At 40.6% G+C, this 128394-nt stretch overlaps 1 protein-coding gene and 1 pseudogene across 2 annotated transcripts; both read left to right on the plus strand.

Annotated features, from left to right (window-relative positions):
• Positions 1-610: 610 nt before the first annotated feature.
• tox3 (TOX high mobility group box family member 3) lies at positions 611-78139 on the plus strand. 2 transcript variants are annotated; one of them, XM_061814940.1, is made up of 7 exons: positions 611-685; positions 49608-49673; positions 62111-62362; positions 75111-75374; positions 75474-75704; positions 76099-76179; positions 76264-78139. In XM_061814940.1, the coding sequence occupies exons 2-7, from the start codon at positions 49629-49631 to the stop codon at positions 77023-77025; spliced, it is 1635 nt and encodes a 544-aa protein (XP_061670924.1). In that variant the 5' UTR covers positions 611-685; positions 49608-49628; the 3' UTR covers positions 77026-78139. The 2 variants fall into 2 exon arrangements, with proteins under 2 accessions (XP_061670924.1, XP_061670923.1); XM_061814939.1 differs by lacking the exon at positions 611-685 and adding an exon at positions 5575-6247.
• Positions 78140-120603: 42464 nt separating this feature from the next.
• Positions 120604-120721, plus strand: LOC133498731 (5S ribosomal RNA; annotated as a pseudogene).
• The last annotated feature ends 7673 nt before the right edge of the window (positions 120722-128394 follow it).

A 128394-nucleotide genomic window follows, 5' to 3' on the forward strand; every position in this document is an offset into this window, starting at 1 on the left:
CCCTCCATGATTTCTAAGTGGGAGAACATGCAATATAGCAGGTTGTTCACATACTTATTTTCTTCACTGTACAGTGGAATCTCGGAGTTTTAACGACTCAGGGGTCATATAAATCGGACTTCAACCCAAAAAAAATCAGCATAAAAACTGCCTCAGTGTTCAACCCAATTCTTGGACTCCGTACACCCAAACAAAACTGAACCAGTGTAGAATGCATAGCCAAGTGATGCTGAACACACACGGGGTGATGCCAAGGCAAGCCACTGCCCACTTCGAGTGCTTTTCAAGATGATTATTTTTTTCACTATTTTCTTTGCCATGGACCCAGCGGTAGCGGTGCTACTAGCAGCAAAGGGAAAAGGAAAGTTATGCCAACCACAGTGGATTTAAGGAATGAGATAATCACTATGTACGAAAATTGGGGTGCTGGTTTGTCACGACTCGCTAACGATTATCGTATGGCTAAATCGATTATTTTGACTATCCTAAAGAATAAAAATGTCATAAAAGGAAGCTATCGTTGCCAAAGGAGTGATTAGCATTACAAAGCAAAGGCTTCAGATCATAGAAGAAAAGGAAAAGCTACTGAAGAATTACCCAATCAAATCATGGAGGCTGACTTTGGTGTAAAACTTCCTCCTGACCTCCCGAGCCCCTCCGATGCCATCACACTGTGGCCAAAAAGGTAAGGGTAACATTTAAGTTGCTTTAAGTTTATGCATTTTTTAAAATTGTTTAAAAACAGGGTGTACAATGTTTTTACATAAATAGGCATTAAAATAGGAATTTACGATTTAAATATTGTGATAGGATTAAACTTCATAATTTCCTCTGGCAAAAAAATGTTTCAGAGGTTGAATCAAACTTTGAACACTTGACAAGAACAAATCATGAGGTTCCTAACCATTGCTTTAAAACTTTGGGAAATCTTGCAATTAAAAGGTTTCCTGACTTTTTTTGACAGCGTTCTTGTTGTTGTTGTTTCCTTTTCGGCTTGTCCCTTTCGGGGTCGCCACAGCGTATCATCTCAGATGAATGCATATATATGTTTGGCACAATTTTTATGCCGGATGCCCTTCCTGACGCAATCCTTCTCAGGGAGTGGAGCCCCCAGTGGGATACGAACCCACAACCCCTGGTGTGCGGGGAAAAGGTGGTGCACAATCACTGTCATGGTTTTGAAGGAGGGTTGTGGCTTAAAAGGTTTGTTATAAAAGTGTTTTTTGACTTTGTTGAGTGGGTGGGCCAACTCCGTGGGGACTATTAAAAGGGAAAATTTGTGAAAATCTGCAAAAACAATTTTTGAGTAGCAAAACAGATTCACAGGTCTCCCATATTGAGTTTGATGGCTTTCCAAGAAGAGTATTTGTTCTTTTGAATGTACAGACACTTGTTATATTTTGCAGACAAACATGACACAAACAAAAAGCTTTGCTTGTGGTTTCTACTCAAGGCCGATGGCATTGATATCCTTGGTTATTTGCCCCCCCCCCCTTTTTTTGCACAGAAAGACTCCTGTTTGCAAAACAGCGCACAGCAATAAAAAGCAGTATATAAATCCACTGTGAGTCAATTTATTTGACAAGTAGCAGCACTGAGGGATGTACATTGGTATGTTAGCTTCACAACTAGCTGCCAACTGCTTGTGTTAAAAAACAATATACTGTACATTTTGTGTGTTTTATCACCTTCATCTCACACCACATGTTAGATTACACTACTGTTGAAAAGCAGTGACCTATTTATTAAAACACCCAGGAAAGAAAAATCTCCTCAGAGGAGTAACCTATTTCTTAACACAATGTATTATTAATGTTTGCAGAACTTTGTAGTTTGTATTGTTTATGACTTGAAATATTGGCATAGGCACAGAGATGCATTGGCACAGGTTGTGGTATCTTAAACAAACGTAATTCAAAATAATTCTAATAACCTAATTCTAGCCTGCGGTTAAAAAAAACAAAACACCAACAGCAGTCATTGTATGACTGATAAGTACAATTAACAACAAAAAATGCAGCTACAGATACACTGACTATATAGAGACTACTAAAAATACAAAATGTAATGTAAAAGACACCATCAATCCATCGGGGAACTAGGTTTCGCCAACTTCTATCGATGTTTTATCCACCAATCAATTTATTTCATAACACCATCCATCCATTTTCCAAGTCACTTATCCTCACATGGTTCGCAGGAGTGCTGGAGCCTTTTTCAGCTAATTTTGGGCAAAAGGCAGACTACACCCTGAACTGGTCACCAGTCAGTCGCAGGGCACATTTTGAGAGCATCACTGAGTGGGAATCGATCCCACGCTGCCCACACTAAAGTAAGGCATGTGTACCACTACACCATCATGATCCACATTTCATAACCCCTGGATTTATATAGATTCATTAAACACTTGGGTTAGTGTCCAGAGATGGTGAATTTTTGGTTTTAGTTTGTTGTAAGCTATAATCTTCACTTAGACATCCATATCGAAAAATATCAACTACCGTAATCTCTGGCCTATAAACCGTAATTTTTTTCACACGCTTTCAACCCTGTGCTTTATGCGGTGATGCGAGTTATTTGTGCATTTTTTCTAACGACCGCAAGGGGGCACTCGAGCGGAAACAGTGAGACCAGTGGAATATGTGTGCCGAGGAAGTGACTTTCACCAGTATGTTTATTTTATCCAGTCCTGTTAGCGCTGCACTAGCGTTAGCGCTGTGCTCTCGTGCTGCTGCTGTGTGACGATCGTGTCTCAGTGATTTTTACCGGTATGTTTTTTTTTCTTTTAACCGGCCCTGTTAGCGCCATGCTAGCATTGGCGTCGTGCTAGCATTAGTGCCGTTTTAGCATGTTGCTGCTGTGTTACTGCCACGTCTCAGTGATTTAGGTATGATTTTTTTGTTTTTTTTTAACCGGCCCTGTTAAGTGTTCTGCTACCTTGTTGCTACTGTGTAGCTGCCGGGCTGTTTTTTTTTTTTTTTTACCAGCCCGGTTTGTCCTACCGTGTTGTTGCTACGTTAAGCTAAGCTAAGGTATTAAAACTTTGAAAACTCTTTCTGTGTACCATCGTTCTTTGTAAATATCTCGTGTTTCAATGTGGGCACTTGCGGCTTTTACACAGGTGTGGCTTATGTAAGTACCAAATGGTATTTCCTTTACAAATGTACTGGGTAAGGCTAATAATCAGGTGTGCTCTGTAGGCCGGAAATTACGGTACTTCACTCCGAGTGTGTGTAGTGGATATTTAGAATACAGCTAAGAATGAACTGACGAATTTTAATTATATATATATATATATATATACACACACACACACACACCGTGTTCATTGTGACCCTCCCTGTGTGGAGTTTGCATGTTCTCCCCGTGCCTGCGTGGGTTGAGGCTGTTTGTCTTCATGTGCGCTGCGATTGGCTGGCAACCAGTTCAGTGTCGACCCTGCCTCCTGCCCGTTGACAGCTGGGATAGGCTCTAGCACTCTCACGGCCCTCGTGAGGATAAGCGGCTAAGAAAATGGATGTATGGGTAAATGGATGGATGGACAGCCTTAACAGGTGGTCAAAGATATTAAATGGCTAAAGAATGTTCCCTTGTGCAACAGCAATGTTTGATAATAATTGAGAAACAGTGATGCCAGAGTAACTGCTGACTTGTTTTTGCTCCTGGAGGAAATTGCTGTTCAACACTCACTGTTGAATTTTTTTTTGTTGTGGTTCACTCCTGGTTCAGGGTTGTAGCTGCGCATACGCGAAACAGCCAAACTGCAATCAATGTATCACTGTATCTACTGCACTACCTGGTGGAACCACTCAGCATTACAGACGAGGTCAAATGAATGCAGTCATGATGTTGGTATGATTTGGCCAATTCTCGACCAATCTTTGGCGGGCCGGATTGAGACGGTCAACGGAAAGATGTGGCCTGCGGGCCGTAGTTTGCCCTCTCCTGGTATAGACACTGATGAGACCTGTCATGAGGAAAGGCAGAGAGACAGCGGTACTAAAGAGACACCAAGAAGCAGAGATATAGGATGCAGAAATGACCATGTTGAGGTTCTCTTTAAGTTGATAAGAAGGATAAGAAATTAAATCATCAGGGGGACAACCAAAGTTAGATGTTTTGGAGACCAGGTTAGAGAGGACAGACTTTAATGGTTTGAAGATGTCCAGTGGAGAGATAGTGAGTATAGTGGTAGAAGGATGATGAGGATGGAGCCAGACAAGAGAGCTACAGGATGGCCTAAGGCACATTTGATAGATATACTGAGGAAAGACATGAGGGCAGTTGGTCTTAGAGAGGGAAATGCAGAATATAGGCATAGATGGAAAAGGATGACGCCCTGTGGTGACTCTTAATGGGACAACCAGAAACGAAAAGAAGATATGGTTACAAAGCAAAGTGCAGAGAGTCTCTGTCGCCGAAAATGCATGGTTGCAGTTAGTGAATGGGATGATAGATCATTGCCAACAGTCTCTCAAAATAGCCACACTCTCTCCATTACAGTCATCTGTTTCCTCTCTTTGTTGCAATCCACTTCTTTGAGAATAATGTCATGTTTTTGTGGGTCAATGAAAATATTATAGTATGATATATTGTATGTGGTCTGTAAATCCAATACTGGGAATAGATGTAGAGTGTTTAATCACTTGGTGTGTGGTGCATAGTTGCCAGCTGTGTGTGTTTTTTTTTAATTTATTTATTTTTTTGCAATGCCCACACTAGTCGCCTTCGCCCGTGTACTCAGTTTGCAGCAGTGAAACTGTAATATTGAAAAGATGTGTACCAGTACATTGCAACATTGCATCACTTGGATTTGAGATTGCCACAGTTTTTGAGTTTAAGATCAAGATTAGCAGGTTTTCAGGTCTATTATGAGGAAGAGAAATGCCAACACATTCAAATTCAGAAGACAAGTTGAGTCACCTAACATTTGAACAGAGTAGGCCTACGTTTCACGGTAGTTAGAGTGTGCTGTACTTGTAAGAAATTATGCAAAGGGGTGACTGGCAAACAGCATATAATATAAACCACGCGGTGAGTCACTGTCACTCACTGTACATTTCTTGATTTTATATTTATTGAAAAACAAATATTTTTCCTCAGTCTTGTTTTTGTTTTACAGTTTGAGGTTTCACAAATGGAAAGCCTATTATCATCCAAATCACTTTTCTGATTGATCTTTCTCTCCACTTTTTAGTCCAGTATTTTTATGTGAAAAAAAAAATCATCTCAAGTTTGGATAAATCTAGAAGTAAATGTCTACGCTTTATTTTCTCATCTTTTTTCCTCAAACATCTCTGAAACAGCAGGCAATGTGGGGTACTCTGCTTTGAAATTGGCTCACTAAAACCAAGTTTACACTTCCTGTTTAGAACTTTTATGCACAGCTTGCTTTGAGGTCAATTTGAAAGAGAGAAACTCTGAGTAAAGACCGTATAGGCCTATAGTGACAAAATGTGAGTTTTTTTTAAGTACATATTAAAAATCAATATACGTCACAGGCACTTGGTTTAAAAGAGTTCTGCTTCGCTTACCAAGTGCTAAGATTAGCATCCAGTTAGCATGGGCGTGTCTCGCCATCTCGTCTCCTCCGCACTTCACCTTGTTCTCCTCTGGCGTGTGCAGTGCAGTCACAGCTTATTAGCTCGGAACAACAACACTTTTACTTCTACTCACCCGCGTGTCCGCGAAGCCATAGCGCAGTCTTGCTCGGCTATTTCTTCCACTAAGTTGTTTCAACTCGCGTGAATTTGCGTCGGGCAGACTAACTCTTAACTTTGAATCAGTGCGTTCGTGTGAGAAGGAGGAGGAGGTGGACCCCGCACTCACTCGAGCTTCGCTCACTCAGCCACTCGCTCGCTCCCTGCCGGTCTTTTGTATCCAGCAGTTGCGTGTACATGCTCGGCCACAGGCGTTCCATGAGGGGCACCTTCTTCCAGCCTTCCTGCGGGGATTCTTTACACGTAGAAGAGGGATAACCCCAACTTCCACTGCTACTTCTTGTACTGCCACCACCACCACCACCACCACCACCACTACCACTCCAGCCAGGCTCCGCGGTGCGCTTTGGATTGTAAAGTCGAGAAAAGCACCCCCGTACCCCGGTGCGCCACAGCCGCGCGACCCCACCTCCTGTCTTTTTGCCATGGATGTAGGTTTTTACCCCAATGCCGGTGGAAATGCTATTCCCGGAGACTCGCCCAACCTGGATTTCTCTCACTGTTTGGGATACTACAACTTCAACAAGGTGAGGGGGCTTGTTTGGTGATGATAACCCTAAAACACCAGCGTGCATTTCTTGCAAACTGATTTAAACACATTACATAGTACTGTACTGTATGTTTTATGACTCTAACCCCCCCCCCCCAGCTCTGAAAGCTACTCTGTTGATCTCATCTGCTTCCTGCAAGCAAACTTTTAACAAACTTTAGTGCAGTCATATTAAAATCTGCCAAGCGCAGCAAACATTTACCACCACAAACTTACCAGTAATGCAGTGCCATGCCATGATCTCATGAATGAGGTTGAGGAGCACAAGATGCCTGATGCCTTTATTGATACAAACGTGTCTAATAAAGCCATCAACGATCAATAACAGAATTCTACAATCTGCACCTCAGAAAGAAAAAAAAAAACAACAATGAGAAACAGACAGTTTCATCAACCTTGGACTTGAAGACATGACATGATGCTATCAAATATAATGAATAAATAAATTTTAAAAAGGCAAATCACAGGAGTAGTAGTTTCAATAGTAGTGCTATAGTCATTCCTTAAACAGGCATTCTAACCTCATCCAAATACTGCAATAGAAAATATGAAATGATTGTCAGACATTGTTCAATCTTTTTAGTTTAGTATTTTACATTATAGTAGTTCATTGGAACAGTAAACAAATACATGCTTTTTACAATATTTATTGCCATGATTTCAGTGACTGGTGTTACTTTTCTTTGCTCTTTGCTTTCACGGCTTTGCACAAGCTTAAGCAGACATTTTTTCACTAAAATCGTGAGAAAAAAAATTCCGGTTCACATTCAAAACAACAATAACAAAATGCAAGGGTGTGTTTGCTCCACCCCCCCCCCCCCCACTGAACACCAATTTGACAAGCCAAATAATTAACCATCCAGGAATTCTTCTGTTTACAATGGTACCAACATAGATTATTCGAGGTTGCGTGTGAATGGCGCTAAAATAATTTTCTCCAGTGGTATTATGGAATCATTTTTTTCATTTGAATGTAGTTTATCTAGGGCCTGAAGGTGGATTTTTTTTTTTAACAGAGATTTACTGTAAGTACGACTTAAATACTTTAAGTTGGCGAAAGACTGGCAATTGCCTTTCTGATTTCCAATTTCAGATTACATCTCCACCCTGTGTACATTTGTGTTAGTAAGATCTTTCTTCGCAAATTGCTTCAAACGGTTTGCCAATATCTTATCAGTTTTTAATTAAAATCTTTTTTTTTTTTAAACTCTGTTTATGGTTCATACGATAGCGTAGTTGGGAAGGGATGAAACTTATTGTGAAAACTTCCAGAGGCGGTCCTGGAACAATTGGTACCCTTTGCAACAGCCATATGTGTAGCTGAAGTGTATGCTCCCAGTGCGCAAGCTGTCGCCCATATTCAAAACCACCTCCAGAGTATTTCCATTGTAAATGCTGAAAATTGAAACCCTGCAATACATGATGGACATGCATAGACGACTTAATTGATCCCACAGCAGGAAAATTCACTGGGCTACATCTTGTTCAAAATGCAACGCAAGGGTGTTGTTAAGCTTATTTATTATTATTTTTTTTTATTTTACATAAATCACATTGTCCACATGAATTTAGGGGTCTTTTGTTTACGGCAGTCTTGAAATTTGAGGTTTTCAAGTTTTGTGATGCACACAGTAAATGCTCACTTATTGCAATATTTAGTTTTTTTTATGAGGCCAAGAAGCGTTTTATTTAGGGATATAACAATATCTACTACATATCTGACAGTTTGGTTTTATCATGGTATTAATCTCTCGATACAATCATTATTGTGATATTGTACGAAACCTCACGATATTGTGAGATGACATGGTATGGGTCTATGGATCAGGTGGGGCAAGGAGGTAAAAGCAGGAATAACAAAAAGCCCTATTTTAGTTCCTCTTCTTCTTGACGCTGACTGAGTTCTTCTCAAAAGGTTGTAGTTGTTTTTGCCTTTTTTAAAACAGGTTTTTGTGAAAAAGACGACTTCAAATTATACATTACTATCCATATTATACATTACGATCCACTTCTATCCGTTCTTCCAATGTTTTACTTTCATATACTCTACCTCCAAAACAGTGCAGTAATAATATACTTGTATACCAACGACAACAAACGTGTTCATCAAGATAAGTCCAGTAATTTAACATTATAAATTCTATTGTCATTCTTTTATTTATAATATTAGAAATTGGATCCTGTCTTCTAACAATATTTTGTTTGCCTGACTCCAAAAATTGAAGTGAACACAGGAGCACTCTTAAAGGCATAAAAACCCTTATTTTCTTTTCCTCTGATGAGTGATATTCTAGGATAATTTATAGTTCTGAGTAGCCTCTGAAATATGTCTTAATTTGAAATGTACATATTTCATTTGCTGAAAGGGAAGTATGTCGCATTCATATCTGGAGAGTATTTGTGTGGACTGGACCTATTTCAGAGTTTCATTTTTAGGACTACTGTAATGGCCGAGTGATACAAGGGGGGAATTGAGTATCGTTATTGTCTTCTGGGATGTTCTTTCACCCACAACTTTCGTCTTGAGCTCATCACTCAGTAGTATACCCCTGAAAAGTGCTGCTGGAACAATAGAGTATGCTTAAGTAATCAGTGGACCATCATTTCGACGGGGCGCAGTGGTGGGAGCCCCTGGAATGCTGACTAGTGGGGCTACTTGGTGCTATGTGGCGTAGCTGGCCCAAAATTATACAGTGGTACGATAGAGCTCCTCTCCCATTGGCTATCGCGGAAGCATATTCCTGGCATCCCATTGGGTAGGAGGGACGTCAATCTTTACCCATGATGCATTTCCTGTATCTTGGTTTGTGTGGCATGATAGTGCTTCTCTCTTGTACACTCAACTGTCAGTTGGAGGTTGTGTGCGTGGGTACATTAATACCTATGTTTTCTCTCGGCTGTCAAAGTTTGCATCCTCCTCAGTCCCCCACTAAGCTTTTGGTTGTCACTTGCCGCTGTCTTAGCATAGTGACCCAATGCTAAAGGTAAATTAACATAATTTTTATTATTGTTCTTTAATTTATGTACCTTGAATGCTCATTTTTGGGTGTGTGTGTGTGTGGGGGGGGATTGTGGGGTCGAGTGTCTCGGAACGGATTAGGATATTTACATGTACAATGCACTTCTACTTATAAAAAATTCACATGACGAAATGGCTTCCTGAACTGATTAATTTCGTATAGAGAGGTACCACAGTATTATAAGCACGACTGCCCATTGTTATATGCTGATACGGCCTGCCTGTAGTCCTGACTAGTCTCCCATTAAAAATGTGTGGCGGAATATAAAGTGTATAATATGCCAACGCAGACCCCTGACTGTTGAACAGCTGAAGCTTTGCATCAAGAAAAAATGGAAATGATTCCACCTACAAAGCTTCAAAAACAAGTGTCCTCAGTTCCCAAGTCTTGCTTGAATGTTGTTAAAAGAAAAAGTGATGTAACACAGTCATAAAAATGACCCTGTCCCAACTTTTTGGGGAATGTGTTCCAGCCATAAAATTCAAAGTTAATGATTATTTGCTAAAAACAAGTTAATCACTTTGAATATTAAATACCCATCCATCCATTTTCTTAGCTGTTTATCCTAACAAGGGACAGGGAGAGTGCTGGAGCCTACTCCAGCTGTCAACGGTAAGGAGGCGGGGCACACCCCGGACTGGTTGCCAGCCAATCGCAGGGCACATTGAGACAAACAGCCGCACTCACAATCACACCTAGGGGCAATTTAGAGTGATATTAAATGTCTTCGAGGTGTATTCAATTAAATATAGATTGAACATGGTTTGCAAATCATTGTATTCTGCTTTTATTTGTTTAACAATATCACACTTTCATTGGAATTGTGTTTATTAGCGTTTTCATGATGTTCTCAGCTCCTGTTTCCATGCAAGCAAACAATGCTGGAGCTAAAGTACAATGTATCCGTTAACTGATGTCATGTTGCTTCTTCTTTTAGCATGTAAACGTCGAGTAACTCAACAGCATCACAGCTGTTTGGAGCCAATTAGTGTATTCAACATTCAAAACAATTGGTTAAATTATTCACAATCAATTATTCAATTATTATGCTAACCCCTTAGCCAAACCACAGATGAAAAACTAATATATTCTATCAGCACTGTTTGCTACTTCCAGGTGCAGACTAAACAGTAATTGTAAGAGACCATGTACATTAGCATTATTTCCAAGAGTCATCACACTGCATACATGAGAAGCATCACTGGGGTGTTCTACTATATTTATTAGCCCCACAATGTTATGCAAAGCCCATATTTTTGGGGAGAGGTGAGCTGATGTCAGCATTGTAGCAGTGGTGATCCATCACCCTGACAGAAAAATAATCTCACAACTGATTTTTGTTGTTGTTGTAAAGTCCAAATAATGGAACAATTTTCCCAACTCTAGGGTATCAGGTCTATTTGGCCTCTGCCACTGCAAGAAAAAAATAGTTTCTGGCTTTGTCGTAATCTTTCATCAGTTCTGTTGTGGCCAACTTGTCATATGTGCCCGATTTCATCATGTCTTCATCAGCCCCCAGAGTAGGCTGCTTTGATTCGGCTTGATTTCTTGTTCTTCATTCTTTTTTTTTTTTGCCAAAATTCCCCAGGTCTCATGTAATCATCTGCAACAGTTAATTGGTCATAATGCAAAAGGAGGCTTATCCTATATCTCTTCCAGATATGATGGAAAGGGAGACAGAGGGTGGGTTAAAATGAGCACAAAGCACTTGTTTCCATGTAATGACTAACTTTGCATGGCGGAAACATGCTGTCCTTTGCATGCATCATTCAAACTGTCCTGTTTATTTCTCACTTCACTGAGAGCAGATAGGTTGATGTTAAGCATTGCTCTTTTAAATCTATTAATACACTCTGGCAGGATCTTTCGTAACAGAACAACAACAACAAAAACTCAACGCAGAGGCACTTACATGAGAGGTTCTTTTTTTAAATTGTCAGAAAAATCGAAATGAGTGACAGAGAGTTAATTAGGCACTCTAGTCATGACTGCTGGAGATGAGATGGAGGATGAATGAGCCCCTGACTTCAAACAGAAGAATAATGCTTCTGTAAAATGCTTGCAATTGGGAATTGCATCATTAGATATAATCTATAAAGTTGAATATATCTTAAGTAGCAAAATTTGGAACTTGATGAAAAAAGTTGAAAATAGATTAATGTTAAAAGGTTGTTTTGGTCGACAGTATTGAGAGAAAAAAACAGTTAAGAACAGATTTTATAGTCCCATGTAAATTCTAGAATTTACAATGATTCAATCGGCTTAATCGGTATTGACCGATAATTATCATTTTATGCTAATTGCCTTCAACGTCAATTCAATTACGTCTTTGACCGGCTCCGCAAAAGACATTTACTATGTGTACATTATATTTGAATCCAAAAGCAGGTTTAGTTTTTGTCTTGTTGTGTTTCTTTTGACAAATTATTGTAAATATCCGACAGCCAACAAAGTTATTAAAAAATCTTTTACAATACACTTGCATCAATTTTGATTGGACAAAGAAGCAGGTTGAGGTTGAAGAACTTTGTGGAGAATGGTTTATTGAGAAGGTTTTCGGAGTTGGACCTCTAAGGTGTAATCGTGGACCATCGAGATGTGACGTGCGGAAGGTGGTGACTTGAGCAGGTGGGGCCAAAAGTGCAATTGGAGAAGTTTGAGTCGCTCAGATGGAAGGAACTTCAGATGAATCTTGAGAGATTGCGCAAGTTTTGGTTGAACTGACTAGGATCAGTAATGTGCCTATGAGTTTATGGGATTTAGGCTGGAGTGAGAGGTCACTGGAGGAAAGCCAAACCGTCTAACTCACTTTGTACTCTCGCATAGGAGAGTGATGATGGGCCGCGAGGCGTTTATTCATCTCAGGAGACCGAGTTAAAGCCGTCCTGATGTCCTTCCAAATGGATTGGCCCTTCGCAGGTGATCCCAGACCATGGGACCCACCATTGCAAGCTCCTATTCCCTAAACAACGGTGGTTGGAAGCCATTACAGGCCATGAAAGGAGCCATATCACTGGCAAAGCTAGTGAAGGATTTGTGGGCATATTTAATTTGTGCTCCAGAAGGTGGGGTTGCGTGCAGCAATGCAGTGAAGGGCCAATTCCATGGACTGATTTGCCCACTCCGTTAGGCCATTAGATTGCAGATGGTATCAGGAAGACAGGCTGGTTGCTACGCACACTGTTTTACAGAACTCCTTCCATACTCGGGAGCAGAATTAAGGATCTCGGTCCAAGACGATGCTGATGGGGATGCTGTGAAGTTTGAAGATGAGATTGACAAAGTTAGCGGTTTCAAAGGCAGAGGGTAGCTTACAGAGGGGTATGTAATGGACATATTTGGAGAACCGATCAATAATAGGAAATTCATAGAGTTACCTTCAGAGGGAGGTAGGCCTTTAATGAAATCCAAGGTGATGTTGGGCCAAGCCAGACCAGGATAAGGGGGGCAGCACACAAACCAGTTCAACATATTGCTGATGATGATTTGGAAAACGGTAGTGGAGTTGGTTAATCGGAATGGCATGACAAGGTATTCAATGTGTCCGAGAGGTTTAAGGAAAACAGTTTTCATCCATCTCCCTCTCCGATACAGATGAAATGGTAGGCATTGTGCAGGTCCAATTTGGCGAATATGTGGGCATCACTAAGCGTTTCAATGCCATTCGTAGCCTCGCTGCTGCATTCTGAACTAGCTTGAGGTGAGAGAGTGATATCTTATTAATACTGAAAAGGAGTTAGATGCCACATTCTATGCTGAAGAAGATTAGAGAATGATTTAATCACTCACTGTCCAAGTGTCGAGTGATTATTGATTTTATTTGGTAAGTTAAGAAGTCTGTCGATTGTGTGGCATTCATTGTTGAGTAACACTTTCTATAAATCAGTGTAGGCAAACTAGAGAACACTATTTGGATAAAACCAGTAAATGTTAATTAAAAAAATGAATTAATTTGCGACCTGAAGAAGAACAACGAGAAATTAGCTACGCAAGTCATCTTTTGACACAACTCTTTTAAGGAACAGGTATACCAGATCTATACCACAAAAAATGAATACGAAAAGTTTTTTTTTTTTTTTTAAAGTTGTATCACAAGTTTTATTATTCAAGCAAATCATCCATTCGTATCTTTTCTACCATGTGACACTTGTCTTCAAATGGGTCGCACGTGAGTTGTAGCCTTTGCCAGGTGACTTTGGGCATACCCAAAGACTGTTCAGCACCCAATTGCTGGTTACATATAAACAAACAACTATTCACGGTTATATTCACAACTGTCAACAACTTAGTCTTCAATCAACCTAACATCCTTGTTTTTGGAAAGTGGGAGGACCTGATTAAAATCCCACAGGAGAACATGCAAACTCCAAACAGGAAGCCCAAAGCAAATATTCAAACCCAGAATATTAGAAGGTGGAAGCAGTCATGGTGCTTAATTTCCATCCATCTATGCATCCATTATCTGAGCTGCTTATCCTCACAAGGGTCGCGGAAGTGCATCAGCCTATCCTTGCTAACTTCGGGTAAGAGGCGGGGTACACCCTGAACTGGTTGCCAGCCATTCGCAGAGCACGTAGAAACAAACAACCGTTTGCACTCACATTCACACCTACGGGCATCTTAAAGTCTTCATTTAATGCATGTGTTTGGGATGTGGAAGGAAACCGGAGTGCCTGGAGCAAACCCATGCAGACAGGGGAATACATGCAAATGCCACACGAGGGGCTGCGGTTTGAACCCCAGTCCACTGAACTGTAAGCCAGACACCCACTGTTCCACCATGCTTAATTTCCTTATTTTAAAAAGATTTTAGCTGAAGTCCCACTCCGTTTCTGATATTGGGGCAGGGGACAGTGTGACCTGAAATGTTCCTAGATTTTGAGTATTTTTGGAGCATTTACTTTCAAGTTTAGACGATATTGCATTTCACTGATTGGTTGTTGGGTTGTGACTCAGGATTGTGACTCATGTTTGATTGTCTCTTTAGATCACGTTTAGCAACACCTGGTTACAGTCAGTAACAGAGCTGTTTCCAAACTTTAAATGACCACATTAGTTTATTTTTCTGCACATCCAGCATTGAGTTGTCCAATTCCGTATTATATGCATGATGTGAGACAGTGAAGGTTATGCAGTTATGTTTAAGTCTCACTGCTCTGCACAAGGCAATGTCTGGTGTTTTGTTTTTTGTAAAAACAGAATGTGATCAACTTAAATGCTGTCATGAAAGAGACCCAGTGTATCCCTCATATTTATGACCATCTGGTCTGCCCCCTCCTTCTTTTTTTCCTTAATAATGTTTCAGATACAGTATCCATTTAGTGTGGGATTTCATTGCCTTCAGGCGCAGAGAGATTGAAATTACCAACAGATGTTTTGCAAACTCTTCACCTGCTCTGGTGTGAATGCTCAAATGAACAAGAATATCACCATCGCTAGTTATAGTATGTTTATATTGAGTAAAACGTAGCAACTTTTGCTTGGAAACTCCATCGTTCTACTGGGGCACTTTAATGCTCACATGGGCAATGACACTGAGACCTGCAAGGGCATGATTGGGAAGAATGTGGTCCCTCCCTCCCTAAAACAGAACCCAAGCGGTGTTCTGTTACTGTACATTTGTGCTCATCGTGGATTGTCCATAATGAACACCATGTTCAATCATAAGGCTGTCCACGTGTGTACTTGACACCCAAGTTTGTAGTTCAATGATCGACTTTTTGGTTGTATCATCGGACTTGCGACCACATGTCTTGGACACTTGGGTGAAGACAGGGCGGGAGCTCTCAACTTATCACCACCTGGTGATGAGTTGGCTCTGATGGTGGGGAAGATGCCGGTCCGACGTGGCAAGCTAAAACGTATTGTGAAGATCTCCTGGGAATGTCTGTCAGCGTTTCAACTCCCACCTCTGAAAGAACTTTGCTCAGGTTCCGGGGGTTGCAGAGGACATTGAGTCTGAGTGGACCATGTTCACTGCCTCCATTGCCGAGGGAGCCGACTGGAGTCTTGAAGCAGCTGATAAGTACGGGCTGGCCAAGCGGAATGCGGGTTTGGCGGTTGCTGAAGCAAAAACTCGAACTCGACACTTTCGAAGACATCCTCAATTCCACCGACACGCCTTCCCATGAGGAAGCAAAGTCTGGTTTCTTTGAGGCGGTTCTCCTGTCGCATTTTCAGGAATAAAATGTGTAATTGTAATATTTGAGAATACTTGAGTTTACCATAGCTTTTGCTGTGCAATATTTTATTTCACAATCTCTCCTTCACTGCAGAAGTCTGTTTTTTGGGTTCCCCCAGTCTCTTGAATACATTGTCGCTATGACAAGGTGTCTTGTTCATTATAATTGGTTTTTAAAATGTCCCATTTTGAGTTATGTTATTTTTTTGTTTTTTTTTTTTGCTGTTTTGGAGGCACTATTTTGGAATCTGTCATTAGGTGGCGCTCTTCTATAGGGATGTTCTTGCTGCTAACTAAAGTAGTTTATACTGTATTTTCAGGTGGGCTGTTCTACGATATTATTTGCACTAAATACACTTTTACAATTGTGTGATAATGTTTGCATTTATGTTTTTTAGCCAGCTATGATCCACCTAGGTCACTCCTCTTTGTGCTGTGTAAAAAGTGGCAGTTGAAGGGTTGCAGCTGTAATTACCTGAGGCTTTTACTGGGTCTGTAAAAAGAAACTGATCCTGACACCGAGTCGTTACAAATGCGCTCACCCCCCTCCCCCAGTTCCATTGTGTTCTTTGTCCCACCTTCAGCATGGTTAGTAGGGAAGGGGTTAAAGCTTCGCCTTCACGAGTGGGCCTTGTGCATCACTCCAGTGTACACAGCTGGTGCCATTTCATTGCACACATTCTAAACATATCCAAACACAACTTAAACTCTGTGCCCGCAAAATTGCGTGTGCGTGCGTGTCTGTGTGTGTGACCTCAGAAGTTGTTTTTTTCAAGCTTCACACAGTTGACAGATCAGACTCCAGGGTGTATGTTGTCTTTTACAGCTTTTTAATTGTTCCCTGTCAGGTGCTGTAGTTTGCCAGATTTATCAAATACCCAATTTTGTCACTAAGATTAGACAAGGCTTTGTTTTAGTGCATTGTCATCGCTGCAGTACTGTCACACTGAGCTCCTGTAATGATGTTGGCGACTGACTTGTGCAAAACTGACAAGTGCACAGTAGTATCACAATCACTTTATTCATGGTACAGGAAGTATGAAGTCAACACTGCTAACTATAGATTAAAATTCTTAACAGTCATACAAAGTTAAAAAATATTTTTGGTAACCGAAAATGCTTCAGTTTTTTTGGTTTTTTTTTTGGGGGGGGGTATGTGGGAGGAAACAAGTGCTTGGAGAAAAACCACACAGGCACCGGGAGAACATGGAAACTCCACATATGGAGGGGTGGAATTTGAACCTCACTGTACTGTACATTACAGGGTTGTATGAGGTAGCAACAGTAATATATTTTTACCAAAAATTCTTTGGGTATGTCTTCATAAATAGACAATAAAAAAATATCCACATAAAATCAGCATAGGACCTCCAGTGTTTGCTTGAATTACCAAACAACCACCCAGTGACTTTGGGTTCATAGTTAAGGGTAATCAGGTTTATTAGCTTAGACGCTGAGAGCTCGCAACCTTCGGTGTCGTGACCAGAATATTGCCTGCACTCTCACCAGGAACATGGTGAGACAGACATCTTCAACAGACAACAGAAATCTTCGGTAGGGCTGCAAGAAGGAGCACAATCAAACCTTTTCAGAATTGATTATCTAGATATTCACAAACAAATCCAATATATATAGATAGTGTGTATGTGTATACACATGCATAACAATTGTAATTTTCATGTTATTTTAAGAAGTACACAATAAAACAATATTTCAGTTGTGAAGCATGACTTTGTTTCATGAATAAAATTTTTACCAAACAGACAGTCCAATACCCAAATCTCTCTTGAATTCTTTTATTGTGTCTCTTAAAATAACTTCATTACTACTTTTGTTTACTCTGGGTTTCGGGTGGATCACAAGCAGTGAAACATGCTCTGTCACCTCTCAATCAAGTTTATTTGTCATCATGTTGTCAGCAGGAATGACTTTGTGTTGTCCTTTCCAATTTTGACTCCAATTTGAGCAATGACATTGATGAAAGTGTCTCACGTCCTAAAGACTGAGCATCAAAATTTTCTCTGAAAAGTAACAACGTAACTGATTCATGCAAAGGTTTGTAGGCTAGTGACTGACCAAAGTAAAACACGTTTGCAAAATGCGGACTTAATGAATTTAATAATTTAATTTCTCACTCTAAGTCACTCTGAGTAAAACAGAACAGTGCATGCACTACAAAATAGGATCGTCCGTCCATTGTCTACAAACTTACGTTGGACAACCAAGATGTATGAACAGAAAAATATGGATTTACTCATTTAATTTACCTGTAGTGTGAACAGGAGTTGAAAGACGTTTTTACTTTATTGAGTGTTGCTGCAGTTCCTAAATACTACCGAAAGGAGTTCTGAGTATTTACTTATTTATTTATTTAAAAACTTATCAAAAATAAAGTTGCGACAGTGTAGTTGTCAATACATCAGCAACCCTATACATCAGCTATAATGTCCCCGTCCATCTTAACATGATCATACAGGAACATAGTTCTTGTTTTTTTCCCCCTCTTATTTCAAACACTTCCTTAAATCCATATTTTAAAGCCCCTAAATGATGTTTGCCCAGGTTTATTCAGTGCTATTAGTGCCTGAGCCGCCGTGTGAATCCGCAGCTGTGCATTCAGTCCACAGCTCATATTATGTCGCTTATCTCTCTGATAAGTGGTTGTACAATGTAGATATGTGGTTGTTAAGTTGGGTGCCATGCACACTGTTTCTCATCACTGGAGTGCTTTCGTAACACCCAACGTAAATCTAAAGATTGGTTTCAGGATTAAGCACAGGGAAGTATCGATTCAATGATGCATTGTAAGCGCTGACTCCAAATGTCACTGCAGTGGTTCTTCCCCATAAGAACTGACAATAAACTGTAACATCTTACAATTGTTGTGTTATTAGGAGCATAATTCCTTTTTATTTCAGTCAGGGTATTAGTTTAACAAGATAGACCACAAAAGTAGATGATAAAACGCCATAAAATGTGTGATGCTGTGCAGTTATCTGTTCTGTAAAAATGTAACTTGTGCTTTACTAGGTGATGTACAAGTCTGTATTATATTATAATAATTTTGGTCAGTTTTAGACATCAAACAAGGTTAAAATGGGTACAGGTACATGTGTATTTTAACCTTATCACTATAGTGTTACAGTCCTTGAGCTCCTGACTCTAACCACTTAATATACAACATGATTATCCATCCATCCATTATCTGTGCTGCTTATCCTCACAAGGGTCGTGGGAGTGCTGGAGCCAATCCCAGCTATCTTTGGGCAAGAGAAAGGGTAGACCCTGGAATGGTTGCTCGCCAATCGCAGGGCACATAGAAACAAACAAACCAGTTACACTCTCGATCATACTTAAGGGCAATTTAGAGTTTCCAATTATTGCACGTTGTTAGGTTGTGAGAGGAAACCGGAGTGCCCGGAGAAAACCAACACAGCTACAGGGAGAACATGCAAACTCCACAAAGGCGGAGCCGGGATTTGAACCCCGGTCTTCAGAGCTGTGAGGCAGACGCTCTAACCAGTTATATTTACTGTCAGTAGAATTTTCCCATTTCTTGAGAGTCATGTTTATTGTTGAAAAATACTTGGAGTGCTTTAATTCGTTTATCAGATTTTCCAAATCTTGCTCCAAAAGTTCTTGTCTTGTCTTGGTCTCAACTCCTCAAGTTTTAGGTCTTGTTCTTGACTCGTTCTCAACACCTCAATGTACAAGTGTTGTTCTTGACTTGGTCTCAAGTTCTTGGTCTTGACTCAGTCACAACACATCAAAGACTTGGTTTTGAATTGGTCTCGACTCCCTAAAATCTTGGTCTTGGATCTCATTCAATGACCATGCATACACACTGATTTGTACTTAAATATTGAGTGTACTTGTTTGACACACAAATCAGTGATTTATGTTTGTACTCATTTTGGTTGGTAGTCCATCCCTCCATGAATCCATCCATTTTCTACGTTGGTTAGCCTCACATGGGTCACAAGTTTTTTCATAGTCTGCAAACAAAGTTGAAATATCGTCAGACCATGTGTACATACAAATAATGCAGAATTAGTTCTCAAAAAAACTCAACACATACGCGATGTTGTGGAACTACATCATCATAAACCAATAATAACTTTAATGATAAAAATTCAAGGAATTTACCAATTCCAAATGGTTGACTGTCATAAAAAATGAAAAGTACACATCTCATCACGTTTACTCTTGCTTTGTTCATGTGGGTGTACAGGATGTGCATTTACGTGCGTATGCCCCCACAGACCACACCCCACTGCAGCTATCTGCGTGCAATCAGATATTATCAGTCAATGAGCAGGAAATGTAATTGGTTCGCTTACATTTCCTAGTTTTTTCAAAGGTTCAGTATTCTTTCTAATGCCTATGATAATATGAATTATATATTTTTTTGTTATTCTGCATGTGTATGTTCATTCCTGGTTTTAAATTGTTTTTTATAGGTATATAGTATGTAGATTTTGTGCTACATTCTCTAATTTGACTTTAGAATTAATTAATGATTAACAAGATTATCGGGCAAAATTTTGTTGGGTTCTGCGTGTAGCAACCTTTCCGAAGATGCCAACTTCTTGATTATGGGATAAAGATTAAGAAATTTATTAGTTTTGAATCAGCGATCCTCTGGCACGACCATTGGATGCCTCCTTTTCCGGAGATCGTGCATAACATGCACAAACGATCCATGATCACCTGCGGGACTTGCTAGGTACTGTACAACTACACATATGAGCATCCTTAGTGAGTCAAAATGGCGTCAACCATAAACCAAGGCTAAACATCATGAAATATTTTGTATTAGTTATAGTATTTTTTTATATTACTTCCCATTGTGTATTGTACTGCATATTTCTGAGTAAGTGTGGCGTGTGAGCATTGCAGCTCTTTTAATTCATTGTGATTGAAATATGAAATTTCTGATTCATTGTTCTTTTTTCAAATGCCAATTCGAGTCACCACCCATTGGTGCTTAGCCCCAGTAGGAACATTGTTAACCTTACCTCCGAGAAAACAGGAAGCCAGGGGTCAGCAGGAGGGGAAGGGGTACATGACATTTAGGACTCTTTTGATCAGAGTCTTGAATCAAGTGCTGCATAACAACATGAAAAGTCACTGGTTTAGATCACTTCATCACATAGCTCCAAGGGGAAAACAAACCTTCTGTCAAAGCAGATATATTTACCGTAATCATACATTCAGTTACTTTGGCTTGCCATGTTTGACAGCCACGATCTTATTAAAAGGGGAGGAAACTCACTGTCCAGCCCCAAAAGCTGCTTTTACCCCGAGTGAAGAAGCATTTCTCAATAGACCCAGTCAATCACTTCTAGTTGGCTGATTCAATCAGTGTTGTGTCCCTGCAGTGGTTAAAACCCATCTATTTTTAAAGCTTTTCAGATGGGGCAGCACTCCTATGTTTCATAGCTCTAATATCCAATCCTCCTAATGGGCTCATGGGCAGTATTAAAGCTGTTGTCTTTTAACTTGACATACTTGATATAAGCTTGCCCCTCTTCATTATAAATTTCATCCCCTCTCAATTCTTTTGCTTATATCGCTTGCATTCTTCTAAATGTCCCTGCTGGTTATCATATAGTCAGCTTCTAATGAAGATAAATGAATAATATCATAAATCTTCTTCTTTTCCTTTCGGCTTGTCCCGTTAGGGGTCGCCACAGCGTGTCATCTTTTGCCATCTTAGCCTATCTCCTGCATCTTCCTCTCTAACCCCAACTGCCCTCATGTCTTCCCTCACCACATCCATAAACCTTCTCTTTGGTCTTCCTCTCGCTCTTTTGCCTGGGAGCGCCATCCTCAGCATCCTTCTACCAATATACTCACTCTCTCGCCTCTGAACATGTCCAAACCATCGAAGTCTGCTCTCTCGAATCTTGTCTCCAAAACATCCAGCTTTGGCCGTCCCTCGAATGAGCTCATTTCTAATCCTATCCAACCTGGTCACTCCGAGCGAGAACCTCAACATCTTCATTTCTGCCACCTCCAGTTCAGCTTCCTGTTGTTTCTTCAGTGCCACCGTCTCTAATCCGTACATCATGGCCGGCCTCACCACTGTTTTGTAAACTTTGCCCTTCATCCTAGCAGACACTCTTCTGTCACATAACACACCAGACACCTTTCGCCAGCTGTTCCAACCTGCTTGGACCCGTTTCTTCACTTCCTGACCACACTCTCCATTGCTCTGTATTGTTGACCCCAAGTATTTGAAGTCGTCCACCCTCGCTATCTCTTCTCCCTGTAGCCTCACTCTTCCCCCTCTACTTTTCTCATTCACGCACATATATTCTGTTTTACTTCGGCTAATCTTCATTCCTCTCCTTTCCAGTGCATGTCTCCATCTTTCCAATTGTTCCTCTGCATGCTCCCTGCTTTCACTGCATATGACAATATCATCTGCGAACATCATGGTCCAAGGGGATTCCAGTCTAACCTCATCTGTCAGCCTATCCATTACCACTGCAAACAGGAAGGGGCTCAGAGCTGATCCCTGATGCAGTCCCACCTCCACCTTAAATTCCTCTGTCACACCTAAGGCACACCTCACCATTGTTCTGCTACCATCATACATGTCCTGTACTATTTTAACATACTTCTCTGCCACACCAGACTTACGCATGCAGTACAACAGTTCCTCTCTTGGTACTCTGTCATAGGCTTTCTCTAGATCCACAAAGACACAATGTAGCTCCTTCTGACCTTCTCTGTACTTTTCCACGAGCATCCTCAAGGCAAATAATGCATCTGTGGTACTCTTTCTAGGCATGAAACCATACTGTTGCTCGCAGATACTTACTTCTGTCCTGAGTCTAGCCTCCACTACTCTTTCCCATAACTTCATTGTGTGGCTCATCAACTTTATTCCTCTATAGTTCCCACAGCTCTGAACATCCCCTTTGTTCTTAAAAATGGGAACTAGAACACTTTTCCTCCATTCTTCAGGCATCTTTTCGCTCGCTAGTATTCTGTTGAATAAGTTGGTCAAAAACTCCACAGCCATCTCTCCAAATTGCTTCCATACCTCTACCGGTATGTCATCAGGACCAACTGCCTTTCCATTTTTCATCCTTTGTAGTGCCTTTCTGACTTCCCCCTTAGTAATCATTTCCACTTCCTGGTCCTTCACTCTTGCCTCTTCAACTCTTCCTTCTCTCTCATTTTCTTCATTCATCAACTTCTCAAAGTATTCTTTCCATCTATTTAGTACACTACCGGCACCAGTCAACACATTTCCATCTCTATCCTTAATCACCCTTACCTGCTGCACATCCTTCCCATCTCTATCCCTCTGTCTGGCCAACCTGTAGAGATCCTTTTCTCCTTCTTTCGTGTCCAACCTGGTGTACATGTCTTCATATGCCTCTTGTTTAGCCTTTGCCACCTCTACCTTTGCCCTACGTCGCATCTCGATGTACTCCTTTCGCCTCTCCTCAGTCCTCTCAGTATCCCACTTCTTCTTCGCTAATCTCTTTCCTTGTATGACTCCCTGTATTTTGGGGTTCCACCACCAAGTCTCCTTCTCCCCTTTCCTACCAGATGACACACCAAGTACTCTCCTGCCTGTCTCTCTGATCATCTTGGCTGTCGTCGTCCAGTCTTCCAGGAGCTTCGGTTGTCCATCGAGAGCCTGTCTCACCTCTTTCCGGAAGGCCGCACAACATTCTTCCTTTCTCAGCTTCCACCACATGGTTCTCTGCTCTACCTTTGTCTTCTTAATCTTCCTACCCACCACCAGAATCATCCTACATACTACCATCCTATGCTGTCGAGCTACACTCTCCCCTACCACTACTTTACAGTCAGTAACCTCCTTCAGATTACATCGTCTGCACAAAATATAATCTACCTGCGTGGTTCTACCTCCGCTCTTGTAGGTCACTATATGTTCCTCCCTCTTCTGGAAATAAGTGTTCACTACAGCCATCTCCATCCTTTTTGCAAAGTCCACCACCATCTGCCCTTCAAAGTTCCTTTCATGGATGCCGTACTTACCCATCACTTCTTCATCGCCCCTGTTTCCTTTACCAATATGTCCATTACAATCTGCACCAATCACAACTCTCTCGCTGTCTGGGATGCTCAGAACTACTTCATCTAGTTCCTTCCAGAATTTCTCTTTCAACTCTAGGTCACATCCTACCTGTGGTGCATAGCCGCTAACCACATTATACATAACACCCTCAATTTCAAATTTTAGTCTCATCACTCGATCTGATACTCTTTTCACCTCCAAGACATTCTTAGCCAGCTCTTCCTTTAAAATAACCCCTACTCCATTTCTCTTCCCATCTACTCCGTGGTAGAATAATTTAAACCCTGCTCCCAAACTTCTAGCCTTACTACCTTTCCACCTGCTCTCTTGGATGCACAGAATATCAACCTTTCTCCTAATCATCATGTCAACCAACTCCTGTGCTTTTCCTGTCATAGTCCCAACATTCAAAGTCCCTACACTCAGTTGTAGGCTCTGTGCATTCCTCTTTTTCTTCTGACGCTGGATCCGGTTTCCTCCTCTTCTTTGTCTTCGACCCACAGTAGCTGAATTTCCACCGACGCCCTGCAGGTTAGCAGTGCCGGGGGCGGGCGTTGTTAACCCGGGCCACGACCGATCCGGTATGGGATTCTTTAGATGAACGCTCATATTTGTTTGGCACAGTTTTTACGCCGGGTGCCCTTCCTGACGCAACCCTCTGCATTTATCCGGGCTTGGGACCGGCCTACAGATTGCACTGGTTTGTGCCCCCATAGGGCTGCATTGAATAATATCATAAATACGGAATATAATTATTCCGTCAAACCAGTTTAAAAAAATAGCTTCCTTTTCAACAATAGGGTAGGAATTTCTTCCTCCTGGGCTGCAGGTGTGTGTTGCGTATGATTTATTTGCAAAACACAACCAACCCCTCTTCCCCTCCCCTCACATGGAACATTCCCATAATGCAATGTGTTACCAGGCTGCACTCAAAAGGACTGACAAAAGCAGCAGGTGTGCAAATATCTCTCAGAGCCATCGGACAAAGAGCTTCAATATTAGCTTTAAATAAGAATGCTCTCATTTTAATGGATAAATGAATGCACAGCAGACTACCTAGCTTGTTTATCATAGAGATGAAAAGATAGTTTGCCAGTGATATACTGTAATCAGAATTCATATCCATTAGTGTATCTTGCATAACTGCGTGAACCCACAACTGTACATTTTTTTTTGTCGTGAACTTACTCTGATGACTTATATGGAAAGGAATCAGCCAGGCATGCACAGTAGTTGTCATGGCCAGCGTCAAGCGTCCTTCCAAATGGTCATCAGTCATGGTGGAATGCTACTTGAAATGAAGGATCTTCATGTGAAAAAAGGCTAAGTCACATACATAAATAACTGGAGCCGAATAATGCAGTCAAGAATTTTGCACATTTCTCATGTTGGGGTACTTTTGCTTTGTAAGTAAGCTCCAGAACTGTCCATAAGCTCTGGACTTCAGCTCAATGTTGCCTCGTTGTATCAATGTCATTCTCCACTCCAGAAGAGTTCAGGTGAAAAGTGTTGCAATTTTTGATGTGACTAAAAGAACCAAGTCACTCCTTTGCAACACTAGCTGCCTTTTATTATATTTTTATTCTTTAGGATCATCGAAATAGTTGACTTAGTTCTTTCTCTCTCTCTCTCTCTCTCTCTCTCTCTCACTCTCTCTCGCTCACTCATCAAAAAAAAAAAAAAAAAAACAGAATTTGGAAACATGTCCTGTAACTTCACTGCCTTCCTCTGTCCTGATGCAAGTGGACTGGATAAATTATTCTTCATCCACCTTGGATACCTGACAGAACTTGGTACTCGTTCATAAAGTTATCTGGCACTCAAAAGTGTTGTTTCTGTTCAGTCCAGCTAACAAGCTTGTATTATACGATTTTCCTTTTCATTAACGTGTCAATAAAATGACACATCTTTGAGAGGTGTTTCATCAACTTACATGACTTGCCGAAGGAAATGTCCTGTCCCTGAAACATCAAACTGCTTCATTCAGTTATGCTTCAAATGGGCTCCATGAAATGTGTGATCCAATTTTGATATTTTTGAGTTTGCAGCATGTCCTGGTTGTTTCTTCTGGCGGGTGAACTGCTCCATGAGGCAGAGTGGCAGATGAAGGTCTCGACATTGGCAGTGTTTGCCTTCAACTGCATTACTTTTTTTTTTAACTGTAGACTGTAAGATAAGTTTCCTAATAACCTGCACAAGCAGTAAAATTGTACATTTGATGTCTTTTCCTGGCTGATAAACAAGGAGCAGGACGGCCTGATTGCGCTGTTTGGAAGGCATTACTGGCAGCTGATTACAGCGTTAGGTCAAAGTTAGCCAAGGTTAACCGCCCATAATGAAACACTTTGAAAATAATGATATGCCGCATGGTTTTATGAAGTCCTGCTGTTGGCTGCTTCGCTCCACTGTAGTGACCTTCAGCAGCTCCAGCGACTAAGCGAACCTAAGCGATCCCTATAGCTGGGACACTCCTTTAACTTCTGGTAACATGACCCTCAGATGTATTCTATTCACCTTAAGGCTGGTCTTGCTTTTTCCCCAACTAGAAATTTGTCTGACCAAAAATGTATCACCTCATCGTCCTGAGAAAAAGAACTAAAAAAAACTACATGGCACATCTGTTTGGAGAGTAACAACTGAACCAAATTGGAAAGTGGTAATCAGAAGCACATTGTGTTACTAGTGTTATTCCAGGGAATGCGGCCTGTTAAAACAGCTACATATTGAACACCTGGATTATATTAAGTATGTTTCATATCCAAGACTGGCCTCCGTCCATGACATGTTATTACACAAGACAGAAACAACACTGTTAGCTTTGGCTGTCGTGGCAAAACAAAACAGCTCTGTCGCAATATATTGAATTACTAACTCTCACATGATAGTATCATTGCTATCCATTCATTTTCTGAACTGCATATCCTCATGAGGATCGCAGAAGTGCTGGAGCTGTCATCGGACAGGAGGCGGGGGTACACGGTGAACTGGATGCCAGCCAATCGCAGGGCACATGGAGGGAGACAACAGTCGCACTCACAATCACACCTAGGGGCAATTTAAAGTTTCCAATTAATGCATGTTTTTGGGATGTGGGAGGAAACCGGAGTGGCAGAGAAAACTCACCTAGCCACAGGGAGAACATGCAAACTCCACACAGGCGGAGCCGGGATTTGAGCCCCGGTCCTCAAAACTGTGAGGCCAACGCTCTACAGCTGCTCCACTGTGCCACCAGAATCACCATTACTTATGGTGGTGAAATACCATTTATATTGATTGTGTGACAGTACAGCAATGGACAATGGATATATTGGAAAAAAAAAACTTCTAAATACATTTAATCCACTTTTAGCGATGTGCCAAAAATGTGTTGCTATAATATCGATATTTAGTACCACCTCTGATTGACATAGTCACCCTAGTATTACAACTAAAGAAGAAATGAAGATGTTTTTTATTGTATCACAAATTTAATTTGATATTTATCTGGTCCATTCCAGTCTCCACTTGGTTCAATTTTGTTTTGATGAAGACCTCAGGAGTGTCAAGAGCAGAATTAATTCACTTTGAGTATTTTATATGTGGTAAATGTGAAACAGGACTGCTTCTATAAGTTAGAATTTCTTCAGTTAGAGGGGGTCCTCAGTTTATGCTTTCTACGCAGAAGTTTATGAACTTAAGAATGGATAAATTAATGTAGTTTGCCTAAGAATAGCTCTTCACATGGCACAAGAACACAAGCTGAGTTACTGGAGTACTCTTCATTTAATTATTTAATATTTATGGCCTAGAAATGTTTTTCATGCAAATATTTGCTGTAATTATCACTTCACTACTGCACTGGTGCAGGTTAGTAGTATGACACATTTGGGTACGATGCCACGATATGAATGTAACTCCGTTGTAATAGAAGGAGCCCCTGTTTAATGATATTGATAATATCATACAGATGCACTCTTGAGATATCTATAAATAAAGAAGTTTCATTAAGCATTGATACACATTCCAGTGAGTCACTGAACTAAACTCACCTGACTTGGGTGTGGGCAGTTTGGGTTCAGTTCCTACTCAGTAATGGTGTGAATGTGAATGTGTGCCCTGCGAGTGACTGGCAACGAGTCAGCCTTTCACCCGAAGTCAACTGGGATTGGCTCCAGCGCCTGGCAAACCCTGAACAGGATAAGTGATGTTGAGGATGGATGGACATTTTCATATTTAGGAGTTGGCTTCACAAAAGTATTGAGGTTAAGTGTCTCCGGAAATGGTGACACAGTGAGCGACTGGTGAGAGCATCTGTCTTACAGTTCTGAGGACCGGGGATCGAATCTCAGCCCCGCCTGTGTAGAGTTTGCATGTTCTTCCCGTGCCTGTGTGGGTTTTCTCCAGGCACTCCATTTTCCTCCCACATCCCCAAAACATGCATGCTAGGGTAATTGATGACTTTGAATTGCCTATAGGTGTGAATGTGAGTGCAAATGGTTGTTTGCTTATGTGTGCTCTCCTAATGCCTGGCAACCAGTTCAGGAGTTCAGAGGGTACCCCGCCTCCTGCCCGAAGATAGCTGGGAACGGCTGCAGCAGTCCTGCGACCCTTGTGAGGATAAGTGGCTCTGAAAATGGTTAAAAAATGGATGAACGAATGAATGATTGTCTCCGGAATCTCTGTGACACACTTAATTTACAATTATTTGGTTTCCTGTTGCAAATACTGAAAACTATTCTCTTGGTGTATCCGACATGGTAGCAGATTTTTGTAGCAAGTGTTGCTGGTTACATCCATTCTGACACTTCCATCTAACATAGATATTCACACATTTTGATGTTTTCAGAAGAACTGACAGGAAACTAATTAACAAATAAGAAAGAAAAATGCCTTGGCTCTTTTATTCATCAGAGCAGCACTCACATAAATGGCGAGCTTCAAGTAGAAACAACAAAGTAGTAAATCAAAGTGGTTTCGTTTGCCAAGTCGGAGCCCCTTGGGAGCTACCTTGGTGCTTAATTAAAATCCAGAAGGATCATGTTTTAAGTGTAGACGAACGAACACTGAATTACAATGACAAATCACACCCCAGAGCATAAGTGCCTTATTTTATTCAGTTCTTTCTTTAAGAATAGCAGAGCATTTCTTTGTGTTACGTGAATTAGATTTGATATGACAGGATGCATTTTCAAAGCATTGTGTTGCTTTTCCTGTCTGGAGAAGATGCCAAAAAGCAGTATTGACATACTGTATTAATCTCTTCATTACCCAAACAGGATTAGCAGGAATTATTAGACATTATTACGATGGTTTACTGTTTTCATTGCTTTGTCATGGCGTTACACACTGTAGTCATAATTCTGGATGAATGTATATCGATATACATGGACAGATTGATGCTAAAAGAATGCTTGGAAAACATTTTAATTTTGGAGTCAGCATTGAAATTCATCGGGTGTTTTAGAATTTGAAAGTCTCATGAAAACAGGATCTTTTCCTAATTTCACCATGTAGACGTGTATTACAACCTTGCAATGAAATATTTTATTTCTGTATTATAAGTTCAATTTTCATTCTCTCCTAAAAGCAAAATCAACAAAATCAAATTTATGTTAGAGCAGCATCCCAAGAACAGATATTGTTCAACTATTGAGTTTCTACTGTGGTGCAGTTCCGTTTATCATGCTTACATACGCAATGACTGTCAGTGGCCATGGTACCCATCCTCTGGGCTATTCTTGTCCCCGATCTTTCAGTTTGTATGTATGACATTTCTGAAGTGACACTGACGTGTCTGGGGCCACAACATAGATATAGAAAAAATGCAACACGATACGGAGTCATATTTTCAATGGATGATGACAGAAATGTCCTACATACTGCTGTTTCTTTACCAAACATGTTATGTGAAATGCGAGATACCTCGTTGCCTTTGTACTAATTAACCAAAGCAAAAACTGATTTCTCGAAGCCAGGATAAACCTAATAGATCTTTTTACAACCAAGGGCCTAATTTACCAAAGGTTTGCATGTATAAAATATATGTAAACTTGAATGAGCATGCAAATAGATGTTTAAAGCTCATGTGCTAACTGTACGCAACCAGGACTGCATCTGCCAAATGTGCTAAATTATTGCACAGTAATTTTGACATTAGGGAAGGTTTACATGCAAACTAATGAATTCTGTGCATGCATTGTGATTTATCAAACCTGAGCTGATTGCGCTGGCAGATTTTGCATCTTGAAATAGTGTGCCTGAAAGGCAGGTGCATCCTAGCTCACAAAGCAGTGTGAGTTAAACGCAGGCAAAATGAGAGGCTAGCAGGTAGAATTGGTCTGCTTTTGTAAACAGTTTTGAAATATCCACAAAACTGATCTTGACATACCGTCTATTCAGCAATGTAATTTTGGAGCTTCTGAACGATGAAAGGATTGATTCGGAGACAGGCGCAAAAAGGAATCATGCCATGTCATATGGTAAAACCCCTTTCAACCCTGCATTTCCGTTGAACTGGGTCATTTAGTTTCAGCAGTGTGACAATTGGTACAGGATGTCTCTTCATGATTGCCGTAACCGATATGTGCTAAATTTGAAATGCAATCTTACCAGAGATGAGAACATACTGTTCTTGTCCAACCAATTCACAAAGTAAGAAGTGTAGTAATAATAATAATTATTATTAACATTGCAATTGGTCGTTTACAGATGTTTCTCTTTGGACCCCAATAGTAATAATTATAATAATAATAAAATTATGTTTTTAACAAGTTGCTGGCTTCCCCAAGATTTTTGGATCTCTTGGTTTATTTTCTGTTGCTCAGAATTATGCTTGCTCATCTTCCACTAACATCTTAACTTCCACCATTTCAGACTTAATTTATCTCTTGCTGTGCTATCCCAAATGTTCCATGATGTAAACCATCAGAGCTACATAAAGTGAGAAACCATCTTGATACACGCCAGTCCCTACATCTTTGACACCAATATGCCAACAGTGCACAGTTTGTTGGAATGATTCAAACAAGCAATTTAACCCCTGCTATTTGGGATCTTAGTAAAAGATGGTAATCTCAGGAAATCACGTGCAACGCGCTCACCAACAAACTAATTTTTGTCATGGGCTACATTGTTTCCCTCACAGGGCTGTTATGACCCTGACACCACATATAGTTCAGTTCATTCCGTGATCATAGTATTATATATAGACGAAAATTCTATATTATATATAACTTGTTTTCAAATGAGAAGTCGAGGATAATAGTTTGTTGAACTATTGTTCAAGTTACTGTAAAAATGACCTAGGTTGCAAAATAAAATCGTTGCAATATCTCAGTGTTGTTAATACATATTATGATGTGAAAGGTTGGTACAGATTTTAGTGAGAATTATGGAAGTAAATTTCGCCGTACGGATAAAATGATTTGGCAGACCAGATGTTGCCGCCGTGTTTCATAGTGTGTGACTTCATACAGTATCTTATCAAATTGTTACACACTGGCAGTGGTTGTGTCACGGTCAGGGCTTGTGACACAACTAGAAGGCACATGCTGGAACTGGTTAGACTATAGACTTCACAGTTCTGCAAACTGGAGTTCAAATCCGGACCTGCCTGTGTGGAGTTTGCATGTTCTCCCCATGCCTGCATGTTTTGTTTTTTTTCCAGGCACTCCTTAGGTGCACTTACACTTATTTACAATTACACTTATTCAGTGTAATTGTTGTCTGTCTATGTCTCCTGTAATTGGCTGGCAACCAGTTCAGGGTGTACCCTGCCTCATTGCCCATCCACAGCTGGGATAAGCTCCGGTACTCCTGTGACCCTTGTGAGGATAAGTTGCTCAGAAGATGGATGAATGAACTAGAGGTCTGAAATTTTAGCCTAGAGTTCTAACATGTATAACTTCAAAATGGCATCTTCATGAAATTCCAAACTTTTTAGACATAGGAGCTGCTAATTGACCATACGCAGGACCCAAAGTTGGAATGATTTGTCACTTTGACTCGCATAATACATCCAGTTTTTCAATATACTCTTTACCTGATGTGTTATAATACGTGGACACATGGGTGTGCGTGTGTGCACCTGCGTGGCTAGATCACTTTCACCCCAGGACCCATACCTGAAACTGCATTCAGACTTTTTTCAATGACATTTTGAAGCATCTACATAGCATGACCCACCTGAAAGGCTGCAGGTCACACTGCACGTGTGCAATTAGAAAGAAAGAAAGAGTATTGAGCGTCATCCGTGCCAACCTCGCAATACAGTCCGCAGTTTTTCGCACTTTGCTAGTGTAAAGTAGCCACCTGCACAAATGTAAGAAGGAGCGTCTTCATTCAATCAAGAACTAATAGAGCTTCCCAAATTTACAGTAAAAGCACTTGAAATACAACAGCAGATCCCTAAATGGTCATGTGGCTCCTTTGCAACTATAACGTGATTGGCCGACTGGCGTATTACCACAATAGCTGCGCTGCGTACTGTATCGTTCATAGAAATAAGAAGACGCTGGTCATAGAATTACCTGCACATTTGCGTGATGCATTGTGTGGGCCAATATCATGATGATTTCAAAATGATTCAGGGCCAGGAACATTACCTGTATGTGTTCGAATGAACTTGCAGTTATATTTTGAATTTTAGTGTCCGCTATATGTGAACTCAGTAAATCAAAATATAAATGTTACAAACATCAGGGCAGTTAGTCCCTGCGGTTATTTTAGACTTAACACCGGTTTTATCGACCTCATCAGAGCAGCCGATAATTAGGATTTTTTGCTGATTGGACGATCAGTTTTCATGTCATAATTCACCTATCTGATCAATGACATAATTGATAGGCTCTGAAAAAGACATTTAATCCTCGTCGCTGTTGTGCACAGTATTTGAAACCAGATGCTCTATTATTTTTATTTAGTAGTATTTATTTAGTTATTTCTGTGTTTTTGATGTAGTACTGTAAATATCTGGCTGCAAATAAATGTATTTAAAACAAACAGTCGGCCTCATGGGAGAGAGGAGATGGCTGAGACGACACATAATCAGACGACAAGACAAATTTGCTCTTTCACGATTGCACTATGTCAAACTACTTTAATAAAATCTTCTATTCAAATGTCAAAGCGTCCTGTTTTTGTTTTTTTTTAAACATCATTTTTGGTGATCAATTGTGTTCAGGGCAGGAGAGGATCTTTGTGTAAGGCTTGCTTAAGGTATGTTCATGTACTTTTAATATGATACGGCTCACAAGCCGTCAACAAAATGTACGTAAGGTCTAGCAAGCCAGGGCTAGCACTCATGGGTGTGTGTAAACATGGTGCCGCTTGATACAATAGTTATTGTGTATATATAGTGTATAGTTTTTGAACAGTTATGTACAGAATTATATACAATAAATGAGCGGGTCATAGACCCTTTGTTCCATCTTGTGATGGGATCGGGAATCGGCGCCAAAAATACTGATTGTCTGAAGCCTAGTCATTGGTTTGATCAGTTTTGCAAAGAAAACGATTCTCAACCCTTGTTTCTGGTGGAAATGTCCTTGTGGGTGCCAGTAAATGAGCTGATGATAAACTGACAATGGGATTCCCATTGCTAAGAATTCTGTGGCTGGACCCCACCTTGTTGTACTGTTGAATGAACAGATTTTCTAATTGTTGTGATATTGATTAATTTGTCTTAGTGCCATTTTGCTGGGACATATTGACCATAGACCTGGATGACACTGTCTGCACCATTTTAGAAAGCATTGACAAAATGTCATAGGTGTAAATAAACAGTAAAGTCAATAAAACATGAGCTGGCTAACCTCATGTATTTTACTAGTGGAACTCACCTCCTTGCCCAACAATGCAGGTCAAGGCTCAAGTTCAGAACATATCAATGAACCCTTCTTTTTAAAGTAACATTCAGGGAATAAACAAGTGGGATGAGCATTTAAGGGGGCTCGAACAGTGGGTGTAGATGTGGGAGAAAATCAATTGTTTTTGAAAAAGGGGAATGGATCCACATTTTTTCAATGCGTTGTAATAGTGGAAGAATCAGAGCAATTTATATGATGATGGTCCTGTTTGTGGGCATTCAGCAAATGATCCTCATTCATAATCAGTAATTTAATTGTGCTCATTGTGTCAATTGTGTGTGACAAGTCCTCGGGATTAATTCCATGCTTGATGCAATCAATTGAGAAATCAATGGAAGAATGGTGGTTTACCACAAGCTTTTTAGTGTTCTCTGTGTAAGCATTCCATTTTGTCATTTTATTTCCAGTCAAGTTTAGTCTCTCAGGACACTGTCTTCATATGCTGTATACCCAGTAGGACTGATTATTGGATGCCAAGTTATTACCTGGTTGAGGGCTTCAACTATGTTCCTACATTGTAAAAGTAAAACGGTTGGCTTACCACCCTAAAGAACACCCAAAAATGTATTAATTGAGTTATTTCAAAGATTCTGTGCATTTGAGCTTCATTTTAACTATTGCTACTTGGTCCCATGCCCTCCAGTGCTGAAACGGAAGACAAGGGGACAGGCACTTCAAGCAACAAAGCAAATTTAAAAAATGCCATATTTGACTCAAAATATACAGTCACAGGTTGACTTGCAGAGTTGATTTGGCAGAACAAATGGGTGTAATATGCAGTCGAATCTGGAATTTGTCACGGCCGCAAACCTGGTTAACATAGTTAGTCACTTGTATCGATCTAGATGCTCATCAGATTAACTCCAAAGTCAAAGTCTTCACGGAAGGAACTGCCATTTTAACATTTCTGCTGTTTACTAGAGAGGTACTTTGATCAACTACACTAGGAAGGCACTGAAATATCAGATCAGAATAAATTTAAACTGCCAAGTTTTTACAAGGAGGGCTAATGTCATCACAAAATGTCATGGTAGGATTTGAGCCCAGAATCTCCTGTTTTCTAGACAGGGACTTTAACCAACTAAGCCACAGAACCACGTAAGATGATCTTTTATGGATACTGCAGCCACAAAAGGCACTGCTGAGATGCACATTTACACCAACATGATTAGAAATGCATCATGCGGTCTCAAAGTTCACTGGTGGGATTCAAACAGGATATCTTGTTTTCTAGAGAACCCCTTTAAGACAAGTGAGTCATAGGACAACAGCAACTTCTTCAGCTATTACCACACAAAAATAAAGTGCAGGCTGGGGAGAGCAGGAAAATCTGATCCACATTGGACCAAGGAACATCAAATTTGCATTTTCAGATGTTGAGACAGTCAAGTTTAATCAGATAGCTGTAATTATATGGTAGCTATATAAAAAGATTAATTGTGACCCTTCAACCCTTTGGTTCCAGTGACTTACAATCAGCGCAAATGCACCCTCAAAAGTAACAGAGAACATTCTCAAAAAGGCACAACGCATGTTATAACACAAGCACAGTAGTATAAGTACAGTAGTAAGCACATAGTAGTCCTAGTTTGATCAGGATCTGGTCCAGACTGAGCCAAGAATTTAACATTTCTTAGCGAGATTGAGGGCGGCACAGTGGATCATGGAAAGCGTTGGCCTCACAGTTCTGAGAAACCGGGTTCAATCCCGGTTCTCCGTGTGTGGAGTTTGGATGTTCTCCCCGTTCCTGTGTGGGTTTTCTCCGGGCACTCTGATTTCCTCCCACATCCCAAAAACATATAACATGAATTGGACACTCAAAATTGCCCCTAGGTATGATTGTGAGTGCGGTTATTTGTCTCTTTGTCCCCTGCGATTGGCTGGCAACTAGTTCAGGATGTACCCTGCCTCCTGCCCGTTGACAACTGGGATAGGCTCCGGCCTTGCTCGCGAGCCTTGTGAGGATAAGTGGATAAGAACATGGATAGATGGACAGTTTTTTTTTTATCCTTTGAGATAATCATCAGTAAATTATATCAAATTATATTATACCACAATTTTTCATGTATAAATATATTTCTTTTGATATGATAAAATGACAAAGATGACTCTGATTTTGTAGTTATTAAATTAGTCTCGTAGAAACTGGTTTTAATCCCAAACATTCTACCCATCGGTCCCAGAGACACCTCTTTACGAACAGGGCTACTCCAGCCTCAATAGGCATTGCTCGAGAGACTACAATAGAAAGTCAAGGTAGATTACCTCTTTGACCAGCTAGTATATTTCTATAATACTTTAAATAATTCTGAAATGCTGAAAAGAGAGTATCATTTTTGTAAATCCAATGTAATGGTCTGAAATAATAGTACTGCATCATCGAACAACAAATACCACTTATATTAAACTTGCATTTAAATAAAATCACTGTTCTTACTGTTCTTACATCATGCTGCCTTGGTCAGGATACATTCACCTGCTTAATCTCTCTTTTCAATGTCCTTCTCCCCCCCAAATCACATTACCTTGCAACATGCATTTCAAAGCTCACACAGCCATGTGAGAAACCTGAAATTGCGTGCAATCATTTGAAAATAGAGCTCCCACTTGGGAAACACCAGTGTTCAAATCTGTGAGCGTTAATTCTGGGGCACAGCATACAGTAGGTAATAACAGACATGCAGAATTGTCTTCCAAATGGAAGCGTATAGAAATCTCCCATTAAAATCATGTACTTTGATTGGTTTCTAGATATTTATAGAGAAGGGAAACCTTGAAGTGACAGTTGGGAGTATGACTGCACAAAACAGTACCAGTGAGACGCTTAGCCTAATGGCTCCTGTCATGGGAAAAACAATATCTGTAACTTAGTGTGTCAGGTTTGCTAATAATGTCTAAGTGTGCTGTCAGTCTTGCAGATGAACGCAAAATAGTACGCTGAGGAGAAAATGCTTGAAGCAGCTAATTGCCTCGAAAAGCCCACTCAGCCGTTCTGCCACTGCTGCATTTTCACAGATGTTTTTTAATGCAACTTGATTTCAACATCAAGAAAGAAGAAAGTACAAGTTCATGAGTGTCATGACTGAAATGATCACATAAAAATCACGGCGTTAAGCTGTTTTGAGTGGTGGCCTGAGCCAAGTTGTGGTCGCCATGTCAGAACCTGTACTGGACCCATATGTTCATGATATAACATGTTACGTTTTAGTGATTATTTCATATTTAGCATCTTTATAAAGTATTATTTAAATTATATTATTTATTACTATTTATGAAATAAATTATATGTACAATTGCATTCATGGTGATAACTGTACTAACCTCACTAAAATCAAGGAATTGGAAGCACACAAATTCTTTGACACTATTTAGTGCTTTTCTATTTACCAGGGAATTTTGTCGTGCTACAGAAAGTGCACAAAATATGTCAGCAGGCGAGTATTTCAGAGGATGAGGCTGGGGAATATGTTCCACAGAAAGTCACAAATGGGTGGATGTGGGACTATGTTGGGGTTCAGTGTATTTACACTGGTAGACATATGAAACTTTAAATACTAATGGATGAAATTTTGTGAAGGTATCACTGGCTGGAACGATGCAACGATTATGTTATCCAACCAGTTTCAGTAAAAGCAGTGTCATACAGTCTGCATGTTGTACATTGTCGTGATTTCAGTTTAATTTGGCCCGGCTGTTGCCGTTTATTCCCTGCCAACTTGTTGATTGTCAGTTTTTGGAAGGCACATTTCTGGAAAGCGGCCCGGGAGTATTGCAGTGCCGGACCTCTGTCAGGGAGTGCCAAGCAACACAGCCACAAATTGGAATGTGGTGCAGCTCCGGGAACACTGCCAGGATTTAAATTAGACAATAACCTCTGCTCTCTCCATATTGCTTCTCTTTTCCAGCTGCAGGCCCGGGCCATTTGTTTAATACAGTTGAGCTCCATGCTATATAAAAGACTGATATACGAGTCGTCGCTCAGCAGTTTGTGTTTCAGATTTATAGAGATTGAACAACTGGTCATGCTTATATGTTTGCTGCTGGTTTATGCTATGAATACCAGAGAGGACTGAGGCGTCACTGGGGCTTTGTCTCACTCAAGGAAGAGAAACAGATGAGAACTTTTATTGCTATTATGATTTTTTTTCCCCACCCTGTATCCTTACGATGCACAGAATAATTCAAAGCAAACACAGTAGCCCACTTTATAACAAACGAGTTTAACTGGATTGAACATCACTGCATTCCAATTGAGTATGTACTAGAAATAAGTTGACAAAAATCTGCTTCTTTATTACTTCCTACTTTACAGGCTTTGAAACTTTGGATTGTGTTTATTTCACATTCTCTAACCCTGTTATAAAGTATTAGCCAATAATAGCACAGTGGGGAGAGAGAACTATGTGAGTGTGTGCCTTTATGTCTTTGTGCGTGCGCGTGCGTGCGTGTGTGTGTGGGGGGGGGGTGTTTGGGGGAGTTGCTTCAGCAGCAGGACCTTTATCTGAGTACATAACTTGCTACCCAGTGAACCAGCAGTACTACTGTCACAATTAGTAGTGCAGCATTTTAAAGCAGACAAGTCGTGTTTTCAAAAGGGCATTTAACTAGATTTTTTTTTAAATAGGTGTTGTTTACTAGAGTAGAACGTCAATCAGCTAAGCCACACCACCGTGCTGAGTCACTAAGGCTACGTTCACACTGCAGGGCGGGATGCCCAATATGGACTTTTGGAGGTTTTGCTTTTATTTTGTTTAAACTGATCTTTTTATGTAATTGTTCACATTACAAAAAAAAAATGCAACTTCTACATGAGACAAATTGCATTCTTGATATCACATTGTTCATGGTCAGAAACAATGGATCACAGTCATTTTACTAAATATGCTTGATCAATTGGGTAACTATATAGATGTCCTGAAGTACCAATTTTCATCCTAATCATTTTGCCATACTTATTGGAAATAGCTAATTGTTTGAGTTTTGCCATCATGGAATAGTGTAGATGTATGTCTTGACTGGTATCACATTCTTCTTTGAACTACTTGGGAGTGACTCCTGTGCGCGTATCTGCTGGTTTCGCTGTTTTCTCCAGTGCTTCAAGACATGATTAATAGCTTTGATCGGGCCAGCAGAATTTGCATTGATCATTTATTGTACCCTTGTTCCACGTGCCATGCTAAGCAATTATTGATTAAGCTAAGGAGGATACTTTAGGTTTAAGTACTGGGTACAGTATGTTAAATGAGCCACGGATGGTGTTAGACACACAACGGTCTGTTGATTGCTTGGAAGATTGTCCTCGCATCAGTGTGATAACGGGAGTTGAATACAACCTACAGTCACATTTTGGAAATTCATTGGACCACTTTCATAGTAAAAACTGTGCTAGTGGTCATGTGAACTGATCTTCTGTAGTTGTATATCAATAATTATTTGTTGTTTTCTTGGTGGTTAGTTCCACTCAAAATCATAGCAAAGAGAGCTTAGTGCAAATACAATGAGAGCATCTTGAAGTTTCTTCAAAGCGTCGAGGAACAAACAGTCTGAAGACGACGTGGGGGCTCAAGCTGTGACAACAAGAGCCCACCATCAGGCCTCTCATGTTACTGCCTCCCAAGCTTCTGTTCATGCACTAGCACCAGCCATTGTGAGAAGACTACACTATATTTCTGAGGCCCTCTTCATCTCCTAAGCTTCTTTTGTGGCCGCCAGCCAATGGCTGTGCACCCTGCAAGATCAAAGATGGTGCCCCATTTAGCTGGTAGCTTTCTTTTAGAATTGTCTCATCTCAAGGACGGGAGGCAGCTTGAAACAAAAAGGATGTTGGATGTTGACCTAAACTACCGCAGTTTGACATACTGAGCTACAGGCCCAGCACAAGCAACACTGAGCTTAACCTTGTTGTTGTGGTGTGTGTGTGTTTTTTCTGTTTTACTTTATGTATGATACTAATTAAAGAGTCAGCCATGCCACCATCAGTCTGTAGAGCTGTGTAGGTTTGAATATAACTAGCCTTTAAAGTTGCAACAACAAAACAACATATCCATGACATGTGCAAACCATCCAAAAGATCAGTTCGCGAATCTAAGGATTAACTCGGGACACTTTTTTTACTTTGTACAATCGGGGTTTTAAAAATTTTAGGTCCAGCAACCCCCACAAGGGAGAGACTGTCCAACGACACCCTCATCATCCTATTCCCAATCAAACATAACTACATTGTGTCCCCGTAAATGCCATAGTATTAGTATTCAATTTTACCTTGAGATATTATTTTAATTTGTTTCTTGACCATGCATGTGACTAAAAACACTCCTATCCCAAATTGTCTTTCGCCCATTCAGCTAGTGGATGATATGTGGTTGCTTTACATATACCTGAACAGTAGTTTTCTTTTTTATGTTTAATTTGATTTAATAACCTATGGCTGAGACTGGTAATAAACAGCTGGAAGCCTCTTTAAGATTGTTTTATTGGCCCCATAAATATTACGACATCGTAACTGATTGCAAATTATTTTGCAGAACTACAAGCTTCTGCCTGCTGACCCCTCGAGGTGTCAAGATCCCAGTTTAAAAAAACATTTTCGATACATATTCACAAACATACGTACGCCGCTACCCTGCATGACATCACACAAATAAAGTGGACTTGGAAGAACTACTGTGTCATCGCTTGTTATCAAAGTTGAGGTCGATGGTTTCATTGTCTTTGGACTTCACACTTGCATGTGCACTCAGTTTTAAAGTCCGATTCAACATAACTTTACATCTTTGTCAATTGTCAATATTAACAGTGTTTCATTCCCAACAGTGGTCAACTTATTTTCAAACCTGTTAAGAATGTTAAAATGTCTTTAAAAAAAAAAGTCATTATATGCTTTCCAAATGATGGCGAACGAGCAGTCTATTTATATTAGTGGCTAATGGAAAAGTAGTTTCGCAATACCAGCAAATTGTAACAGGTTGATGCTCCGTGCTACTACTGTTAGCTATTTTGACAAATTTTACCCTTGTGCCATATAAATTGACATGTTAATTTATCATAAAAAATACAATTTACTTAATGTTGGACTCAGGTTGTGGTGAACAATTTTTACTGTGCAGATACAGTATCAACAATTGGAGAATAAGCTCAGGACTCAGTGCTCACGCAAATTCCACACCGGCAAGTCTGGAAGTCTGGATACACTTGTCATATCAGTGTCTTGCTCGAGGACAGCTGTGAGTCCAAGGGATGTGGATAGGTGGTCCTGTCAGGGTCTTGGACCTACGTCCCCCAAGGTGGCAGGTGATTATCTTAACAATTGGGGCACTGCTGACCGCTCTGTTGAATTCAGCGTGTTGCCAAGGAAACCAGATACTTCTAAATGATGGTGCCCTGTGACCTTTACCACGGAATGGCAATGTTTGACTTGACCAGTTTACAGATTGTACAGTTTAAAAACTCAGTGACCATTTCCATTAAACTTATGTACTGTAGCTACTGAATGGGATGATAGTAGCGGCAAGACGTCTTAATAACTACTCCAAATAAGCAACATTCTTTGCTGGTTTGGCCCCCAGAAATCATAGTTGTCTCCTCAGGAAGGAAAGGCAAGCAGCATTTTGTCAAAACATCAACAAAACTGTAAAGAATGAGTCCCATAAAAAATGCATTAGTTTTGTTAGTTGAGCTTGAAGGAGAAGAAACGCACAGCAATTCCCATCTTGGTTTTGATACATCTGAGGAGTGGATTTCTTTGTAGATTTAAGTAGATTTACTGTACAACAAGAGCTTAAATTGGACCTCTCGGCTGCTATAACACTCACTGGTCAATGCGCTAGTTGAAATGATTCACAAGAACACTCCCCATTTTGAGTCTGAGCCCCACCACTGAGATGACGTTCAGTGATTCTCCGACCAAACATTCCCTTGGTGCTGCATTTCTTGAGGACTGGTTTTCCTAATAGTGGAAGACAGTGCTGGGCTGGGGAATAATGATTTTTAGCTTTAAACTGAATTAACTATTGATTTCGCAGCAACTTGTCACAGAACCCACTGGTGTTTTGTGGTCTTGCTTTTCCAAACGTAGCCCTCCACGCACACGGACATGTATGGGGAGATGCATCCATGTACTGTATGTCGGCTCAGCACTGTCTCTGCGGCAGCCTGCTGGGCGTGAATGGGTCCTGTGAGTGCTGCGCCATTTTTATGCTGAACGAGCTTGTAGATGTGCACAGATTTTGAATATGAAATTCGGCATTGCATCCCACCAGGATTTTTAGTTGTTTTTCTAAGTGTTCCATGTACAAGAGTGAGTTTTATATGGAAAATGTTCTTAAATCTACATTTCCACCAATCGGTTTAAGATCAATTAAATCCTGCTGTTTGTTGGGGGAATAGCGATAGCTGCTTTGGCTATATACGGTAGCATGACAGAAAAGTATACCAGCACCTACCAATAGCCTAATTAACGATAAATTACTTAATGTTTACGCATAAGATAAGTAGCTTTACATCTTGAAGTGTTTTCCATTATTTTATTAAATGTGACCTGAACTATTATTTGTTTTATCGCCCTTAATTTTGCCTAGTTTTTTTTTTTTTTTTTTTTTTTTTACGTGGAGTGTGCGGGAGAGGTATAGCACTATCTTTGGAAACCACTGGTTATAAGGATATACAAGAGTAATGTACCGTATTTTCCGCACTATAAGGCACACCTCATTATGAGGCACACCTTCAAACTAATGGGCTATAAAAAAAAAATCATATATAAGGCGCATAGAATAGACGGTACAGTAGAGGCTGGGGCTACGTTATGCATCCATTAGATGGAGCTGCAGTAAATGCTCAATATTGATTCATATATAAGGTGCACCGGATTATAATGCGCACCGTCGGCTTTTGAGAAAATTAAAGACTTTTAGGTGAGCCTCATAGTGCGGAAAATACGGTAACTGAACTTGTGATATTGCTATTCAGCTAATAGAAGCTAAATATAGCATTGTTGGCAAGGAGGAAGTTTGCGCCTTTCGGAGTTTTACCAAATGTGACGCACTGACTTACCGGTCGGCCGAGCTCTAATTGGGGAGAAAATAATAATAATGCAGTGCAGATTTGTCTTCTTCTTCTTCTTGTTCTTTTACTTTCGGCTTGTCCCATTAGGGGTCGCCACAGCGTGTCATCTTTTTCCATTTTAGCCTATGGAATTGTTTAGAAGATTTGTCTAAACTTTAAAATCACCTGTCAGACACTTTATTTCATGGCGGGTGCTAAATTAGTTTAGTGTTTTTTTTTTTTTAATTAGCTAACTTGTTATGGCTTTTGAGTAACACCTTGCAAAAACTGCTGAGGTTAATATAAAAATGATAATAAGCTCTACCATGAGGTATTATTTTGTCATTTCCTATTTCAGGTACAACGTGGACAAGACAGTTGATCTTCAAATGATGTTCACGCATGAAGACATTGATAGTCTTCAGCCACACATCTTTGCATTGCTTGCTCATATTTGTTGTGGTTACTCCATCAGATTTGGGGTGGGGCGCAGTCATATCGGTGCAATATTGTGTTCACCCCAAAGGTTGAAATAATTTTGTGCTGGATAATAGCTGCAAAACGCCTTATTTCCCACTGGACTTTCTTTCTTTCACACATATATTCCAGCACTGGGATTTAAAGAAGAGGTGAGAAAAGGGGAGAAAACAAATCAAAATTGACACAGACAAAGGAATATATACTTTTATTCATGCAGTGTAGTGGGTTTAAATAGACGATGGGGTCTGTTCGCGTTGAGCTCAGCATCGGTGTGGAGCGCTTAATACACTCTTATTGAAGAAATGTCCTTTCTTTGCACAAAGAGGAATAAAAACATTGTGGCTTTCTCTTCATGCTGCTGAATTTGATCAACCACATCTGCTATAAGCCACCATTTTCTATTAAAACTGTAATGCATTTTTATTGAATGCTCATAACATCGTTGCCACTTGACATTTCAGTCGATTGAGGTTAAGGAGTGCCGGCGTTCTAAAATAAATCAACTTTCCTCAGTGGTTCACTCACCTTAAATTGCTACCTCAAAATTCAAATGCATCGAAAGGACATTTGTCCGATTTTGGCGAGATAATAGCCTGAAAAAAATAATCAATATTTTGAGTTCCAACGAGCAGATCTTTTAAGTGTCTTAAGTCAGGTGCACACATTAATTTTTGATACCTTACATCCATACATCCATTTTCTGAGCCACATATCCTCACGAGGGTCACAGGAGTGCTGGAGCCAATCCCAGCTGTCATCAGGCAGGAGGCATGGGAAACCTTGAACTGGTTTCCTGCCAATCGCAGGCCACATGGAGACAGACAAGTCGCACTCACACTTCTGGGCAATTTAGAGTCTCCAATTAATGCACATTTTTGGGGATGTGGGAAGAAAGTGTATGGAGAACACCCACGCAGGCACGGGGAGAACACGCAAACTCCACACCGGCAACTTTGGAATTTGAACCCCGGTCCTCAGGACTCTGAGGCCAATGCGCTACAGCTGTTCTACCATGCCACCAGATATCCTACAAGATGTGAAAAAAAAATCTCATTTGATTACTGCTCCTAGTGTGTGGTTTACGCCAGATGATGACACAGCACACGAGGGATATCTCCTCCCCCCCAAACAAGATGCGTGTCATTGTACAACCTGTAAGTATAAACGACAAATAAGAAATAAGAAGCTACGCTGACTGTTTTGTAGTCAACTCTTTAACTAAGCTAATCCTAAAGTTAGCTAACTCTAACATTTTACTATGGCAAATTACTTTTGAGCCGCAATATCCTATGCTATCATTCAACACAAGGAGTTGTTCTTCTATTTGTGTCTGGCAACAGCACAATTTTCATTTTCTCTACACACGATATGTCCCCTGGGGCCACATGATGGACGCCTGGTTAGCATGTCCTCCGCACAGTTTGAGGACCCAGGTTCAATTCTGGCTTTGCCTGAGTGGAATTTGAATGTTCTCCCTGTGCATGTGTGGTTTTTCTCTGGGTACTCCGGTTTCCTCTCCTTCCCAAAAAATGGCAGGTTAACTGGCAACTAAATAGTCTGCAAGTATGTCTATGAGTATGAATGGTTGTTCATTCATACAGTATGTGCCCTGTGATTGGCTGGAAACCAGTTCAGGGTGTAACCCGCGTTCTCATGGCAGTTAGCTGGGATAGATTTCAGCATACTGCGACCCTAGTGAGTATAAGCGACGCAGAAAATAGATGGATGGATGTGCCGTAGCTCAATATACTGTAGGTTGGGAAACAATGACTTAGACGACAGTACTATATGCTCCCGCTCCAGTTTATTGCGTTGACGTTGGTTAAGGAAATGGAAGCAATAAATAACTGAGATAGAACAGGGAAAACAAACTGCTCTCCACTTTCCACATATACATAGAGACTCACATTCATTCATCCCATCATTTTTAATTACAGAGCCTTCATTGTCTGCACTGACCCATTTTACCGTCAGCTGCGTAGCCCCTCCAATCACACTTAATTTCATCTGGCATTGAACTCTAAGAACACCAAGCACCTCCTCCTCCTCCTTAAAAGAAATGTAATCGTGAATAACAATCCCAATCTCCATTGAGGCCTTTCAGTTCCCTCTGCTCTGAGACACGAAACAGCTTTTAGCAGTTTAGATTGATACAGGTGGCAGGGGATGTTTTCTCAGGATGTTCACCGAGGAGATTAGTAAGCACTCTTAAAGGGCCCCGTTGAAAGCTAATAGAAACACATAACCCCACGGGGATGTCACACCGCTGATTATCACTTCGACGATTGACTTTTCCCCCTAATGAAGATCCTAATCAATGTCCGCACTTTCGCTGTGCAACTCAACCGTACCCGTTGGTTGATGTTTGTGTTTATGACACATGGCTTACTGATGTATAAACAGTTGCGTGGTCATGAAGTTGTCATCCTCATTATCCGGTCATGTATGACATTTCGAGTAATTGTGTTGACTACGGATGGCACTACAAAATGTGCATGCAACCAGCAACGACGTATCTGGGACCTGTGTCATTCTGTTCCTCTTTCAGCTCGTTTTACACCACAACAAAAGATAATTTTATCCAGCCTTCACCATTCACACACAACCCAGTGAAGGCAGGATATGGCTGCAATTGTGAACTTTCACACAATAACAGTTTCCCGCAATCAAACAATTATGCCGACTACACCCCTTTCACCCCGGGATTGCAGAATTCCAACTTTAATACTATCTTTGTCAGGATTGATGTTGGGTCACTTCCTGGGTCAGTGCTGTTTAAGCAAAAGAACATGGTTTAAAAATGTAACACAATCTTTAAACAGGGCTTTTGAGTCTACTGATACTAAATTTCCGGATCGACTTTGTCCCCGCCGTTCTGTGTTATTTCATACAAAATAGCAACATTGCACACAGGTGGATGCATGCTAGAGTTTAAAGGCATCGTGAAAGAGCCTTCTGATACAAGCCTCAAAAGTAAAAAAAAAAAAAAAAAAAAATGCCAGCTCCATTTTAACACCCACTCCTCTCGACGTGATGAAGCAAGGAGAAACCGCGACCAGCACCGCCTGACTGGATAAATGGGCACGAATTCTAGTTATCCTCAAGACGATAGCCAAATCTAATCCCGCTAGCCTCATACAGCAGCTCATACTTTGCGTCTGTAAAACGTTATTCTGCACCGCCTGAGTGTGCTTTGAGCTGTTTACTGAAACCCCAGTTGGAGTTTACTGTAAAAAGAAGCACACAAAAAAGTTAATCATTTTATAGTTAAATAAAAAGCACACCTCTTTTTAAAAATGGCCAGTTTAATGTGATCAGTCGATAAAACAGCCTATTGATGGGCTAGCTAATATAAGCATTTGATCATGGCGTGATTTAAGTCAGTTATTTACAGTCAAATAATGAATATCCACACACAAATGCTGCAGTAACACATACGAACAAGTTCATATAACAGTACTTACTAATCTGTGAAAAGCAAGTTTATTAACGTTACATTTCAACTTTCTTCTTCTGTTCATTTTTTAGCCTACATTGAACGAGTAGCTCATGAATGCATCACGCCGCACCAAAGCAGATATAGCAGGAACAGTAGATAATGTCACATGACAAAACATGCTTTTTTTTCCCCTGACACTGACATTAAATCAGAGGAAACTTTTCCTTTTTTTTATGTCAATTAGTATTACCAAAATTATTTCTATTGGCTAAATGACAGAATGACATTTTTTTTTACATTACAATTATAGACAACAACAATACAGTCATGGCTTAATCATGAATACATTTTTAGTGATGAATGTATTTCGTTGGAATGTTAGGGGTAAGTCAATATTTTAGTAATTTTGTAATTAATTTGTTCTCCAAAGCATTATGATTAATTTGTGAATTTGTAATGCCTTGAGTTTAATGAGGCAAGTACAGAGTTGTCACCATTAATCCAGTTGTACTAATAATTTCGTAAAGGGTCTTAAATAATACATTATAATGACGCCCAATATGAAAAAGTCACAAAAACTCAGATTATATCATGAATAAACGGGGCTTATAAAGGCTCTGACAGGGCCACCATAATTTGGCTCATGGTGGCCCAACAAGGCCAGTGCTCAAAAGGCTTAACGTCGGAGGTATGCAAGTTCCTACATTGTAAAAGCACCTAGAATGCAGCTCTGTTGCTTTGCAGTACCATAGCAGGAGTGTATTATGTGTTGTAGTGTGTATTCTGCTCTCTGAGCATTCTTTAAGATGTTTATTGAAACCCCAGTTTTCTGTAAAATTAAACTAACAACAAAAAAATTACACACAATATATTTAAATATGACACACTTTGTTTAAGAAACATCACCAGCTGAATTCTATCACTATGGAAAAACCTATTAAATACTATTTTAAGCAGCACACTTTAAAAGGCAGGGGGGAAAAGTAAGGCAGGATGAAAAGGGCTTATACTTTTTTTTGCATCAGTTATTATACAAGGCTTTATAAAAGCTGTGTGAAAGTGATGCTACTTCTCTCCCGTCATCCTTTTCCAGCTGCCATAATCATATAAATGTTTCTCTCGCATCTCTGAGACTCCAATTTGGAATTGATGTGACAGAATAACACTTTCCAAGATAAATTCAGTTTTTGGATTAATTACCAGTTTGGTAAGTGAGGTCGAATCAGTGAAGAAATGTAACTGACACCTCTGGTTTGTCTCGTAACCTGGGTTGAGCAGGACATCTTCAGGTGTGATGGCACCAGAAGATGCAAACCAGCTCCTTTGACAACCGGTTCTCATTGTTGCAGAACACTGTTAATCTACCTCCCCCACCCAATCCTACCCTCCCTCTCGCTCTCCCTCCAGGGCACAGACTAATTAATGGATAGCATTCCTAGTTGATTAGCCCAAGTCCAGTCGGTAATTATATTCGCATACTAACCACTCAGAATAAAAGGAGATATGGAAAAGGGGGACAAAAGGGTGGAAAATATATGAATACACTTAATGCATTGGCTTGGATCTTAATTTGTTTCTGCTATTGTTTCGCCCCTGCAAAGATAAGACATTGTTTTTTTTCTTCTTCATCTTCTTCTCATCAACTGGAGTTCTTGGTGATGCTTTAAGACATACACACACAAAATACTGATGGAAAATAAAAAGTTTAACGAAGGACCCGCGATTCTTACACAACCCCCAACCCAAATTTTGTCTTGTGTGGGTTGGGCCCAGTCCACACAGAGTGCATTGTGCTGCCAGACACAGCTGCTGGCTCATAATTCTTCATTCTATGTCCTATTGTTCCGACCTTTCACCACGCTTGCATCCCCAAAGAAAGGAAGTTGCTGCCACTTTTCCAGAAAGCAGTGCACAGGTCAGGAATGGGGTGGTTCAGAGGTTGTGAAAACATAGTATTTCTTTGCACAGTGTATGGTTTTAGTAGCTTAAACATGCACGTGGCACTGACCACCATCATTATTTTAATACAGGAATTCCCAAACTATGGTGTAATGGTTGTACCCTAAAAGTAACTAGATGTTCAGTAAGAATAATTTCACCTTTACCAACCAATACCAAATCTGCCGTCATCTTGTAGGAGGCACATGACTGAACAAGATGATTTTTTTTTTACATTTTACAAAGGGTGCGATTTAAGTTGTTTTGTGGGTGCGTAGCTAGGGAGTTGAGTGGTTCAGATGTGTGTGGAGTTGACAGGGATGCACCAACACTGTCGGATGTTGCAACATATGTGTGGCTTAGAAACTTTCCTTCAATGCTTTTCTGACTCTTATGAGGGTGTGGAGAGAGGTATCCACTCACTGTCAGGATGTAGAAAAGGTTACATAATATAACTTTGCAATAAAACCTATGAGGATTTTGGGGAGAGTCAATGCAATGGGTAGGGGTATGCCAATTCCTTTGGGATGTGTAAGGAGGGGTGATTTAAATCGTGTGCAGTTAAAGCTTTTCTGACATTTTTGAGGGTGTTTAGGGAATACAGGACTGAGTCAACTCCGCTGGGATGTTTAAGGGTGTGCCTGTCTTAAAAAGTTTGCAGTAAAAGCTATTCCGACTTTATTAAGGGGATATATGCAGGAGGGGGGTGGGAGTGAACCATCTCTGGCAAGATGTCGAAGGGGGTGTGTGGCTTAAAAAGTATACTATAAAAGATTTTTCCTTTTTTTGAGTGTGCAAGAGAGACGGGTGGGGGGGTGCACCAAATGCTAAAAGGGGTGTGTGGCTTGTGGGAGTTTGGAAAAGGCTGCTCTAATACCAACAGCTATGACTGCCAACACTCACATTTGCTCACTCTGATTACCCAGTGTCACAGTCCCCCTCCCACCCACCTTATGTACAAAACACTCAACCTCCTGTGGTATCATCCACAGGTTGTGTCAAGTTAATAAGCCGCTAGTGCATCTTGATACTTGTCTTTGTCATGCAAACGGACTTAATTGTCAACCCAAAAGCGCTGAATAGGCAGAGGGGTGTCTCATTACTACCCACTTTGAATTGGCCCAGGCCTCTCTGAGTGACAATTAACGGGGGGCCAAAGTGGCAGCGTCCTTGTGTGAGCGCCCCCCACCACCACCGAAAAAAAAAAAAAAAAAAGTGGGTCAGAGCCCATGTAAACACTGGGCAGGGAGTGCATTTGAGTGACAGCTGTCCACTGTGAGCTGAGCAGAAAGTTGATTGTGTTTTTGCTGTTTTTTCCCCCCCTTTTCAGTTCCCGAACAACAACAACTACATGAACATGTCAGAAGCGAACAGTGCCCTGCTGACTGCTGGTGATGTGAGTATACATGTCTTCTAGCTGTAATTTTGGTTAATTGATAAGCACATGATGGCACAGTTACCGACTGGTTAACACAGTAACTGTCTGGTTAGCATGTCTGCCTCACAGTCCTGAGGACCCGGGTTCAAATCTGGCCTTGCCTGTCTTGGAGGTGAAAAGAGTATCAGATCAAGTGATGAGGCTGAAACTTGAAATTGAAGGTGCTATATGTAAATTGTTTAGCAGCTATGCCCCACAGGTAGGCTATGACCTACAGGTGAAAGAGAAACTATGGAAGGAGCTGGACGAAGTAGTTTTAAGCATCAAGACAGAGAGAGAGAGAGAGAGTCCTGATTGGTGCAGATTTATTGGAGCTACTGGTAAAGGAAACAGTGATGATGGAGTAATGGGTAAGTATAGCATCCAGGAAAGGAACTTGGGGGAACAAATGGCGGTATACTTTGCAAGAAGGATGGAAATGGCTGTAATGAACACTTTTTTTCCCCAGAAGAGTCAAGAAAATGGGGTGTCCGAAGAGAGTGGAGGTAGAAGTACGCAGGTGGATTATATCTTGTGCAGACGATGTAATCTGAAGGAGGTTAGTGACTATAAGGTAGTGGTAGGGGAGAGAGTGTGGCTAGACAGCATATGATGGACGTGTGTCAGATGAATCTGGTGGTGGGAAGGAATATAAAGAAAACAAAGGCAAAATAGAGAACCATGTGGTGGAAGCTGAGAAAGGAAAGGTGTTGTGTGACTTTTTGGGAAGATGTGAGCCAGGCTCTCATTGGACTGGAGGAGATTCCAGTAGATACGACCCGTAAAGCCAAGGTGATCAGAGAGACAGGCAAGAGAGGGAGAGTAGTTGGTGTATCTTCTCGGAGCAAAGGAAAGAAGGAGACTTGATGGTAGAACCTCTAAACATACAGGAAATCATACAGGGAAAGAGGTTAGCTAAGTGGGACATTGAGAGGGCCAAGAAAAGGTGAAAGGAATGCATTGAGATGTGATATAAAGGTGGCAAAGGCCAAACAAGAAACATAGGATGACATGTGTGGCAGGTTGGACACTAAACTGAGAGAAAAAGATCTATCCCGGTTGGTGAGACAAAGCATTAGAGATGGGAATGAGGTGCAGCAAGTTAGGGTGAATGGAAATAGATGTTGACTAGTGCCAGTAGTGTGCTGGATTGCTAGAAAGAGTACTTTGAGGGGTTGATCAATGAAGAAAAGGAGAGAAGAAAGAGTAGAAGAGGTACATGTAGTGGACCAGGAAGTGGCAATGATTAGTAAGGTGGAGGTTAAAAAAGCAATAATGACGATAAAAAATGAAAACGCAGTTGGTCCAGATGACATTCCTGTGAATCTACAGAAGCATCAAAGAGGAGAAGGAAGTGTGCCGGTGCCCGTTTCTAAGAACAAGGGTGAGGTGTTGAGCTGTGGGAAAAATGTAAACGTATATGGAGCCGAAGTGCAGAGTGAGGCGAGTGTGTCGCTTTTTGACCCAAGTCACTTTATAGAATGACCAAATGGAGCTGACTTTCCTGTGTACATGTGTGGTTATTGTTGAATTCTAAATGAATATTGTTGTAACCAGATTGTACTGAGCTGCTAGGAACCAAACCCATATACAGCTTGGTCATCAACATTTTTTTTATTTTTTCTATTACTGGGATTCTACTGTGGTGGTCTTTAAAACAATGTACTAAAAGCAAAGCAGACTCAATGACTTAATTTGTCAGATGCCCAATGAGCTGGATTCTCAGGAGATTTGATGACGACAGTTCGTTCTCTATTTTTGTGAGTCCTGTTAGGCACATTTCCTGATTTTCATATTTTGCCTTTATTTGGAAAATGTATTTCTTTTGATTGCATGAAATGTATAAAATAGAAAAAAGAAGTTATTTAAACTGAAATAAGAAGGAACATAGTGTCACTTCCTTCCTTTGTAAACCTTCTCTATCATTTCCATTCAGTTGATTTTCTTTGGCCCCATTCCATGAATAATAGAGGTCTTTTTCATTTCTTTATTCTTCATAATTCACTAATTCTAAGCACCAATTCCAACATAATAAGCTCAATACTCCATAAAGCCCTCTACTTTTAAAATTGATGAATTCCTGTTACTCATTTCCGCGCTGTTATTTTTATTGCCTGAAACATTTCTGCCTCATCTTTTGTCCCGACACTCAGAGACAACACAGATAGCTCAGTGCTCACATCTTGCATTGTCTACTGTTGACGTCCAAAGAGCTTAGGTTGATGTGATGTGACTGGACTCAGTAAAAGATGTTGAGATATACTGGAAATATGACAATGTACTGCTTTACTTCTCAAAGACGTCGGAGAAGCTAAAACGATAGCTCTGTTTGCTGGCATAATAACAGAAATTGCATTGTCTTTTGAAGTGTCTTTCACACAGAGATCACATAAATGCTCTGTCTTTATTTCTTATTTCTTCTCCACTGAGTCTTTGTCCTTTGAATACAGGTGCACATTTTTAAAATTAAACATTTTATTATTTTCGAGAAAAATAGTAGGAAATTAGATCAGTTTACCCGTTTTAATCATGTGCAAGAGAAACTGAAGCACTTTTGGCCCTGACTTTTTTAGGTCAACTTTGGGGGTGGTTATTATACATGGGTGCACATTATAAATGAGAAATTACAGTACTTGGCCAAGAAAAAGAATTCAGATTTTGGCATTTTGCCTGTTTTCAACTCTGATACCATGTTCAAAGCCAGAACATTGCCCGCAGACTTCACCCCCATGACTCACCCACACTAAAGAGCAACACGAGAAAAATCTGGAATCTTTCTACATTTTTATAGTCTCTTTTCTCTTAGAACAACATAAATATTCTGTCATTCGTTCTCATTTCTACACAAGAAATTCTGCCAAAAAAAGGGGGGAGGGTTCAGATATTTCCTGTCGCTATCCTGTATAAGTAGCACAGACACAAAGTCGGAAATGGGGCTTTCCACTATATTTTGCCTTTGATTCCATATATGACAGCAAAATATGAATTGACTTCGCACCTGCCCCCGTTCCATGTCCATGCTGTTCATACAGAACTGGCACACTGCATTTTTTCTGTTTCAATCTTTTTATCCCTGCTTTGATACTAACTTTGAAGTGTATTCTAATATGTTAATTCTTTAAGATTCGTATGTGAAGGATAAGTTATTTTTTTTTCCTTAATGGGAAATGGGACACAACCATTTGTGGGTCAGGCAATAAAGCTTTCCATCTTACCGCAAATGGTCCCCAACGTACTGCATATATTTAGAGAGCTTTTGCATCGTCTGTGGAGTTTTGATGGCTAGTGTGTATCATTTACCTTATGCACTTAGAGGATGAGATAAGATGACATGGCTGTGCCTGCTAACACACAACATTGCAGGGAAAAAGCTTTGACTGCTTGCCTTGGAGTAAATGATACACTCTACTCAGGTTGTCTTCCACTCAGATGTATCACTTTACTTAGCCAATCACATTAGAGATGGCTAATGAACTATAAATATGTAGAAATGGACTACAAATTTGGAATAACGTTGATTAGAGCTTTCATTGGCTGATGTTGTCATTCAAGCAGTTGCACTCTGGCCGTCTGCTGATTTGAAACTGGATCCTTAATCCTGCTTGCCATTGATTCTCAGACCGGGTACGTTCAGTAATTACATGCTACTGCCTTCAACATGTCTTGGTTATTGCATCTGCGAATCACATTAGGACATTTACTGAAGGGCTGGGAGTACTGCCCAAAAACCTTTTTTTGTTGTCTTTCTACATAAAAGAGAAGCCTGATGGCACTCTGATTAAAAATAAATAAATAAATAAATAGTACAGGCAAGAGAAAATCACAATTTCTGTGATAACTTAACATTCTTGTTTTTATGTTTGTTTCTGCAAGCATTTTTGTATTCTTATTGCCCTTATGAACGAATCACATTTTGTTGAAAGTAGTGTCAGTGAGTCTAAAAAAATGTAAGCAATTTCCAAAGATTAAGATTAAAACAGGGATTACATTCTACAGCAAACATGGTCCATCGTTAGAAGTAAAGCAGTATACTAATATACTTGATCGGGATCAGCCAATAATTAGCATTTTATGGTGATTGGCTGATGTCATAATTTGCAGATCTGATCATGATCGTCCGGCTCCGCAAAAGACATTTACTCTTACGCTCATTTACTCTTACATTTACCAATGACTCCAAAAGCTAGTTTATTTTTAGCCTCATCACGTGTCTTGTGGTGAAGTACTGTTACTATCTTACAGTCAATAAAGTTTTTTTCAATTTTGTCGGTGAAGAAACACGTCATTGGTGTGGGAATATTTTGTGGTATCTCAGACAAAGAACACATAAATTACAGTATTTGAAGTCTATGTACAAATTAAGTACGTTGTAAGGAACGTCATCTAAATGCTACAACACAATAACTTTGATCAGGCACCTGAAGAATATATAGAAGCCTCCGAAGGAGGAGCATGCCACATTTAAGCAACGTAGTGTGGAAAAGAAAACAGGAAAAGCCAAAAGTACCCAAACTGTAGAAAAAAACAGTCCAGCCTGGGACAGTAAGAAAGTTAGAGGAAGTAGGTCGTCAACAGTATTTGTTAAAGTAATTTAATTGCTTTACAATAATATCAGTACATCCATCCATTTTCTGAGCCGCTTATCCTCACAAGAGACGCGGGAGTGCTGGAGCCAATCCCAGTTATCATTGGGCAGGAGGCGGAGTACACCCTGAATTATTTGCCACCCAGTCGCAGAGCACATAGAACCAAACAACCATTAACACTCACAATCACGATTAAGAACAATTTAGAGTTTACAATCAGTGTTGCATGTTTTTGGGATGTTGGAGGAAACCGGAGTGCCCGGAGAAAACCCACACAGGTATGGAGAGAACATGCAACGCCACACAGGTGGGGCCGGGATTTGTACGATGAGGCCAATGCCCCCAACCAGTTGCGTCACCATGACACCCACAGCATAACATAAAACAATTATTAGTAAACAAGCACATATTTTGGCTTTTCCCTCTGATTTATTGTTTTGACAATTTACAATACAGTGTAGCTTCAGGAGAAAATAAACTAGACTCAGTACATTAGCTATACTGGGGCATTTTTGTGATATGTATCTCTATTAACTATACATTTTTGAACAAGTTAAACTGCTTAGTAATCAAAGTAATGCCAGACCTATAAGACTTATCTTCATTGGCACATTCCTAACACATTAAAAAAAAAACTTCTTACTGCAGAGTGCATCACACAATGTCCTCTGCCCTCCTTATGTATGCTGAACTTGGGAGATAGCTAATATTTCCACAAAAAGTGTCTAATTTTGGTTGCCTTAAGCTGTTTATTGACCCACTTGTTGAAGGTGACAGGATAACTAAACATAGGACAAATATAGTTACATGATTGTATACTTCAAATAAAACACATATCTTTATTTTTTAATGACCAAATACCCTTGTTCAAAAAATTGCCATCTTAATATTAAAATAAAGTGTTAAAAGGTTGTATTGGAGTTGTAGTACTTAACTTACTTCCATATAGCAAATATTCATAAACAAACACTAAAGGATTATGTACAATCAGACAATACAACAGTAGTCATGGGAAAATATTCTTCTTACTCTTTGAAAAAGGAGTTACCAATAAAGTTCAATTGCAACTTTGTTCGTCTGGCCTTCTTATCTTAATGCGGGCATGTTATCAACTTCCATGGAACACACTACCCCTAAGACGCCGACGAGCGCATACCAGGAATAGGCACACTCAAAAAGGCAGACGAGAGCTGTGCATCCCAAATAATCAGTAATAATCCGCAACAACGGTGCATCACAACTAATCGATAATGAAGTTAGTTGCCAACAATTATATTTATCAATTCATTGTCACAGTCAGAGTACCCAAGAAATAGGTTGAAGTGATACATGTTGACTACCAGACTAATATACGTATGACAAGATAAGATTAGTCTGGGTGTTAGTGGAAGTTAAGGAGGGTTTTAGCTGCATGTTCACCTACCGTAATTCTGGCTCATTTATTCAAAACAAATCATTTGGAAACCATTCAGTTATGAGGGGAATGTATAAAATGAGTTTAAATCTTATCTTTAGCAACGATCTTGCGCACCTTCATGTATTTATTGCAGTCAAATGAAAGATCATAATCTCTGCTATAACCAAACGCCATGCCTTTATTGGAAATGGCTTGCGGCAATGTTAGCAACACCGTGACATTCTCCGACATCTGACACCTCTCCCCCTAAACACTCCGGAGAGGGTCTTTCCTCATGAACAGGACACATATTTCAACCCACCCTTGTTCCAAATGAAAGCACTGAAGGCCTCTGGTGCCCATGTTAATGTCTCATCATTTACATGCAGAGGAGAGGGCCCCAACAGTGATACTGGTGCCTGTTTCTGTCACTGCATGTCCTCAACATCCTTGTTGTTCATTAAAAATTCAACCATTGCTGATAGTCAAGTACCATTCTGGTCCCCTTTAAGTAGAGCTCACCATGTCCAACCTTCTTCTTTATTCGTTTTGTTGGACTCCAATTTCTTGTTCAGTCGTACTGCAAGGTAATATGTTTATATTACTTTTTTAAACACAGAAAAACAAGGTTAATCTTGAAAGAAAGTCGAGCTCTTGTACAAAGCATAGCGTAAAGAGGTTCCTTTCCAACAGTAGCAACGTAACCCAAATATGAACGTACTCCTTCTACTCATGTTACTGCTAATACTGCTATTACTTCTTTAGAAACATGCCCAAAGTTGTCTCTTCAACTCTAGATTGCTACATTATATGATACAGATGAGACTGGGACCGCAGAGTCTCCATGCCGGCATACAGTTTGACCCGGCTCGGCAAAGGAAGTCCGACAAGATGAACGAAGCCAGGATGGAGGATCTCTGGAGCCCCCACCCAATTCTTGGCAGTTTAGTTGATTAACTTTTGGAGAGTTTTTTTTTTTCCGCATGCTGACATCACTGGAACTTTTTGAGTGGACTGATGCTTATGACAGCACAGGGCTCATAGCAGACAGTTCTTACTGGAAGTGCTTGTAATCTATTCTGCACTCAGACAGCCCGAGGCTGGCATTTTGACAAATTGGACTTTAGCTCCCTCTGAACTGAAGGTGAACTGTTTCTGTTTTCTGAATAAAAACTTCAGTGTTTCTGCCACCGGGTTGTTGTTTATTCGTGCTGATTTAAATGCCCTTAGCAGTCAATAAATGTCAAGTAGTGGTGCTATCATGATGCAGGAATTGTGCAATAATTGGAAAGTATAGGGAAAAAAAACATCTGATAGAGCACAGCATTAGAGATGGTCATTAATTAAAATGATCTCCCTAATACGGCAATTATATGAGAATCATAATACTAAATGTGAAATTGAAATTTTGAAATGCAATAAAATGTAAAATTTTAAATACATTTTATTGGAAAGATGAAAGATTTGAACTCCTATTTCCATCCACCCATTCATTATCTGGGCCAATTATCCTCATGAGGGTCGCGGGAGTACTGGAGCCTATCCCAGGTATCTTTCGGCAGGAGGCGTGGTACACCCTGAACCGGTTGCCAGCCAATCGCAGGGCACATAGAAACACTCACAATCACACCTAAGGACAATTTTGAGTCTGCGATTAATGCATGTTTTGGTGATGTGGGAGAAAACCGGAGTGCTCGGACAAAATTCATGCAGGCATGGGGAGAAAGGTTGATATTCTGTCCATCCAAGAGAGCAGGTGGAAAGGTAGTAAGGCTAGAAGTTTGGGAGCAGGGTTTAAATTATTCTACCACGGAGTAGATGGGAAGAGAAATGGAGTAGGGGTTATTTTAAAGGAAGAGCTGGCTAAGAATGTCTTGGAGGTGAAAAGAGTATCAGATCGAGTGATGAGACTAAAATTTGAAATTGAGGGTGTTATGTATAATGTGGTTAGCGGCTATGCACCACAGGTAGGATGTGACCTAGAGTTGAAAGAGAAATTCTGGAAGGAACTAGATGAAGTAGTTCTGAGCATCCCAGACAGCGAGAGAGTTGTGATTGGTGCAGATTGTAATGGACATATTGGTAAAGGAAACAGGAGCGATGAAGAAGTGATGGGTAAGTACGGCATCCAGGAAAGGAACTTTGAAGGGCAGATGGTGGTGGACTTTGCAAAAAGGATGGAGATAGCTCTAGTGAACACTTATTTCCAGAAGAGGGGGGAACATATAGTGACCTACAAGAGCGGAGGTAGAACCACGCAGGTAGATTATATTTTGTGCAGACGATGTAATCTGAAGGAGGTTACTGACTGTAAAGTAGTGGTAGGGGAGAGTGTAGCTCGACAGCATAGGATGGTAGTATGTAGGATGATTCTGGTGGTGGGTAGGAAGATTAAGAAGACAAAGGTAGAGCAGAGAACCATGTGGTGGAAGCTGAGAAAGGAAGAATGTTGTGCCGCCTTACGGAAAGAGGTGAGACAGGCTCTCGATGGACAACCGAAGCTCCCGGAAGACTGGACGACGACAGCCAAGGTGATCAGAGAGACAGGCAGGAGAGTACTTGGTGTGTCTTCTGGTAGGAAAGGGGAGAAGGAGACTTGGTGGTGGAACCCCAAAATACAGGGAGTCATACAAGGAAAGAGATTAGCGAAGAAGAAGTGGGATACTGAGAGGACTGAGGAGAGGCGAAAGGAGTACATCGTGATGCGACGTAGGGCTAAGGTAGAGGTGGCAAAGGCTAAACAAGAGGCATATGAAGACATGTACACCAGGTTGGACACGAAAGAAGGAGAAAAGGATCTCTACAGGTTGGCCAGACAGAGGGATAGAGATGGGAAGGATGTGCAGCAGGTCAGGGTGATTAAGGATAGAGATGGAAATGTGTTGACTGGTGCCGGGAGTGTACTAAATAGATGGAAAGAATACTTTGAGAAGTTGATGAATGAAGAAAATGAGAGAGAAGGAAGAGTTGAAGAGGCAAGAGTGAAGGACCAGGAAGTGGAAATGATTACTAAGGGGGAAGTCAGAAATGCACTACAAAGGATGAAAAATGGAAAGGCAGTTGGTCCTGATGACATACCGGTAGAGGTATGGAAGCAATTTGGAGAGATGGCTGTGGAGTTTTTGACCAACTTATTCAACAGAATGCTAGCGGACGAAAAGATGCCTGAAGAATGGAGGAAAAGTGTTCTAGTTCCCATTTTTAAGAACAAAGGGGATGTTCAGAGCTGTGGGAACTATAGAGGAATAAAGTTGATGAGCCACACAATGAAGTTATGGGAAAGAGTAGTGGAGGCTAGACTCAGGACAGAAGTAAGTATCTGCGAGCAACAGTATGGTTTCATGCCTAGAAAGAGTACCACAGATGCATTATTTGCCTTGAGGATGCTCGTGGAAAAGTACAGAGAAGGTCAGAAGGAGCTACATTGTGTCTTTGTGGATCTAGAGAAAGCCTATGACAGAGTACCAAGAGTGGAACTGTGGTACTGCATGCGTAAGTCTGGTGTGGCAGAGAAGTATGTTAAAATAGTACAGGACATGTATGATGGCAGCAGAACAATGGTGAGGTGTGCCTTAGGTGTGACAGAGGAATATAAGGTGGAGGTGGGACTGCATCAGGGATCAGCTCTGAGCCCCTTCCTGTTTGCAGTGGTAATGGATAGGCTGACAGATGAGGTTAGACTGGAATCCCCTTGGACCATGATGTTCGCAGATGATATTGTCATATGCAGTGAAAGCAGGGAGCATGCAGAGGAACAATTGGAAAGATGGAGACATGCACTGGAAAGGAGAGGAATGAAGATTAGCCGAAGTAAAACAGAATATATGTGCGTGAATGAGAAAAGTAGAGGGGGAAGAGTGAGGCTACAGGGAGAAGAGATAGCGAGGGTGGACGACTTCAAATACTTGGGGTCAACAATACAGAGCAATGGAGAGTGTGGTCAGGAAGTGAAGAAACGGGTCCAAGGAGGTTGGAACAGCTGGCGAAAGGTGTCTGGTGTGTTATGTGACAGAAGAGTGTCTGCTAGGATGAAGGGCAAAGTTTACAAAACAGTGGTGAGGCCGGCCATGATGAACGGATTAGAGACGGTGGCACTGAAGAAACAACAGGAAGCTGAACTGGAGGTGGCAAAAATGAAGATGTTGAGGTTCTCGCTGAGATTGACCAGGTTGGATAGGATTAGAAATGAGCTCATTAGAGGGACAGCCAAAGCTGGATGTTTTGGAGACAAGATTCGAGAGAGCAGACTTCGATGGTTTGGACATGTTCAGAGGCGAGAGAGTGAGTATATTGGTAGAAGGATGCTGAGGATGGAGCTCCCAGGCAAAAGAGCGAGAGGAAGACCAAAGAGAAGGTTTATGGATGTGGTGAGGGAAGACATGAGGGCAGTTGGGGTTAGAGAGGAAGATGCAGGAGATAGGCTAAGATGGCAAAAGATGACACGCTGTGGCGACCCCTAACGGGACAAGCCGAAAGGAAAAGAAGAAGAAGATGGGGAGAACATGCAAACTCCACACAGGTGGGTCCGGGATTTGAACTGTGAGGCAGACGCACTAACCAGTCTTTCACCGTGCCAATCTCCTATAGTATTTCCATTCCAGCCTAACACTGCCCATATTGGATGTAGCTCCACTTCCCAATACCGGATGTCACAAGTTACGGCTAAGTATTGGATCCGTTTCAGCCTCATTAAAGCACACAATTAATCAGCTATCGGTTTTACAGAATCAATCAAATTCTTATTGAGCAAATTCCTCAAATTCACAGTCGGCCAAAGTTAAGAACTCGGACAAAGTCACAAACTTTGAAAATTAACTGCAATTGTGCATGTTTTCCTTTTGTTTTCGTGTGAAAACAAACTTAGGTTTTATGAAAAAGGAACAACTGTAATATTATGAACACATGAGGAATCAAATTTGAAATTAAAAGACACATCACTGATATTTGTTTCTTATTTGAATAACCACTCGTGTCTTGTCACTGTGTATTCAGCTCCCGAGTTTCTTTGAGCTGTGGTCGTTCCATTGTTTGAGCATGTCTGTGTCATGTCAGTTATATCACCAGTCGTGTTTTGTTTCCAGTTGAAGGTTTATTTAAGTGTTACTTTGTTTGTTTTGATTAAATATGATTTTGAGACTCCTGCCCTCCTGGCTTGCCTTCCTGCTTTCAGTAACCCCACCCATGACACTTCAGTTATGATGAGGGCTAACCAGGATCTTTTATATTGGGGTAAAAGGTTGTATTTCCTCAGAATTGTCCCATAACTTCAGCGATTTGAATAATGTAAAATTTTGTGACTTTATTGACATTTGTCTTTGTACTGGGCTACATTGGTATCTTTCTGCTCACTTAGTTGGGATACGAATCATGTTTTTAGCCTTCTAACCCCAACCCTTTCAGGGAGGTTTTACCCCTGAGAAAATTATGTAAGGTTGTCATGGTGCTGTAGGTTGTGAGGATGTCATGGACTCTTAGTTTTAGAAAACTTCAATTGTGTTGGAAAAGAGACTCAAGTGTACCTTCATTATAATCATAACTTCCTTATTTTGCCTTTGCAAGGATTCCCTTGAATGGAACAGTCTTGTAAACGTGATCCCATTTGTAAATGTGATACATGTCATAAGATCATTTTTGAGCTTTTCAATCAGTTCAGAGACTGCAGGATTTCTTTCATTAGTTAGAAAAATCTCCAATAAGCACCTTCGACACAAAGTCCTTTGGTGTTCATTCCAAAGAGTGGCTTAACGCAACATTGCGCATACAAACAAGACCTAAGTGTGTGAACATTTCCATCTCCGAGAAGGCGCATAACCAAATTAGGCGTGTCGGAAAGCTTTAATTCCAATGGCAGAAGGATTAGGCTGTTTGATGAGCAGATTTAAGGGTGCAGGCAAGGGGAACAAAAAAGAAATACTCCTGGCGAAGTGTAATCATCTTTGAAAATGTTTCTAAAGCCATTTAGTCAGTGACGTGTATTTTCAGTGCACTTCAACCCAACATCTTGCATTGATATTCAGCGGCTTTATTGCGTATTATCTCCCTTTTCTGTGATTGCTGCTTGATCTTGCTTTGGATGCTACGGAGACCCTAATGGGACAAAGGCAAATGTTTCTTGTTAGAACGAGAAAGGCTTTCGTTAGGACGAGTAAGCATGCATGCCTTAACTACATCTCGGTTTCCATTTCTGTGTCAAAATGAAAAAAAACTGAAAGAAAGTTTCCCGTCCTAATGATTTTTTTTTTTTTTCGTTTTTTGTTTACCCATGACTCATTGGGGGCTCCATAGAATTCCTTATTGTTCTATAAAGTGGACATCAATAGCTTCAGGAAATGGTAGATTTTAATGCCCTTAGAAGACAAATGTATTAGCTCACTCCTAAAACACTTAACTTCAGTCAGGTCAACCATTGTTTCCTTTTCTCTTTTTCCTTGTAGACCTTTCACACACCCAGTCTGGGGGACGAGGAGTTTGAGATTCCTCCCATCACACCTCCACCGGAAATGGAGTCTGGCCTCGGCCTGTCTGATGGTGATTCTCCTTTCCATACCATGCCGGAGCCTCCGGGCCAGCACAGGAGCTCCTTGATCCCTCAGTTTCCCCCTCAGAGCTTGGATCTGCCCTCCATCACCATCTCGCGCAACATGATGGAGCAGGAAGGGATGGGGATGAGCAACAGCCAACCGGTGGTGAGTGTAACTGCCCTTCTACTTCCGTGCGTGGGCAAGAACAGTATTTAATCTACCAGAGTGCATCACTTTGAATCAATTTTTTTTTTCCTAGCATACAAACAAAACTATTTTATATATAATATATTACAGCCACACAGGCTGAATTGATATTATGTGTATACATATATAGATGCAAAATTTGACAGAGTTGTGGGTGGGGATTGTCTTTCAAGGCAGAAAAACGCATCAACTGCCATTTTTGAAAATTGTTTATCGCAACCCTTACCATCTGAAGAACCTATCCAGAGGGAATGCTTGCATGTGTCAAGCAGACCTGAAGAAGCTCATCCATGATTTTATCTCAAGTTGATTTGACTATTGTAATGGTCTTCCTACTGGAATCCCCAAAAAAGAGGATTGAACAACTGCAACTCATTTAGAATTGTGCAACTCGAGTTCAGAAGAAACGCGTCAGAGCATATCACTCCATATGTAAAGTCTTTTGGCTTCCAATCATTTTTAAAAAAAGATTTTTTTTAAGTTTTGCAATTGATCTATAAGGGCAGCAAGGTGCGCTGCTGGAAAGTGTTAGCCTCACAGTTCTGAGGACCTGGGTTCAAACCCAGCCCTCCCTGTGTGGAGTTTGCATGCTTTACCTATGCCTGCATGGGTTTTCTCCAAGTACTCCTGTTTCCTCCAACATCCCAAAAACATGCAAGATTAATTGGACAGTCTAAAATTGCCGCTAGGTGTGATTTTGAGTGCGGCTATTGTCTGTCTCCATGTGCCCTGCGATTGGCTGGCAACCAAGTCAGGTTGTACCCTGCCTCTTGGGACAGGCTCCAGGACTCCTGCGACCCTTGAGGATAAGCGGCTAAGAAAATGGATGGATGGATGGATGGATGGATGGATGGATGGATGGATGGATATTGATCTATAAATCACGAAATAGTTTTGGTCCTGAATATATTAAAGAAATACTAATGGAATATTAACCCTGTCGGGCTCTGAGATCAACAGACTGAGGTCAAATAGTGGAGCGCAGAGTCCAGACCAAACATGGTGACACATCATTTAGCTATTATGCTGGACACAAATGCAATCAGTTACCAACAAAAGGTGTGTGACATTTTTAAATCCAGGTTAAAAATGCTTAGTTTTTTTCTCATGCTTTTTAGAGTAGTTACATTTTTAAATGATATTAGTTGCACTCTATGCTGTTGTAACTGTACCTTTTTTGTTAATTTTAATTTTTTATTTTTTCTGTTATAAATGTTTCAGTTCTTTGATTTTAAATGTTTTCAATCCGGTAAAGCACATTTAGTTACTTTGTGTATAAAATACACTATATGAAGCCTTTGCTTTGCTTATTAAAATGTAATCTACCCTTGGACAGAATTGATGTTTCTGTTACTAGCAGGAGACACAATTATTGAGATCGTATTGACAAATACAGTAAATGAAAGCTAGTTAATTTTCATGATAAAAAGTAAAAAATTGTCAGCTTTCACAGGAGCGTGAGAAAGGGGCAGAAAATTGCCAAGTCGACCTCAACTCGCCATGCTGTGTCATTGCCATTCATACAGAACAATTACAATATTAAAACGATGCAAAAATTATACTTTGGCAGGCAGTGTAACTGGGGTATCTGATACCACTTCTTACAAAATAAAATGTTCAGATTTCGTTTTATACATTAATCCAAACAGACTAATTCCAATTACCTTACATTTGTAACTTTGCTCATTTGAAAAAAACTAGTCAGGAGAACAATGAAAATATTGTTTCATCAAATGAAGTCTTCAACCTAGTACAACATTGTGATTAAAAAAAACACTCCTATTACAGCATACGTGCTAATCTCTTGAGGCAAAACTCTGATTGTAAGAGGTGAACCCAAGCTATGTATTTTCTTCATCCATTCTTTTTTTTTGACATGAGACGGTCAATTGCAGAGTAACGGACAGGCCTGTGAGATTGTTGTCTCAGGTTGGAAAAAGGTGTTCTTAAATGCCACGGTGGGTAGAAGCACTGAGCAGGAAAAATGGAAATGTCAGCTGGATGACTGCTTGTCTATTCCACTAAAACGACAGATTCGTTTAGGGCAGCGAAATCAAAAGGACAAAAGCATGATTGGTCCAGATAATGATGATACTGAGGTGCCATGAACCATTTTAAGGTCTTTCCTCGGTAAGTATCAGAACTGGGTTGAAGGGAAGCCTGTTCAGATATGTATTCACATTTGCTAAATCTCATTACCATTACATGTACATTTGAACCCGTGTTGTCAAATTTCCACATGGAAATAATGTAAAGTCAAAGACAAACTTTTATTTCGTTATAGAGGCAATGTGAAAAAGTAACATGTTAACATTTGTAGTCGTCATACAACTCTAAAGACAAATTAACAACTGTCTAATAAAACTAAAATGCAAACAATGCAATCCTTTAGTTTAGCCAAATTTTATTGAGCAGCGATAGGCCTCATTCTTGTTTCTGTGCTTATCATCACAGTTTTCCTTGTCATCACTTATGTGGTGACATCACAAAAAAGACAAGTTGAAAGATAAACTACCTAATCCCTCAAATGCTGAACTCCTTAAGATGTGCCAGCTTCAACTACAAAATTTGTTTGACTTTCAAGGCATATTTTTTTCCCTGTTCCACTACATTTATTTACATTCCATAAGGAGAGAAGGGCTATAAACTCTAACAGCTCCTCTTCCCTGCCTCTGTCCTCCAGGGCCCACAAGATAATTGCCGCTTTTTTAAAACATCCAGTACAGTAAGCGAGGGCCCCACAAGGCTTGTGCCTAAAGAATTTTCATTTCATGGTCAGTTAAGCTTGCTACATCTGGAGAAACCTTTACACAATTACATTCTGGACCGTTCTCACAACTTGCTAGAGGATTAGATTTTGATTCCCCGGCATTTATTCCTCCTTTAAGACCATTTGCATGGCTCATGTGTCTGATTGGACTCTTATTTCAAAGCTGAGAAAGTAGGTTGCCGCTCGTTATCGGCCATCACACGTTCTTTTGCGGGAGGAAGAATTGGCGACGGGCCTCCTTTTTCTCCTGAAATGGGATTGATTCCCCCAAATTCTTGCCACAATGGGTATCGTCACTCCTTTCACCTGTTTTTTTTTTTTTTTTAAATCTCCAAGTGGAAACTTTTTAAACGAGATAAGAGCTGTTCTCAGTTTGCAGACAGTGATTTACGAGGGCCTGAGAGGGTGTGTTTTGTCATTCTTGTCAGCACGCTGATAAAGGTATGACAAGCTCATGTACATGATTACAAGATTGCGTCTTTGTTATGGCTGCAGGGACCAACAACCAAATAGCACAATATTGCAATTACACGTTTCATTTGTCTTTGCTTCCTGCTCACTCGTGTCCAGAAATCCTGCAAAATTGCACTATCAGAGCTGTAACATGATAAGTTATTTTTCCACGTGCCCTTCACAGAATATAGCAAAGATAGCATTTTACTGCAATAGTGTGGGCTTTCACGTAGCGACATGGTATCCTGCAATTGATTCAAAGACATTATCACCAGTTTCTGGTGGGACGTATAAAATACCTGACAGCAAAAATCGTTTTCGATACATCGTTTATGAATTCACACAGGAGGGAGTAAGTATGCAGCTGTCCAGTGGAACTTCCTAAATCAGGGCTAAAGAGTCACGATGCCACGAAGATAGTGTTCGGAAGCACTTGTCATAGTTGAATAGGAAGCTCTGTGTTGCGCTTCTTCTCACATTGTGTAACCCATCTTTGGCTCTGTGCGTCACACAATACAAGTAAAGTAGGCTACTGGATCCTTGTTGCTGTCAGGTTTTTATTTTTGCTCTTCATTACTCTGAAAAAAAAATAGAAAGCTATTGATAGCATGAGCAAGGCACTCAAAAAATGACAATAATGAGGAACTGAAATGTGCAGCAAATTTGCTGGTCCTTTAACTCATTGGTTCCCGTGAAAAAAAATGCCTATAGCAGGAGTACCCACTCACTCATGGTGATTCTCAAAAAGTAGGGTTTGACACAATTATTGCTTGAAAATCATTTTTATTTCATCTTAATTTGAACATATAATTCTCGGGCGCCACGGTGGAGCAACTGGTTAGACTGTTGGCCTCAGAATTCTGAGGTTAAAAAAATCCTGGCCCCGCCTGTGGGGAGTTTGTATGTTCTCCCTGTGCCTGTCTGGGTTAGGCAGCACGATGACTGGTGACTGGTGACTGGTGACTGATTAACACATCAGTTTCACAGTTGTGAGGTTCCGGGTTCCAATCCATCCTCCCCGGTAAGAGATTGCACATTCTACCTGTGCTTGTGTGGGTTTTCTCCAGGTACTTTGGTTTACTGTCACATCCCTAAAACATGCATGGTAGGTTAATTGAAGACAATAAATTGTTAATCGGTGTGAGTTCTTTGTGTATACTTGCCCTGTAATTGGCTGACAACAAGTTTGGTGTGTACACCGCCTCTCTCCCAAAGTTAGCTAAGATAGGCAAAAGCACACCCACCATGCTAGTGAAGATTAGCAGTTCAGAAATTGGATGGCTGGATGGATGTACCAGATAACAATTGATTTTTTTTCATTTTATTTTTACACTGAATGCATTATGATGGTCGAAGCCTCTTTCCACATACCTCCCATGTCAGTGCAGTTTGTACCGACCAATATAACATCAGGAAAATGTTCGATTGGAGAATCAGATGAACTCTCCTTTGAACTAATGAGAAAGCCAGCCTGTGAACGTACCAGTGCTGATTTCTGAAAATTCTTGCATTTTTGTTGCATTGCCAAGTGTTCCACTAATTCCTTGTCTCTCATGCATGCAGCAGATCTTTCAGTTGTGCATATTGTTAGCTGTAATGCAATCCCTACACGCAAAGTCATTATTTATTTAATCCTTTTACCTAAAAAGTTCCACACATTCTGGTGTGTGATCGAACCCAATTGTAAATGAGGGTCCAGTGCCATAGCATAGCTTTATTCACAATTTCTACACCACCTGCTACAGGGCAAGGGTTCCAGTCTTGTATTTCCAAAGAACACCTGGAGTCTTCGCCATGTCTTGACATGAAAGGACACAGGGAAAATTGTCTCAGTCCGTCCTTTTAGAATTGGATTACAAACAAAATAGTTATCATGTAATGCAATCTCTGTTAACCACTGTCATGTCCATCCACCTTTCTATGTTTTATACTGATTACCCTGTTCCAGGTCACAGAAAACTTGGAATCTGGTGTGAGGAGCGGGGATACATCCGGGTCTGATTGCCTGTCAAGATAGAGTATTAGACCAAGGCATTGAGTACCTCCTGTAATGATAGTATTGATGCTAACTTAGCACGTGTCCTGCCTGGTCCACCAATATTATAGTTTGAAAGTGCACAATTAGACTCATCTGTAAATTCTATAGCCCTTTACCACATACTATGCAGCAAAAATGCTTTAAGATGATTAGACAATCATTTCCAGGAATTGTATTTGATGTCACACAGACAGTTACTGTATTTCTTTAAACGGGTGTTAATTACTGCAAAAAAAAAAAAGGCAAAAAATACAGTAGCTTGTTTTATATCAGGCAGCATGGTGGTGCAATTGGTTAGGACGTTGGCCTCACAGTTCTGAGGAACGGGGCTTAAGTCCCTGCTCCACCTGTCTGGAGTTTAGTTGTTCTCGCCGTGCCTGCTTGGGCTTTCTCCTGGCTCTCTGGTTTCCTCCCTCATCCCAAAAACATGCAATAATTGGAGACTCTAAATTGCCCATAGGTGTGATTGTGGGTTCGGATGGTTGTTTGTCTCTATGTGGCCTGCGATTGTTCAGTTCAGGGTGTATACCGCCTCCGTTCCAAAGATAACCGGGATAGGCTCTAGCACTCTCCTGTCACCCTTGTGAGGATAAGCGGCCCAGAAAATGGATGATGGATGGATGGATGGATGAAATGGATAAAAAAAATACAGTAATCCATTGTTTATAGTGTGTTACGTCAAGGAACATCCCATGATGCATTGGAATTTAATTAATGGAATTTAATGCTAATCACTCTATAGTATTTTATTGTATGATATGTGGTAAATAACTTGAGAATTTGCAGTGATGTCTAAGTTTACTGTAATGTATGCCCATAATTCCTGGAATGCATTGAAACATTCACGGTTCAGTGTAAATAAGGCTCATATATATGAGACGTGCAACAAAATACGATTATACAAGAAAAGTGAATGATTGTAAAAATACTGAGCGTAACAATATGGCACTATTGCATTGTATGCTCCACTCCCTGAGAAGGGTTGCGTCAGGAAGGCCATCCGGCATAAAAATTGTGCCAACGTATATATGCGTTCATCTGAGATGACACGCTGTGGCGACCCCGAAAGGGACAAGCCGAAAGAAACACACACATGCTTCTACTGTATTGTAAATGTGGTATTTGTGGTATACACAGTATGTTTTCATTGGAGGAAGCTCATTGTAGAGGTCAAATGAGAAGAGCCAGTTACTGCTTTCACAGTATCTATCACCTGATTGAAATCAGGGAACCAACAACAAATACTGCTCAATACTTGGAATGAGTTGCAGCAGCTGGATAAGTACAACCGAGGAAGTGGAGGATGACTCCAGAATCCAATTCAGATGTTTCTTTTCCCAGTTTTGTCAGTGATTTGTCTTTACAGTAACTTACACCCAATACTGTTGCCATAAAGTTACTATTAAAAAAAACAAATGAAATATCTAACAGTCGTTATCTGGGATTGCCAGGAAATTATTTTTAAGTATTTTTATCCTCCTTATTATAAGCCTGCCTAGCCTCTCTGGCTATAAATATTTTACTTACCAATTTTTTTTAGTTTTTCAAATCTATTTTAATTTTGTAATTACTCAGTTATCATTGCATATGTTTTTATATTATTTCTTTGAAATTTTTATAGTTTCTGAATTCTAAATATAAAAAAATATAATATCTAATATTTAAAATGCTCTCAGTATGTTGTTTGCGATTTGATGATATGTGGACACTATAATAGCGTCGCCATTCACCAGTCAAGCGTGAGCTTTATAGCTGAAAGCATCACATTAGTGTACCATGAAGCTGTGACATAGCTTGTACAACAATTTAAAAGAGTGGATTTTTTTTTTCTTTTTTCTTTGGTTCCCTTGACGGGGAGCCTGACTGAAACGTGGACTCGGGCAGAAATGATAGATATTCATACGGGCATGCAATTCTTGTAATGAAGTCTCAGCCTGACCTTCTGTGTGATTGACTGAGATTTACCGCAGAATCACAATAAAACGTTTAAATGCCTGTAAAGCATCTGGAAGATTATTGGGAGTAGACAGTCGGCAAGTATAATTCTTAGGAATGGCGTTCGTACACAGCTGCAATACAGAAAAAAGGGTAAAAATGATAACTCTTACGGGCCAACCTGGAGGGGCTCTCCTACATTTGTAGTATTCCTTCGGAAGGCAGAAAGTCACCAGGTCAACTTTGTTGTCCTCGGACATGCTGTGGCAGGCAATGTTGAAAAACAAGGGGGAGAGTTGAGCGCAACAGAAGAAAATAATTTGTTCCGTCTGGTTGAGTCCGTCTGGTACAACGTTCACACAAAGTGAAAGGAGATTCTCATACTACCACAGAAGGTGGAAAATTGCTGGGTTGTCCCCCACTTTTTATTTTATTTTTTGTTGAGGTTTATATAGAAAAAAAATTGAAGCCTCTTTCACACCTTTTGTAAAAGAAAGAGGGTTGATATGACAAAAAGAGGTGAAAAAATCTTTTGATGCTTGAAACATCCCAGCTTTTTATCACTAATGTGTACACGGCTTGTGATGCTCAAAGGCAGAAAAACACCGGGTTGACCTTGTTCCCGACAACCGAACATCAATTTCAGGGTTGATTACAAAAAAAAGGGTAAAAACCACAGCTTTTACAAGCAGCGTGAAAGCGGCTTCTGCCACTACAGAAGACATAAAACTGCCATTTTTTATTTGTTCCTCCCATTCATTTTTGGCGATGTTTGTACATAGTCATGATTACAGATAAAATATTAAATGTCAGCATTCACAGGCAGTGTAAAAAAGGTGTCTGACACTAGCTCAGAACTTGGAAAATTGCCGAGTCGAATTCAATCCCCATTTTGTGTTGGGTCCGTGACGCCGTGAATAAATTCTGCTGCATGTAGTGGTATCAGATTATAAAGCCATTTTTTTACAAGCAATTTAAAAGGGGCTTCAAAGCGAGAAAATGCCAGGTCAACTGTTCCTCTCATTCCATTTCGGCATTGTGTATCCATCCATCCACTTTCCAAGCTGCATATCCTCACAAGTATCACAGGAGTGCCTGAACCGATCCCAGTTAACTTGGGAGGAAAGGCGGACTACACCCTGAACTGGTCGCTAGTAAGTCGCAGGGCACATATCAACACAATTGAAAAAAACGTTGCAGCAGAGACAGTGTGAAAGGGGCTTCAGATATTTGCGAATTTACTTTCTTACAACATTTCATTTTAGTACCATTCAAACAAATTAGAAAAACCATACAAAAAATTGCTTCTGTTACTTCTTTCACTTCATCCCCCTGTCAGTGTCTGTGCTGGTTATAGCTATTCAGACAACAATCATTTATTCTGTTTGATTGTTATGTCAAATTTTTTTCATGAATATAGTCCAGCCCTCAGAGGACGCACAGTTAATGACCCCTCCCCTGGCCTTTACCACGATTCACAATTGCATTTTTCTCATTTGGCTTGAACACAGTTACTGAAAATGGAATGGGAGGGGGACACGTGTGTGTGTGTGTATGTGTGTGTGTGTGTGTGTGTGTGTGTGTGTGTGTGTGTGTGTGCGTGTGTGCGTGCGCGTGTGTGTGTAGGTGTGTGGGTGTGCGCGTGCGTGTGCGCAACCGCACGTGTGCATGTTTGTGTGCAAAAATAAAAATGATGTCGCCGTTTAGAAGCCAAGTAAAGGAATATGTGCAGAGCGCTGATAAACTATCTTTAATAGGACTGACCTTTCATGCTGGCGAAAGTTACTGGGGGATTCATCCACCCATAATTACCATATAGATGATTTCTAGCCCTCTGCTGCCAAAGAACATTTCCAAGAGCTCTTCCCATTGATTGAATGGAAATTGAACTTGTTAACATTCTTTTCAGTGCTCTTACAGCTTAGTGCATGTGGCCACTGTTCATAAACTCTCCACCAATTCTGATTTTCCATTTTATTTGCTGTGATATCTTTGTTGGAAGCATATCGCACTTACAACTGTTATCCAAGCCCAGAAAGATGGATTTCATTTTATTCCTTTCATCCGGCAACAGAAATGCACCATATATGTATGTTTTGCCCCTTTATTTCATTCATGCGTGTAATATTACAAATTGAATTAACATTTATTGATTTGCAACACTGCCGCCTGTTTGGTTGCTGAGAGCTGGAGATAAGGACTTATTTGGTGATTTATGACGACTATCAAAACATCTACCAGGGACTGCTGACAATCCCACAATCAAAATGCTAACGAGAGGCAATGGGCTGGATAAACCGACAGCGTTCCATTCTCGCGCACTCGAGGCGACTTGTTAGCTGAGATGATTTGTTAGCCGTTATTGTCACGTGTTGTTACCAATCAAACACCCTGGATTCATTTTTTTTTTTTGGCTACAACTTGTGCACATCCAATACAGTAAGTACATCTTGTTGAAATCCCGAGGACCCCCCCTCTCAATTATAGATTCATTGTAAGAGAAGTGACCTGGGCAAAGTGGGCCCTCCATCTCCCCACAAGTCAGCGGAGATCGGTGCCAATTTATCAGTCACCCTAATGAAGATGGGCAGTATAAAAAAAAAATGGATGGATAGATGTTCTACAGACAAACTGATGCCATCATGAACTTTTCATTATAGTATGTGCCTCAAAAGTAAAAAGTGAACAAAATTAATCCTCAAAATACTTTAAACAAGCATAATTCTCGAGTCAAAATGATTAGCTTGAGCTTCAAAAAGTATGGTGGTCCTCCATTCATCTCCATAGTTACATTCCAAGGTGTAATGATAGTCATAGAACACAAAATGAACCATACCGCAACGTATGTGACCAAGTTCACTTCCTACGCCAGTGATGAAATTGTACATAGAACGTATCTAACTTAGGTATGCTAAAGCAGTAGAATAGTCATGATTATGGCTCAGTGCACTACTATTTTCCTTATAAAGAGCCTTGCAATGTTTTATTATTTATTTATTTATTGCTAAAAAAAAAAATTCTTCACATTCTATTCACTTCCAATAAATAATTGGTTAGTTCATCTTTGTAAATTTCAAAAATGTCAAATAGATAATTTTCCATATACATAAAACATTTTTATTAAATACAATCAACAATCATATAATTGGCTCACTAATCAATTAAATTAAGAGTACATGTTACTATTTAAAAGACGAGTCTATTTTTATTTTATCATCAAAATTAAGTACTTGTAACTGTTTTAACCTCATCTACCAATAATGTGGCCCATCTGTCTATTTGAAAAGACAAACGTGGACCTTGAGGACAAATGTTTACCGATTCCAGTTTAAAGGGCGCTTTACACTCCAGCGCTCGCGTGGCCAAAAACGCCCACATCGCATCACGTGCATTAGCCTGCATGGCCCCTACGCGTCCCTTGATGCGCACACTGCAAAAATTGTTGCTGCGCGTAGAACACCGCAGAGATCGTCGGTCATGATTGGTCCACTTGAGTAACATGCTGTGATGACGTACTCAGCATGTCCCTTTGTTACTTAGCATTGGCCCTGCCGCCTACTTGATCAATTTTGCAGCAGAATTAAACGTATCATCGACTCATCTAGGTTCATTTGTTCTACCAGATACTGATCCACCTTCGCCATTGTTGATTTCTTTGTTTCTTGTTTCGGAAAGAAAATTAAAAACGGCTACTGGAAATGGCCCAAAACAGCAGAGAAAACTCCATCCTGTGGTGTCTTAGCCAACACCAGCTGTAGCGACACTTGCGACTTGGAGGGGAACTGCAATACAGTTTGAAAACTGCCCTTGTGGATTGCGCTCCAGTATAAAAGCATATTCCGTGCAGGATAACAGCAGTGGCATCAGCGAGTCGCCACGCAAATATAAAGAAGCGTCAAGTGCGTTTGACTTTAGAGGTTCCACTGTCTTGGTTAGCGTTTAAAAAAAAACCCAAACAATTCAATGTTTAAGGAGCATTTTGTGGTAATCAGCATATTCCAAACAAACAGCGCAACAGCCCATTGCCCGGCCTGCATCACTGCCATACAGATGGCCGCGACTAATGAGCTCAGCGTGCGTCTTTTTACGGCATAAACGGCAACCCATCATGTTTTCGGTAAAGTAAGCACTTGAAAAAGAGGCTAGTATGCAAATATTCTCCCAAGCTTGTGTGTGAGTTTTATTTGGGAGAAAATGTTTTGGGTTTTTTTTGCCACAGTATTTTCCCGTCATATGTAAATAGACACCTCCCACCTTCCTTCCTTCACTCTGCAGATTGTATTCATGATAAGAGAGAACAAGTGACAACAAAATGTCTCGGTCCTTAAAAGGTGTTACTATATTCCCGCGCGATGGGTGAGTTCAATAAAGCCACATGTGTTGCTTTATGATGTGTTGATTTAGGCGGAGATTGAGTTTGTGCCGCTGAATACCAGATGGACTCAGCCAGAGGGAACAAATCATCTTCTTGTGTTGCGCTCAGATCTCCTCCTCTGTTCCACATGTCAGCTCTCTGATCCATCGGGCCTTTGGGAAGGCTGCTGGTTTCAACTTAGCTACAATCATTGCTAACCTGTGCAAATATGTACCTTGTACAAACCACTTCAAGAATTTGTTGTTCCTTCTCAAAGTATCGCTCAAAAACCCATTCATTCGGTCTCAAAGACTCTTTCAAGAATCTGTAGTTACTTCTCAATGACTTTCGAGATCCAGTTGTTCAGTTTGATAGATCAAAGACGTTTCAAGAGGCAACTGTTGTTTCTGAAAGACCCTTTTAAAGACCCACTTCAGGCTAAAGACTTCAAAGAAACTTTCGTTGCTTTTTAAGGCTCTTTCACGACCCAGTTATTCCATCGGATAAAAATTTCCAATTGTGAGCTTTCCCTTCCCTCTCTCGTTACAAAGACTGTTTCAAAAATCAATTGGTCCTTTTCCAAGGCTCCAAGAAACACAAAGTTCCTCTCAAAGATTATTTCAAGAAACACAAGGGCCTTCCTAAAGACTCATTCAAGAACAGTTGTTCCTTCTAATAGACTACTCCAGAAACCTCTTTGCTTTCTCCAAGTCTTTCAAGACTGCTTCTTCTTGATTACTGTAATTCCTCATGTATATTTGTGTATGGAAATAATGATTTTCAATTGCTATTAGTTGTACTTTATTGTTTGAGGTCTAAAGTTATTTTGTACATGGTATGAAAAAAGCACATAGAGGAAATGGACTATGCATCTACTTAACACTCTATTGAACACCATCATAATACAAAAAATACTTCACATAAGAAGCATGTCTGATTTGGCACTGGCTTAAGTTATAATAATTCATCATGGCATAACAACCAATCACATTGTGACTTTGGATCTATCACATAACAATCCATGACCCCTTTTCCTCTCTTGAACGGAGATGCGGACTCTTGAGCTGCATGGATGGTAGCATCCAACTTAAAAATTAAGATCAACACTGCATTACCCTATTAACTATGCCCCCTTTTCCTGTTGTCACGCTCACAGAATGTTGGACCCGCCCATCTCCGTCAGTACACGGGTAACCCAGCCATGCTGATGAAGTCCATTGCCAATATGAGTGGTCCCAACGGGATGATCTCGCGGAATCAGCTGACCACCATCAACCAATCACATCTCAACACGCAACTAAACCTGAACATGGGCGGACCCAGCATTGCCCACACTTCGCCATCACCGCCGGCCAGCAAGTCCGCAACACCATCGCCCTCCAGCTCCATCAACGAAGATGACCAAGATGACAGCAACAGGGTGAGGAAGTAGTCAGATGTCTGCTAAAAATTTTAAATTGTAGACATTTCTGTAAATGTATATATATGTCTGAGCAAGATTCATCATCCATAATTGCAGGTGGTCGGTGAAAAGCGACCGGCACCTGTCGATCCCACTAAAAAGCCCAAGACACCTAAAAAGAAAAAGAAGAAGGATCCCAACGAGCCTCAGAAGCCGGTTTCAGCTTACGCGCTATTCTTCCGAGACACGCAGGCCGCCATCAAGGGTCAGAACCCCAACGCCACGTTTGGCGAAGTATCCAAGATCGTGGCGTCCATGTGGGACGGTCTTGGGGAGGAGCAGAAACAGGTACATTCAGCTGATTATGACCAGTTACTCATGACAGAGACGCCAATGATCTTCCTTAATATATCTGACCTATAGTATGTAAACTCCAGCGTTAAAATCATTTTTAGGGTTTGTCTTTCTTCCATACTTGGCTGTTTATTACTCTATAGATCCTTTTGTTTCTTTCTCAAAGACTGTGGTTTGCTACCACAACAAAGTTCCCTTAATAGTTCATCTACAGCGGTACGCAACTATGAACGACATAAATTTGTAACATGGACATGTGTTTAGCGCCAGAAGAGGTTTTTGAGGAGATGGTATGGGTTGTCCATTCTGGAGCAATGATTGTACTGGTGGTGGCTTGGTGGAAATGAACTTTTAGTGTCCCTCTTATCTGGTTTTTATGTCATTGTAGGTGTACAAAAGCAAAACAGAAGCTGCCAAGAAGGAGTACTTGAAGGCCCTGGCAGCATACCGTGCTAGTCTGGTCTCGAAGGTGCGATATTTCTCTTTATCCTAAAGAGTACTGCACTGTGACACCTCAATTGTTTGATTTGTACTTGATTTTACTTGGTTCCAGGCTGCGGCAGAATCCGCGGAGGCCCAGACCATCCGGTCTGTGCAGCAGACCCTGGCCTCCACCAGCCTCTCTCCGGGCCTGGTACTGCCCTCGCCTCTCAATCAGCACCCATCCATGCCCTCGGCCTCCCAGGCCCTCCAGCAAGCCTTGCCCCGAGCCATCGCCCCCAAGCCCCTGCAGATGAGACTAGGAGGGAGTCAAATCGTCACCTCAGTCACTGTTTCCCACCAGAACATGTCCCCGGGGATGCCCCAAATGCTCGGCCAGATGGGCTCCACCGTGACCATGGCGCATCCAGCACCCGTGTCGCAGATGAGCCCGCCCATGCAACATCAGCAGCAGCATACCATGCAGCAGCAAATGCAGCAGCACCTCCAGCACCACCAGATGCAGCAGCAGCAGATGCACCACCAACAGATCCAGCAGCAGATGCAGCATCAGCACTTCCAGCACCACCTCCAGCAGCAGCTCCAACAGCACCACATCCACCAACAACAACAGCAGCAGCAGCAGCAGCAGCACTTGCAAATGCAGCACATGCAAATGCAGCAGCAAATGCATCAGCAGCAAATCCAACATCTCCAACAACACCAGTCCCAGTGTTCTCCACCGCAGCATTCACCCGGTACGCCCCATTCTGTGGGCTCTGCGTCACTTGGCAGCCCTCAGCCGGCCCCCCAGCAGCAGAACCCTCCTCCGCCGCAACACCCCTCTCAGATCCAGGCCCACGCCCAGGTTCTTTCCCAAGTCAGTATTTTCTGAGCCAAAATCCTGCAAGGACATTTGAATAAAAGCAACGGTCCAGGTTGCTTTTCAGCGTTGCACTTAACAAGTGTGTCACATTTTAGAATGTTATACCAAGAAGAACTGGTGTCCATTGGTTTAGACGGACGTGCACTTGCGTGGAAATGTGAGGCCAATGGGGGAGGGGGTTTAATAGGGTGTCGTCCAAGCTCGGACTGCGTTTACAGATACTCCCTAACTTACGAACAAGTTACGTTTCAGTTGTAATTATGCCATTTCTCAATTGTTAATACGTATCCCTTAGCTTACGTTTTTCATTGAAAACAAAGTCAATACAATCTCAGTAGTATGTGCTTCTTAATACTAAAATACATTTTGATAACAAATACAATACCTTGACTTACGAGTTGAAGTTGGCTAATGACTCAGCTCGTAACTCAGTTTAATCTTGTCTCAAATAGTTAGTTGTAGGACCCTGGGGAGGTGTTGTATTCACGTTTCTGAAGCTCGTTGGTACTTGAAATTTTCTGACCCGTCACAGAGCAAAATAATCGACTGAGCGATGACTCAAAGCTTGGAGAGCTCGTTGACCGGTGGAATCGTAAGTCAAGGTACCACACCACTGCACTGTAATCAAATCATCATACTTTTGAGGTGACGACTAGGGGATAAGTGGTGTTAACTTCATACTTTTTGTGTTTAATCAGTCAGAGTTTCTTCAGCGTGAGTTTATTTAACATCCAGCAGTTATTTATCTTTTTTAGGTAGACGTCACGATACTGAAGAAATCCTCCAAGGGAGTTTGCGCCACTTTTTTATTTTTCTCTTTATAAACGCATCAGTTGTTAGTCATGAACACTCGAAAGCATTGAGAAACTTTCAGTGTTGGAATCCTGATGCTCAAATGTACACAGATAAGTCTGGAACACAAATGTCATTATCTCAAACTTCTTGGACGGAAGACGTTCCTCTTCTTCGTGGTCTTCATTTACTTGCATCTTTACAGTCAATCTAGGTGCTGCTCAGCATGGCTTGCAGCAAAATCTGGTACACTTAAGGTACACCACTCAAAATTCAGACTTGCAGTACCATATATGTGTGTGTGTGTGTATGTATATATATATATATATATATATATATATATATTTTTTTTTTTTTTTTAAACTAACGCTGACATTTTCAGATGCCTGCAATGTATATTTAGTTTGTTACTCGTAAGTAAGGGAGTGTCTGTATTCGTTTGTTTGTGACATCCTTCATGTGTCAACGCCATGCGCCTGTCACTGTTTTTATTTAATGCTGAAGCTTTATTTATGAGGACCGCAGGTGACGACAAAGGGACAAATTGTAGAGACTCACTCTGCTTGGACTGGGCCAGGTTGGACCTGAAAGATCATTTTTCTGTCACCACGTTGTCCAAGTGTAGCTGTTATCTGCTGTAAGTGTGTTTGTAGAGGCCGAGCCACGCCCGCAAAATGTCCTCCATTATCACTTCGAACGTCAGTTGATGGAACAATTAAATTATGTTGTTTTTATTTTGGGGGGTGCGAAGAAAAAGGGGATATTTTATGATCAGTCTTTCATTGCGGACACTTTCCAGGTGAGTGATGTATTTTTGCCGTGAAAATAAAATTAAAATAAAGCAGAGCCAGTCTGCTGTTGCACTGCCAAAGCCAACTGAAAATCAATTCAAGATTTATAAAAGGCATTGGAGGTATTTTTGCCAGTTGTACAGTAGACCCTAACGTAAGTTACAAACAAAAACAAAACGAAAAAAATACAAGAAAATGTTGTACATTTTTCATATCACTTGTAAAGTTTTAATATGTGAGGCTTCAATGAAAACATTGTTCAAATGGCCTGTGAATTGCTATATCACATAATGCATTTTCTGCTCTTTTTCTACTTTTTTTATGAGTTACAATAGCAGCAGTCAGTTTTTTTTTTCTTTGTACCTTCGCGTTCCCATTCGAGTAGAGAAATCATCAACGCACCCAGAGACATTCCATCACATCTAATATGACAGTAGCCATAAATTTTTTGTATGAATTATTCTATATTTCTGTGTGTTCAAAATGAAACTATCAATCGGAAATATTTATTTGAAGGGATCCCTTTTGTTTCAGGAGCTATTATGCCTTTTATCTTATTGTTAGCTACTGAAAATAAACACTGATGAAATGAATGAACCCCAAATGTTTGTGATAAATGTTCAAACAACTGAAGACATCATATCGCATAGTATTGGGGCTAATACGCTTCCCTCATCACCATAAATCACGGCTTATTACCATACTAGCTAACTAACTTTAATATTGTACTCAGTGCTGCTTGTTGAGATGAGTGTTGCATGCTCGCATATGATTGCCGTGAAAAGGGGTGGGCGGACGGAGTGACGGCCCCGGACATCCACATTGTGGTGGGGTGAATCCAAACGGGTTCGGGTGGGCATCCAAGCCACATGAACCCCGTCAATGATCGGTTTTCAAAGGATAAAAACGTCAATCTGCATTTGTGAGTGTCAAATTTTCATAGATTGGAGATGGGGCTGCAACATATCCCCACGGTGAAGTTTTTCCACTGTATTTTGACAGTTTTCAATTAACCTACCTGCTTGTTTTTGGAGTGTGCGCCGTTACTGGAGTCCTCAGAACCTTGAGACTTTGACGCACATGTTCTAACCGCTACGCTAGCATGCTGTCCTACTCTGTTTTTATCCAAACTTTGATTGATGTTTACGTTCTTATCAGTTTCCGTTTTGTGTATGGTTGTCCTTTGCGTTTATTTCTGGACGAGGTCAGCATGTAACTGCTACTCGTCTTCATCATAATAATAACACAGCCCCCTCCTCCTCTTTAATATTGCCATCAGAATAGCTTCATTTCCAACACGTCCCCAAGGCTTGGATGAGAACGAGGGGTTGGTTGGGCATAGAGTTCTTGGTAAACAATAATTATCATATCTTAACAATAGGCTGCCCAGAACCACCCCCCCCCTGCTTTTTACTTCTAAAGCCAATTGAGAGGATTTCAATTTACTAATCAGCTGTGTGAATTGACTCCGACTTCAATATGTTTCTAATCTGTTTTCCTGAGTATATGTGGTGGTGGGGGGGGAGACAAATCAAATAAAAAGGCCAATTTCTTTTGCCATAATTATGAAAGAAGCAAGCAAAAAAGAGCCTTATGATGTGATAAAAATTAAAAGAGCCAGGGTGCGTGAGTTGAATGTTAATCCAAGCAAGAGAGAGAGAGAAAGGATGGAGGAAAGGAAGAGCCCTGGTGTCCATGGTGACCGAACACACGCTTTTAAAAAACACAATAATGAGCCTCTGGGAAATGGCTGTTATTATTATTCCGAGCGGATTCACATCCAAGGCCCCATAAATAATGCATGGAAGACCTCCTCGCTGCTCCTGGAAGCCCTCAGAGCCGAGCAGGTCAGTGTGTGGACAAATATCTCTCAGCCGGCAGAATCAAAAGGTTACGACTCAGTTTCAAAACACATCATTTAGTGGAGAAATAAATTAACTTCCTTCTCAATGCCTGGCTCCGGCTACATACATATTAAAAAATCACCAGCACATATGCTCTCTGTGCATAAAAGGGTGTTGTGAGAATGGTTCCTCAAAGGAGTGCCTCCAGGAATTGCCGGGTGCCTATCTGGCTATAAAAAAAACATTTTTGTTTTCTATTCATTCATTCAGGCCCTGCAATTTATACAATGGTACATTAATTCCAATGATCATGATGCAATTGTTATATTTATTATTGCACATTAGTTTCCCCTTTCAAATGAATTTCTTCATCTGATCACCGCTTAATTCACATAGCATTAACAAAAATGTCGCGTACCGGTGTTTTCCAGACACGTGCTCTCTCGTATCGCCTATGGTCTTGTTTCTGTGCTTTCCGTTTGAGTTTTGAGACATTATGTGACTCACTTACACAAGGGAAGACTTGTTAAATGTTAGTGAGTCCGCCCCGACTTTCTTTCACCAAGTTTCCCCAAATAAGCTCTTTTTTTTCCGAGTTATTCATCTTTGGGATGGCTGCGGTCTATGGCGGATGAAGGGAAAGGCGAGGAATGGAGAAGCGCGCCGGCATCGAGGTGAAGCTCTGCAAGAGAGGATACAGATTGGCATTCCTGTCACAGAACTCAGCACACAGTACAGCCCGGATTTAGAGACACTGTTTTTGAACTTTAACTATACGAGTCACCTCATGAGTTTGCATCTGGCATTTTTGCTGGTTACATTCATCCTCAAGCTAACAGAAAGGCCGCACTGCTAACACTCACTGAATAAGTAAATGGGGAAAAAAAAAAACCCACACACAATCACCTCTCATTATTCTTGGGCACTTTAACCACAAATTCCCTAAATAGAAGCGACATATTGACTGTTCTACGAGGGAAAGTGACATTTTAGACCACTGCTATACTATGCTAAATAATGCATACTGTGCCATACTTCATGCAGCTCTGGAGTGTTCTGATCACTGCTAAATTAATTAAACTTCACTTATTGTACGTTGAAAAGTGAAAAGCTGCACCAATGAAGCAAAGATGGAACTTTAAAGCTGCTTAGACTCAACAGACTGGAGTGTGTTTGAAAATTCAGCTGGAAGCCTGGATGAATATATGGAGACTGTCACATCCTATGTCAGTTTCTGTGACGCAGAAACCAACAAAATCATTTTGCTCGTTGAAAAACAACAAACGATCATTCACTGGCAATCTTAAACTTCGCCAGACTAAAGAAGACACATAAAGTGGGGATAGCACTAGAAACCAGCTGACTAAAGAAATTAACACCGCAAATAGAAATTACGAAGTAAAGTTGGAAAAACAGTTTACCGCTAACAACTCTAAATCACTCTGGCATGTATTACAATCGCTAACCAGACCTTGTCTCCTCTCCTGCCTCAAAGTCTGTGTGAACCAACTCACTCCAGTCTTCACTGAGATCTTCATTAGATCTCTGGAACTGTGCGAGGTACCAGCCAACTATTATCTGAGCCACCCTGTTTCAGGTTTTTGAGACATGAACCTAAGGTTAATCATAAATCATTTCAAATCTTTTTTTTTTTTTAACTACTAATTTGACCTATAACTTGTGCAACTCAGTGGAAGGCATCATTTTTTTCAAGAGGGCTAGTAAAAATGAAAACTGAGATGCTGCACTTGTGCATGTGTTCACTCTCTTTTAAGTGGAGATTTGGCCGTGTTCACAATCCTATCACTTTCTAATTCATGTTAAATAGGAGTCAGCCCGTATGCCACCATTTTAAGTAGCCTTGACCACCCCCAAATAAAGTTCTAAGAAGGTTCTTCATGACATTTTATCACCAGTTCATCTTTTGGTCCACCGCCAAATGACAATGCCGTCATGGACAGATTGCTCTCTCCATGCATGCGAGACCATCATTGCGCCTCACTTAAAGGGAATGAATGAATAATCCGATTAATTGGTGGCGAATACAGTCAGCTGTGTTTACTCCCACCGGCGCAGAGAGCCTCTTTTGTTAAATATGCCTGCTAAGATTACAACAACCCAGTCCAACCCCCTCCCCTACGTTGCAGTTATGCGCTAGTCAGGAAAATAGAGCCCTTAGTCTCTCCAGAATTTCCTGGTTGGTCCTTGGTGCTTCCTCCTGGTTGTGGGACATTCCAGGAACACCTCACCAGGGAGGCGTCTAGGGGGCATTGGAACCAGATGCCCGAGCCACCTCATCTGGTGGAGGAGCAGTGGTTTTACACTGAGCCCCACTGGGATGACCAAGATTCTCACCTTTATCTCTCAGGGAGACTTGGACACCCAGTGGGCAAAATTCGTTTTAGCCATTCGCGATTTTGTTCTTTCGGTCATGCCCCACAACTCATGACCACGGTTGAGGGTGGGTGTGGAGCTCGACCTGTCAATCAACAGCTTCAACTTCCGTCTGATTGATCTTAGATTTGGAAATGCTGATTCAACCCAACTGCTTCACACTTAGCAAAGAAGAGCTCAAGAAAATTAACTTTCAACTTATTTGGGTTAGCAGTCCTCTTGCTAGGCCTTACCCTTAATTGACACCTGATATTCGCTGTAGTCGACTGTTTAAGTTGTCTTATTGTCGCATTAGTAGAGCTCATCAATTGCGCACATCCTCCCGCACGACAAACAAAACAGGAACAAAAACGCTGCGTTAGTGATGTTGTGACGAGGCGGGGCGGCTGGTGGACGTCGGCCCGGCAGTCAGATGGTCAGTGTTTGCAGCGCTTTTGTGGCGCTGGCATTGTTCGTGTGTGCCGGACGGGAAAGCGACAAAAGAGTCAAATAAATCATTAAAATCGAAAATCCCTTTGCCTGCACATCTGACTCTGCACTTACTCTCCAGTGTGAGGAGGAATGGGGGGGAAGAACAATTAGGTCATCTTGTGATTGTATTACTTACAATGACAGACTCTATTTTGTCAAATGGCATCTGGGGGTGCAGGGGGGGTGGGGGGCATATTTACTCAACTACAGTAATTAGTAGGCATTTATCAGAGGTAAGAGTGGAGATGTGCAAATAATCATTATGCTCTTTAAAATTAAATTTCACTTTCGAACTCATACTCAAAATCATGCACTTTTTCAATTAACGTACTGTATATAATAACGGAACATGGTGTCCTTTAAGACTCCAGGCCACTATTTGAGGAAATAAAGTTGTAGTAAAGACAGAGGTGCGCAAAAAGAAAAAAAAAATTCTACCAAATTTGGCATCTTTAGAATCAGGCTTCCTTTCGTAAGGTTTCTATTGTGGGGAGGCCTTTATTTTTTCTAATGCTTTTTTTTAAAATTCATTTCGAACAATCTTTCCACGGATCAGAAAAAATAATGCCCGAATGGAATTGTACGTTACAGTATGACAAAGAGAAACATTTGACCGAAGCTCAGTTATCAGTTTTGAGTGGTCAGTCACGATTCAAGGAAAACAAGTTTCTCGTGTGATGGCAATTGTAAAACTGATTTCCAACTAATTTTGTAAAGGGGTGGTGTCTGTTGGACCAGACATGTATAATATTATTTGAAACAGGCTTTTATTTGTCCAATGCACTTTTTGACCAAGTTTGCTCAAGCATAGTGTGGAGGCGACTGAGCAAAGGGTCAGCTGTATTTTTCTTGACTTGGTTTTAATTAGATTTACTTTGTTTGTTGTCAAGTTTTGCTGTGTTCCATCTTCTTGTCTTACCTTTGTTTTTGGGGTTTCTTGTTGTTATTGTGTTTTTTTGTCTCCACTTATTACGCTAGTGTCAACCAATCAGCTCCCTAGAGCTACTTGTCCAGGTGTGCCTCACTGTTTGTATTTCATTCCCTGAGTTTGTTCAGTCGGTATCAGATCATTGTTTCGGCAAGTCACATTTGTAGTTTTGTCATGTTTCCTGTTGTGGTGAGTCTTTTGTTTCCTTGTATTTCTTTATTTTTGTTCTGGGGCGGGAGGAGGGGTGTTATTTTGTAGTTTTGTGAGTTTTGTAATTTAGTTATTCAGCTTTTGATATGTGCCTTTGTTGCATTTTTAGGTTTTTGAAAATGAATCACTTTCTTGAGATTCATCATCCCGTGCCTCCTTGGGCTGGGGTCCTCCTCTTATGTCAACATCACCACAAACACTGACAGAGCAGGCCATTACATTTTGGTGAGGGTCTGAATTGGTGCAGATACAGCATTTATTCAAAGTGAGGATCAAGATGGCAGACACAGTCAAAGGTGGCTAAGAACAACCACACCAAGATGCTGTGGGACTTCCAGATCCAGACTCTTAGATTGGTGATGGCCAAAGAAGGCTGGCATGGTCGTGGTGGATACCCATCAGAAACACCAATGACAATATGGATGGATGTTGAAGGAGATGGTGGTCCCCCCTAGAGATCGGGGGACTGGGGGTAGTAACCCCCAATTTGGGAGGATGGCTCCACCAGACACCAGGAATAACATCCGACATCTCCGTCCAGAAGAGCCCAATACTTAAAAACCGTTACGATCTTATGCCGAACCCTCAAGCTCACAGGCTTTCTGGCAGAGGCTGAGGAGGTACGATCGACAAAACAGCAAGATAAAGTCAACAAATGATTTTGTTGACATTTTGTAGAGGTGTGATATATGGTCGGAAGAGTAGCCATACACCACAACGAAACCAAAAAGCCGCCGCCCGCCCCATCCGTTCATCATCCTTCTTAAACAAAGACCAAGCAATTACAAAATTATGTTGTTGGGGACGATGACAATGATGTCTCCGGTCAGTGGAGCTGCTATGATGTCGTGCTCGGCTTTCTGCTTAATGCAAAGCAAAGCCGCCACATGGGAACACAGCAGTGCGGTGATTGATAGTCCTCTAATATGCTTCATCCTGCTGTTAATGAGACCAAATAGTCCGGCTCTCCTCAAAGTGGTTCACCAATAAACAGACTCAATAAAGGCCAAGAATTACAGCTGTGCTGCTCAGGTTTCTCTCCCACTTCAAAATATTCCTGTCAGAAAGCACAAAATCAAGGTCTCATTGAATGATCACTCAGGATGAGCCATTCTGAGCGGAAAGAAAGAATTTATTTTTTCATCTCAGCTTGAGGGAGACGCATGTTATTGATCTGGACAAGAAAAACAGGAACGCTGAAGTCAAGTGGAGACTGTGGAATATAATACGTCCAGAGGTAAATCCCAACATCACGATATGGTAATTTTACCTATGTTTCCTTAAACGGTAAAATAATGTTCCACTTTTATCCTTGTGGAGACTAAGGGCAGAGATGAAATTTTTTTTTTTTTTTTGCAGCCAAGTGGAGACTGTGGCATATGACATTGTAGCAACAACCACAGGGTTAGTATCTGTGTTTAATTTTTGCTGTTTATCTAAAAGGCTACAGTGATGGAGCCCTTTTATCCAAGTGGAGACTGAGGGCAGTGACAAAACAGAGTCGAGACTCATCGGGAGTATCATCCTGCATCACAAAGACTTAAGGCACACCTACAGGCACGGATAAAAGTAGGTAATGGTGTTTTTGTTTGTCATTTCTAGTCATGCGTCCTTAAATGTTACAATTTTAACCAGGAGGAGATGGAGGGCAGCAGGAAAGTCGACACTGCGGAGTACAGTACGGTACTACGACATCCACAGTTGAAGCACAGGAACAGGCCGAGCTAAAATTAAAATGTCTATTGTTGTCGTTTGTATGTATCCTGGAATGTTACTCAAATTTATTTGTAGAGCACATAAAACGATAGACAGTATGATATGTTGAAATTGTCCATGATGTCATCGTTCTACCATGATGCTGCCATTTTATTCCGGGTGAGAGTAAAAGCACCAAGAAACCATTTGAACAAATTAACCAAGCCACAGTAAAAAAATAATTAAAAATCCCTAAAGCAGTCATGAAAAATGGTTCAGATATTTGAAGATGCTCCGTCCTAACTATAGCGATATAGTTACTTGGTGTCACATTGATAATGTTGCAGTATCAAAGATCATTATTTTTGTTTTGTAAAATGAAAATTCATTCAGATTTTTCATTTTGACGAGGGATCCACCTGGATCAGCATATTGCCCCTGTACCTGCAGTTTCCTCTTATAATATTGACACCAAATCATGAAGTATTACGCACAACTGGCAATTTTATGATGCATCCACCTTATGTATCACTTTGATATTGCAGCCATCTTAATTATGAAACAACATGGGTACCTGTATCGGCAAACAAACCGTTTAACCATGCATCAGTTTTTAAGTCGTGAAGAAATACGGATATTGCTATCGGTGATACGCTCGAGCCCAGATCTTTTGGTACGGCTCCATTCTATCTGTACTTGATCATCCCTTTTAGCGCAGCTCACTTGGACTGGTAATCATAAAAGCCATTAACTTGGCCAACACGTTTCTATGGCAACTCCACTGATTAAGGGCGGCCGCGGTTGATAGAGGACACAAAAGCGCGCCGCGTCACATCCAATTACGTCAAAGCCTGGCATACTTGCCATTACACCACCACTCGCCGCGATAATCGATACGTATGGCCGATGCCCGGCGAGCATTTCTCTTATTTTTTTTTTCTTCTTCTCTCCTCCTCAGTGTCGTGCCACAAGAGGCAGGTGGCGCGTAGACACCATTGAAAAGTTCCCCCTATTCAAGGCAAACTCCTCCAACGCTCCATTCATGCATAGCAAAACACCATCTGCTCCTGTTTTGCCCCCCAGCAATCGCAGCTGACCGAGGAGGGGGGGGGGGGTGCAGGGAGAAGAAGGAGGGGAGAAAAAAAAAAAGAAATCCATGATAACAGCTGTTGTCAAACAAAAGGTGCTGGGGGAAAGAAAAAGGTTAGAGATGAGCAATAATGACTCATTTGCTCTGTATGGTCTATAAACATTTACTGTTGCACCGTAGGAGGGATGGGGCAGGGTGATGATTCCTTTTCATTGTGCTCTCACACAATTGGCATTGTCCAATGAACATTTTACTCCCATTAAAAAGACATTATAAAATGAAGGTAAAGAATATTAAATGATAATACGTTTATAATTTTTTTGAAACTGTAAAATGTACTATTGCATATACAGTGGAGATAATAAGTATTTGAGCACCTATTGCAAGTTCTCCCACTTGGAAATCATGAAGGGGTCTGAAATTTTCGTCGTAGGTGCATGTCCATTGTGAGAGAGATCATCTAAAAAGAAACATCCAGAAATAACAATGTATGATTGTTTCTTTTCACGATTTATTTGTGTGATATGAACACCTGAGAAAACCAATGTTAATATTTGGTACAGTAGCCTTTGTTTGCAATTACAGAGGTCAAACGTTTGCTGTAGTTGTTCACCAGGTTTGCACACACTGGACGAGGGATTTTAACCCAGTCTTCCACACATACCTTCTCTCGATCAGACAGGTGTCTCGGCTGTCGCTGACAAACACCGAGTTTCAGCTCCATCCAAAGATTTTCTATTGGGTTTAGGTCTAGAGATTGGCTAGGCCACACCAGAACCTTGATACGCTTCTTATGGAGCCACTCCTTGGGTTTGCTGGCTGTGTGCTTCGGGTCATTGTCATGTTGAAAGACCCAGCCACGACCCATATTTAATGCTTCTTCTGAGGGAAAGAGGTTGTTCCCCAAAATCTCACAATACATGGGCACGGTCATCCTCTCCTTGACACATAGCAGTCGTCCTGTCCCATGTGCAGAAAAACACCCCCAAAGCATGATGCTACCACTTACATGCTTCGCAGTAGGGATGGTGTTCTTGGGATGCAACTCATCATTTGTCTTCCTCCAAACATGGTTAGTGGAATTATGACCAAAAAGTTTCATTTTGGTTTCATCTGACCACAAATCTTTGTCCCATGACTCCTCTGTATCATAAAAAAATGGTCATTGGCAAACTTAAGACGGGCCTTGACATGTTCTGGTTTAAGCAGGGGAACCTTCCGTGCCATGCATGATTTCAAACCATAACGTCTTAGTGTATTAACAACAGTCACCTTGGAAACGGTGGTCCCAGCTCTCTTCAGGTCATTGACCAAGTCCCGTCGTGTAGTCCTGGGCTGATTCTTCACCTTTCTAAGGATCATTGAGACCCCACGAGGTGATATCCTGCAAGGGGCTCTACTTCGATTGAAATTGACTGTCATGTTTAGCTTCTTCCATTTTCTCATGATTGCTCCAACGGTGGACCTTTTTTCACCAAGCTGGTTGGCAATTTCTCCATAGCCCTTTTCAGCTGTGTGGAGTTGTAAAATTTTGTCTCTGGTGTCTTTGGACAGCTCTTTGGCCTTGGCCATGTTACAAGTTTGTGTCTTACTCATTGTATGTGGTGGACAGGTGTCTTTATGCAGCTAACGACCTCACACAGGTGCATCTGATTCAGGAGGTGAACTTTTAAAGGGGGACTAACAGGTCTTTGAGGGTCAGAATTCTGGCTGATGGACAGGTGTTCAAATACTTATTTGCAGCTGTATCATACAAATAAATTGTTGAAAAAAATCATACATTGTGATCTTGGGATTTTTCTTTTTAGATGATCTCTCTCACAGTGGACATGCACCTACGATGAATATTTCAGACCCCTCCATGATTTCCAAGTGGGGGAACGTGCAATATACCAGGGTCCTTATTTCTGAAAGACAAATTAACAACACTAATGTGGTTAAACATACACACATATACAGTATTACAATATTTGTTTTAGGGCCATTAAGAGTTCATGGAAAAGTAGAAATAACTGTTGATTGAATGGTAAATATCGTAAACCTAACCTTTCCCAAATGAGTCACACTTGATAACAACGATAATACGAATTGAAAATATAATTAAGAAAATGAATATCCTCTTATATGTCATGAATGTATTTGAATTTAAAAGTAACTTATTAATTAAAGTCATTCCATTTCGTTGGTGGCATTCAGGCTTGAGGCTATGTACGCTCTGATGAGAATGTGATGTCGCGAAACTCGCACACATTTGAATACATCATAATTTTTAAAAAAAGGGGCTGCGTCTCAAAACCTTTTTGGAATTATTTGGTTATGACTCAAAATATTAAATAGAATATTTTTTAATATGAGGCCTGCAATGAATATTACGCATCCTAGATACTGTACATAACATAAAATGATTATGATATAGAACATAATATGAAAAACATGCAATAAACTGGACACTCTAAATTGCCCGTAGGTGTGATAGTGCGTGCGAATAGTTGCTTGTTTTTATGTGCCCTGCGATTGGCTGGCAACCAGTTCAGGGTGTACCCTGCCTCCTGCACTCCCGTGACCCTCGTGAGGATAAGCAGCAAAGAAAATGGATGGATGAATATTTAATCCACACTGTAAAGTTGGCAGGTCATCATGCCCAACGATCTTGTCTGCGCATAGCGAGGCCAGGTCATAACCCCGCCCCCCCCCCATGGAAGATGCAGAAGTGTCATGGCGGTCATTTACGGCACCGACAGGAAGAGCAAATTTGTCATGGTGGACCTGAGACTTGAAGATCATCCATTTTGACTGAATTCTCACATCTATAAATCTGCAAACTCACATATGGTAGGGTGTTTAAACCTATAAAAAATGACAAAACCTGACCCCCTTCCCAGCCCCTACCAAAAAAAGGAATAAATGCAAAATATCTTACGCTCTTTATTAGCTACTGGTCACGCTGTGTTGAAATATAGCAGCACATAATATCAAAATGTGAACAGGTAGATTGGGGGGGGGGGGGGAGAGGCTGTTTTAATACTAATTGTAATTGATTGATACATGGATCTAACGCCTGCAGAGAATTTGAGAAGCTTCAAATGAAGTTGACGTTTAAAGGTAGGTTCACCGAAAAGTTTATATCCAGAAGCTGCATATCTCTCTCTTCCTGTATGTCTTTTTAAGAATTAATGCAAAAAAATGTCTTTCTTTGGCCTGGCGACATCATCATCATCATCTCTCGGCATTTGCATTCTGTTTCTGAGGGAACTGCAAAAGCCTTCGTAGTTTTCCAGACATGCAAATCTAATATGATGAGGAGGTTTGCCTACCAAATTGTGAGCCCGCACCAGTTCCAAATGCACTAGTTTCGGGAGTAAGAGTGGGCAGCTACGTTCGCAGGCCGGACAGCCATCGCGGACGCCTGGACAGTGTTCGGTCCGTGAAGCGAGACTCCTGCCATTCGCCATTAGGGTGAATTTGTTTGAGAAACTGCTTCCAGTCTGTTTTGTTTAATCGCTTTATTGCCCAGCCTGCCTTCATTAGTTCTTCGCTGGGAAGAACAAGTATGTTTTTGTCAAAAGCGTGAGGGAATTGAGGGGGGTGGGGAGTTTAGTGCTCTACCCGTATTCAGCTGTCATTGTTTGAGTCCTCTCTTTGTTGGGCGAGATGAGGCCAGCCAAGGGGTAGCTGGAGCTAGTGGCCTTCCTGTCTTGGAAGGCCACATACGTAAGCTCCTGCTTGTTATGACTGTGTGGCTTTTGACAGGACTTTCAAGGCCTCGGTCGAAACCAATTGGCTGAGTCAACAAAAATTACCAGCTTGTAGCATCAATAAATCTGCCAATAAATCACATTATAACACATGCAAATTTTCTGTCTAAATATTTAAAGGTCTCCTGTCATGAAATGGATGATTTTTAGTATGCTATTAATCAAAAAACGTCAGCCAATATGGGCCCATGCGTTTTTTCACCACAAAACATGATTTTGACGTATACAGCTTTTTGTAACTCCCGCCATGAAAATTATTTTGAGGGATTTGTTTTCGAGAAGAAGCAGGAAGTGACGTAAAGGACACCGGTGCTCCCAAGTGGACTCGTTTGTTTCCATTAGTTTTACCTCTGGGAAGGTAGCTCGTTGTTCCTTCGTGTTAGCCAAAATGCCGGCTCATTGCATTGCTGGACATTGCTTGAACACTCGGGAGAATGGATTTAGCCTTCATAAGTTTGCAAGAGACCAGGTTCGTTGTGAAAAATGGATTGCACGGGTGCAGAGGACAAAAGCTTTCTGGTTTCCAAATAACAGGTAGGCAGTAATGCGCCCCGGCTCGACGGTGTTCAACAAGTACTGCGGCGGCTTTGAACATCCCCCTAGAAGCAGCTTGGCTTGGGTCCATTATATGCCACCACGGTGCCGAAAATCAGCCACACCGGCTGAGGAGCCGCATTCGGCAGTCACTGCTTCTGTAAAGGCTGCACGTCGGGCTTTGCGGATGGGGGCGGCTCTGTGTTGCTCAGTACTGCGGGATCCGTGAACACCCCCCTAATGCAGGACGGCTTGCTCTGTCATAAGCCACACCGGCCGGCTCATGGGTCATCTCCGCCCGGAAGTGGATCGGACGGGGATGCGGTTTGGCCGTGATCGCATATCATCTGGATATGGCTCGAAACAATAGTGTAATATTGCCCCGGTAACTTCACTCGGTTGTGTGGTGTTCTCCTTTTTAAAAAGAGCTTCCGTGTCAGAAGGGGCGTGTTTGTCTCCCATAGTCAGGGTGCACCGCATGTTTTCATTGGCGAATGTCCGGGTGACATCACGGATGGAGGACGGCGCCAATATGGCGACCACTTGGATATCGTAGAATGACACTTCTGCAACTTTGCGCATGGATGACCCGCTCGCCACTCACATTTATTTTTTCCTAGAGACATTGAAGTGAATAATGTTATATGTATTTTACATTACAATATCTATATTAGAATGTTTATAGGGGAGGACACTTGGGGTTTAGTGTTACACAGGTATATACAATTTAGGGCGGCACAGTGGCGCAGCTGTAGAGCGTTAGCTTCACAGTACTGAGATCTGGGGATCAAATCCCAGCCCTGGCTTTGTGGAGTTTGCATGCTCTCCCCGTGCCTTTGTGGGTTTTCTCCGGACACTGCGGTTTCCTCCCATATCACAAAAACATGCATTCATTCGCGACTCTAAATTGCGCGTAGGTGTGATTGTGAGTGCGACTGCTGTCTGTCTCCATATGCCTTGCGATTGGATGGCAACCACGTGTCCCCCGCCTCCTGCCCAATGACAGCTGGGATAGGCTCCAGCACTCCCGCAACCATCGTGAGCATAAGGGGCTAAGAAAATGGATGGATGATTTTTGTTCATTTTCAGGTTGCAACAACCTCTTATTTTCTTTCAATGAATTGCATGGACAGCACACATTGGATTTCCAAGACGTGATTGTGGCAATATTAAAGATGGAATTTAGCTAATTCTGCTGGATGATGACAGACACGGGCACTTATTTCCAATTTACCCCGATGACGAGAACAGAAGTCCTCACAAAGGGAAGCATCTGGGGAGAGAAATAAAAAAGGTGGTTTTGTTGGAAACATCACAATATGTTTGTGTGTTGTAGCTTTGAAAATCACTTCATGTGACCTCAAGACTTAAATCACGGAGTTAAACCTCACAAGTGAGTTATCATTTTACATGTTTCTAGTGTGATTAGACTTAGGTGGATTTCTTTCATTCAAAGTTGACAGGTGGGTAGTAACCCTTTGCACATTTTTTTTCTTTTTTTTGGGGGGGTGGAGGCTTTGCTAGTTTATTAACGTCACAGTTGCTTGTTTACTTGAAACTATCACTGCCATCTGTTATATTCATCCATCTGGTTTATTAAGTGGAAGATTTTCTCTTGTATCATTTCCTAGGCGGCACAGTGAAGGCAACCGGAAAACGTTGGCCTCACAGTTCTGAGGATCCAGGTTCAATCCCCGCCCTCCCTGTGTGGAGTTTGCATGTTCTCCCTGTGGTTGCACTCCGGTTTCCTCCCATATTTCAAAAACATGCTACATTAATTGGACACTCTGAATTTCCCCTTGGTGTGATTGTCTGTCTTTCTGTCTCCATGTGCTCTGCGATTGGCTGGGAACCAATTCAGGGTGGGCCCTGCCTCCTGCCTGTTGACAGCTGGGATAGGCTCCAGCACTCCCGTGACCGTTGTGAGGATAAGCAGCAAAGAAAATGGATGGATTAATATCATTCTCATCTGAATTAACATTGTTTTTTTTTGGCGCAGGCTCATTTGCAGAGGGTTGGGGTTGCACCAATTCAGCTGAGATACAACCCCAATTCCAATGAAGTTACAATGTTATGCTAAACCCATGTGTTGATGCCCTTTACTCATTGATGCTGGTTTTGATGCAGTGCCACCTGAAGGATCAAATGTCACGGGCATTCTAATGTTGGTTTTCAGCCTCGCCGCTTACATGCAGTGATTTCTACAGATTTTCTGAACCTTTTGATATTATGGACTGTAGATGATGAAATCCCTGAATTTCTTGCAATTGTACATTCTGGAAAATTGTCCTTAAAATGTTTGACTATTTTCTATCGTACTTGTTTACAAAGAGGTGAACTTCACCCCATCTTTGCTTGTGAATGACTGAGGAATTCAGGGAAGCTCCTTTTATACCCAATCATGGTACCGCCTGGGATGTTCCAAACGGGTCTTTGAAGAGCATTCCTTAACTTTCCCAGTCTTTTTTTTCCAACTTGCACCAGCTTTTTGTTTTTTTAAACATGTTGCAGCCATTCAATTCCAAGTTCATGATTATCTGCGAAAAACAGTTGATCAGTTTGAACATTAAATATCTTGTTGTTGCAGTGTATTCCATTCAATATAGCTTCAATATGATTTGCAAGTCATTGTATTCTGTTTTTATTGAATGCAACATCCCAACTTCATTGAAATTGGCTTGTATTTGAAAAAGATGAAAAAATAAAACCCTCAAAAGATTTATTCACCAATGTTTCCACCTAAACTCAGCAGAATTAGGATAACTCTGTCGTTAACATGTTATTACCACTCCACAATCTAAAATGGATTTCACTATTTGCGAAACATTGAATGAGCATCCAAGTTTACCTTCCATGGTTGCTACATTACTTGTTACTTTCTTGGTTCAAAATAAATAAATAAATCCATCCCTTCCGTGACATTAGTTGCAATAGCCCAGTGATATTAATTGTTAAAATTATTTTAAAAAATGTACCAAAATGGCTTCCTTAATAAAGGCCTGTGGCCCCTATTTTTGGCTATATAATATGTTCCAGATGGTTTCTGTGAAAAGTAAAAACCTTCAATTGTATGACTATAATATTCATTCCCAACCTCCAGTTTTGTAAATAAATGCAATATGGTCCAGTATTGATCTTAATGTCATGGGAAAAAAAAGAGCAAAAGCTCTCAACTCTATGTCCCTAATACAGCAACAGGAATATATTTTTCTTTTTTTCTTGTGTTGAGCAGACTCAAACCAGTTGATGTTTCTGTTCCAGGGTAAGTACCCTTTCTTATTTGATTTTGTAGACATAAATGGCAATATATGATTCATATTCTTTCATTCTATTCCAAACAAAAGGCATCGCCGCCCTCCCCCCCATTTCCAGTTGAGTAAATAAAAGTCAAATATAATATAGTCTAGTGTCGGGCAGTGTATTATCAATTGACGTTGTATGATTCTTAATACTGAAAAATACATAATGATAAGTTTGTCTTTGTCCCCGAGGAGGCTAATATACAGAACAAAATGGTAAACGTTAATGGTGTCGGTCACCTGGCGCAAACAAACCACCAAGTAACTCCACAGTGAGTTATAAAGATGATGGATGAGTGCAGAGTAGCAAATCTCCAGAGAGGGAAAGGTCACGGCAGCTATAAACCTGCTGCCGCTGTAAAAAAAAAAAAAAAAAGAAAGAAATAGATGGATTCTTTCAATTGTTGGCCCCATTTTCCCTCCTTCTCTTTCACAAATAGTTGCTTTCAACTCCAATTGTGTGTGCGTCAGATGAGTTCAAATTTCTATTTTTGTGAGTCATAAACATTGACATGAGAAGGAGCCAAGGGCAAGAGCTCTAATGAGAAAATGAAATTAGTTTTTCAGCTGACTGATCAGAAACATTTCATACATTATAATCAAGCATTTATTTGATGTGATTTGTTTTTGTGTGTGTTTTTGCCATTAATGTGTGCCTGTGGCTGTGCGTGTGTGCAAATATATTATTCATGCATCTCTTTGCAATGCTACCTTCTTGTTATTGTTGGAACACGCTGCAGCTCATGACATTTTACAACCTTTTCTATGACAACTAGCTCATTCGCTCTATGTGAGGTTTTACGTGGCTTGTGTTTCATTGTTATCAGCCAATTACAGCCAGCGACGTAAGGCAGTGATGGCTACTGTATGTCGACGACATGACAATAAGCACATCACATTCCGTCCCAAAAAGTACATGCACAGCCCGTGATTATGAAATTGCTCTTTCCTCTGCTGGAAATCAAGTTACGGACATCCATCCATCCATTATCTGAGCCGCTTATCCTCACAAGGGTCGCAGGAGTGCTGGAGCCAATCCCCGCGATCAGCCAGTTGCAGGGACCGTACTGTCAAAGATCCAGTCATCTTAACCCAACACCTGAGGGCAATTTAGACTCTCCAATGAATGCATGTTTTTAGAATGTAGGAGGAAAGTGCCCAGAGAAAACCCACGCAGAAACAGGGAGAACAGGGAAGCTCCACATAGGCGGGCTCAGGATATGAAAGTTGGTCCTCAGAACTGTGAGGCAGACGCTCTAACCAGTCGTGCCACCGTGCCGCCAGCTTAAGACCAATGCTTTTCTAATGACTGACATGTAAGACCGTCCAATGACGCCACGTTAGTATTCCGTAAGCCTTTCTTTCATGTATTCAGGACCTAAACCATTTAGTGACTTATAGACCAGTAGCAAAACTTTAAAATCTATTCTAAAGATGAGTGGAAGCCAGTACAAAGACTTTAGGTTTGGAGTTATATGCTCTGACCTCTTTGTTCTGGTCAGAAATCGAGCTGCAGCCTTCTGAATGAGCTGCAGCTGTTTAAGGCTCTTTTTGGGGAGTACAGTCAGAAGACCATTACAGTAGTCAAGTCTACTTGAGATAAAAGCATGGCTGAGCTTTTCCTGGTCTGCTTGACACATGCAAGCCTTCACTCTGGATATGTTTTTTCAGATAGTAATGGGCAGTTTGAGTAAATGATTTGATATTAATGTTTAAAGTCAGGTCGGAATCGATCAGAAAACCAAGGGTTCGGACTTGGTCTTTATTTTTTAAAGATAATGAGTCAAAGGACAGCATATACAGGCTGAAAAGGAGGGGTCCAAGAACTGAACCTTAAGGGACCCCATCGGTCATTGCCATTTTTTGAGATCGTTTTTCAGATTAGTTACAAAAGCAGCTCCTTTCCTCCAGGTAGGACCTGAACCAATTAAGGACCGTTCCATTTAGTCCTACCCACGTTTCTAACCTGTCCAGCAATATTTTATGATTTACCCTATTGAAAGCCACACTGACTCAGTATTCAACCTTATATCAGTTAGCACTTGGTAAGAGCAGATTCTGTACTGTAATGAGTTCAGAAACCTGATTGAAATGAATAAAAAAAGTCAATTTTAAATTCTAGAAATTGCTGGGTTGATTAAGAATAATATGATTAACATGGAAGATGACTGTTAACATCATAACATGTCAGATTACTAATTGTGCAGCTAGAATGTAATCATATCTATTCCAAGATACTTGATTCTTCCCCCTGACATTGTATTTTAACATTTTTTTCACTACACTACAAAAATCTCTTCCACACGGCTCCCCTAATTAATAAAAAATGTAACAAAGTCTCAAGTGTTGCCTTCACAGTTTGATCGTTTAATCTTTATAAGGCTTTATTGTTGCCCGGCCTTTGAGTAAGTCGTTTTTTCTTTGTGCCGCCCCGAGGCTGAAGCATCATGTTCATTAGCGTCTGCTTGTTGACGTTACTCGTCTTTGGATAAGAGCTCGGATGGCTGCAATCTGCTTCGCATCTCCCTCGTCTAGCGCAGAGAGGAGGAGAAATATTGCTTTTATGGAAGATCACTCACTGGATCACTTTGAGAGAACACTGGAATTTATAATTTGGCAGCTGTTTCATTACTAAAGAAAAGGAGATGACATTTTTTAAAAATCATATAGTGTCGAAATCTTCAAAAGCTGACCAATTCTGAAGTTAGATGTTAACTTGAGGATTTCAGCACAGTTTCTAACATATATGATTATTTCAAAAGTGTAGCGGTGGACATTGCTGACCATCCAAGGCTCTGAAAAACTGATCTGAGTTTCAAAATGTTCCCGAGTGAAGAGAGTGTTCATGGAGTGGATTTCTGAACCTACCCGTTATGAAATGACAGATCAAGGTTTACATTGATCAATTGGTTGATTGATTGAGACACAGGTGCCAAGTTGAAAGGCACCCATCGACAAAATCATTCATAAAATTATCCTAAAAAAAAAAAAGCAGGATAAAGGTTAAATCTTTATCTTTGGGAACACCATCAGCAGGCTAATTAAAGAGTAACTGAAGTTATCAAATTGAGTAAATCAATGAATAGAAAGAGAAAAATCAAAATGCTGTTCTGAATAAATGAGATAAGAATAAAGCATTCAACATATTCGATGAGGTGAAGGCAACAAGGTGGTTCTGCTACTTCATCATTTTTGGAAGGTCAGAACCTTTTTAGTTGAAGAGTATTGGCCGGGATGCTTTAATGAGAAAATTTAGTTTTTGTTTCCATTGTCAACACCATTTCGAGAGCTACTTGACATTCTACCGCAAAATGTTTGAGGTCAATTCGTGCTCCCCCCCACGAGGCATTTACGGCAAAATAATTACAAATTTGAATGGGGTGAAACAAGTGAACTTGTCTAATTCGGTTTGTTGCACATATGACACTCAAGTCTTCCTTGGACAAATTTCATTCATCATCTGAATGTGGAAAAAAGTGGATTTAAGAATATAATATATATAATAAGAATATTCCCAGACAACAAACATAAAAAAAACAACAATTTGAGAATGACATAGATCTGGAAAATTGTTTTCTTGGTGAGACTCAGTTTTAATTCAACTTTATAATAAATGTAAACCTGCATCATTTTTCACTGATAACATGACAACTCAAGGTCCCCTGCTTATTGTTCTTTTCCTTTGCTTCTTGAATTTTTTTTTACAAGCTAAGCTTTTATTAATTATTTTTTCTTTCTTTGTTTCATGTCGAACCGATCACTGATGGTGTAGTGGTGCCCACGCCTGACTTTGGCGAGTGCAGCGTGGGATCGATTCCCACTCAGTGCTGGTATTGATAATTGCCCTGCGACTGACTGGCAACCAGTTGAGGGTGTAGTCTGCTTTTCCCCTGAAGCTAGCTGGGTTGGCTCCAGCACTCCTGTGACCCTTGTGAGGATAAGCGGCTAAGAAAACGGATGGATGGGTGTTTCATGCTGACTTGAAACATAACAGGAACTCTAATTTAAAAATTGCAGCCATTTTATGGCTGTGACTCATGATATGATGAAAATTGTTGGGGCTACAATGTTTTAGATGGCTAAAATAGTGCATGTTCACTTTCACAAAGGGACAATAAATTTGCCCAAATTTGTGAGCTTTGGGAATGAGGATGCCACCGAAATATTCATTGGTCGGAATATCGACAATAATAACAATTTCAAGATGCCTTTGCACCGCCTGCTGCTTAAGCTCTAATAATGACTGCAATAACTCAACATACAGAAAATAACTTCAATCTATGACCATGTGAACGGATTTGGATGTTGGATCTTTCGCACTTTTTAAAACACACACACAGCGCTTATTGTGTCAGCCCACACAGTCACACCTTGCTCCCATAAAATGAGAAATGTTTTATTTATTTTTTTCATATGCCAGAATAGAAATGAATAGTTTTGAGCCTTGCAGTTAAGAAATGGGAAGGTATGGTGTGAGTGAAAAGTAATGAAGATCCCCTTATATTTTGCTTAAGAGAGATATATCTTTGTATTATCCTCACGTTACTGGCGTTACAGTCAGAGTTGGGTTGGAAAACATTACATTTATTCAAGTAGCAGTTTGGAGAAATTGAAAAGGAGTTTTAATGCATCATGCTTTTAACTTTTACCTGATGCAAACAAGAAACCCTACTTTTACTCGGATTAGTGACACTCGCTACTTTTCTTTTTGATCAATTTTTGCTTGTGCAATCTACTTTTAGACTTGCACTCGGCGTGTTCACCAATCAAGCTGCATGACCCACATTCCTTGGTGGACCGATCAAATGACTCATATTAGGGGGCAGGAAACTCTTTAAGGTGACCTGTGTTTTATGAATGACTGAAATGCAACATCTTTATCATACAGCCAATTTTAAATTGTGACCAACCAAACTTGGATATCTGAGCCCATACTTGAGAAGACGCCTTGGGGCAAGTTGCAAAATTGTCTATTTATGGTCATAAGCAACAGTCACCGATGGTGTCATGGTGCTTTTGCCAGACTTGAGTTCCCACTCAGTGATGGTGTGAATGTGTGTACGTGTGCTTTTCCATGGCTACATTTATGTGGAGTTTCTTTTTTTGTCCAATCAGATTTCAGATTTTTCTGATTCATTTTTGCAATGTGATGGAATTATTTACGTAGGTATGGAGTGGGTCACTGAAAGCCCAGGTCACGAACTCATTGCCTGTCACTTGTGGAACTTCGATTTACCGGAATCTGATTTCACAGATATTGGAATTTACGGACCGTCTGGACAGTACATGTGTCCAAAAGTAATTTCAAGGTGCCACTTAAACCGGCGTTGACGAATCTATCAGTTCCAATTGGCCGCTGTTGTTTACTGGCGCCGTGAGATGAGGACACGTATTTCTGCTCACAGGTAGACACAATCACTAGATTCAACCAATTTCCATGATTTCTATGTCTCCGTGGTGGCAATATGCAATGTGGCAAAATTCCGTCAAATGTGATTATTGACATTTAGCAGCAATGTTGAGTGTGACAACATTTCCAGACCATCCAATTGACGTGGCGGCCATAAACGGCGAGAGAAAATTTAGAAGTAGTACGGACGCCAATTCCTCGTGGCTAATGAGTATGACATCATATGTCAATGTCAAGCACAACAAAATGGTAAGTTTGGATGAAATTGACTTTCCAAATATTATAAATTTAATAATAATATCTGTTTTGTATTTATTTTGTATTGTCAAGTAATATGGCTGCATATAGAGTTTCTTTCGGCTTGTACCTTTCGGGGTCGCCACAGCGTTTCATCTCAGATGAACGCACATACGTTTGGCACAATTTTTTTTTTTTTTTTTTTTTTTTTTACACCAGATGCCCTTCCTGACGCAACCCTTCTCAGGGAGTGGAGGCCCCAGTGGGATACAAACCCACAACCCCTGGTTTTCTAAACCAGTGCTCTAATCACTGATCTATGGGGCTACTAGTAATATGGCTGCATATAACTACAAAAAAGTACTTCGATATAACAAACAGCAATAACAGATGATCTCCTGGTCCATTTCTGTTAAAACAAGATTCCACTGCACTTGAATTTTCGACAAGTATTTGTCAAATGGTAAAAGTTTCTGAAAAAAAAAATTAGGATACTTTTCACAGATTTCATGCAAACGTCTTTCATGTATTGTATCCCAAATGAAATTTCATGATTTGTAAAGTTTTGTGAAGATGCTAAATTTAATTTTTTTCCCCCATATATAGATTCAGCAAAATAAGTGATTACGTCACCACCATCCCAGGGTTCCCTTTTTCTCTGACATCATAACTCTCAGACCAATTGGATAAATTAACGACAGAAAAAAAAATTCACCTATCACTTCTGTTCTCTGACCTCTATGACACAAGATGGCGTAATTGGAAACCTATCCATTGGTCAACAACAAATGTCCAGATGGTGCAGAGTAATCAGACTACCGGTGAGTGCACGAATAATCGATTATATATAAAACTAAGAATGTGACAGCAAACGCGATGCAATTTAATTGTACGTTAGCTGTTCAAGAAGTTAACTGGAAGAGGGAAGAAGCTGTTGGAATGCCTGCTAGCTTTGGTTTGCATTATTTGGTAGCGGCAACCTGAGCTGCAGTAGCTGGTGGCCAGGATGTGGAGAGCCTGATAGGATCCTGCCTGCTCTTCCCCTAGTTCGGGTGTCGTGCAAGTCCTCAAGTGTGGGTAGGGTGATGTCCACAGTCTTTGCAGCAGTTTTGATTGCCTGTTGCAATCAGAGTTAGGCCTTCTTTTTGTGGCAGGCCCAAACCAGACTGTGATGGAGGTACACAGTACTGACTCAAGGACCGCTGTGTAGATCTGGCTCAGCAGCTCTCGTGGCAGGTTGTGCTTCCTCAGAAGCTGCAGGAAGTACACTCTTACCTGTTTTTTTTTTTTTTTTTTTTGAGGATGGAGGTTTTGGTCCCTCCTTTGCAGATGTCATTTATTGTGGGGGGTTTCTGGAACCCAACTCTGTGATAAATGAGGGTTTACTGTCTTTTTAAGCATTGTCTGAACTCCGCTTCAGTTTAAGCTTTAATTTCTTTTTGAGGCCTCAAATGTCCCTGCTTTTAGTGTGGGGAAATCTGATTTATTCTTGTAATTGGCAGACTGTTTCATACAAAATAATTGGTTCATTTGAGGTAGTTGAAGGATGGCAGGAAAACACATCCTTTTAAAAAAGAGCCATTGTGTTCTTCAGGGATTAATCCACTCGGCTGTCCTATTTATTGTGTTCACGCTCACATGCATGAACATGGATTTGCTTGTCTCACTTGTCATGGCTATGAAGGAAGAAGGGGATGATTAATGATGCAAGTTCCTTTTTAAAGTGCCCTTATGGGGCATCATTCAACATGGCTGTGACTGCCAGCCAGCAGCACCACCATCGTTTTTAGTCAGTCTCTACAGAAGATTAAAATATTCTTCTCAAGTGTAGACGTTTTCTGAAATTTCACAACTGCTTTTTCATTAGCTATGGAGGGTTAGGTTTGACAGCCACGCAAACATTTTTAAATACTGTATTATCCGGACAATAACCCACTACTTTTTTCCCCGCCCTCTCATCAACCCTGCGGTAATAATGCGACTAAAATATATATATGTATTTTTTTCCGCTAGCGCTTCACAATTTAAGCGTACAACAAAACCTCGTTTGAACGTAATGTTTAAAACATGGCTGTTCCCTTTTATACATTCGGGTTTGGGCATGAACAGATGCCTCCAGTGTGTAGAAAAACAAGTTTACCTCCAGGGGGCGTAGAAGGAGACTACTTTCCCTCAAGCGCACGTAGAAGAGTAAGCTAGCTTAGAGACTGAAGACGACGACTTTTGAGGTTTCAGTGGACAGGAGGGGGGTGAATAAAAACTGACTTTTCTGTTTTCTTTGAGCCGTCTTACTGTTTTGTTAAAGTCACTCTTTGGAAAAAAGGTACCGTAATTTCCAGCCTACAAGCTGCGACTTTTTTCACATGCTTTCAACCCCGTGGTTTATGCGGTGATGCGGCGCTAGCGTTAGCGTACCTGGTAATCAGCCTCTCTATACAGAAAGAGTTTAATGCTCTTTCTGTGTACAGAGGCTTATAACCAGGTGCGCTATGTAGGCTGGGAATTACGGTGTTTCTGGGTGAATATCTAATTTCAGAACATACATGTATATCTGCGGTGTATAGTCCGGTATGGCTACTGTGTGTAAAAATCCTTTACACAGAATGGGCGCAGTTTTCAATACTGTGCGCTGTGTAGTCTAGAAATTATAGTAGCTATTTTAATGGATTTATGTATGCAGATTCAAAATGTACAATCTCCAACAAATACGACCGCTACCCAGGGTGAGTTGTATGCCACAGCTGCCCTAAATGCATAGAAGCATTGGTAATAATCAAATCCAATTTTTTTTTAATATTTCTGAAACGTTAATACACAAGTTCTATTACTAGAAGCTCTTTGACCAAAATGATATTTTACTTCTAAAATATCAGTAATGTTAGTCAGTCAGTCAATCATTGTCATCGTCAGTCATTCTAGCATTGACTTTTGCAGTCATTCAGTTAGTTTACTAGTTCGTCAGTATATTAGTGACTGTATTCTGTCGGTTAGTTAGTTGGGTAACCAGCTCTACGGATCTGGAATAAGGTCGTCAAATGTGATCTTTGAGCTGTTATATTCAATTTGCATCAGGGGCCAAATGGCACAGTGACAAACCAGCTGATGTTGCAGTGAAAGTGGCAGTTAGGGTCTACTTTCAATCTGCATTACTGCCACTGGCAGAACTGGAGTAGGATTACATTACCTACTATGCAGTCATTTTTTAATTTCAACAACTCAGTCTGCCGTGTTTTAGATTGTTTGGCCAAGGCGAAGGTCTATGTTCCATTCTGTTTTATAGATGAAATACTTGAACAGTTCATTTTCACTCTTATATCTGAGTCATAGTTGTACCCTGAAGCATCAGGTGAAGAATTAACTTTCCTTCCTTTGCCTCTTATTTATTTGCAGTTGTGTTTTTCTTTTTTTTTTTTTTGCTTGTGGAGAGACTCATTTCTCCCCTCTGCAGTGTTCCACCGTGAGTAAGAGTCCCCTCTCGGGAGTTGATGTTTATCCTTGGATCTGAAATTCCAACCTTCCCAAACAGGGCATGGCTTACCTGGAAGAGTACAGATACCTTCTTTATTCCCGCTGCTCCAATCTCACAGGACTTCTATATCCACGCCGCTGAAGCATCTTGAAGAGATTGCAGGGTTGGATTTTTTTTCTGCAAGGAGAGGTGTTGAGATGCTGTTTGCATCTTAATAACATGCCCACTTTATCCTCGCTACTGTATCCAATTCACTTCCATTGATTTCTTGTTTCTTGCTTTAAATCAGTGGATAGCTTTGTACTGTAGACTATATGTGATTGGCTTGAGGCCCAATTCATCTCTCTGAATGTGGTAAGGTGTGCTTTAAAACTGATTTGCAAATTTCTGTTCATAAGGGTTGACAAAAAAGCAGCAAAATGTGTATCTCATTTTTGTCTTTGCAGCCATATTGTACAGGGCATCAACGTGTGTTCCGTTTTCCTACTTCGAAATAACTGAAAAATGTCTGTACTCTTATGCGGTAGCATAAGAAAAGCACCCTATACAGTACCGTAGTGTATCCTATTTACTTTAGTAGCGTTTTTGAATCAGCTTTGTGCCAAAATCGTGCTTCTCTTGTCTGTGTACATGAGTGTACGTGCTCAAGGTGTGCTTTTGAAAAGAAAGCCAAGCAGGTGTCATGCAGTTTAATGATGAATCCAAACACATAAACATAAGCCCGACTGTAGCTGTCACGGTGTCGGGCGGAGATGCGGTAAATTCTCAAGTCTTTTGTGTGCTTTTTACTCACTGAAATGTGTCACTGTAGTACACAAATCTTTTGGGACCAACAAAGCCAACAAAGGAGCAGGTGCAACTTCTTCAATTTATACACCAACAAATTAAATCCGTGGAAATGTCGCTGAATCGCAATTTTTAGTTTGTGATCAATGCGACAGCACTAAACACTCATTTCCAAAAATAATGCTTGCACTTGCTCTGGATTAAGACGGACGACAGCTGAACGACTCAATTAAGCGACATGACTTTCTCCAACAACACAGCTGGTTGGCCCTGAAAAGAACAAGAGGCAACAAGTCAGTAAGCATGGTTATGACTCTTCATCCATTGTTGACAGTGCGTGGTTGCTTTTGTGCGGACCCACGCTAACTCGGGATCTTTTCCACTTGTTTTGTTAAAAATGCAGCAGGTGGCTTGCGTCCCTGTTCTATTTTTTGATTGTTGGTTGTGAACTTGAGCCCCGTTTTGGCACAGCAACGTATACCCAGGAGACTCCCATGATGAGCTTCAGGTTTCTGTGTCCTGATCCGGTTGCACGGTCGTAGTTGCAAAACCCGAGCCTTTTTAGTCACACACTCTTTGACGTCGCAAAGGAGTTGCACCACCCCATCTCCAATGCAAACGTCTTCTGAAAAGTCAGAAAACCTTTGATTGCATCTTTTGGTTGAATTGGAAGCTCTTTAATTTGTGCACACCCCCAGGAAGTCAGAAAAGCTTTTATTTCAGATTTGGATGTGATGCATTATCTTTAACATCACAGCGTTTGCACACCGCTTCTTCCCGTCACAAATCCCCGAAAAGACAAACAGCTTTTATTCACAACTCTTAAAACTACACACAAGCTAGTGTAGGCAGGCCCCTATTTCCCTTAAACACTCTATAAATTTTCTGAAACACTTTTTGTCAGCCTTCCACATGAATTTGTCCACCTCCCTAAACTTAAAAAAAAAAAAAAAGTTCAAGTATTATTTGTAAACATGGTCTTACCAACACAAAAAATATAATTACTGCAGACACACTTGAAATTTTTTTAGAAATGCTATAATGACAAATTTGGGGGACTGCAGCTGTTTTACAATACAAGCTAACCCTCAAGTTCAATAATATTTTGCAGCTTGGTATCACAGAATTTTTTATGTTTTTTTTTCACTTGACAAGCAAAAGCACCTCATTTACTTCAAGTATGCTAGTTTCGGGGCACCCACGTTCGACCTTAATCGTTCCAGTAAAATTGGAAACTGCTAATTCAGGATTTAGTCTGGAAGCCTTTTAAAATCTTTGGCAGGTAGATAAATTACAGGTTTGCCTGAGAAACTTGTAAATTTAAATGTACTGTGCAGTACGTGTTGCACCACTTTTATTTTCTTTTACAATAAGTAATTCTGTTGCCTATTCTTTGCCTCTAAATGTGTCACAGAATGGCCGTTGAAAAGCTTGCATTGTTTATCACTGTGGGAGCGTTTTCACATAGCTGCAGGATTGCTGGGAATTTTTTTCTATAATGGAGGACTTAAAACTCTAAGAGAACACAGTATAGCAACTACACAACCGTTAAATCGATAAATATGATGCAGAATCCGCCTTCTGCTTTTTGCATCCAGCACCTTACGATTTTTGGTTCTATCTGGCGTTGTGACATCTCACGAGCCAAACAGCCTATTAATTCCGTGTTGTGGGCTGTTGTTCCAATCTGTCCATGTCCTTGTATATTTGTTGTCATATGATTTAGCAGTTTCACAATGGTTTATTGTGTGACGTTCAATGGTTCAGGCAGGGCGGCACGGTGGTTCAGATGGTAAAGCGTTGGCCTCACAGTTCTGAAGTCCCGGGTTCAATCCCAGACCCGCCTGTGTGGAATATGCATGTTCTTCCCATCCCTGCGTGGGTGTCCTCCGGGCACTCCGGTTTCCTCCCACATTCCAAAAACATGCAACATTAAATGGACACTCTAAATTGCCCCGAGGTGTGATTGTGAGTGCGACTGTTTGTCTCAATATGCCCTCTGATTGGCTGGCAACCACATCAGGGTGTACCCCACTTCCTTGCTCCTTGACAGCTGGGATAGGCTCCAGCACTCCCTGTGACCCTCGTGAGGATAAGCGGTGAAGGAAATGGATGGATGGTTCAGGAAGTAGTAAGAGGTTTTTTTTGTGACTTTCCAAGTGAAATAAAAATACATGACCTGTGGATAGGGAAAGTCAATCGACAGCGAAAGAAATGTGGTCAGCTATGCGTGCCTAGCAAGCATTCCAAACTCTCTGCTGATCACTTCGAACAGACGTTTTTGAGAGAGACTGAGCAGATAGCACTGGATTCGCACATGTGTACAGTGGTTAGGCAGTGGCTGAAAGCAGCTGCGATACTAACTATTGTTCTAACGGCCATCGTTACCTCAACCACCTGCAAAAGAACTGTCTTGCAGCTGCCGTGGTGCAGACAAGAATGAGGTGAGGATTTCCTTGTATATACCTGCAGCTCGATTATTATGCACTGGGTAGAAGGAAAAATGACCCACTCAGTACTTTTCAGTGCTGTTCACACTTTTGCCTGTATGACAAGCCAACTGACTTTCTGTGCATTGTGTTATGACGCCACACGAGCCAGGGGCACACAATATATAGGAATACGGCAAACTACATATGTAACAGCTTGTGTCATGTCACTGAAACATAAATACAGAATACGTATAGTTGTACAAAAAAAAATATTGGAGTACCATTAGTATTTCTAGCCATGATTATTTAAAATGACATGCTTTTGGCATGCAGTCGCATTAGCACAGTAGCCACGCTAAATACGAAAGCTTTCTTTGCTTGAAAACCCTAATTTGAAACAAACCTGAACTCAAAGTCCTAATCCAGGCCTTAACCCCTAATGGACCTTTCCGACCTGTCAATCCCTCGTACAATAATAGCCAATCAGATAGCTGCATTGTCTTAACCCCTGACTTGACATGTCCGTCTCGCTATATTGTCCCTCAAGCATTGCTGGTTGTCAGTAACGTGCGCTTGGAAAAGTTAATGTTACGAAGAAAATGATCCTCAGATGCGCTTAAGGAACGTGCAATTCTGATGAAAGATATCCTGCCGAGGTTACGAGGGTACAAGGTTGATTCATTTTCCAAAGCCTAAACACAGTTGAAGTGTTTTACGATGGATTAAAGCTTACGGAAGACTGGACATACAACTAAATGTGAACAATTTTTACTTTGTTAGTGTATCACTGACCTGCTGAATGAAGTGTGTAATGTTTTATGCCGAAGACTGTGGTTAATGATACGTAAATGTTGATACCTCTCTGTAGAACTCAACAAGTCTGACGCATTTGGCAAAAAAACATACCTCAATATTATCTGGAATACGTGATAGAGAATCCACTTCAAACATGTTCTGTTCAATCGCCATTTCGCAAACTTGTGGGAGATGGCTAAGGGGGCAGAGCTTAAGATCGCCATCAGAAAGGTCCATTAAAAACTCAATCCATTCATTTTCTGAGCCGTTGATCCTCATGAGGGTCGCAGGAGTGCTGGAGCCTATCCCAGGTGTCATAAAACCCTAACCCAGGCTTGAAGCCCCGATTCAAAACCATAACATTTGCTTGCTGGAAGCTGTAGTTAACTGTTATTGAAAAGTTGAAGCCCTAACTTACAATGAATGAAACTCTAATGTTGTTTTTAAACCTCTATTTGAAAACCCGACCTTTGCTTGAAACCCTAATATGAAATAAACCTTAACTTGAATGCCGCAATCCGATTGAACCCATTATTTGAAACTCCTAACCCTGGGCTGAAACTCAGCTATTCTATTATATATTATATGTAGCTAATTAAGGTGACCAGGATATTAGAAACTATGTTTTACACTACTGTAAACTACAACCACACTGCTGTCAAATAAATACCATTTTTGACTCTGATAGCGTCACTCAAAAGTGGGTGTTATCATCTTTTGTAAAGGCTGAATTTTACATCTACTTCTTATTATTATGATCATATGATTAGATTGTGCTGCAGTGCAGATGAATGTCGCCGTCAAGTGCTGTAAAAGTGTCTCCATTCCAGCCAGGACTACTTTTCTACAGCCTGCAGTCATCATTCCTCTATTTTTATGGTCCACGCATACACTGAAATTCATGACCTCATCATAATGCAGGAATTGATTTGACATGCTGCTATTTCCTTTTTTTTTTTCCTCTCTGCTTCCCAAACCCATTTTGCTTTTTTTTTTTTTTTTTTTTTTTTTTATTTTCATGCCAGCGAGAATACGATGTGCACCTTCCCATTCCATTTGATGTTTAGAAATCACATTTGATGGTGCTCGCAGAATATAAGCTGCTGGTTCCCCGTGAAACAATATTGTTCAGCCATGACTGCAGAACTGTTTGTGTTTTAAAGTACCACTCTGTCTGCACACCATAAAACAATGACAGCCAGATAATAAACCGAGATGACTGTGGCGTTAATTGAGTGTGTGATGTTGTCAGGAGACGACAGGTTGGGGTTATTTGATAGGTGGCTTTTGCAAATGGAAGTGAAAGGTGTCATTAATCTGCTCATCTGTATGCTGCGCAGCGTCAGGATGAAGGTAGCGAGGGAAATCGTTCTTCATCCTCAGTGACTGTTAATTGTTTTCCTGATGAGTTCGGCGTGGGAATGTGTCTATTTACCTAAATGTTAACAAGGACAGCGGTGACCCACTTTATGCCCCCCGGCCTCCTCCTTCTCATCCTGCATTCTGAATGCAGGATGAGAAGGATCCCTTTGAGCTCCATGAAGAAAGAGCAATGTAGTACTTTAAACAGTTTTAACATGTTTTTATTTCTATGACTGCTTCTTTTGAAATGTAAAAACAAGCAAGTTAAAGAAGACATATGTTTGAACTTAATGTTTTATGTATTTCTCTGCAATTTAAAATAGTACCCAGGTTCCTAAAAAGAGGACAAGATGATTTAAAAAAAAATACTCAGTGCTTGTTTACAGATACAAGTTTAAGCAAACAGTTGTTGGGACCCTAACCTCTCTCAATACTAGTGCCACATCATTGTACGCTAACCCTACTAAAGCAAATCGCGCGAGTCTTCCTAATCTTTCCCCTATAAATGAATATAAAAATTGCAAAAGGGGCTTCACTTTTAATGTTGAGCGATTTTTACTATTTTGATGGACTTGGGATTTCATGTGTGTATGCATAGAGGCTAAATTGTCAGAATCGCATCACAACACGCACGAACGAACGTCGTGCAACATGTCACACAGTACGGCATATGACCGTACTATGCTAACAGTGTGTGGAGAAATTATGCAAAAAGTAAGACTATTATCGTGCTTAAAAATATATGTCTTACGAAATGAAATGAAAAGTGCAAGTGAAATAGAAACGGTGAAAAAGAGAAATGCTTGATCTTACAACATGCTATGCTATGGAACACAGGATGTAAACAGTCAACCTATTGAAGACAAACATGTCCAAGGCTCCCACTAATTCAAACAACTCCTGTAATCGTGAGCTGTAGTTGTAAGTTTTCGCTTCCATGTCAGTCTGTTTCTAAATATTTCCCCGCGCGAAGTCTGTCTGCCAAAAAGTTTGCTGGCTGTTGTACTGTGAAGAAAAAATCTCCATGGCATCAGCAATAAATGACTTCAACTTGACTCACATTATAGTTAACTACAAAAATCTTTAGTCACGTAGTGTGCACGTCTTAATTTTATATGGAATTAAAATACAGAGAAAAGGCCCCAACAGTAACAGTGGAAAACTCCTGAAAGTCACTTCTCCGCAGTGAGCCACGCTGTCACCTTGAAGCGCTTAAAGCGAGCACGCCGCTAACCTGAAATTATCTGCAAATACCACACCAGTTTCAGAAAATACACGGTGCATTGTTTTATTCCTGAGCATGCAATCACACACAAACACATTACTTTTATAACGTGTGTGTTGTTTCAGATGAAACAGCAGGATTTATGGTGACCTCCTGCACATGCCTCAATAACAGCCTTTGTGTCCTCTGTTTTAGTCACTTTGGTGGGAACAAAACCCCTCCTCAAGTAATGTCTTTGGAAAATAGTAGTGCCATGCCAATTCCACTCTTATCCCATCCATCCATTTTCTGTAGTACTTATCCCCACTAGGGGTAGATGGGTGAGGGTGGTGATTTGGATGGGAGTCGAGACTACACTATATTAGCTGAATTTTGGCAATATACTGGGAACACCTTGGACTGCTCATCAGCCAATTGCAGGGCAACCTTTCACACAAGATTCACACCTACAGGCGAAAAACTCATTTACATTGCTGGCCTCATCAAAGTTATGCTTTCCCTTGAGTTCAGTTTGGACTTTGAAAATCTTAGATATTTTTAGGGGGGACACAGTGTTGTGTGTTTATGTTTGGACATTAAGGACAATGGTCCCATTCCTGTTTCAAGTCTTCATTTTAAAAAAGGTCATTCAAGTCATATGTTTGTCCTCATGGGTCTTAGATTGCAGGGTGAATAAACCTGCAGCTGGCTCCTAATGTGGACTGACTACATGGCGACGATGGGAAACGATGGAACCACTCAGCAACATATTGAGGAAAAAACCCCAAATAACTGTGAACGAGTTCATTTTTGGAACAGTGAACTGAACTTTGGTCTAGTTCGCATAGAAACATTGTAAATCATTTCTCACACTTTAGAGGATGAAATTATGCACACAGAAGACTGATGATTTGAAAGCATGCTGTTAACTGGCACAGAACTCTCACCACTGTATCGTCATGATTGTTTTGCATCCAAAAGAGTGAAACCATTTATGATTGGTGCGTGCCTCCACCCTTGAGGATAGATATTTGGATCATACGGAATCCCCTCAGACTAGCACTATGCTAGCTATTTTTTCAACATGAACAAATGAAATGTGCTCAGGAGAGGCGAAATGTCTTCTAAAATAATCCAAACAATGGCAATCTTTTCAGGGCTTTGAAAGGATCTTAACTGATCTTTAAAATCTGAGACGCCACACACGAGGACAAAAAAAATCACTTATGGTGTACAATGGACTTAATATAACCAAAACACATGTAATATCATGAGTCCATCCCCCAATCCAGCTGTCTGTCAGAATACCGAGACTGACCTGAGAGAAGCAGTATGGTGCCATAGGGCATCCAGACTTTCGGAAGGTACAGACAAGAACAAAAAATAGTGGTCGAGGAAATGATGGAGGCAAGACTTCTGGTCGCTTCGGAATTGACTGTGTTACATGTCGCTTTACCGAATTCTATTTTAACCACACATAAGGATTTGCTATAATGATTATTTAACAGGTTTAACATTTGTTAAAAACCTTACAGTTGTCAGCCTTGACAAACTCATGGTGGGAAAAATCTCTCAACACACTTTACACCACAGGATAACTGCTCAGGCTAATGTTTTACTGGCATCTGGGCCTTTGCTGATTTTGATTGGAAGGTAGGGGAAAGCTTAAATTCGTCTGAATTATCAATATGTGTGAACCTCTTTCACTGATGCTGTATGTTCTTCAGAAAGAAAACTATTGCATTAAGACACAATCAACAGTCGATTCCACACAAATGAACAACTTCATAACAGTTTATCCATTCAATATTGTGCCCATTCCTCGACAGATCACTAATGAAGAGCAAAAAAAAAAAATCTCTCTTTTTTTAATTTGATATTTTTGGTTTTCCTTTATCTGCTATTCATGATTATTTTTTTCTTTGTAATGGGAATGAATTGAAAGATTACAAAGAAAATGGATGAATTGAAACACTATTGTCAAACTCCAACGACGTTTGTGCCAGAACAATAGGGAACAGTCCCTATTATTCAGTCCCCCCCCATCACCCTCCCAAAAATGAGAGGAAAAAAAAACGATCTTGCTTCGTTGATCTTAGTATGTAGTAAAATGAAGTACTAATCTCCGATAAATATGTGTTTTATGTGTTGATTCTGAGGCTGTACACGGCACTGTTTGAATTTGGTGCATTAGAATATAAATGCGAATGATCAAATGCGAATGTATCAGTGCTGTCTGTCCATTTGAAATGCGTTTGCTGAAAACCAACCCAGGAGACAATTTCCTTGTGAAGAAGAAATAGGTCACAGATTCAATTACAGCCACTGAAGCATGGACTCAATCTATCATGCCAAATTAAGTGCATTTTAGCAACCTATATTTCTCTCATCATTTTATAGACACATTCACTCGAGTGGAGAGATTGAGTTGAAACGGAAAATTATGATGATCAGCCCCTCCTTGCTCTCATTTTTCTTCATTTAAAAAAAGTCATTTGTTTACAATTTTTAGACCATCTTCATAGCTATTAAATGAACTGCATTGGAAATCTGTCTGAGACTAGCTCGTTTGTTTTATGGAGTTGAAGTTTTTAAAAAATATCTCCCCTAACTTGCCAAAATACATTTTGACCATGGGTATACAGTATCATTTCATGTGGAGTCATGGAAAACTAAAAATTGTGGCTTGTTTCTTCAGTTTCTTGTTCATTTTTAATGCCCGATTCAACCAAATGTAAGCTATTGGTTTGGAAAAACATAATGACAATAAAAATACATCACAAGAGTCATTTAAGAGCTAATATCTATACATCGTCCATGGTTTTCTTGATAGCAACCCAAATGAGTGAAAATATTGTGAACTCAGCTACATTTTTCTTATTAATTGTATTCTTTCAGTAATATACCTTTAGTGGCACAAGGCATTAAAATGAACAAGAAATCAAAGAAATTAGGGTGCTCTTATAAATTTCTAATGGCTATTGTCTGCATGTTTTAAATTTGTCATTCAAAAAAACAAAATATGAGCATTAATGTTGTTGTGTTTTTTTTTTAAGAACCACAAATAATGTGGTACATTGTTAATATTGAGTTTCAACTTGCTTGTTGTGTTTTGTCTGTTTTACATCTTCGGTTAGCCTTGCTGGTCAGGTCTTGGTAGAGAATCTCAATTAGAGGGGCAGTTATTACGAAACGGTGAGGAAAATTGTACAACAGCTAACTAAAGTTTGCTTTATGTGAGCAAAAAAAAAAAAAAAAAAAAATGAACCCTTTAGTGAAAATGTGTTCAAAAATGTTAATGGAATCCAGTCTATTTTCCCCGTGGTAGACTAAAAATCAAAACAAATTAGCCACATGCTTGGAGTAGCTAAGTGCACATATTAATAAAGCGTCACTGAATCTACCTTAGTTGTGATCAAATGGATGGAAGTCACATAAAAAGAGACTTGTGTTTATCTTGGCTGCAGACTTTGGGTTGAAATGCCACTATAGAAAAGATAAACTGCCATATATAAATGCTGCTCAGGCACACAAAAGCAATTTTGCGAAAGACGATTCATCGTCTTCTGACACTTATTATTGTGTGCTGATATTCGTGCGAGGTAAATCTGTGCTTGTCATCTAATAAGGTACGCCAGGTTCTCTCATTTCCCCCGCTCGCCTTCAAATGCCGGTTGCCATGGCGAAGACAGACACTGACCATCAGAAGAACCTGTCAGACGCTTGTTATGGACTGTTCTGCAGTTTGACACGAAAGCCACCATTATTTTGCAGTGCCGAGAATATGGTTGTAATCTTGAGATCATTGCACTTCTCTGGAGAAAAACTCTATGAAGTGAGCTTTAATAATTTATAACTCACAGTACAAATTAGATTATGAACTGCTGAGAATCACAAAATTCTTTGCTACTGCGCAGCATGTCAGTGGTTCATGTTTAATAATTATGGTATGATGGAAGTACAAGAAAATCAAACCCATAGCAATTACAGATTTATAGAGCTCCTTTCACGAAACTGAATTATAATGTGCAGTCCTTTCATAAACTGTACAACAATTTGTATTCCTTTCAGCAATTGAGACCTTTAAAGTTCTTCCCCTTTCAGTGCAACTTTTCCCATTGGGAATAATGCACATTAAATAATTTAGTTTCAGGGTCAACCTGTTGCTGTCATGAAGCATTTATTGTATGCAGTGTACGAATATTTTTATGTTCCTGCTGTAAAAGTCTTAACCACTGTTCAGTTTAACTCAAAAATGTAAACGGAGTCACGCTTTGAAGATCTCCGACAGAATGAAGAGAGAACATAATTTTTAATTTAATTTAATGATTTAAAAAAATATATATTAAAATATATACACTTTCAAATAAGTGTGTGCGCCATTCTGTTTTGTAGAAATTCAGTCAAATTAGTTCAAGTGGAAATCGGATTTGGACATGGCACAAAGTATTCATAGAAGGAGGAAAAAAGAAATATAGGTCATATATTAGAGGGTGTGCATATTCAACATTTGCCAAGCTTTGAGAAATTGGTTATGAAAACAACATGCATTTTAATGTTGTTGGAATTTTGATGAATTCAAAAAAATGCACAAAGCCGTCTTAATTTTGTTTGTCTTGACAGAACAAGTAGATGTTCATATTTCAAATTATACGAGAATTGATGCTGCTATGTATCACCATCACATTGTATCAACCCACCGGATCCATTCTTGTCGGACTGTTGTTTTTACATTTTCGTACTATGGTCTGAATTACGTTTTCTCCCAATGAAATCACAACAAAAGCCCCAAAGGAAACCAAAACAAACCAAAAACATACTTTAGGAGTAAAATTTGACTTTTGAGGCACATCTTTACAGAGCGTTTTGGTTCAACTCCAAATTGTACCACTTAGAATTTTGTGACCTAGTTTTCTTACAGTGCTCGGCCAACCGCGCTGTCCTTTTTCCTTAGTCCGTGCCATGTTTGATCATGTTAAAACATTTAGTGCACTTTGCTTTAAACGAGTCATTATGAACTTGCCTTTACGTGTGTCTGGCACTGAGGAGTTGGATTGCTTGGAGTGCTTGTCGCAGTTTAAATGAAGCAAAAATATTGTGCTGGGAATAATGTATATTTACACATGCATCATGCATTCAGCCTGCCTGCGCTTTCCTCTGCATGTAAAGTATCAAGCAGGTAATTGATTTTACAAGCTTCATTAGCTGCAATTTGTATATCAGATGGGCTGGAAAAGAGAGTTGTTGATTACTCAGATCTTGCATTCGGAAATTACTTTTTTCCCCCATCTTATCGCTGCGACCATAACAATGTTGATTTATACTGTTTACCCTCAGCAACTTTTTGTGTATTCGGTCTTAGTTTCTCGTGTGTGTTTGCGTGTGCCGTCATAAATCCGAGAATTAATGTGCTGTGTTATCAAATGAAGAATGTGCTTTGGCTTTAATACACAGTTAGCATGCATAATGAGCACGCGCATTTTTTATTATCTTACAATAGATTCTCTGTTTCGCTATTTTTCCCCAAATCAAGTTACCCAAGCGCTGGAAGTCTGCAGCTTACCATTTTCCTGTTTATGTACTGCATGAAAATTTCTACAGATAAAAGGACCTCTTCTAAAAAAGGATATATATCTTGGACTGTCCTTTGACATGACGTTAGACATGCAGAGAGAATCTGGAAACTTGTCGCTGGGCTACTGCTACGACTCACTAGCTTTCTTTTAGTGCCATCAAGAAAAAAAAGAAGAAAAAAAACCACAGACAAAAGATACTTATGGGGTTCATTCTTGATGATACCAAAGATTGTGTGACATTGTGCATGACACGTGTTTTTATGTGACTTTAAAAATGTATTTTTTTTAAAATAAACTTCCCTAAAATTTTCAAGCTGTACAACTCCAGTGGAATTTGACTTTTGGCGTTTTGACATTTGTCCAAGTTCACGCAGGTATCTATAACAAACATAGTCCCAAATGTTGCTCAGTAAATGGCAAAAGCATGATATCGGTACTCATTGGTTGGTGTTTTTAAGGCTTCACATGGCAAAACTGAAGAGCTTCAATAGTGTCTGGATTACATTTAAGTGCTTCAAGTGGTGACAGCATGGTGGACAACTGGTTAACACATGTGCGCCACAGTTCTGATGACCTATGTTATTCAAACCATGCCTTTCTGGAGTTTGCATGTTCTCCCTGTGTGGGTTTTCTTTGGGTACTCCGGTTTCCTTCCACATTCCAACAACATGCATGCAAGGTTGATTGAAGACTCTAAATTGCCACGAAATGTGATTGCAAGTGCAAATTTTCTTTTTTTTTTTTTTTTTGGGTGTATGCCCTGCGATTGGGTGGAAACTAGTCCAGGGTGTACCCCGCCTCTTGCCCGAAGACATTTGGGATGAGCTCCAGCACACCAGCAACCCTAGTGAGGAAAAGCGGTACAGAAAAGTGATGGATGCTTAAGAGTGTAAGGATTTGCCTATGCTTTTCATTGCCATTTTTGAACAAATTGTACTGGTGAAACATTGCGTTTTCCGTGCATTTAGATAACTCAAATGCACTACGGTTTATTTGCAAGATGGCAAACATTGACAATATCATGCTCGTTTCCATCGTAGTTTAATTGATAGCATTTAAACTTCAATGGTGCTATCTGAAACTGAGTAATATTTTCGGTAAATGCACCATTGGGTATGCTGGAGAGATCAAAGAATCAAGTTATGTTTTACACGTTTGGTGGCCACCAGAGTTTGGACGCTAACATTTTTGACTTGACAGCAAATTGAAATGGAGTTGTTTTTAACTGAAACCAAGCCTGCCAGCAGAGAACACACACGGAAAAGAAGAACCAAGAATGCGTGACTTCTTTGCCAGTGGAAGATCCAAAATCTTGGGGTCCTCTGTTAATGGCGTTGTTCCTTTCCTTTGTGTGCAAAATAATGCAAATTGAAAAGTCTGGATGTTGTCTGTAGCCTACAACTTGAGTTTGTTTTAACTGAACCGAAGAGGTCCACAGTGAGTTCCTGGGCATACGGCACATGAAATATTATGTAGGGTTCTTTCTGTGACTGACTATACTGAAAATGTGTGTGTGGGGGGGCGGGGGGGGTTGAGGAAACGCAACCTTAGAAGCATAATTCAAGTGCTTTTAAAATAAGATCAAAAGAAAACAGATATGACCCAGCACTGAACATACAGTATTTCCAGATGTATGAGATACTATACTTTTAGGTCCAGTACTTATTTTCCATTAAATAAAATGAGACCTTAACGATCTGAACATGTTTCAGGGAAAGTTTTGCTTTCATTGCTCTTGTCCATTTGCCATGTTGAATGTTATTTAGTGGGAACTTTTATTTTTTTTCCCCCTCCCAAGTAACCAATTTATCTGTCGAATTTTTTTTTCCCTTTTCCCTAAAGGGCCTCTCAAACCACTTGATGGTCCTCGGCTGACGTTTGCAAAAAGCATTAGTGCTTCCACAGTGCACCTGCTGGTTTTATACGTCTGCTCTTCACCACAAGATTGGAGGTCTCATTTTTTTTTTTCGTAGGACATGAGTTAGTTTTTTTGTTTCATTTTTAAAAGCCTGCCCACTATTATTAAGTTTTTTTTTCTTTTTACTATAGTAGCAGTATGTTGCTTTCTTGTTCTTCATTCTGACCATCTTAATGACCTATTTTTGTGACACTTTCGTACTCTGCTCTTCACCACAAGATTGGAGGTCTCTTTTTTTTTTTTTCGTTGGACATGAGTTAGTTTTTTTGTTTCATTTTTAAAAGCCTGCCCACTATTATTAAGGGCTTTTTTTCTTTTTACTATAGTCTGTATGTTGTATTCTTGTTCTTAATTCTGACCATCTTAATGACCTATTTTTGTGACACTCCCAAGCTCAATTCGCTGCCATAATGTTCTTTCTCCTCCTCTTATAAATAATACAGCGTTGCCTTGCTGTCCCTCTGGCTTCACTTTGTACAACGTGACAGACTCAGCATATGAGAACACTGCTGCTTTTTAAATGAGGAAGAAGTAGAAAAGCAATGTGAGAATTTTTAAGGGGTGTGGATATTTTCCATATATTTGTGCAGCATCTGCAAAAATAGCTGATGGCATGTTTGTTTAATCAAGGCAGCCCACTACTTCAGGAATATATTATCAACATAACAAGGTGTATGGAGCGGGCAAGAAGTCGATGAAGTTGTACTTGGAAAAGAAAAGAAAGTCAAGACTTACCATCCTAATAACGTGATAGACCCTAAAAAAATACAGCAGTAATATGAAGTACTTTTTAAAATAGAATCTAAAAATATGACTACAAATGTTCACACTAGGCGGCACGGTGGGGCAGCGGAAAAGCGTTGGACTCACAGATCTGAGGTCCAGGGTTCAGTCCCGGCCCACCTGTGTGAAGTTTGCATTTTTTGCCTGCGTGGGTTTTCTCTGGGCACTTCAGTTTCCTCCCACATCCCAAAAACATGCAACATTCATTGGAGACTCTAAATTGCCCCTAGGTGTGATTGTGAGTGTGAATTCTTGTTTGTTTCTGAGTGCCTTGCGACTGGGTGGAAACCATTTCAGGTTGTACCCCGCCTCCCGCCCGATGATAGCTGCGATTGGCTCCTGCGCTCCTGTGACCCTCGTGAGGATAAGCAGCTCAGAAAATGGATTGATAGATGGATATTTATTTCAGTCCCATCAAGAAAAATAGAAGTGTCTTACACAACATAAATCAGCCCACCTGATCAAAACCACACAAACATGCAACTTGACATCATTTTCATTATCCCTTAACCGTATTTTCACCAGCTGACGCAAGTCAAAAGGGGACATGATTAAAAATTCCAATGCTAATTTCCTCCGAGGCTACCGAGGTGAACATGCAGGCAGTGCCGCTTGTGACTATTTATAAGCAAGGTTATTAGAATAGCGAAACAAATTAAGCAGGTGTCACTCTGGATTATGTTAACACGACAAAACTGCCGCAATGCGAGGGTGAGTATGAAAGCTGTGCGACGAGTTACAGTATGCTCGGGTCAAAGCACCACGGCAAAAACCAGTTGACCTCACTGCGCTCCGTTGCTAATCCATTAGCGGGATCAGGACATGCACACGCTGCACAGCAGACCGCTCTTGATTTGTGCGCTGGGAATAATGGTTTTCATTGTGTGGCAATGTGGCGTCACTGTCTGGTGACTAATGTCAGCTAATGATTGTAACTGCACTGTTACTGGCTGTACAGTAATTGCCTAGCATTGTACAGTGTGATACAGTGCTGTGCGCTTACTGAAAATCCAAATTACATTTCCCAGAGAGTGATTGCTTCTGTCATCTGAACTGGCAAATTGGGATCATTTTAATGGAGATTCTGGAGATTTTGTTCGCCATCCATCACCAGTCTCTCTCTCTCTCTCTCTCTCTCTCTCTCTCTCTCTCTCTCTCTCTCTCTCTCTCTCTCTCTCTCTCTCTCTCTCACACACACACACACACACAAGCGTAGATGCTCCCCAACATGTCAGATGACAGAAACAATGTCCTGAATAAGTATCAATCCCCTCAAATATTAGCCTAATGTAAGATGTCGGTCTTGCCACTTCAACATCTAACTGTTTGCCAAAATGTCCTGCCAAAGTTTTCTATTGCTGTACTTGATATTTGAGCTTGAGGCTTCCGTCACATTTCACAATAATTTCATACAAGGATCAGTTACTGAAAATAAATGGAACACTAATGGGAAGGTCCGCCCACTGTCCGTGATCGTCTCGACATAAAAAGTTTAGAGATTACGAACTGTGTGCATAAATTTACACATCACGTGACACAAAAAAGCATGTTTAGTAACTATATTATTCACTGTTTTTTTCAAAACGATTGTTTTATATTTATGGGCTGGAAGTGCTTTTGACACATCAATTGTAATTGTGACTTTACGACTGCATCAACATAAATTAGGGATAGACTGATTTACTGTAAGTCACCATTGTACCCCCAGAAGTCTGTCATTTAAACCTTGTCACGCAATGACTGATTTGCCCATCTCATTAACCATAGAGAAACATTTAACATTTTCAGAGACCAGTGTAGTAGGTTACATGGCCTTACGCCCATACTACCCTGAGAATGCCTAATCTCGTCAGATCTTGGAAGCTAAGCGGTTTGTCCCTGGTTAGTACTTGGATGGGAGACCGCCTGGGAATACCGGGTGCTGTAAGGTTCTCTCCCTGGGTAAAATGCAGAGGCGTTGCGTCAGGAAGGGCATCCGGCGTAAAAGTGAGCCAAACAAATGTGCGTTCATCTGAGATGACACGCTGTGGCGACCCCTAATGGGACAAGCTGAAAGGAAAAGATGAAGTGTAGTAGGTTACATGAGTAGTAAGTTACCTTGGTACACTAAATGCTGTGTAGCATTCAATAGTTTTCTTTATATATTTTGCCGGATGTTGAGGGTTCTGTCATAGATAATATCCAAGTTGGGAATCTCTGCATGTGTATCAGTAAATCCCCCTCCATCGTATTTTACGTTTCATCCCCTCCACACACACAAAGTGCGTATCTGTGATCTAGAAATACTTAGAATGTTTTTTTTTTCTTCTTCTTCAAACATTTAAAACAACACACTCATTTCAACACGAAATAGAGAGTGCAAGAGCAATGGATACAGGCAATAATATCACAATGAATAACACATACACTATACAAATAAGGTGTTTGCTTCCTGCCAGCCTAAAGTGGTTTCAATACAAACAAAAAAGTATTGGCCATTAAAAAAAAAAAAAAAAAAAACCTGGACCAGGATGTAGTGGAGATTTAATGTATACGCAGTCAAAACAGATGTATATATTAAACGTGACTGGGAATTGAATATATACCTTATTTCAGAAATGGACACTTGTACTTTCAGTGTAAACCCCCCCCCCCCCCTCCCCGGACGGACCGATGTACTGTATTGATATAAAAAAAATTCTCCATTTTTGTGACTGCGTCAATTAGAGTTCAAAGTAATGATGGGATGAAGTGAACTTCTTTAGACTTTTAGTATTAACTGTGTAGAAGGATAGCTCCCTAAAAGTTTCTTTTGTGGTACACTTCAACCCTCAGTAAACAGCAATACATTTTAATAGTCCTTCTCTCTGACCTTTCTCAGACTTTATTATACACAGAAAGGCTACAGGTATGCTCATTGGCAAAGTTATTTATATTTATGAGCTCCAACACTTGCTTTGTTTTCTCAGTGTCCCCCCCGCGCCACCTTCCAGTTCCCCCCCCTCATAGTGTTTCTCAGTCACTCCAAACCAAACACCGCATCTTTGTTAAATGGTCTCGTGAAAATGAGCCAGGTTCACCGTTAGGTCACAGCCAATTTATCTCAGCAATGCGCCGCGAGGCAGGCCGCATATGAAAAGCATCTTTACATTGTTTTGATAGTTTGGGTATATGAAAAGAAAGGAGTGCAGGAGTACTCAGAGCAGTAGAGGCAGTGTGAAGGGAATGGAAGTAATAATCCAGTCTTGTTCTCCTGACAGAATGCCATTTGTTGAATGTGTGGAACTCATTTTCACAGTACATACTTCAAGCTATTGCTGCTACAGTTACAATTATAGTGGCGATGCAAGTAAAGAGGAGCTTCAGTTTACAGTAACAATGATAAACGACGTATCGGTTACCAACAGTCCATAATCTGTACTTTGCACACTGATGTAAGAAACTCCTGTCAAACAGCAGAAGGAGGCACACTCAGTTACTTCTGTACTTAATATTTTCAGTTGACTGTTTTATTTTCAGGGTCTAAAAATGTATTCTTTTTTTTTTTAACAAAATTATTTCTGTTGTCAGAATTTAACAGCATTAGCCAAGGTTAGTGACAAACTACGTGGACTTTAGTGGCGTTTAGTGGCTGTCAAAGGAACAGAACTGTATTTTGATACATTTTTAAATCATATTTGAATCTACTTTTGGTGAAGTATCTACTGCATGCACCACATACACAAATAACCAGTGTAATTTGGCGACTTGGTCATGAAATACTGCTTCACAGCCCGCAGGACGAGATGAGCAGTGACTCCTTTGAGTCAGACCACCCCCTCGTGTTAGAATTCATTAAGAAAAAAAAATGGACAGTTTTCCGTAAAACTTTGTCACGGCCTGGTGGATAGGGCAACGAACATATCATGTCAAGGTGTGAACTGACTAATTTGTCACTTACCTGTTAGAGTCTGCAAGAATTGGGCCCAGTGGGCCAGTGGCTCATGAGATCCTACAGAAAAGAGATTCTAGTATGTGGGATTCGGTTTTCAAGTGTCCATTTATTTGTATATCACCATTTCCTTAAAAGGGCTCCAGCACTCCCGCGACCATTGTTTAGGATATGCGACTAGGAAAATGATTGGATAGAACTTCCTTGTGCTTTGCAGAGACAAAAAAATAGTGTTCCTCCGTTATTCATGACCAATCCCTGCCACAAATAGTGTAAATCCAGGAGTAACTGAATCCCCTAAAATGTTTACAATTGCCTACAGATTCCACAAGATGGTTCGCCGAGCACTTCTTTTGTCTAAATAAAGCTACTTCACTTGCTTCAATGTAGTTCCTTCACACCAAGATGGTGGCAAAGTACTGCTTTTGTCTAAAGAAAGCAACGCAACTCACTTCAACAGTTACCTGAAAGTGTCACACGTTTTAAATGGCAAATAGGCAAAGTTTGCACCAAATAAAGGAGTAGAGGTTAAAAAAAACAATTGCAGAGTTGAAACCAAGAATGTGAAACCACAACCATGCTGGTGTTCACTGTCCATAAAAAGTAAAAATAAAATTTCAACCAAAAAATGCAGGAAAAAAAAAAACTGGCTCAATTGAGGGCCCCCACCCTCTCCTGAATAACTCTGCTAAGTTGACTTAAAATAAAGGTTCACAAAAATATTCGGCTCTACCTCAACCTCAGCCCTCCAAAAAAAGGTCCTAGAACCCGGTATGCGGCACGACAACACGTTGCACACGGATATTTGTTGCGGATGGACGGACACATGCAAATATGACAAAAGAGTGTTGTTTTTTAAGTCCAGTTTTAGATTTCTAATGTATGTAAAACATGATAAATACGAGTGAGCTGAATGGTATTTATTTATTTATTTTTTAGCATGCTAATGCTTATTGCGATTGCTATCATTATGCCATTTTGCTGTTTCAAATTCTGTACACCAAATTAATTCCATACACTCACTAGCAACATATACGGTTTGATCATTGAAGCCCATCCCTTAATATAAGAATAAAATGAGTGTTAGTTATAAAAGCTAATAGTGGTCTGGAATTATTATTCGATTATTAAATCAATATTCAATAGGAGAATCGATTCTTAAAAGACTTGATAGTGGCATCCCTAATTGAGTGCGGTTGTCATGTCTTTATTCCTCCTGCCAAGGACTAGATCAGGGGTGCCCAAACTTTTTTACCCCAAGGTCTACTTTTCAAGCAGCCAGCCTCTCGCGAGCTACCAACAACGGGGGAGGGAGTGGGGGTGATGATGATAATCCTCCCAAACGGTTTTTAGGTAAATGTTATGTTGCCTCCGATATTTAAAATACAGAATTCGCTTTTTGCGCACTGCAGTGTCTCTGCTTTCATCCTGGATCAGACTGTGCCAAGGTGGGATTTTAAAATTACACACCATTTCATCCTGAACTTTCTACTTTGGCTTGAGACCAGACCTTTCCCACTCAGAAAACAGGAAATCTCGTCCAGTATAACCACTTTTTCTTAGATTATTCACATACTCCGACAGTCATTGCATTTTAAAACAACAGCATTTCTTTTTTAACTTTCTCCATTAATGTCGAAAGTAAACATGAGCTGAATGTCTAGCTCGTCTTTGGATTAGATTTGTTTGTTAGCAGCTGTTTTTGCTAGTGCTTGGGTGCGGCATTGACTAAAAAACAAACTTCTGCAAGTCCTGCAATGTAATATTTTATCATCATTGGGAACAACATGGGACATTACAGCCAAAGCCTGGAAGGTCTGCGCGCGTCTTTTTGGTTTGTATGTAAATGAGTCATGCTCCTGGGTAGTTTTTTAAATTACCAATCTTGATTATTCCACTCCCCCCCCCCCCAAAAAAAAAAAAAAAAGAACAGAAACTGAAAGATTTACATTTCTAAAGAATCCCTACGTTGCTGAAATCAGAAAAATGCCTACCATTTGGAGCAGGACACATTTTTGAAGGAAAATGCGAACAACTGGGCTGGCATACAGTACATTTTACAGCAGGTTCATGGAAAGGCCAACATTGCTTTTGAAAAACCTCTTTTTACAAGGTTGCTATCATGTAAACAAACCTCAAGTGTTCTTGTTCAATTGCGGCGTGGTGTTTTGTATGCCGTAGTTTGCATCGCCAGTGGCTTCTTTTCCCCACATGACAAGCAGCTCTATTCTTTATTGCTCCGTTCGCATGCTTTGTCTGTGCGCCAATCTTATCTCGTATTTGGACCCCGGCCAGCCACTGATATTCATGAGGAATGGAATTGCATTAATTAGCTTCCAGTAAACCGATATGTGGAAATGCAATATGTCAGAATCAAGCGCTGGCATTTCCAGTATGCGCTCCTCGACTTTGGAGGCTCAACATATTATTCAGTAAAAGCATTTTGGGAATCATCACTGTCGGAAAGAGTTGAGGCCTTTTTTTGTGGTGTGGTCTGTGTTTCTGGCTCTATAATGACTCCTCATGTCGACTCGTGAATGCATTACCATCTGTGAAATGCCAAACAAATTACATGTAACGTACACCGATTGGATCCAGCAGCGTTCCTCGTGATGTCCATTAGAGGCCAATGAGCTATTGCAAATATTTTACTGGCAAATCTAATGAAGCTGCGGCTCTCATTAGAATTTTTTTGACGCACACACATAGCTTTAGGTGCACCCCGCCCACCCCACTACTAGCACACACACAAACAATGAAAAAGCACACCAGTGTGACCCTAATGTTTTTTTTTTATAGACTTGGGTAAGTAAACCAAATAGGAATACATCACAAATTAAGTCGACAAAAAGGGAATTTAAAAAAAAAGAACATTGCATGACTGGAGAAAAATTATTGCAACCATACAGCTTGTTTCCCAGTTTGCTTTCTTCCATTAATTGTCTGTGAATTCCTAGTATATCTGCCCCCCACCCCCCAACTGTGTGGTTGACTCTGATTTTGAGACCTGTTCCTGTTCTGTTTGCTTTACCTGAAGTGGTATTACCTTTTTTTCTTTTAAGATTATTATTATTTTCTGTTAGGTGGAACGGTGATTTAGCGATAAAGTGTTGGCCCCACAGTTCTTAGCTCCAGGGTTCCATCCTGGCCCCGTCTTTGTGGAGTTTGCAGGTTCCCCCTGTGCCTGCGTGGGTTTTCTCGGGGCACTTCGGTTTCCTCCCACATCCCAAAAAACAAGCAACATTAATTGGGGACACTAAATTGCCACAATTGATGTGGTTGTGAGTGCGAATGGTTGCTTGTCTCGATGCGCCCTGCGATTGGCTGGCAACCGGTTCAGGGTGTACCCCGCCTCCTGCCCGTTGACACCTGGGATTGGCTCCAGCACTCCTGAAACCCTTGTGACTATACGTGGTTCAAAAAATGGACGGTGGATATTTCCTATTAAGCTTTGGAAAGACAGAGCGTCTATAGTCAGCGACTCCACAAGGGGGCACAAATTCCAGCCCAAAGCACCAATGGGTACGACGTGCCATGAATTTCAAAATCATAAACAATTTCACAAAGCCTTTTTTTCTTTTTAATTTTGAGACTATGAAATGTTCACATCATGCACATGCCTAAAACCAATACTGGATAAGGCATCACGGCCATCTTTGAGTTGTCAGGTTGGCATTCTACATGAGACTTTATTCTTAATTGCTTTACCTGGATTAACAAAGGTTAAATGAACAAATGAAGAAAATAGTCATATCTCTGAGGTCAGGGTTATTCGATAGCATTTGGAGACACAATTTACCTCCATTCCATTTCCGCAGTACTTGTCCTCATTATGATTGTGGTTGAGCTGGAGTCTACCCCAGCTGACTTTCGGCGAGAGATGGGGACACAATGGACTGGTTGCCAGTCAATCTCGCATCAAGTTGTTCCAATGTGATACTATCCGTCCTTCCATTTTTAGCATTTGTGTTCATCTGGGTTGCGGGTGAGCTGGAGCGTATCCCAGCTGACTTCAGGCAAGAAGCCCTGCCTGACTCTTCGCTCATTGAGTTGAATAACAGTAGCCTCCACTTTACTCCACTGGCTGCAATTGCACCAATAAGCGTAATTTCCAACCTATAAACCGCGACTTTTTCACACGCTTTCAACCCTTCGGCTCATGTGGTGATGTGGCTATTTTGTGCATTTTTTTCTAACGGCCACAAGGGGGCACTCGAGTGGAAAAGGTAAGCGTGAGACCAGTGGAATATATGTGCCGAGGAAGTGACTTTTACTGGTATGTTTTTTTTTTTTAACCGGCCCTGTTAGCGCTGTGCTAGCATGTTGCTGCTGTTACTGCTGCATCTCAGTGATTTTTACTAGTATGTTTTTTTAACCGGCTATGATAGCGCCCTAGCCTGCTGCTGCTGTGTTACTGCTACGTCTCAGTGATTTATTTATTTATTTTTGTATGTTTTTGTTTTAACTGGCTCTGTTAGTGCTGTGCTACTGTGTTGCCGCGGCTGTTTTTTTTTTTTTTAATCGGAATTTTTTTTTTTAACCAGCTGTGTTCGTGCTACCGTGTTGTTGCTATATTAAGCTAAGCTAAGGTATTAAAACTTTGAAAACTGTGTACCGTCTTTCTTTGTAAATTTCACGTGTTTCAATGTGCGTTTCAATATGGGCACTTGCAGCTTTTACACAGGCGTTGTCTTATGTGTGTACCAATTGGTATTTCCTTTACAAATGTGCTGGGTGAGGCTGATAATCTGGTGCGCTCTGTACACCATGATTACCACAACTGTAATGTAGTATAAAACCACATTTAATTGTGTAATTCAATTGCATGTATCCCACCACCCCCCATTTAGGCGACCATGACACAGCAGAGGTAGCAAAAGGACTTACACTCTTAAGGACAAGTACTTGTAAAAAAAAAAAAAAAAAAAAAAAAAGAAGCACCGGCAATAGTAAAATTACTGATTCAAAACCTTGAGCAATACAAGTAGTGGACTTCAGGATGTTCATCAGGTCAAAAGAAAAAAAGCACTGTAAATTATTACAGTACCCATTTTGAGAACTTTGCACAAAAGAAAAAGGTCCCTCTTTAACTTTCATATACGTATACAAAGAGAAATCAGCTAGCATTGGCTCAGGCTTTTATACAACCAAATATGTTCCCATAGTGTAGCTGACAGAAAATAAAATACAGTGAAAAAAAAATCTTTTTTTTTTTTTAACCAGTATTATTTTTTTTGTAGATTAAACTTTTTTCTAAACACTAGTATCTCGTAGGCTTGAGGCACAAGCCGCAACACATTTGCCACGTATCATTCTTGGAGCCGACAACATTAAACAACTTTTAAATAAGGCCTTGGATGGAGAATATCTAACTTCTCGGAATCTGTTGCACCATCGTGGCTGCTTGGTTGATCTCCATGTCACAACTCCCACTGTTTTTTTCCGCCTGGTGAGTCCCCCAGATCTCAATGACTCAATCCAGATCCCAACCACAGTGAGTTTCTATTTATGTTGACTGTATTTACTTCTTTTTAACATTGCCAAAGTTGAAAACAAGCCCATTTATTTGACCAAGTTAGGAGAAAAAAAATGACAGGAAGTAAAAACTAAAAAAAAATCAACAAAAGCTAAAAATATGCAAATCGCCTACAGATAACTCCAGGATCCACTTAAGTAAAGTAATGGAGTATTTG

This window comes from Syngnathoides biaculeatus, chromosome 3 (assembly GCF_019802595.1).
Source record: "Syngnathoides biaculeatus isolate LvHL_M chromosome 3, ASM1980259v1, whole genome shotgun sequence".
Lineage (NCBI taxonomy): Eukaryota > Metazoa > Chordata > Actinopteri > Syngnathiformes > Syngnathidae > Syngnathoides > Syngnathoides biaculeatus.

Bases quoted from the DNA above. Each gene is read 5' to 3' on its own strand.
- tox3 (XM_061814939.1), top strand. From the start codon at position 6,146: ATGGATGTAGGTTTTTACCCCAATGCCGGTGGAAATGCTATTCCCGGA. The intron at 62,363-75,110 runs GTGAGTGTAACT...TCACGCTCACAG, and splicing joins TGAGCAACAGCCAACCGGTG to AATGTTGGACCCGCCCATCT. The intron at 75,375-75,473 runs GTGAGGAAGTAG...CCATAATTGCAG, and splicing joins ACCAAGATGACAGCAACAGG to GTGGTCGGTGAAAAGCGACC.